This window comes from Salvia hispanica, chromosome 3 (genome assembly GCF_029641045.1).
Source record: "Salvia hispanica isolate PSC_SH4W2 chromosome 3, Shi_PSC_v1, whole genome shotgun sequence".
In the NCBI taxonomy this organism is placed as follows: Eukaryota; Viridiplantae; Streptophyta; class Magnoliopsida; order Lamiales; family Lamiaceae; genus Salvia; species Salvia hispanica.
The window spans coordinates 30,891,606-31,013,754 of record NC_142694.1 but is presented as its reverse complement, the minus strand read 5'-3'; the positions used below and the strand labels follow the sequence as shown (position 1 = coordinate 31,013,754).

The window sequence follows — 122,149 nt, the reverse complement described above, 5'->3', positions numbered from 1 at the left end:
ATTTTTTGAACCTGAGCCAAACCACGGTTCAAAAATCGACGGTTTCAGTTCGGATAAATTCTTACGGTTTTGGTTTGGAACCGTAACCGGCAGCTACAGTTTCGGTTTTAACCGCCGGTTCGGTAAACCTTGGGCAGGTCTATTTATAGACGAAGCCAACTATAGGAGGAGTCTGCTGGAATCAACGTTGCATGAATGTTGACTCTTCATTGGGTGTATGACTCCAATGTAGTGGTTGGCTCATATCTACCTGAGCGGGTTGTTGAAGCACAACTGATTTGAGCCCGAATGAAAATGTGATCTAAAAAAGATTTTTAAGCCAAGCTTGAACATAGTCCGAACATAACCCAAATCCAACGATCCGACCCAAACTTTGACCTATATATTTTTAATAATACAAATAAAAATGACATGGAACAAAATTTAGTGTGATGTGTATAATGGAAGTAGTCTTTAGCCATTTTTACTAATGATGATACGGATTTTGTACGACATAGATAGCCCTAGACTTGTTCTTGTAAGAAAAATAACAAATACTAATAACATAAATGCATGAGTTTCAACTAAGGATTATAAAAATCATGGAAGATAAGAAAAGAGAAGAAAATGTGTTTGAAAAGATAACCTTCAATGGAATCAAAGAACCTCCACCAAAAGATGATGACCACTCCTAATAACTTTCACCATTAAAAACATCTACAAAGCTCCATTCCTAACTAACAGCCTAGCACCAAGCTAGAAACATATATACTTCTATAAAGTGCTTAAACCACAATACAACCATATAAGTCCATAACCATTGCTATCTCTCTTAAAAATATAGTATCAAAGTTTTACTCTAAAATGAAAAGGGGAGAAGCGTATTTGTATAAGTGAGGAAAAGGGATATAGCAGTGCACTCAATGACTGACAAATTTGGGAATTAGAAGTAAATAAAAAGAGTGTGATTTGAGGTTTTGTGTGTCGTTAGAGAGAATATTTTAAAATATTTTATTAGGTTGAATTGACACTAATGAACTAGAAATTTATTTTTATGTTGTGTTATGTATGAAAGAAAAATGAATATTTTTAACAAATTGAATTAGATTTGGTAAGACGAGAGCCACGAGATTGCCTTAATGTATATGTGTGGTGAGGACACTTTGTAAATCGTGATTAAGACATTACTTTGATTAGGAAATAGAAAGTGTTGGTTTCATAATGCGTGTTTGCCTTTTGCCTCAAAACATATATGTGTATCATTTGTGATGTCTAATCCAATTTGAGATCATTAACCCAAAACAATTCAGCTACCTGGTTTTTAACTAGTGTTTTTAACTTTTTATAAACTAACCTCCGGTTTTCAAAATTTATACCTAAGTAATCTTGTATTCCAATTTGACACAATGGTACACATATAGTACTACTATCCAAATCAAGAATAATCATAATTAATTATATTCTACAAAAATGGATTAACTTATTCAAGGGAGTAAAGTGATCGTAAAATATGAATACGGGCCAAATTAAATGGGGTGGAAAGAGAATTAATTAATTTGTCATGATTATGTGAAATTAAGAAGATAAAGAGATCCATAATATTGAATCAAGGCCTTAATAGGGCTGATTTGGATCTTGATTTTCGAAGAAAAAAATCATATATGTTAGGCCCATTGGAGACATTTTGGCTAAAATACTTTTGGGTGATAAAAGTCAAAATAAAGTAAAATGGGGATAATAAAATTCAAAATAGAGTAATGATTTCAGTTGATTAATAGTATAGTTGTGCTTGAAGGACACAATATAGATAAAAATGAGTGATTTGATTTAACTTTCGTGTTAATTTGTGGAATCTCGTACACATAGACGCGTTGGACGTAACAAAAAGCAATAAAATTGAAGGATTAGCCGACTTCACTATTGCAAAATCATCTTACCTTATTTTGCCTTTTCGAATTTCGAAACTAGATGTTTGTATCGTCGTCTACGCGTTAAAGCCACCTTCCCTATACCTATAAAATTCATTGGATCTGGCCAGGTTGCAGTTGACAGTTTGATGGATTCTTAAGTTATATTTTCATCATAAGTAGTACTAGTATATTGTTAGAGAAATATATAGGACGTATAGAACTTATAATTCAATATATACTTTTAATGAATATCAATTAAATATTGTAATTTTATTGCTCTCGGTTGTTCGATTACTTGATAACCCGAGTCATTTGTTAATACTCCCTCCGTCCCCGATTAAGAGTCACACTTTAATCGTGCACATGTTTTAAGAAAATGTTTGAATGTGCAATAAATGGAGTTAGGTAGTGGAATGTGGGATCTCTTTGACTTTTTGTGTGTAATAAATTTGTTAGAACTATTCAAAATAATGGCATTTTGTGTAAATTTTGCCAAAAATAAAGGTATTTTTGATGTCCAAATATAGTAAGTAGGAAGTGTGACTCTTAATGGGGAACGGACCGAAATTGAAAAGTGTGACTCTTAATCGGGGGACGGAGGGAGTAAATGACAATTGTGAATCAAACTTAATAGACTGTAATCAATCATTGTTACAATAAAAATAAAGGTTTAAATCATTCAAAAGATGGTATGCTATGCGGTACTTCCTCCATTCTTTTATAGTTGAGACATTTCTTTTTAGCATGAAGTTTAAGAAATGAATATTTAGTTTATTAAGTAAATAGATAAAAAAAAACTAGGTAGAATAAGAGAAAGAAAAAAAGTAAAAAAAATAAAAATAAAAAAGTCAATAAAGTAACACAACTAAGCAAACAAGTCCAATAGGAATACCCAACAAACAAAAAAAACACCAACAAATGGAACAATCACCATTAGCAAATTAAGCGGAAGCCACAAGTACCAGGGATAAAAGATGACGAGTCAAAAAGTTATCTCTACATTAAGAGAATTGTCTCTTCAATTGTATTCCGATTATCTTCAAATTTTAAATAAATCCTCACACAATTGTCATTAAGGCGGAGAACTAACCAAATACTTTTTTCCATCAATCGCATCACTATTTGCAATCCACGATTCAATTTTATTATCACTCATTAATTAAAATTGGAGGACAATCAAATTTGAATTAATCAAAGATTCATTTGATCGTTCCACAAGTATTGTAAATATACAATAACAAATATATATTCAGCCAGAGTAACAAAAAAATAGACGTAACACTATTTCAATAAATTTTCAATTATTTCAATTATGTTTTTGGAAAGGAGAAAAAAATGCGGCAATTTACTTAAAGACAATGGAGAAAATTAAACGCAACAGGTTTTTATTAGTTAGGGATGGAGAAAATAGTTTTAAAAAAGTGAATTTTAAATTATTTGAGGTGTCCATGAAAAATTAGTGGATGATTGAAGACGAAAAATCTAATTCCATTAAAAGATTGGTGAATCGAATTGTACGGTCGATTGTGATGTGGGTGTTGGTTGAGACACAATATATATAAAAGAATAAAAATGGGACCATGGAAAAGATAAGATAATTTAGGAAATCTTAATGGAGTTAGGCTGTCATAACTCATAAGTGAGGGACCAGTAAAAGTACTTCATTTTTTAACTCATAAATTCAGTTAATGATAGTTTAGTCGTTAGCTTGGATTCCATTTTTAGCATATAAAGATTCTATAAATATATTCGAAGAAGGTATAGGTACGATTTTTGTAGTAAGGTGGAATTGCAAATAAAATTTTACTTATATATAAATATTTTTTTTTTAATATTAAATGAGGTTTTTTAATTAGTTCCTATGTTATTTTTAATACTTATTGTATTAAAAAATGTTGTAGACAAAAGTCTTAGTTATTTGTGAAAAATATTAGTAAGAAAATGTAATTACAAATTGTGACCGAGGTGATTCAAACCTTCGATTTATTTGAAAAGGAAATTTGAAATTTAACTAATTTATATTTGGGCTTTTTATTTAGATTTAGAAGTTTCATTGGGCTTGAGATAGAGCCCATTGCTTTCTAGCCTCTAGAAACGGGCTACTTGGCCCAAAACATTCTTTATAATGAAGTACTTACGACATAATCATAAAATAGGTCAACTTTAATTATTTCAAAGCATAAAATTTACTATCTTTTTCTATAAAATTGCCTAAAATTAATACTCATTTATTTTATTGACAAATTTTTATTAATTTGTAAGATTGGTTTTGCTCTACACATAAATGAAAAATCAGTAGAGCATTCATTGAAGACATGATACTATTACTTATTAATTTTCATATGAAATAACCCAGCAAACCCATAAATTAAATTGATAATATACATTATTATAATCACACATAAACATAAAAATGTTGGACAACCTATATATTACTATAAGATATTTGTCACCCCAAATAGTAAGATGGTTTACCCAAACTATTAAAATTGCATAGGACCACCCTATATCACAATATATAATAACCAAATAACAGTTGCGACTTTGTCCACATAAAAAGTGTGTCCACTTTGCCCTTTGGTCCTATGAAGACTTTACTAAAATATTTAGATTATTTTCTTAAGTAGCATGATTAGTTTTGTTCGGGTGACAACTCACATCCACAAGAACAAGGATAAGACATCATTATTAATTATAAGATCAATCACTTAAACATAATTAAGTATTGCAAATATTTATTACTATTAATTACACATGATTTGTAAAAGTTATATTATTAATTACACTATCTTTAATTTTTTACAGTTACAATATTACCAACAATTTTCATCAAAGTTTTATTGAATGTGTGCAATCAATGAATAAATCCTAGATTTACTCTCTCACGATTTTTAAAACGTTACAATATTTGCAACATTGAGTATAAGTACTTTAGTAGTAGTAAGATTTATCATCTCATCCTTGAACTTGTTCACTAGTTCGATTTCTATAACTCATTTGCACTTTGAAAAAAATCATATACATAGAGTATCATAATTTCTTTTAAAATCATAATACTTGAAATGAAATAGAATATCGTAATATCTCAAATAGTGTTCGTACAAACAAGATTTATAGCATTTGACAGCTCATCGATCTAACTGATTTACTAACTGTAAAATCATGCAATTTATTTGAGATTTAAGATTGATAAATAATCTTGGTAGCCGCTATAAGTGGTTGTACGTTCGTGACAAGACATGAGTAATAAGTAGAAATATGATTTGGTGGTAAAAATGTTAAATTCAAGGAGTACTAATATAGGTTTGTCTAATTTTTTTGTAGGTTTTCGATCTTAACTTTGTAAATATTTTCTCCATTCCATAATCATATAGTTCAAGTGTCATAGTAAATACTTCCTTTGTCCCATTAAATATAAAACGTTCCTTTGTCCCATTAAATATAAAACGTTTGTTTTTTCACACATATTTTGTAAAAATGATAATAAATAATTAAACTGAAGAAAAAAAAGTAAAAAAAAAAGAATATTATAAATCGGACTTTCCTCTACATTATTCTTTCTATTACTTTATTTTTTCATCACTTTAGTTATTTATTATAATTTTTCTAAAACAAGTGTGCAAAAGCAAACGTTGCATATTTAATGGGACATGGGGAGTATTTTTTTTGGATATCGTAAAGTATGACAATAAATTTAGTTCAAAATAAAATGAGCATTGTTATCCTTAGTAGTTGGAGGATCGGCTCATACAATTCTACATGGCACATGAGGATTTGAAGACAACGATGTCACTGTCAAAAATGTCCACCAAATGAACATGATGAATGCTATTTCTAAATCATTTGCACATCTTAAAGATGTCATGTTGTTTGATAGTGAAATGACGACTTCTTTAAGGGGGTAAGAACATCTTATAGAAATTGAACGAGTGAAAAAGTGATAGTACTTACTTTGAGAGAGAGATTGAACGTATATAGAAAGGGAAAATAGGAACAAAAATAAGAAAAAAAAGGTTTTAGTGCCAAGAAATCATTTCAACCAAGAGAGAAAGAATGGGATCATAAAATCTCAAGACTGGACATGCTGCTAATGCAAGAAATCAAAATTATTCGTGTAGTATCAAGCGATTCACAATAGCAAAATGTGACATCTGATAGTACACGAACGAGAGTATAAAGGAACGAGTCACAATAACAGAACGTGACATCTAATGGTGCACGAACTGAAGTGTTATAGTAGTACTAGTATTTTATTTTAATTTTAAAAGAATAACTTCATTGAATTTATGAATGGCTCTAAGATAGCTAGCAACTAGCTAGCTCGGTTATTGGTGTGGCCCATCTTTCTCAATTCTCAGGAAAGAAAAAAGAAGGATACAAGAAAGAGAAGAAGAAAGCTAGAGTAAGCTACTAGGTCTAGGGGTAAATCATACTTTCAAGTTTCCATGTATAGAAATCCTCATTTACGAACATTCATGAGTTCCCTTTTTTATTCACCAAGAAGAAAATATTCAAATTCGAATGAAATACTTTAATTTAAAATTTAGAAACAAAAAAAAGTCGTTATTTATACTTATTTTTTATTTGGTGAATGATCAGATTAAAGAATATATAACTTCAAGTTAATTATCTGAATTATTTAGTTTTATGTTTAGATTGATTCATTACAGGGTAGAATCAACAGATCAGATTATAAGTAAAAAGCAAAAAAATAGAAAAAATATAATCTTGCAATAATACATAAAATTGAGGAAACAAATCAATAATAAGTTTTGTCAGAATTACAAAACAATATATATGATTTATATTTATTACATACAAATTACAGAAATGGGAAAATAGGAAAAACTATAAATATCTGATCGAAGTCCTGAACTATAAATTAAATCTGTAGAATTAAATGTCTTAAACTATATATAATTATAATTAAATATCCGAACCATGGAAAAATTAATAAAAATATCCGAATTTAATTTTTCATCGTTTAACAGTTGATACTCATAAGATTGTCTAATTTTCTTTTGTAACTTAATTGGATGGCGCCCCCAAACCAAAAAATTACGTAGTACTAGTAATTTGTTAAGAATTGTATTATAGTTGGCACTAAAGTAACTAATTTTTGTGACATATAAAAACGTGATCATATTTGAGACATGTGAAAATTTACTTATTTTTATGAAAATTATTTATAATTAGTTAATGGACAAAATACTTTTATTATTAATGAAATTTTGTTTGTGTGCACGTGTGTGAGAGAGTAGTGAGATTACGTGTGACATATAAAAATGTAATTATATATATTCAATTACCCTAATTAAATGAGATATTATGGCCAGGCCCTTTGCTTTATCTGTTTTCTTTAATCTTAGTCGTTTATCCTTACATTCAACGGTCGAGATTGATCTTAATTATTAGTACTCCACGATATAAGAGTATTGTCTCGCCCAAATATAACCATATATATATATAATATGAATCGAGATTAAATTGAAACACCATTACACACTACATAATATCCCTAATTATGTTGCATAAGCTCTTAACTAATCACGTAATTGTGTTGGAACTAGGGACAGAGCATACAATGACATGACAATTTGCCAACTTAAAAGCTAAAAATTTTCGACTTTTTTAGACTTTAATTATAACTTTATGAATTGCATGTTCCTGATTATTAAAATACTAATTAAGTATATAACAGCTAAGGAAACAACGAATCTGGAATATAAATCAATTTCGATTATCCAAACAAAAGATAATCTTATTGCCCCAGCTACCACCACAACGTGGGATGCTAATTTATCAAAATCTTAATCCAATAATTAATATCTATCTTAATTAGACCTATAAAGTGTGTTCGCTCCAAATTCAACTTCCTCAACTATAAAAATAATTTACATACATATATGAGAAAATAAAATAAAATAGGTTAATAGTAGTATTATGAAGTGAAGATGTTCGTACCCTCGAGCGCCTCGTGTTAATTACAACCAAGATTTACTAAATGAGAAAAGCAATAGTAAAGTGGGGTTAATTAAAAGTGGGAGTAAGAACAAAAAGAATAAGTAGGAAACTACAACACTAACAACTATCATTCCTTGTTTAGTGATGATGCCACTCAGATTACAGACAAAACTCACCTCATCTTGGACACATACATAACAATTGTGTTTAGATTTTGTATGTAAGTGATGAATTGAGTTTATCTTTCAAGTACAGACTAGCTACCTCTGTCTGTGTGTCAGTATGTGTGAGAGAAACAGTCGCCTCTCTCTGTGTGTAGCCACTGTCAAGACCTATTGCTATTTCTTGTAGAGAGAGAAGAGAGAGAGATGTGAAGTGTAGAAGGTGAAGTCAGATAGGGGGTTGCACCATTTTCACCTTGTTACCTTTCCCTTTATTCATGTGATCACTCCACTTAATTTATTGCTCTACATTACAAAACCCCTATTTCAATTGTACTCCATCATTTCTGTCCAATTGAAGAGGGTCTACTTTCCTTTTTTTTCTGTATGTTGAGATGAAGATGACCTAGATTTCGGTGAAATAAGAGATTATTTCGCCAGAAAATAGACGGGTGAGAATTTTACTGTTTCGTGATGTAATTTTCAGATTTCGAAAAGCGTGGGACGGACTAAAGTTTGACCATCTTTCGTGATTTATTTGTCTATTTGCCCTTCGAAAAAAGAAAATACTACTATCTCTGACCTGCTATAAGAGTCTCTTTTTCCATTTGGTCCGTCTCACAATAAGAGTCCCCTTCATTTTTACAATAAATAGAAGTGGGCTCCCATTCTACCACTCATTATGCACACATTTTACTATAAAATTAAAAATAGCCTATAAAAATGAGATTCATATTCCACTAACTTTTTTACACCATATTTCATACATTTCTTACAACCCGTGTGGAGTTAACTATGGACTCCTATTCTGGGACAGAAGAATGATTTTTACTATATGCTCTTTCCTACTTTATAAAACAATATTGCATAAAAATCATATGCTAAAAAAGAAAAGTGCTATTTTCCATGGGACGAGAGTATCTCATACGTCTTCGATATTGTACACAAACCCTAGCTAAAGAGAAACAACGTTACATAAAATCTCATATCAAAAAGGAAAAGAGACCATCTTCAAAGGGACGGAGGGAGTATTTCATACGTCTTCGATACTGTATACAAACCCTAGCAAGCTAGAGAGAGAGAGAGAGATGGGGCCATTGTCCCACCACAACTTGAATTGAAAACCATTTCATTAATGCATCAACACGATCCGTTTCCACCGCTACATATCATATCTCCATATCTCTCTCTCTCTCCAAACCCCTAAAAAATGGAAGATCAATATGGGATGGGAGATCTAAGGGACTACATCGACGGCGTCGGCCGGCCTGTCTTTCCGGCCATTTCTCAGCCGCCGGACTTGCTCTCCTGCCACCGCCCCTCCTATCCCTTCGACATGCTCATCTTCCGTCCGCCTCCGGATGCCGCTGCCGCAGCTCCCTCAGCTGCTGCGGCCGGCTTCGACAGCGGAGCCGGTCGGTGGCCGAGGCAGGAGACGCTGACGCTCCTTGAGATCAGATCAAGACTTGATCCTAAGTTCAGAGAGGCCAATCAGAAAATCCCCTTGTGGGATGAGGTCTCTAGGTATGTATTTTTTTTCAATTTGTCACACTAATTTATAGAATTATAGTTACAAAATTTATGCTTCCTTAAATTGGACTGAGATATAATTGTTCTCTTCAAGATCAAGAACCCTCAAAACATGTGTGATTTTTTTATTTTTTGTAGGGTTTTGTTAGTAGTTAATACTTACTTGTACTTCCTTAATTCAATCTTCAATTAGAAAGATGAAATTTTGCTTAGATTCTCATAAGGTAAACTAATAATCTCACAACCAAAGATTGTCTGATTTTTGGGGAAAACTTGTCAAAACCCCAATCTTTTCAACCTTAATATCTTGATATGTAAATTCCCTGAAATTTGAAATTTAAAATGAAAATTTGCAAAAAAAAATTCAATTGAAACAGATCGAAACCCAAATGGAATCTGAAACATCATTATCACATGACAAAATGAAACAGGAAAAAGGGGGAAAAAGAGAAAGAAATGTAGCTAGGGTTCCCTTTGAACAAAGATTCTGTTTTTTTTGGTTTTTATCACAGGATTATGTCGCAAGAGTATGGATACCAAAGGAGCGGCAAGAAATGCAGAGAAAAATTCGAGAATCTCTACAAATACTACAAGAAGACCAAAGACGGCAAAGCCGGCCGCCAAGACGGCAAACACTACCGCTTCTTCCGCCAGCTGGAAGCCCTCTACGGCGGCGACACCACCAATTCCTCCTCGACCAATTATCCCTACAATTTCCCCAACTGCAACAACAATCAAGAACCCTACTATCCGGTATCGAAGGACTCATGCGATTGCGACACCACCTCTTCCCACTGCACCGATTCCAACGCCGCGTTGGAAGAGGAGGATGCGAGGATGGGGAAGAGGAGGGGGAAGATGAGGCGTTTGAAGGCTTCGATTGAGGAGAAGATGAGCGCGATGGCGGAGAAGCAGGACGCGTGGATGGAGAGGATGACGAGGGCGATCGAGGGGAAGGAGGAGGAGCGGATGGCGAGGGAGGATCAGTGGCGGCGGCAGGATGCTGCCAGGATTGATGGGGAGCATAAGATGTGGGCGGCCGAGAAGGCGTGGATTGAGGCGCGCGATGCTGCGCTTATGGAGGCGTTCAATGGCCTTTTCGAGAGGGGGCCTCAACCGCCCCCTCCCCCGCCTTTTCAGCTGAATGGCGGTGGATCGGGTGCGAATGATGGCCTGTTTAGGTACTTGATTGGGGATTCTTATCAGAGATTGTGAAGGAGATGAGGAGGAATGGATGGATGGATTTGTGATCAATGTGTGTGAATGTGTTTCTTGTTGTACTATTAGCTTGTTGGAGCTACTTTTATGAATTCTAAGACTTGTAATTGTAACCTAATGCTGCAATAACTTGATTACTATTATTATGTGAGTGATTGGATATATGGTTTTATTATATACTAGCCCTTGTATTCTTGTTTTGAGTACTAAATGCTCAAATTCGGAATCAAAACCCTCAGTAGATACAACTATAACGGTCAAGACGAAGAAAATGATATACTAGTAAAAAGAACATGCCCTAACACCAAAGTATAATCGCACGCAATCACAAACAAGACAATCGGGCAACCAGTCCAACCAACACCAAACTATTGAGATTTATAGTTATAATTGATACTAATGCACTCAATGTTATGACATTGTAATTGATTGTACTATCCTAACTTTTTTCTTAATGTGGGTTGGATGTAATTTTGGTTGTGACAAACACACATTGGCATGTGAAGATAGGAGATCAAAAAATAAATACTACTAGTACATTTTTGAAATAGAAGATCTCACTTTGAGAAGTGTAAATTTTACCTGTAGTTTCTCATCCAATTATTTCCTTTCTAATTATGTAAAACTATTCCACTACATTTTTGTTTTGAATGCAATAACCTCAATAACTTCCTACTCTCATTTCCTTCTTTTGATTCATTTCTTCTCTTCTTATAGGATCCAAAGTAGAAGATGAGAGAAAATATTTGCTCTCATTTTTGAAACTTCTAACGAAGTTAAAGGAATTTTCATATCTTGTCAAGCTACATATAAAAGTAAAACTTAATTAACACTTGAATTATTCAAAAGTAAATAAAAACTAAAAACTAAATCTTTATAATATACCATATTACTCTATATTTTGTCCCAATATAGTGACCAAACAATAGATTTTGTGAGTGTTGTAAAGTAGAGAATGTATCGTTTCCACATTTAAAAAATACTGCAATCTATAATTAGAGGGAGCAATATATTAGCTAGTGAAGAATAAGTGAAAATTGGAAAATAAGTAAAGATTGAGATAAGCCAAAACTGCAGTTTGCGAGTTAAATGAGGAGGAGCATAGGAAAGGCAAAGAGGGGGAGAGAAGTTGTCAGTGAGTGATGAGCGCTTTTTGATGAATAATCATATCATGATGTTTAAAATTGGAGTAGCAATTTATGAAGCAGCAGAGATAACTGAAGCTGATAACTTGAAACATTAAACACTGATGTTGCGTAATCACTTGTTTTGATTTGACTATTTACTGACATCTCTGTCGCCCCCTTTCCTAGAACACACACTTCACATAATCCCAATTTGGAAGTTTTTGTCAGCATTTATTTTTTCTTATTTTTTACTACATTAATAAATAAATAGATTCTCTAATTGCTGTTTACTTGTCACTTTATCGTCAGCCTTGTGTCACTGCATTTAAGAATAAATAAGTAAATAGTTATATGAATTTTGGTTAAAGAATTTGAGGTGGTATGAATTGAAGCCATTTTGATAACTTTGTACTACTATTTAATTTTATTCATATTTATATATATAAAAGGGAAGTTTTTGAAAATTTTATAAAAATATTATTTTAGCTGAAAATTTATTAATTAAAACTGTTTTTGTTAATAGATAATCATTTCAAAGGTCAAAACATTATAAAGCATTATTGATTTAATTTATAACAAATGACATTTAGCTCAAAGTCATTCAGTTTAAATGCACAAAAATAAAATAAAAGATGAACAAATTTTGAGTCTTGAAATATCCAAGGACTAAAAATCTAATTCTTTATTATTGTTTTAAGGTTATACCATATATCTATATTCTCTATGTCACTTAAAACTTACAAGTAAACTTGTTTTATAGTTGTGGACTGTCCGTTAAAATTAAACCAATTCTAAATGTGAAAAGTGAAAACTCATTCTTCACTAACAATATCCTAATCATTTTTTTTTTCATTCTATTTGTCTTACTTTACCAAATAAGTATTAAAACTCATGCCTTTCAAAATTAGTTTATTTTCAAGAAACGGAGAAATTATCATTTAATAAAATCATTATCATTATCAAATATACAAATTTAAATTTATATAAAATATATAAGGTCTAGACAGACGTTACACTAATAACACAACATAACATTGTTAAAAGGTAAATACATAGTACTAGTTTGGAAACCAAACTGTAAATTTTCAAATATTTACATAAATAATTATATAGCTCAAACTTTATTAGAACTAAACGTTAAAAATCCTAGAAAATTCTTTAAAAAAACCAAAGAAATTAAGCAATGAAGGAATAGAAATGAAGCATTTTCACCTAATACTTATAATCCTTAACATGAAGGCTCTCGGAAGCGCCCTCGCTGCCGGCGGCGCCGCCTTTGTAAGTCCCGAGCGTGGCCTCAGAGTTAGCCTTGCAGCGGCCATGGAAATTCTCCTGCGCCTTCTTGACATTCTCCACCTTCCCTCCCCACGCCTTGAGCGTGCTCTGCTGCAGCGCCCTCCCGTACGAGAACGTCAGGCTCCACGGCTTCTTCGTCTTCATCGCGTTCATCGCGTTCAGATTCACCGTCGCCTCCTCCTCGCTCTGCCCCCCGGACAGGAACACCACCGCGGGCACTGCGGGCGGCATCGTCCGCTGCAGCGCCCGGACGGTGTGCTCCGCGATCACCTCGGGCGCGGCCTTCTGGGCGTCCGAGCCCGGGGTCACCATGTTGGGCTTGAGGAGCGTCCCCTCCAGGAGCACGTGGTGCTCGTTGAGCGCCTTGTAGCACGCGGCCAGCACGCGCTCCGTCACGTCCGCGCACCGCTCGATGGAGTGGGGCCCGTCCACCAGGATCTCGGGCTCGACGATCGGGACGAGCCCGTTCTCCTGGCAGATGATGGCGTAGCGGGCGAGGCCGTTGGCGTTCTCGTTGATCGCCAGCTGGGACGGAAGGTTGGCCCCGATCTTGAGGACCGCGCGCCACTTGGCGAAGCGGGCGCCAGCAGTGTAGTACTGCTGGCACCGCTTCGCCAGGTCGTCCAGGCCCTGGGTGGTGGTCTCGCCGTCAGTGCCGGCGAGCTCCACCGTGCCCTTGTCGACCTTGATGCCTGGGAGGACGCCTCCTTCCTTCATCACGTCGACAAAGGGCTTCCCTGTAAATATCAAATTTATCAGGGGCCTTAGGTTATCCATCGCTCAGTCTAATATTAAAAGATAATACTTCATTCGTCCCATAAAAATAATGGAGTAATATTTTCATTTTTGTCCCTTTTCTTAACATTCCTGTAAATATCAAATTTATCAAGGGCCTTCTCTTAAAGATAATCCATGTCATTTAATTTAGTCTAATTTTTTTTTGGATGGAGGGAGTAAAATTCTAATTTAGTAAATTATTGAACAACATATAAGACTATCATTAGCAATTGGTAACTCAGACCTTACATGGACCCTACGATTATGCAATTCTAATTTAAGAAACTAAGATTTTATGGACCTTATATGGATCTTTATATGCAATTATATTTTAGAAACATCAGATCTTAGACCCCACAAGCAATTCAAATATAGAAACTAAGATCTTGTGGGCTTTATATGGATCTTCATATGCAATTCTAATTTAGGAAAGTCACATCACATTCTTCTTACACTATTTCGCCTCTTTTTTAATATCTCTTTTATTTTACTAACTGCGTATTAAGATCCGTGCTCTAAATTAATTTTATTTTTGTTCTTCGTCTTACATCCATCAAAGTAAGCAACGAGTTGAAAAACATACCAGAAGCAGTTTTTTGATAGAGAGTCTCCTCAAAGAGGATGACTCCGCTGAGGAATGGGAGAATGCCGGGGGCGGTGAAAAGAAGCTCACGCAGTGCCCTCCTGTTAGCCTCGGTGTTCTCGACTTTGATGCTTTCGAAACGCTTCCCGATTGTGCCGGTGGACTCGTCCGCGGCGAGGATGCCCTTCCCCGGCGTACCGATGTATGCAGCATTCTTGATCAACTCATCTACCACACCAAAATTGAGACATTTTTTGAAAAATAAAATTGGATGAATCATGTCAATACGGATATGTATTCTAGTTCTAAATGAAAAAAAATAAACAGATATATTTACCGGCAAATTTTCCTCTATAGCAAGACATGATTATCGAAAATGTATGAGAATTTCAATAGATAGAAAGATGTAGAGATTGGGAGAAGGAGTTTGATATATATGTATAGAATCTATAGATAGAGAGACAAGTGGTTGGTGTCAAGTTAAGGGAAAGAAACCATAAAACAAAAATAATGTGGAGTTAGTTGAATCAACTTTTGTTTGGTCATCTCAAACATAGGATCTGCATGTGTGGCTGTGTGATAAATAGTAGTACATGATTTAAAATTATATTGACACATGTAATATGTTTGTGTCCCAAACTGGCTTAATTAATCAAGTTATTGTAATTCTTTAAAAATCAAAAGACATTTATTGTTCCTTCGCTTTCATTTTCTTATTTCTACTTTGTTTTTGGATAAAACATTTGATTTTGTCTTTACATGCACTGATTTTTTTTTTTCGTTTGAACTCATAAAAAGTTGAATATGAGTTTGCAGACACTAAACATGCACGAGAAAGAAAAAGAACAGTGAAAATGAAAGTAGCAATAACAATAGCATACACAAAACTAAGAATCCCAATAATTGAAAGATACATACACTGAACGACAATCGAAAGAAACAGAAGCCTGAGTTCACAAGTTCTCGTAGGAACATTCTCATTTAGTAAAGAGGCCGGTTTTCATCATACAACCTTAGGGAGAAACAAAAAAAAAGGTCTCTACAAAATGAGGATTTCATTTTACCTGTTACAAGATACATATAACAAGCCATGAACCGGCCTCGTTACGCCTGTTGAAGGGGTATAACCACATACTGATCAAGGGCATGTCAGACATCCTGCCGGAAGACTAACATTAGCATTTGCTCTCATCCTATAAGAGATCAGGAACATGATAAGGAAAGCAATGCTGGCACGATACCTTCAGCAGCAAGTCCAAGCCCTAACAAAGTGCAGTCAAATTTACCACTTCAATGATTATAAACACTGCCATTTTTGTATCTAAATCGCATAATCTGTGATCATTTGTCACAGAGCAGAGTCAATGAGTAATGCTATTGATGAGCTAACATACTTAAAATCGACAAGTAAGAACCAGCTATTCATCTCTATAATTTCGTCCAAGGGTGGAAAAGGTTAAGCTCAAGAAGGTTCAAAGATAGAACAAGAGGCAACAGCTTACACTGGGCATAGCCATAAGCTATGATCATTAACTATAAGCTCAATGTAAATGCAAAATTTCTGTTCATTCCATGCTATGCGCTATAGGCATTGACTGTGAGCGAGCATCATTAAATCTACTCCCTCCTTGATATGCTATGCCTTTTCCTACAAATTGAGCCAAGATTAATAGTCATCAACAAAAATTATACTGTTTGGATGAAGGATATTGACAAAGAATGGGAAAAAGGTAATTATCAGTGTAATAAAAACTTCACTAATCTTGACAAACTGTACCTTCTTATGATTATTCCCTATTCTAAAGATTCCCCTATACAACTATCATCTCATTAGAGCTATCACTTCTAAGCTCAGTATGCATAATCAAATCCACTTGATTATGTTCCATTATAAACTCACGTGTAATAGTACTTCAAGAGGCCACAAAAAATATCACTTCTAATCACTCTTCACAGCCCCAACTTCAAGAAAAAAAAAGAAAACCAATTGAAAAAAACTAACCAAGTTTGTTACTCTAACAGTCAATATGAATTTAGTTGGAACCATAAACCTAATATGACACTGCATTACATGCCTATATGAAAGATGTTCACATATAAACTACAGTAAAATTGGCAGAAATCAGCATCGATTTATTTGATTGGCACAGTTTCAGTGAATATTGTACTTGGAACCAAGTTAACTATCAATAAAAGTATAGATGTAACCAATACCCATAAACCTGATCTCATAGAACATTGCAACAGTTACCAGGAACAAAAGTTGTTCACATATGAACTACTATACCGCGTTGGCCTTCTTCAATTTTGACTTTATTCACCCCAGCTTCAGTGGATGTGTTGTACTTGGAGGCGAGTTTAAGTAACTATCTATATGTACATGATTGGATGAATCTTGTAAGCAAAAATAAATTCTCATGAAACTTAAAATATGATCTTCCGTTCTAATATGGATTCCAGTGGCACAAAGATATTAATTACTCACCATTTTGATGTCATAAGCTAGCCCCAAGTCATTCATAGTGTCTTCTGATATACAGTCAGAATGGACTATCGGACTAAGAATCAAACCATCACTTGTTGCTCCAAGTCCTTCATTCGAGGATGGGATGGTCAAGTAAAGTGCTCCTTTAAACATCCATTCGCCTTTTTCTTGGTTGTAGAAGTCTTCAAACAGCTCACCACACAATATACATGCACATTGACTCTCATCTGCGGGGACCAACGGCTCATTACTTTCCAGTATATCACCTGAACCTCCTATGTCCAAAGGACTACTATCAAGATGAGGACTACCAACTTCTGCAACCCAATCAACTACATTTGTGTACCAACTCCTTGACATCTTGCTCATGGGATCATCCTCAGGAACCCTTGATGCATGCCATTCCATGTGTCTGTCAAGCTGTTCTTGAAATTTAAGTTTACAACCACATATGGTGCAAAGATGTGGAAGGTCACAAAGAAGGTCACTAATCACATCTGGATGGAACTTACGGACTACATCTGGTTTGAACTCAAAACCAATAAGATGTTTTATCTTTTCTGTTGGGGGGGACAATCTGTCAGAAGCCTTGAGAGTAGACTCTGATGAATATGGCTCATCTCTAGCAGACACAATAGGTTTTGACAAGGTGACTGGAACAGAAGATACTGGAGCTGAACTAGTACTTGCAGCCTCAGGGACATCATCCATAGGTTGATCAGGATTAGGTGAGATGGACGGCACAGGATCAGACTTCGAAGATGATATCAGGCCTTTTGCAACCAATGAGCTTAAGAGGCTGGAAAAAGGATTAGAGGTGGAGTTAACTGCACTTGGCATCTTCTCTGAACCAATACTTGCTAATGAAGAAGGCAGCACAGTTGGCAAGTGTGGCCTTTCTGCCTTCTTCTGAGAAAGTGCAGGGGGTACTACAGTTCCGTGTAAAATATTTCGAGATGAACCAGGCCTACTAGGGTCATTTAAGCTACCTGTTATTGAACTAGTAATGGATTTTCCAGGGGAATCAACAGTAAAAGGATTTGATTGGTCAGAAGATGAATTCCCCATCGTTTCAGAGCCTGAATTATGTAACGGTAGCATGCGGTGTTCTGGCGCAGAAGACTCTGATTGGGAGACTTCAATACTTCTTCGTAGAGAAGCGGGAGTGTTTTTCCTCTGTTGAGTGGCCAAAGCAGGTGTAGACCGTAAACTTGCAGGATGCGGCTTCTGTGTGCTGGCCTGATAAACTTCTCGGGTTGGCATAGGAGGATCCTCTGGAACTTGGTCATGATAGTTCGTGTTCTTTTGCCCTGGACGCCTTCTAGGATCTGTAGGAGGGCCTGTAGCAGTGGGGTCATGGTCAGCGAAATTATTTAAAAAATGATTCTGACTGTGTGAAGAAACAGAGGATGAGGGAGGACGTTGATGCACTAATGATCGTGCTGAGGATGAAGGGGCAAGAGTCTGTCGCTCTTGACTCATAGAAGCTTTAGATAAAGGTGCTTCGTTCATTGGGAACTTAAAGCTTGGGGTTCCAATATGAGTTTGACTGAGCTGTGACAGAGAATGGGTCTTGCCCAATGTACTTTGGGAGCTCTTCAACCGAGTTGGATATCCCTCAGACTGAACTGATAAGGTTTTACCAGTTCCTAAATGCATGCTTTCTTCTGGTGGGTGCAGCTTTTGTGACCACAATGACATTTGAGGCCCAGATGCCACTTGACTGCGATCAATGGAAATGGAATCAACTGAGACTTCATCATCATCCCTTGATCCAATATCATGTATATTTTGATGCCCTGAGAGACGGCTTTCAAAATCCTGCACAAGGGGTATAAACGTTATCACTTAGTGCAAATAGAATATGGTCCTCAAAGAAGTGGAACAAATCAACCGAGAGTACCAAATGCAAACATAAAGCAGATAACAAATTAATAAAGCATTCGGGTAAGTACTTAAAAGTTTCAAGAACTGCCAAAGAAGTTTGTGATGTTAAATGGCATGTTTTGTCAGCTTTCACTACCAAAAGTCTCCTAATTATAATTATACAACAGACATCTTAGAGGTATAGGTCTTCATAGGTTCATATGGAATTTTCGGCGTCACAAAGTTTGTGCTTTAATTAGGTAGGGCATAGCTATGGATATTACAAAATTCCATGATAAACAATTTGAGGAAATAAGTTATTCCAGTAACAAAAAATAAGATCAAAGTTGCTGGCTTCAAATCACAAAAAATCAGATCATAGGTTCTGTACTAGTTCAATGATCAAGTCCAAATGACTAGAGCGTTGAGTAACCAAGAAGAAACAATTGCAATGTCTTATTGTCTTTCATATTTTCCCTTTAGTCCTAATGACCGTGTAGTAAGGTAGTGAAGCATTCTATAAGGTGTGGCATACATAGATGAATAAAGAACTTTGCCTACATTAACACACAGATGATAGGATTTATCAGCAAGAAGTTTGCTTTTAGCCAATGGACAAGCGTACTGGGCCAACACAGCTTATTAGCACTCAAGTGGCTCCTTTTTTGTTATATAATGATATTATGCATAACATAAATAAGCTGAATCTAATTTGACCAAAGAGGATATTATGAGAATAAACATTTGGTGTGCAATGCAGCAAAAAGATACTTCATGGTATAGCTATAAATATAACGGATAAAGAAGTGACAAACCAAACAGGTAACAGACTATCATATTATGTCTAGAGCAATCCACTGACTCTTCACTAGACTCACCAATCTATCGTAATTGGCTGGTGCCCATTGATTTTTAGTTGGAGCATCAGCTACAGTGGGTCTAGAGTTCATCTCGCTCCAGGTATACTCCTCCTCCTCAGAGTCTTTCCAGTTATCCCTCATCCCATTTGTGTTCCTACTGGATATATTTTTCTTGTGCTGTAGATCTAAGTCAAAATTTGCTGGCTCATGGGTAACATAGCTTTCTGATCCATGCTTCAGGCCAAAACCATTCTTTTGATGTGGCATCCCAATCATATCACTGCCTGACTCATCCCAGGTCCTGTCATATCCAGGCTCTTTAAGGTGCTCTGTGATCCTTCCACTTCCCAAGCCCGAATGCCCCAAGACACCAGAACCATAATCAGAATCCGCAAATGGTACACCAGAACTTTTCTCACGAACTGTATCACTTACTTGATCTCTTTGATGTTTCTCGATAGACTGTACGATCAAGTAGGCATCTATGTCAGATAAAGCAACGAAGAAAAAACATCATGGATGTACAACTATTAATGAAGATGTCTGCAATGACGCAGGGCTCATACCCTGCTGGTTTGCAGTCGCTGCCTTGCCTCCAAATACTTAGGGTTTACATGAATGCTATGTGCAGGACGTTGAGCTTGTGATTCAGTTCTAGGAGCTGCTGAAACAGTAGCTGCAGAGGTGAATCCAAGCTCCCTCTCAATCAGCTGAAGTGACTGTGGAGGGAAGACTCCCTTCCAGGTGCCAAAGAGGTGCCGCATACCTTGGTGTATTGAAGGATCGACCTGTCTATATGCCTTACAGAAGACCTGAAAATTAACCCAAAAGGAATAACTATATAAAAATATTGATGGAATCATGGAAATGAAAACAAGGAGGCATTCAGAAAGCCCTCAACTAACCACAATAGGGCAAGGACAAATTGAGGTACAATAGAGAAGGGGTGTCTACCCATATCTGTTTCCATTAATTTGAAACTAAATTGATAGTACTCCCTCCGTCCCACTCAAGATGTCCATCTTTCCTTTTTAGTTTGTCTCACTCAAGATGTCCACTTTGTATATTTGGAAATGAATTCCTCTCTCCTCTCCCCCTCATTAAAATATTCAACTAGATTTTTCTCTCTACTTACTCCACCTAACAACTCCTAAAATCCCGTGCCACTCAAGAATGTGGACATCTTGAGTGGGACAGAAAGAGTATAATTTAAAGCAACTGTAAACTGAAAAACTACACAATGAGAATCTGTCCCAAGTGATGATAAGCAAGAAAAGAGATCACAAAATCAGACCTCTGGTAATCTGGAAGCGAAGTGTTTTATGTAATCTCTCCCAATATTTTTCACAATACTGTCTAGTAGATACAGAGATGGCAGTTTTTGCTCGCTAGGAACCTGCACATGATCAGAGATCAGGCACAATATCCTAAGTACAAATTAAAAGATAATGTAATTACTGAATAACATCAGACATAAAGCATGTACCACAGAAAAAAATGTGCGATGATATGCAATAAGAGCCAGATTATTATCGTTGAAAGCTCTAAATTGACCTAAAGACAGAAAACAGCCCATATTTTAATACATGATTCTCCAGACTGGAATTGAAAATAAGCTCGTATAGAGCCCATTTCATATTCGAAGTCATGTGGATGTCTCCAGAAACATAAATTTTAACTTCATAGTCTTTTGTAACCCTAGTCCCTAAACAAGGTAGATTTAGTTGGTAGGAAATCAAGTTTCACATGTGACAACAGCTAGTAGGCTATGAAAAATACCCAATAATGAGAGCAATTGAAATGAGTATAACAGATTCAATTTAGAAGTGCCGAACAGTAAAAGTTGGAAACTTAGTTTAGAAAAATGACAATGATTGTACATGACTTGGAAGTCATTGCTAACAAATGCCATACGATCAATAACAATAGAGCACCATACTTATTCAACACAAATGAATAATAAATAAATTACAGTTCCTTTGGCTTCAAGCAGTCATCCCAATGGCATGTCTTCAGAAAAGATTTGTACCCGCGGATAAATGGAGAATTGTAATCACATGGAGGCAACAAACAACTATGTGATAAATAGCTCATCCATCTCACATGTACCAAGAGGTAGTATGTACAATTAAATGCAAAAAGGCCCAATACAAAACAAGGCATGACAAATTCTTATGTGATTGAAAAGAAAGTCAATGTAGATCATTATTTAATACAACGAGGAAGAACTTCAGCTTGTAGTGTAAACAATGATACCCCCAACTCCAAGCAGTGATAGAAAATAAGAAAATAACCCAACAGCTATCATAAGAAACAACAATAGAATTAGAATGACAAAAACCAAGAAATCTCCTTGCCAATAAAAAACATACTACTAAAAAAATGAAATTAAAGCTAAAGTCACTGACTCACTGGACAAGGTTACATTTCTGGGTGGGATGCCCCTTCAATTGCAACTATAATTCCATTTGTGGGATCACATATTAAACATAAACACAAAAAATGGCATCAAATCATCCCATATCCATAAATCATGTGGATGTGATGGAATTCACATTAAGATGTAAAAAAATGGGTGAAATTCGTTGCAAATACAAAACTTTCCGCAAATTAAAACTATGTAGTAGTATTTCACTACACACCATGCCACTTTCCATTAACAGCAACTAAATTACAACTAGGCGAACTTACAATTCGAGCATCAGACATCACTAAATAGTAAATACAACCAGAAACAAAAAAAACTTAAAAATTCAGAGTCACCTCAATAATATTGTTGCAGATAACTGCTGCAATGGCCTTCGCCGCAGGCAAACTCTCTCCGGCAATAATTGTCAGGTTGGTTATTATGGGCTTGGAATTGAAAGTCAGCTCAGCCAACGCAGTGTTGTACTGAGACACCAGTTCCTGGTGCAACTGCGCCGCTGGCTGGTGTTGAAAGGGGCCCCGGACAGAATCGCGGTCCCTCTGAGTCCTCGGGCCTCCTCCGACGGCAGGGTTCGAAACAGCTGGACGTTGCACAAATCCGGCACGGCCATTGGCGATTCGATCCGCCGCGGAAGGATCCTCTGTGAGCCTAGGTTTCTTCGGTCCCGGTTCTTTCGAGAGAGATCTATCAAACGATCTGCGTGTGCTCTCCATTTCCATCAACGATTAAAACAGTCCTAGCTCTACAACACTCTTTGTCATTTCCAACACTAGAGCCACACAGTACTCAAAACAAATACAAAAAATGAAGAACTAATACATTCAAATCACAATTCGAGAAACTACCAAAGAATTACAAAATCAAAATCCACAGATGCGAAGAAGGAATTTCTAACAGTACAAGCGGATTATACACATCGAAACATCACGGAATCATGCATATCCGAGAGTGAATTCCGGGAGAATTGAATCTCCGGCGGGGAAGAGGGGGGCAAGAGACAAGGATAGGGTTTTTTGGGGGTTGAATAGTGATTGGGAATTTTGGGATTTTGAAAAATTGATCAAGACAAAACGGTGTCGTTGTCTGAGAATATGGGCTGCTTACGTTAGAAATGCATCGATTGGCCCAAGCCCAAAAAGATATGGAGTGATGATAAATTGAAAGATTGTGAAATTATTGTAATGTTTCAAATATATACAAAATTTTAAAAAAAGGTGCATGCATTAACTAAGTAACTTGGTAGGCGTAGGGAGGATTATCATTTAAATCATAATTTTTTTATTAATTAATGATAGATCTCATAAATTTTGAAATTGGAATATAAAATTATAGTAGGAGTACTAGTAATTTCTACACTGGTCAAAATCGAGACTGGCGATGCACAAAACTAAATCATTTCAATTAAATCAATGTTATTCTAATCAACAATCAAAATATTATGGTGCCATTTTATCCAAAACAACATTTTTTTTATCAAAGAGCATCGTTGCGAAAAATGGAAAGTTCAAACCTACTCTCAAAGGACGTAAAATTTTGAATACATTTTCTTCCCTTCTAATTTCAGTGTTCTATTTTGCAAAATCCTCAGATTTAATGCTAAATATATTATTTCCTGCATAAAAATTCATGTGTGTTATGTGCAATATTGTGGCGTACCTTGATTAACTATAATCCACTGCTCATTATAAAGTCAGAAAAGGGGGAAAAATCCACTGCTCATTCTCCTTCTCCAATGCTTGGTACATCTAAAAATTATCGGTAGACCCGGAATAAAAATGTCGGGTTTCACACAAACTCAGATAATTTTCGGCCTTCCTCGTAAATCATTATATGGGGTTTTAGGTGGTATAACTTTTTCTCCAAAAGTCTGAAATTTGTTTTCACCAAATTCTACCAATTTTGCCCTCCCATCTTCTCCAATCTCCAAGAACACGACAGCTCATCGGCAGGAATAGACACCACAGCAGTCGGCGATTTCAACCTCACGAAAGGTACGCCTGGTTGCGAAATTATCCCCAAAATGTTCCTTCAACCGGAGGTTGAAGCTCTGGAGCACAACCAACTTACAAGACGCACAAATAATTGAGGGCGAATTCAATTATGTTTTAAGAATTTCGGCGGCGGGATTACAAATTTCAGGAGTTGCTCAGATTGTGCGAGATGATGCAGAAGAAAGATGGCGCCAAGCACAAGAAAAGTGGGAGCTTTTTTTTCGCAGAAGTATGAAGATGGGTAGATGGTAATTTGACATCCAAAAAGTAGGGTTATAATCGACATTTCCATATTAAACACATGTGGCAAAAATTGGCAACATTTTTCTACCAAACACCATGTAATATGATTTCAGAATTAGACAAAATACTACCAAACGCAATAAAGAGTATATGCCAACATGTGAAAACATTTTAATATGTGAACCCAAGAAAAGATAGTCGGTGAACCAATCACGCCCTAACTAGTTAAATTCATAATTAGAATTTATATTTAATATATGTAGGATGTACATATGTCTCTTATCTTATCTGCTTAACACGCTTGAAATGACCAAAACTGGACATAATAGAGTGTCTTTGATATACAATCAACTCTTACAAATTGGATAAATCTTCAGGCAAAAATTCCATTCACTTTTTAATATGGTTCAGCTCATCTTTTGTAGTAGTACATTTTTTCCGATTGTAATTGAAAAAATTACTTTTTATACATTGCAATTTTTCACTCCCATTCTTTTCCCATCAAATTAACATTTTTACGGAAAAAAAGTGGACAATCTGTTTCTCACAAGGAAACATGAACAAAAGAACAAACACCCAAACGTAACATAGTGGCATATACACTTGATTTCATAAGCCTCCACGTTATATATTTAACATATATACTGAAATCGCATACAAAATATTGTGAATTGTATGTGAGTTGTTTTTTTTTCTGTAGAAAAGTTTTCAAAAATATCCATATGTAAGTACAAATATCACTAAATAATTTAACAATGATATGAACACAATTTCGTTTCTGGATTTAATTGATGTACATAGACAAATTCATTTAAATGACTAGTAAAAGGAATTGCAATTTCTCAGAGTACCTTCAGAATGATAACACCTCCTTCAACTTTCGCAAAAATGTCAGTTCCTCAATAATTTCAACTAACTTTTATGTACACAAGAACACCTGAGACAAAGCACAAGAAGACTCTGACGTTAGATCGGAGAATTTTCGCACAGCTTTCGTCCATTTGGATTTTATACCTCGAAATAAATCCAGCAGGAAGTTGAGCTAGATTAATAGTGCCGAGAAAAGACATCAAGAAGTTCAAGTTTTCAAGATAGACAACCTTGCAGTCCGAGCAGCAGCTTTAGTGCTAGAAATTGATCAGAAGAATCCATGCAGAAAATAAGATGAGCTTTTTAATGATGTCCAAAATCTTCAAGTCAGTTCACCACGGCTTGCTGGTTTGGTTCTCGAAGGAGACTTAATTAGTGGTGCCAAAGATTCCATAATACTGGAAAAGGAGGGCCGTTTCCAGGGCTCACTGCAATTTTATCGATAAGGTCAGAATGAACCATCCATCCTAACAGTTAAGAAACTAAACAATTATGTGGATGGGTGCGTGAGGGTGATTTTGCGTGTGTGTTCCTATAAGATGTATATTAGGAAAGAAGAATTAGTATTTCCATTAAGTTTCTTAGGCTTCCATTTGGATACGAAACAAAGTAACTACTACAGTTTAGCTACTAAAATAAACTCATACTATATTCCAAACATCAGATTGTATACTCACTTAGCCCAGCAAGATATGATTATGGATGCAACTTGAGGATTCATATCCTCGGGAATTTCAAGCCTCTTTCCTTTAAAACCAACTGCTGCTACAACCTGAATGACAGACGGTAAAGCTAAATCTCCCATTTTATTCGGGCTTAAAAAAAATTATATGAATGATGACAACAACGAAAGAATTTATTAGTATTTGGATCTAACAGCCGACACGAAGATGGAATTGCCACAGTTATCACTTTAATGCAAGTTCACCAACCTGTGCCGGATTCAAGTTACCCCATGGTTGCTGCAAGGTTGCAAGCTCCCATAAAATAACACCAAAACTGTACACGTCTGATTTTTCATTTGATGGTTCATCACGGAGGACTTCAGGTGCCATCCACTCAGGCTATCAGAAAATAAAATAACTTTCTCATTAATTAATGAAAGCCCTCCAAAACAAGAAAAAGCTCAAGGCATCAGATCAATGCAAAAAAAAAGCAACCGACTTACAGTCCCAGCAGCAGACTTGGAAGAAAGAAATGTGTTTGCTTTAAAACGGGAAAGACCAAAATCACAAACCTGATGCAGACATTTTAAAGGTGAGATTCCATGCAAAAGAATGAAATAATTGAAAAGGATAGACAAGATTGGTTGATAGAGCATAATCCTGTATGAAGGACACTCTGAGTAAGAAGGTACACCAATTACAGTGAGTAAAGGAGCATTGAAGATTTGAAGGTTTAAAAGGTCAAGAAGAATCTTCAGTTTTTTATTCCAGAAAAAAAAAAAAAAAACATAAGTAAGCTTAATGTATAACCATGTGAAACAGGATTTTCACATACCACATCAATATTGCCCATAAAAGTTCAAAAGCCTCACATAAGAATCAGTTAACATCAAAAAACAATAATGAAATCACAACATTAGATGATTAGATTTAGTATTGAAATAGATCCATAGCATGTCTATCAACCTCCTCAGTCACAACATGCAGAAGTATCCATCCTTGAGATTGCCCATTTTTCATACCTTAACAGTAAACTTTATGTCGACTAAAAGATTGGGAGATTTCAAGTCTCTATGAACAATGGGAGGGTTGTGTTTGTGAAGATAATTCATCCCCTTTGCCTGTAAGAGAAAATTATCACCCGTCAAATCTCCCAAAAATGCTAAACTGAAAAGGTGGGGGGCGGGCTTGCTACAATACTAACAAAGCAAATTGAACACACACCACATCATAAGCCATACTCAACCGACGTCTCTCATCCAACATCTCTCTTGCACCATGTTTATGCAAAAGTCTATACAGGCTACCTCTGGGGGAAAGAAACACATTAACAGTTAGAACACTGCAAGACGCGCTATGATAACTAAGGTATTTACATCTAGAGTTCAAATGAAAAACTAATACCTGGATAAATATTCTGTTACTATGGATAAGTTTGGTGGCTCTGTCACAGCTCCCATAAGGAGCACTATATTAGGATGACGCAATCTTTTCATGATTGCCACCTGCCGCAGTGAAAAGATCAAGATAACGGATGAACAAGGCAGGTTGCAATAAAGATTAGAGGGAATCAGCATGTATACCTCTCGTAAAAATTCCTTGAACCTCTCTGCATGAAAATCTTGTTCCATAAGAATTTTCACGGCTACATCCTGGAAGATACGATCTCTTGTAAGACAAAACTCTTGATATAAATACCGATTATTATATAGGGAGAATAAGATTCCCATTTCATAGAGATTACATATCACAGAAACATGGGATAGAATCAGACTTCCAATTTAACATAAGAGTGGTGTGACCAGCTCAAGTCACAAACAACATTACGAATTTACATGTCAGGTCTCTTCTAACAATTGGAAGGATAAATATCATACCGAATCATTCCATTCAGCACGATGAACTGTACCAAAAGAACCTACAGATAAAAAATCACAAGGCAAATAATTAAATAAACGCTAGAGTACCACCTTCTCAAGTTCCAAAATGAAACGAATTAAAACCATACACTACACAATTTTTTGCAACCACCAGACATGAGTACCTGCCCCAATCCTCTCCTTTATAACTAGATCATCCCAGTGAATCTTCAGTTCTTCAATATCAAAGGCTAGTTCAGCACTTGATTTGGTTTGAAATAACATATTTCCACCAATAGACCTCCCATCATTATTTCCATTTCCTCTGGGACCTGGCAACCCTTTATGCCGGGCTGGAGGAGGGGGCTTTAAAGGTGTTGAACCTATTACTTTACCTGTAGATTTTAAAGCATGCTGAGCATTAGATGGTTGGAAAAGCAATGGTTTAATTCCAGGCATCCAAAAGTTTGTGGTAAGGGGGCATACGAGAAACTTCCTCCTCCTTACTTAAGCTTGGAGGAGTGCCAGTCCTGTCATCATTAATCTTCTCTGATTGTCTAGGGAATAAGGGATCACCAGCACCTGCATCAGTAACGGGTCCAGCTATCAACAGCCACCAAAAAAATGAAAACGAGAAAGAGGAAAAGAAAAAAGAATTCAAAAGGAGGAACACTTCAATGCTCAAGAGCTAAAGACATTAAACCCACAGAACTGACCATAGAATCAAATTACAGGCATTAAGCAATAAGAGCCAAAGTACATGTCCACCAGGTATCAACACAAAACAGATAACAAATAATTGCTGCTTTGCACGGAGCAAGATTATATAAAGATTTTGCAGTGTTTACCACCTGATCCAATTGCAGAAGTTCATTTCTGAATCTTGATAAATTAAAGTGATGGTTTTCATACTTTGTGTTTGTGAGCAAATGATTTTGCTGTTGAGATTCTGCCTAATGTTTTCATATATAACTGATGTCAGGATTACTCTTTAAAACTTAAGGTAGTATAACGAATGGAACAAACCAGAAGGTAAAATCTCATTGCATGTGATGCTCGAGCAATGTTAGTGAACTCAAAAAATTTGAAAAGGCAGTGATAAACTGATAATGATAGCCAAGAAAGGCTGGTGAGACTTTCCAAAAGATAAGCAAATGCACATCAAAGGTCAATTTCATAGAAAATCACCTGCCAATGACTCATCAAATATCTGGTTAAGCGATTGGAATTCCAAGAAGTACTGTTTTGCCAGCAACCTGAAGTCAATTGTAGGCTCCACCTTCTTGGATCGCGGAAAACGCAACGGAGAAGAAATTGAGATGGTAGACGGACCATTTGACATTGAATCGGGATCACTTAAGCATCCTGGTTTCTCAATAAGATCAATAAGATACTCCCTGGTTTCAAACATGGACAGTTAGTAACCATACACTGCGAATAAATTTTACTAACAGCACCGACAGCACACATGATATTTAGTTTTTTTTTAATCTCTTTAGGATGTTTAGACAGTGGAGGTTCCATTTGTCAAATTTCACTTCTTCAACTGAAAGAAAGGGAATAATTAATAAAGTAAGAGCATACTAAGCAGTGACATCACTATCAACAAGTTACCATTAATATATTAACAGATTTGCTGTGAAGCCATGAGTCCACTCGTATTCAGCAACAATACAATGCTAATTCTAAAGATCTTAGTATAAGCCTCTCGAATTTGAAGCACCCAACTTTTGGTATGAACTAGGGAAGTAGCAGAGTGACTAAAATGAATGCAACATATGAAGGAATAAGAAATACCTGTCCAGTTCAAAACGAACCAGACACGAGGAACCATCTTCTCTATTACAAAATTTACATCCTTTCGCAATCCGACATGGTAATCCGATAATGTCAGCTAAAACCTGCCAAATAATAATAATAGATGAGTTTCCATGGAAAACAATCGTTGATAGAGATCTTCAAGGTCAGTTTTTCTCTTCTCTGCATTCAGTTTTTAAAGCAAAGACCTATGCTTATTCTCTAAGGACATAGCTAAGATAACTACTACTGGTATATGCGGTATCTAGGTCAAACACATGTCTGTTAGAACTACAAAAACATATGAGAGAAAACAAGAACAAGAAAATGCAAAGTGTAGAGAGCATACTTTGAATAGTAAAGATCTGTGCTTGCATAGGCCCACAGACACACTGCCAATCGGTAGAACAACTGACCCCAAGCAATCTTTCAAGTTATCACTATGCTGTTTCCATATATTAATCAAGTCCTCTTCCCCATTAGAAGCTGCATGCCTTAGAAAGAAGAAAACATAATTACAACACGAACTGATTTGCTGGAATGCTTCAGAAGGAACTTCAAGTGCTCACCCCATATGAGTGCAAACTATCTTTGCAAGCTGGTCAACAACTTCGTTGGCTGTAAGGCTACTAGATGACTTTGTATGAATCTGGTTTTGTAACTCTCTCAAGCTAGGATCAACGCGTCTATCAACTACAATCACTTCAACAGAAGACATAGTGGCAGGATCAACAGCCTTCATTGATTCAAGAGATGGAATTCGGCCACTTTCCTGAAGATCAGAGCATACAGCCCAGACATATGGATCCATCCCATGGATGGAGTAAAACCCGTCAGGTATTTTGTCGTAGTATGATAAACAGCCATTTACCTGAAGAAAACAACTATATGAATTTGGACGTCCCAATAAAGTAGAAAAGTGATGCAGAATTTGTTCGCCAAATCATTTATCACATTAAAGTAAAGCCACAATAATATGTGCCATGTGAATATATTCAAGATCAGTGCATAACTCTGATTTCTTTACGCAGTCTTTAACCTAGATTGCCATTCAACAAATACGTAGTCTTAATTCTCCAATCAGGTGATTAATCCTGACTATTCATGACAACTACTCCATGTCACAGAGAATTCCTAACAAAGAAAGACGAGATGGTCCTTAGTCCTTACTAAAGGTTATACAGCTGGAATCCCGAGCAAGTTTACCTAATCCAGAAATCACTTCTTTTATTGCATGTATCAAGCAAAATTGGTTACCAGCTAAAATACGATAGAATACGGCACTGTCAGGATCTATTTTGGTTTTATTATGTTGCCTTTTGGGTAAACATGCTGCATTTGTTTTTATTATTGACGGAAACACTCACTAATATAGATATCAGATGTCCTTATAATATGACCTTATTCACTAGTGCCAATCGACATCCCATTTTATTAATTGTCCTATACGGCGACATAATGTACATGCTAGAAATTTGGCTGGACATGATGGTGAATAAAACAAACTCTTATTTTGAGTTTTCGAAAGATACTGATTGAACTTTGAAGATAGAAAAGAGTCAAAGGCACTAAAATACAAGTCACCCAATTTACTTCGGATAGTGTATTGCAGTTGATCTTCATAAACCTAATGATTCCAAACTTGACATTTCCAAAAGGTTTTACACCAACAATCTAGCTGTATCTTTTTCACAAAATAATCTAGAACTGATTCCTTGATAAAGATACATGCAAGAAGGAGAAGCACACGACTATTTGACAGATGTTTAGATAGCGAAAGCAAATGTTAAAAAAATAAATCAAATTGTGGCAGTTGAATTAGGGAATTCTGGGGGCACTCTTGTTTAGGATATTCAATCGTACGCTTATCTTGCATAGAAACACACGTAACTTTGACGGTCCAGAATCTAAAATTTCAGGTAAATGTTATACAAACCAGGAACTTCTACAAATGCGATACCAACCCCCCATCACTGCTCGACTTGACACTCATATCCCTCATGCCGAAGTGTAGTAATTTCAAACTATCAGAACTAATTCTTGGTTAATTCCACCAATTGTCACTTCCCAGCTTATCTTTCATTACCTAATTGGTCTTTCAGTAGCCATAGAACTACTATCATGCAATCACTTGATTAGCACATTTGTATTCGTCAAGCATAACTGGACTCAAACACATGCATAATAAAACGATTGGCGGAACATGATCTTTAAACCCTAGGACAATAAGTGCGTTCACATTACCCAGAATCGGTGAGAAATAGCATCCGCGGAAGAAGAAGGGCGGTAAGCAGATTCATCCGGCGCCGGATCCAACAAATTAGGGTCATCAGCACAGGTGGCTTCAGAGGAGAGACGAAGAGCCAACGCCAGCTGCAATTGGTAGCTCTCCTCCGTCTGCTGCGCCCAGCTCTTCCGAGACGAGCTCCTTCCCGACGCCTCCGGCGCCTTCACCCTCAAATCACTGCCGCCGTCGCTGAAATGACTAAAAACCCCCTCCGGATTCGACAGCGAGGGCGGGTAATAGTCCCCGGAGATCGAGCTCTCGCCGAAGCTGCTCCCGCTCGACTGTCTCTGCAAGCCGAAGGAGCCGCCGGCGAACGACGTCGCTCCGATCCGGCTCTGCTGCGAAATCATCCGCTGATCGATCACGTCCCAGTCGTACGCGGCGGCCGATCCGCCAATTCGGTCGGATTTGAGCTTGGTAGCGTCGGCGGAGTGCGATTCGTAGTAGTAGGGCTGCGGAGTAGGGTTGGCGGCGGAGAATTTGGGCGGCGCGGGGAGGTAGGGCGGGTCGTCGGGAATTTGGCTCAGCAAGGTGTAATTGGAGCGGCGGCCGGGCATTTCCATTGGAATTGAGGCAGTAAAGGCATGAGATCGGAATTCATTGAATTTGAAGCACCGCCATGGTAGAGAGGTTTTCAATTTCTACGCTTTTTGGTGAAGATTGATTTCGTCTGTTTGTTTGTTTCTCTCTCCTACTTTCCGCCTCGCGATTGTCGGAAAGTGGGATGATTCAGTTAAATGGCGTAATCCTATTATTCTATTTTCAGGGCCACTTTTTCAACCCTCAGCTGCTTACTTAAATGAGATGTCCCAATATTATCTTTTTTAATATGTACTAGTAATTATTGTGAAAATCATGGATTTTTTTTATTATACAATTTACAAATATTTAATCTAAAATTATAAAATTTTGTTTAGTTTGTTGTCATATTTGTTAATATTACTAATAAGGATAACTAATGATACCTAAAACTATTATATTGATTTTATAAAAAAAATATTAGAAATTGTGATTTGTTTGACTAAAAGACGATGTTGTATTTCACTTCAAAATACTGCAGAATTGCGTTGGGGTGAAAGTGTGGATTCAATTTACGTTTTTCATCATGGATTTAATTTGATCAAACACGTCAGCAATGGAGATGGTAAATCAGGGCGTATCCAAGATTTTATTGTAAGAGAGGCAAAATTATATATATATATATATATATATATATATATATATATATATTTTTTAATATTTGAGCACGGACAATAAGTGCAATTTTGTACATATATTTAAAAATTTATAACAAATTTGTAAAGATAAACAATAATTGAGGAGCGACATTTGCCCCACCTCCTAATAGGCTAGATTCGTCCATATGGTAAACAAGTTCAACTTCATGATACTGAAAGTTAACAACGACATTAATCCGAAAACGAAGGTGGTGACGTCGATCACTGAAATTTTGATCAACGTGGATAGAGGGGGGGGGGGGGGGGGGGGGAATGTTAGGTCGGAGAGAGAGTGCAATTAAAAAGAAGGATGAAAGGATTCCGATGAAAGTGAGATGATTCTAAAAAAAATCAATTTTGGTATTAAAACTTCAATAAATGCTTAATTAGAATACCATAAAAAAAATTACTCCGTATGCTTGGTTGATTCTTAGACAAGTGTTATTCCCTTTATTCTCATTTTTTTAGAGGAAGTGATAAAATTGACAAAATCGAGGAATTGAAAAGGATTTTGGCCATTCATATATATTATTTGATAAAATGAGAAAAAATACAAGCATACAAATTAAATAAAGCTAGGAGTAGAAAAAGATCTTGCCATTGAAAAGATTTTCACCTGTGGAATACGTCCACATACGGAGAACGTAACTTGTCACGTCATCCCGTTGAAAAATAAATTAAACATGTTTAATTTACTAAACATAGAAAAAATCCTTATTATAAAACATTTGCCAAACTAAATAAGATACTTATATCATATGCATAGTTAACCCATCCTTTTTACGCCAAAGCTTTTTACAAAGGTATTATTCCTCTTATCTATATGTATTCACGATCATTAAAATATATTACTAGTTTGTTCCCAACTTAATTTTGAACTTTTTTTTCAAAAATTACATCATTTTAAAATTTTCTTCATTTGGATAGGGTTCCAATTTTGGCCTGAAATCGATGTTTTGGCGTCTATATTTTTTATTTGACTTGCTAGGTTGTCACATTTAATGAATAATACTCCCTCCGTCCCCCATTAGGAGTCATGGTTTGACCGGGCACGGGTTTTAAGAAATGTAAAGAAAAGTTGGTTGAAAAAATTAGTGGAATGTGGGACCCACTTTTTTATATTGGTTTTATAATAAAATGTGAGTGAAGTGAGTTAGTGGAATGTGGGACCTACTACTATTTATGGTAAAAATGAAGTGTGACTCTTAATTGGGGACGGACCGAAATGAAAAAAAGTGACTCCTAATGGGGGACGGAGGGAGTATTTTTCTACCAATTTAAAACTAAAAAAAAAATTACTAGTAATTTATAAAATAGGTAAATTGTCATAAAAACATAAACCATGGGTTGTTCCATAAAAACAATGAATTTTAATGACGAGATATTCAAATTCTGTATTTGTAATAGTATGCTTTTGATTGAGCGCATATACTACATTTTAAATTGATGGCATAATTGAGTTATTGGTTAAGTATATCATAAAAATGATAGTAGAATAGAATTTATAGGCATCCTCGGTTACGTATATCATAAAAATGATAGTAGAATAGAATTTATATGCATCCTCGTCGTGTATAATTTTATGGATGTCGCATTACATATAGTTTCATCAAATTAGATATGTGGAAAGTTTGAGAAATTTAATAAAATTCATTATTTTACGATAAAATTTTAAAATTGTGGGTTGAAATAGAATTTGACTGAAATTAATTATTTTTCTCGCATTTTATTTTTTATAAAAACATCAGATTTTGTAGTACCAAATCGTTTAGTTCTTCCTCCACTTGATTCCGGTTAGATACTATGAATTTCTTGACTAGGTCAAAAGTGTGTGTTTATTGATTCTAATATTAGTAAGTACTATGAAAAAAATGAGTTGCTTTTAGGTAAAAATCTACTCTATCGAATACTATGAATTTGTTTAAAAGGTAGTGATATTAATTTCATTATCATTTAAATGTCGCAAAATATAATGAGGATGATCCAAGAGTAATGAAAGCACGCACTTATCAAATACAGTAAATCTTTGAGATTAGATATGTGCGCACAAAATTAACAACATATTACAAATATGAATTTAAAATATTAAAATTGAGAAAAATATTAAAATTCATAATTTTATTACTGATTTTTCGGGTCACGAGACGAACCAGAATTTGACCAAAATTTATTATTTTTGCGACAATTTATCCTTTAAATAAATACTACAAACTTCAATATTTATGTGTACACAGAAAAAATGCACCATCTATCTTATTGTTGAATATATACAACTGGTTCTAATCATTGTCATAAAGAATAGGTTAGTTGTTCCATTTTCAATATTGTTGTTTTAGCAACTTGGATTTAATTTTAAAAGAAGTGACCCACCTAATGTTATTGCTAAAACTTTCCAGTGCATATTACGCTACATATATAGTCCAAAGTAATACCACAAGTGGAATCAATATTCTTCTGCATAAAAGTATTTATCCTAAGCAAGTGGGAAAAATTTGGGATTATTAAAATGTCTATGAAATTGGGTTAGGTATCTTAAAAAGATTATATGTCTAAACGGTCAAGATCCTTTTGCCTTTATCATATATACTTCTACCATACTTTTTGTGTAATTAATGTACCATGCATCACACGATATAATATGATAAGTATTGTTATCATCAAAATAGCCAATCACTAAAAACATATGTGAAATAACTATTTATTTATAAAGCAAAATATCTTTTAATGCAACATAACTTTATATTACTACTATATAGAAGGGTTCAAGTGAGAATATTTAACCTTTATGAGAATATAGAATCATTATACATCATCCTCTCATAGATATAGTGAATGTTTTTTTTGGATGGACACGTATTGTTATCATCAAAATAGCCAATTATGTGAAATAACTATTTATTTATGAAGCAAAATATCTTTTAATGCAACATAACTTTATATTACTACTATATAGAAGGGTTCAAGTGAGAATATTTAACCTTTATGAGAATATAGAATCATTATACGTCATCCTCTCATAGATATAGTGAATGTTTTTTTTGGATGGATGCATAACACGAGATTCTAATCCAATGAAGGAGTGAAAGTTTCATTTTTGTCGAGTGCAAGTGATTTGAGTGTGATACGTCCAATGCAACATTTTGATGTTCACACAAAAAATGTGGCTTTTTCGATCGTCCACCCCTAGATTAGATGTGCATTATTACACAAACTACTTTTTTCATGAGAATGTGAGAACACTATTAAAAAAATAAAAGTATTTTATTGTCAAACTAAGGATTCATAGCAGAACCAAAAGTATTTATAATACCCTATTATATATATATATATATGTGGATAATTAATGGATCAAAATGTTGGTAATTAATAAGAGGTCACTATTTTGGGTATAACACCATATCAACTTTTCCTATATCAATAAATAAATAAAATTAACTCAATCAACCTAACAAATAGCTGGTTTGCCCGAGTGGTTAAGGGGGAAGACTTAAGATCTTCTGCACATAAGTGCGCGTGGGTTCGAACCCCACAGCCAGCAAATTTTTATTTTTATTTTATTTTTCATTATTATTTTTTAAATATTTCATTTAATAAGAATATGGAGTATCATTTAAAGGTAGAGCTTTCTATATTAACTTATTTTTTAGTTTAAGAATATTTGATAGTACTAATAACTCTATTACTTCAAATATTTGGTACCATTTAAGATTCTGGAAGTAAGTAAATTATTATTATACTTGGAACTCTATACTGCAAGAGTATGTGAGCTTCTATGTTAATTTTCCTTCGATGTAATAATGATTTATATTGCTCAATTTTTTGATAATTAAGTACTACTACAACTTACTAGTAGTATATTAATTTATCTTTTTCTAAATTCATATTTTCTATGCATAACTCCAAATTACATTTTTATATATTTTTGTAAGTAAATATTTTCTTCGAATAATCTTATATAATTAGTCTTATCATAATTCCGTAAACATTCTATCACCTCGAAACATTAAAAAGTAAATTCAACTGTATGTGAGTATTCCAATTTAGTCTTAAAAACTTTATATCAATACACTTTTTTTCAAAAATTTTACTATAGAACATGTGATTTCCAGTATTCACAAATGGCTATTTTATTACTAAGAATTTAGAATGGCTATAGTTTTAAAACAATTTGCACACTTCAAATTACACATCTATACATATATAAAAAGCGAGTTTTGCCCTTAATTGCAAATATTTATAAGTTTTAGATCGTTTACTAAAATTTAGATATTTTGGTTGACCAATAAAAAATTAATTCAATTTATAAATATGGCTGTTACAAATTTAATCAACAATTATAAAAACTATTTGAATCAAAATTCATCTATTTAAATGTTGGCCGTTATAAATTTTTGGCTTGGAAGTGTTCTTAATAAAATTTTATAAATTTTTGGCCGTTATAAAATTTTTAATAATTGTAATTTAATCTTAATATTTCAAGCACTACATATTGATTAGCTATGGAATTGGGGTTACACGGATTAGAAGATTTGTAACTTTGTAACCGCCACGTTATTGCACATTATTAGGAATTGTATTAATAATAATTCAATATAAATTTTTAACACAGTATAATTTTTCTATATATTTTGTCTATATATATGTGTCATTCACTAGCTTATTACTCACTTTCTCATTACCTTCACCTATAATCTATTACATCACTGAGTTTCCTACGAAACGAATTTGTTTTCAGTATGATTCTTGCTTTTTATTATTAGTATCTTTTTATATTTCTCCATTTTACACATTCTTTAAGTGTAATTATTATGTTACTGATATTTGTTGTTATGTTCTTACCAGAGAGGATAGTTGAAACCATGGAAATGGAATTTCTCTATTAGCAATATACCATAACTCTATCAATCAAAGGTTGATATCATGGACGCATTCATCTTGCCAAATTTGGTTTTGGTTTTGAAATTGGTAAGTATTTTAGGAAAATTTATAATGCAAATGATAAGTTGTGTTCGCATTATTCACGAATGAAAACATTTTTCGAAATTGCAATATGGGGGTCTATAGTTGACTATGTTTGAAGTTTTTATCTACATATGGGAACAAACTGGCCAGACTGAGAAGATGGTGTCGACGCAGATGAAAGTGTTGGAAACGATAAGCGGCAAAGATGAAAGCTATTGGAGATAGACGAGGGCCCATGGGTGATGGGGCATAGCGGCACGAGCATAAATGATTTTGGATTCTATTTTTTATTGAAATTTTCATTTTTTGGTTGCATTTTAATCTATTATTTTTTATTAATCGATTTTCTATTAGTGAAATTATTGAATGTTATATGATGGGTAATTAAATGGATTGATGAACACTGTAATTAATTCCAACATAAGTATTAAACTAAAATTTCAATATTATTAAAAAAATCCAGGAAAGTTATTTTGATTTTTCAACATTACCAAAAATTATTAATAACATAATCAAAATTGTTTCTTAATTAAATATCATTGGTTTATATTGTTAGTGATTAAACACTCTATATAATTTAATTTTTTATCATAATTTATTTAATTTATATTTTTAATTTTATATGAGAAAATTCAATAGGCCGAGGTTGATACTAGTTGTAATAAACTACTACAACCATTCTTTATTATTGTTCTTGATCACAAACTCAGCATATTTCAAAACTCAAAAAAAACACAATGCCTTTATTAAGAAGTAGAATGAATGATTATTCCTAAGATGATTCAAGCCTACATGCGATTACTGAACTCGACCCCATCGCTGAAAACGCGAAGCCTCCTATGCATCCCGGGCCATGTCTAATAGGGCTCAACGGGCGTTCGGAAGTTGGCACCTGCATAAACTGCTGCTGAACCAAGTTCCTCCTCAATCCTCAACAGCTGCCCACAAACACACAACATCATGTGGTTAACTAAGTAGTAAGTTTTTGATGTACACAAGCAAGCGCTCTGGATCGTTACCTGGTTGTACTTAGCAAGGCGCTCGGATCTGCAAGGAGCCCCAGTCTTAATTTGCCCCTAACAAATTCCACCACTCCATAATAAGTTATAACTATGAAATCTCAAAAAGGAAAGTAGTCCCGGTCTTAAAAAAGATGCTAACCGTGGACAAACCGACAGCTAGATCAGCGATGAACGTGTCCTCTGTCTCTCCACTGCATCATCATCCACACACAAAAATGTCACAATCCAATCCAAGTCTATTGCTATGAAAGACGAAAGGGATAACAATACCTCCGGTGACTGGTCATTACGCCCCAACCAGCGCGCTTGGACATCCTAACTGCTTCAATACTCTCGGTCACAGATCCTATTTGGTTAACCTGCCACCAAAAATGAACCAAATGTGTAACTCTATTTTCATTGCTTTCTCATTGAGATAAACACACAATAACTATACCTTGAGAAGAAGAGCATTGCAAGTCTTCTCCTTGATTGCTTTCTCAACTCTCTGCACGAACCAAAAAACCGATGTAAGGAAGGAAAGAGCTAATAGATCCATCATCAAAGTAGGTAGGAATCATCAATGACCTTAGGATTGGTGACGAGAAGATCGTCTCCCACGATCTGAACTTTGGCACCGATTTCTGTGGTGAGCTTTGCATAGGTCCCCCAGTCATCCTGGTCGAAGGGATCTTCGATTGACACAATAGGATACTCAGAAACAAAAGACTTGTACAGATCCTTGAGCTTGTCACCCGGGATCTTCTGTGATCCGTTGTTGTTCTGCGAAAATTTGACATAATAAACATAAGTAAACATTAAATGGAGCTGCCTATACATAAGATTATGAACTTGCTTGCCTCTTCCTTAAAGTTCAAGTCATAAGTCTTGTCTTTTCCGTAAAATTCAGATGCAGCGACATCCATTCCGATAACAACCTTCAGAGGAGAACAAACGAATCAGTTGCTTGATACTCGTTGTAGAGATGATCCGAGAAGTGAAGGAGATGGAACTCACCTTTCCTTCATAGCCTGCTTTAGCAATAGCTGTTTTAAGTAGCTCGAGGCCTTCCTTGTTTTCCTGAAGTTGCAACGACAAGAGCCATGAATGCGCTAGTACATGACACAGACGAAGTTTGAGAGACGTTACCTGAATGTTAGGAGCAAAGCCACCCTCATCCCCGACGTTGGTGGCATCTTGGCCATACTTCTTCTTGATAACAGCCTGAAATCGAAAACATTCACAACGTAATGCTCAATCGCTCCTACATCAAGAAACTCACTTGACAAGACATAACATGCCTTCAAATGGTGATATACTTCCACGCCCATCTTCATGGCCTCCGTGAAAGAAGAAGCTCCAACCGGAAGAATCATGAACTCCTGCAACGAAAATTCGCGTTAGTCATTCAACAGTGCAGCAGAGTATACATTGCAAGAAGACACGCCTGCATAGCGAGTTTGTTTCCAGCATGTGATCCGCCATTGATGACGTTGAAAGCCGGGACTGGCAGGACCAGCTTCTTGTTGCCAGCCAAGTTAGCAATATGCTGAAAAGAGGAAGAGGAATATATTCAACAAATGTAAAAACATATATCACAAAATAGATGAGGCTAAGACCTTGTAGAGAGGGATGTTGAGGACTGCAGCTCCAGCTTTGCACACGGCAAGAGACACAGCAAGAATCGCATTCGCACCAAGCTTTTGCACGAAAAATGCTTATCAGTACTAACAAATACTAGTAACCACACAAATAGTAAAGTTGCATATGGGAATGAATACCTTTTGCTTGCACCAGCCCCATTCATTCTGAGTTCCATCAAGTTCTTGAACCATGAAATTATCAATAGAAGTCTGCTCGGTCGGGTTCTGCAAAATTCAACAAAATGACGTAAGTACAAGGAAACAGCATCAAACAACACATCCATAGTTTGAGATCAAAAACAGACCTTTCCGACAAGGGCCGGTGCAATGGTTGAGTTCACATTGTTAACTGCCTAAAAACACAACCAAAACTATGGCATCAGAAACTGCAAAGGGGCTCAACCTTAAGGCATCCTATCATATACACTAACCTTGGCAACGCCCTTTCCGAGGTAGTCCGATCCTCCATCTCTCAGTTCAAGAGCCTCGTAAATTCCTTTCAAACAACAAAGATACCATGCCATATGTAAATAATACATTGAATTGATAAAAAAACCAAGGATCCAAAAGTGATGATCATTGAATTGTATTGGCAAAAATGGCCAAAATACACAATCAAATTATGAAAATAAATGAATTATATTACCAGTGGATGCACCACTAGGAACAGCAGCCCTTGCCATGATTCCATTAGAGAGATACACATCGACCTAGAATCACATCAACCATTTAATTTCTTCATAAAATGCAATACATTCATTGTATAATTAATACACAATCACATATACATAAAAATGTGAAAATCATATAAATAATGATCTAAAAATGGAAAAAAAAAGGTGAAAATCGAAAATGAATCGTTGGACGAAGAAAATGGTGTAGAGACAAACCTCGACAGTGGGATTTCCACGGCTGTCGAAGATCTGGCGGGCCTTGACGGACTTGATGGTTGCCATTAGAGGTATCAGATCAGATCGAGAGAGAGAATTTTCTGTTAAGTTAGTTATTAGAGAGGGAGATGGTTTCGTATTTGTACACAACTTGGATTATTTACAACCGTTGATCTTAATCCGATTTAACGCTGCTTTTGTTATGTTTAAAAGGAACTAGATTGAGATGCGAGAATGTTTTTTGGACATGCAAAAAATAGATAAAATGTTTATATATTTAATTCCCCCATTTTCTCGAATCTTAACTTTCTTTATTTGAATATTAGTCACTAGAATAATGGAAGTTAGTTTTTATATACTAGTACTATATTTATTATTGCCTTATTGGGGTATCAATAATACAGGAGTGATCAAGGTCTAAAAAGTGTATAACTAGAGAATAAATCTCAGCCACATGTTATCATAATCCAATGACTAAAATAAGTAAATAACTTTAGTTAATCGAAATTGCATAGGGTATTTTAGGAAATCAACTTTGTTCTCATATTTTCACATACACACACCATTCACGCTTACACACACAGACACACACTCTCTCCTTCTCTCACGACGGAGGTGGCGGAGCACACTTGCACCTCCTCTCCGGCGACACCCTCCTCCGGCTTGTCTGCCTCTCACGGCTGCCTCCCTATATGTGGCCCCCTCCTCCGGTCTGCCTCTCGCGGAGTACGACTCACCTCCTCTCGCGGGCATTGGCAATATCTCTACACCTGTGCCATCGTCGCCTCCTGCTCCCCGACTAATTTGTTGTAATCTCCACTGCACATACTCATGCTCAACAATCTCCATCGCCAATTGAAGAATCTTCATCGCAAGAACTGATTTACTCCATCGTCAATTATCGATTTCAGAATCTGCAAATTCGCTATACTCACGCAGATTCTATAGATTTTTATCGTTCATGCTGAGATTTTCACTATCTCCATCACTCACGTTGATTTGTTGTGATCTCCCTAGCCAATTATACAATCTACATAGCTCCGCTCATGTTCAATAATCTCCATCATCAATTGCAAATTCTTCATCGCAAGAACTGATTTCTCTATCGTCAACTGTCAATTTCACGATATGCAAATTTGCTATTTCACACAGGCCACATGTCTTCAATTGATCAAATGGACTCGGTATCAATTCTACAAGAAGCCTAATTCGAATCTGATTCATCTTCGTATGAAGTGAATATTTCTTATAGTGAAGTAAATCTGACTTACAGTGAAGTATAACAGTTCCTATGTGTATGGCATATATCAGTAACTAAGACATTATGAAGTGAAGTGTAACAGTTAGCTCGTATACTGAGACATTATGAAGTAAATATTTCTTATAGTGAAATAAATAAGACTTATAGTGAAGTACAATGGTGCATAAGTTTATGGATTAAACTGAGACCATTTGAAGTGAATATTTGTTATAGTGAAATAAACATTTCTTATGGTGAAGTGAATATTTCTTATAGTGAAGTGAATATTGTGATGTATATTGTGCATATAGTGAACTAGTATATGCTCACAGTGAAGTATCGTGCATATAGTGAACTAGTATATGCTTACAGTGAAGTAATTAAGCATATAGTGAACTAGTATATGCTTACAGTGGAGTAAATTGTGCCTATAGTGAACTAGTATATGCTTTCAGTGATTTATATTGAGCATATAGTGATGTATATTGTGAATATAATGAGTTCCATCTGTTGAGGTCCTTGGATATCTGGATATCTGAGATGAGTTCCACGTTAGGTTCGTCCACCTTCTCTTTGCTATGATGGTGCAGCTCTGGCTTGTCGTCGTCTTCATCATCGTCGATAGTTATGATTAATTTTGGTGTCAAGGTGAAAGAGTGGCCTGGAGTCTTCATTGTACGGCTTCCAAAAGGTTTGTTGGGGTAACGAGGCGAAGTGAAGACTGCTCCCGTTGAAGAAAATGCAGGAGAAAATGGACAGTTCTAAGTGGTGGTTTTAGTTCACTTCTTACATGTATTTAGTTCACTTTCCAATGGTTTTAGTTCACTATTAATGAGTTTTGTTTCGTTGAAATTTTTTTTTTCGTTCAACATACTTATTTTGGGTACACTATAGGTGCGAATTATTTAACTGCTTTATTCAAATGAACTACATATTTTATGTGATGAGGTAATGCAACTGATTTGTTTTCCTATTAACTATAATCTAGTTGTTGTGAAGTATTGAATTCATATAATGAAGTAATAAATTATGATAATGAAATAATATAAATGATATGTTTATACAGTAGGTTTTATTACTAAAATGAAGTAATAAAATATTATAATGAAGTAAATGACTCTAATAATGAAGTAATAATACATTATAATGAAGTAACATCTTTAACTGATGTGTTGTTTGCACATTAAAATGAACTACATATTCTTTTTAATGAAGTAGTAAATTGATAAGATGAAGTAATAAATTATGATATTGAAGTAATATAAATGATCTGTTTATGCAGTAAGGTTTATAACCAAAATGAAGTAATAAAAATGATAATGAAGTAATAGTCTATAAATATGAATTATATGTTTACTATTTTGTATGAGTTTAGGATTTTAGAATTAAAATTAGCAGACGCATTGTTTGCATATTCAAATGAACTACATATTTTATGTGATGAGGTAATGTCACTATTTTGTTTTCCTATTAACTATAATCTAGTTGTCGTGAAGTACAGAATTCATATAATGAAGTAATAAGTTATGATAATGAAGTAATATAAATGATCTGTTTATACAGTAGATTTTATTATTAAAATGAAGTAATAAAACATTATAATGAAGTAAGTGAATCTAAAAATGAAATAATAATACATTATAATGAAGTAACATCTTTAACTGATGTGTTGTTTGCACATTAAAATAAACTGCATATTCTTTTTGATGAAGTTGTAAATTGATAAGATGAAGTAATAAATTATGATAATGTAGTAATATAAATGATCTGTTTATACAGTAAGGTTTATTACCAAAATGAAGTAATAAAAATGATAATGAAGTAATAGTCTATAAATATGAACTATATGTTTACTGTTTTGTATGTGTTTAGGATTTTAGAATTAAAATTAACTGCTGCATTGTTTGCATATTCAAATGAACTACATATTTTATGCGATGAAGTAATGCAACTGATCTGTTTTCCTATTAACTATAATCTAGTTGTTGTGAAGTATTGAATTCATATGATGAAGTAATAAGTTATGATAATGAAGTAATATAAACGATTTGTTTATACAGTAGGTTTTATTACTAAAATGAAGTAATAAAACATTATAATGAAGTAAATGACTCCAAAAATGAAGTAATAATACATTATAATGAAGTAACATCTTTAACTGATGTGTTGTTTGCACATTAAAATAAACTGCATATTCTTTTTGATGAAGTTGTAAATTGATATAATGAAGTTAGTTGTGTCTTTAATGAAGCAACAAAGGCAAGGCGCATTTGTCCAAGGTGGTGACTCGGCAGTAGAAACAAACACGGTGAGCAGAGGCAACGCGAAGGAGATGAAGATGATATAGCTTTGAGCGGACATAGGCAGCGGTGGAGTTAGAAAACTCCGAGCGCAAACCGACGGTGGCCGCGGCGGCAAATCTGCAACAATGGCACACCGACAGCAGCTCTGGTGAGGTGACGACGCTGAAGGGGTGCGACAGCCGTGAGAGTCTGGCGGTCGTGAGGCGGTGAAGTTAAACGTATATAAAGAACTAAGAAACACGATTGAGAAATATAGCAAGAAGATTAATCAATGAAAATGAGTAAATTAGTAAATAATATTCACTTCAGCGGTTGGAGATGGAAGAAACGATAGTTGGAGGCGGAGGAAACAACGAATGGAGGTTAAGGAAATGACGTTGGGTTAAATTCTAGAGAGTAAAGAAGAATAGAAGAAGAAGCTCAAACGAATTTTGAAAATGAATATAATAGGGTAATTGATTTTAACCTTAACTCATTTGTTGAATGTCTATTATGCCCCTACATTGTTGCGTGAACTAATTCTCTCTTGTAGTGAAGTAAAATTTGGATTAATTTTGAATCCTATGTTGAATCTCAGCCCTTGATTTTTTTAATTTTGTGACTGAGATTTATTCTCTAGTTATACATTTAAGGGATAGTTGTCCTGTATCACTTCTCATCAATAATAAATGTATGTATATACTCCACCACGATGCATATTTAAATTTAATGTTACTATACTTTTTATAGGGAATTACAGCCATAGTTAGTTTTTATATACTACTAGTACTACATTTATTACTGGAGTACCAATAATAAATGTATGTATATATTCCACCTAGATGCATTTTTAAATTTAATGTTACTATACTTTTTATAGGGAATAATAGCCATTTAAGTCGTGAAATTTGGTAAAATTATGTCAGTCTCATAACCATTCGCAATGGTTTTTTTTTCTATTAAAAACGTCATTGTTTTTTATAAGATATAAAAAAATAAGAACATAAAAAAAGTGAAAGAAAACTTTTTAATTTAGTGAAACAGTCATTTTGAACACAATGAAAATAGGAAAATTGGTCTCTAAAACCATGAACTTTGCCTAAAATTTGGTATTTCCCATGAACTTTGAAATTGGTATATAATATCACGAACTTTGCATTTTGTTTGGTATTTCCCACGGCATGTTTATTACTATATTTGACTAACTTACGTGGCTTTTATCATACTTGACACAATTAAATCAACGTGGTTTTCAACGTGACTTTTTATGCTACATGTTATGAACTTAAAAAGTGGTTTCAAATATTATAAAACATATCACGGTTGCTTATGTTAAATAAGATTTTGATGAAAATATCTTATTTGAGTGAGTTCGAGAAATACCAAACAAAATGCAAAGTTCGTGATATTATGTACCAATTTCAAAGTTCATGGAAAATACCAAATTTTAGGCAAAGTTCATAGTTTTAGAAACCAATTTCCCATGAAAATATGACATTTTGTGTATAAATGAGACAATTGAGCAAAATTAAAACTTTGTAATTTAATATTTCAATTTCTAAAGTTACGTAATTAGCCAAAATTTAACTAAGTTGCGCGATTTAAATGGCTACTAACCATTTTTTATGTAATATATTTCATGTATTATTCGTATCCTATATATTTTTAAAAGTATATTTTTTATTAATATATTTATCATCTTTATAAGTCATCATCTTCGTTCAAGTTGAATGGGAGCGTAAACACTATTCACATAAAAAAAGTTTGTGCTAAGATTATTTTTTCAGTTAGCCTATTCGTGACAACTCAAAAGTCAAAACATAGGCTGAAATAGTATAACTCACAATTTAGTCAAACTATTAATTGGGCTTGTTTAAAAAATAAGCACATTTTCATTACTAGATAGACTTACTTTTTTATAATCCAAAACGCCTGAGCTCATCAACTTCTCAAGCCACCCCAGATTGGCATGCAAAGTGTCCAAAAACATTAAAACACCAATCTTTAGCAAAATACAATAACTCAAATTTCAAATATTTGCAGATGTTAATTATGGTAAAAGCCATTAATTCGGCAGGGATAATACCTTTATCTCGACAACAACCAAAATTAATTACAAGCACTTTCTTCGTCCCGCAATTGAAGTCTTTTTTTGTCGCTTCAATCCGTCCAACAACAAGGCTCCATTTTCACTTTTATGAAAAATCATAACTAGGTGTCACGTTTCATTCAGTATATAAAAGTAGGATTCATACTTTTATTTACCATAATATAATATTTGAAGCTTAAAATAGTAAATGTAATTTATTTATTTATATAAATTGCCTGGACTTTTTAATCCTCAGATTTGTATAATTATGGTTTGACCTCTCTATCTCTATATCTCTGTGTCTATCTCTATATCTCTGTCTCACACATCTGTCACCGTCCCCACGCCGTTGCTAATGCTTGCTGCGCTCCCTTCACTCTTTTCTGAGCCTTTAAAACCGAAATCTGCATCAAATTCGACAAATTTCAATTCCTCAATTCACACCACCAAAAACCCCCAATTCCGCCATCGACGATGGATCACAAGCATCCGATCCTGCATGAGCTACTGCAGCAGCATCAGGAGCCGTTCCGCCTCAAAACCTACCTCTCCGACCACAATCGCTCCTCCTGCTCTCGCGCTCACCTCCGCAATTCCTCTCCGCCGGAATCCCGCGCATTTCTCCCCATACCGGAGACGACCGCCGCCGCGCTGGCGGAGGCCGCGGCGAGGATACAGAAACAGAGGAAATCGAGCGGCGGAGTGAGTCTGTTTGGGTCGATTTTGAGGATACTGAAGCATCGGAGGAGAGGCGAGGGGAATTGTGAATTGAAAGGGAGGGAAATTCGAATTCCGTGCTCGTGTGGCCGATTGCGGAGAGATGATGGTCGCTCCGCCTCCAGCGCGATGAGTCATTTCGGATTTTCTCCTGTCTCCGGCCGCCGCACGCCGGATTTTGACGCTTCTCCGATTCGCCGCGTAAAACAGGTTTGGTTGAATTTGTCGCATCTTTTTTTTTTGTTTGGTTATTTTGTGAGTAATAATGATGAAATGATTGCATTGAAATTTTACTTTATTAACTTCTATGTTGTGCCAAAAAAATTTTTATTTTTACGTGAATATTAGTTGTGACATTCATTGTGAAAAAAGATTTATCAAATTAATTAATCATGAATAGTAAGATAGTTTGTTGTACCAAATGTTAAATCCTTTTGATAGACTAGTCTTTTGCATGTGTTCGTATGTTCGGTCGCAAATTGTTGCTTGATTCTCTTTTTTTGGCACGTATAAACTAATGATAATTCGAGCTATTTTAACTGAAAAATCAGTCAGTTTCGAGGAATTCATTTTTTCCATATGGTTTGTAAAATTTTTTGGAACGAGTTCCCTTGTTTGGTACGTATCAATAAGTCTGAGATTGTGATTAATAATAATTGAGGTTAATTAATGAGTTATTAAAAAGGTTAGGATAGTTATTTAATATTTAGAATCATTTTAAGGGGTTGTTAATTATGTTGTTGTACTTTGCTTCTACTGTCGGCGTGTGCAATGAGTTGTTGGTGTTCAGGTTGTCGAGTTTAAATGTCGATTATACCCTCAAGCTTTTGTTAAAATAATCTCGAATCAATAATTTTGGGGTTAATTAATCATATCCTTTTTGTTTTTTTATTTGCATCAGCATATCTATATAGATCAATTCCTCCCACCAAAATTCTCTCTTTCTTCTAACTTTTGTCTCCTCATATAAATTCCATTCCAAAAGGACAAATCTTGATTAATTATTGTATTTCTTTCTTGGATTGCAATAATAATTGTGTTTATTCTAACCACCATTTTAGAATGTTGTCGATTAAACTAAACTTTTTCCCATTATTTTAATAAGTGCTTATTCGTCGAATTTGACAGGAGGGCGTTGTGGGAGAGGAGGAGGAGCAATGTAGTCCAGTGTGTGTGTTAGACTCTCCCTACGGAGACGAGGAGCATCCCAATCTAGCTGGAGATGATGAAGACGAGTACGATGATCTCGAGCCCGCCTATGCGAATATCGAACGTTAGTACAAATTTTACACACAAACACAATTATGTGAAGCAATTATTGTCTCTTTTTAAAGATAAGGTTTTTAATTCATTGCCCCCAAAATTAGGTGGAAGACTTATCTTTGCATCATAGTATTTGCTTTCTATCACTCTCATTTTCCTGAAATCATTAATGGGAACTCATCATCACCATTTATATTCATTCTAAAATAATTCAACATAAATATATGTTAGTATTAATTTAAATGCATTGCGTTACTAAATTGAATTTTGTGATTTTTATTATGCAGGAGCTAGAAAACAACTTCTAGAGAGACTTGAAAGATTCGAAAAACTTGCTGCACTAGACCAAGTGGACCTCGAGCAGAAGTTACTAGAGGCTTCTGAGGAAGAACACGACATAGAATTCGAGCAGTTGTTAGTGCGCAGAAAACAGCGTCCATCATCCAGTCTGAAAGAGAGTCGCATGAAGAGGGCAATAGGCGGCGACAAAAGCAAGGTATTTATGGGCCATTGGTGGCGAGACGCCTTAGATACGATGATGGAGGTCGAGTTCAAGACAAAGGCGGAGGTGGAGGAGACGGCGGCTGAACTGGAACTAGCAATCTTTGAGGAATTGATTGAACAATGCTTATGTATGGATCCACCACATAGTTTAGAATCTTAGAATCCTTCTTGTAATTATTAGTATGATTTTTGTGGATCAATGGATTAATTGGGATTTGGTGGTGATATTAAATTCATCTTCCATGATTTTGGTCTTTGAGGAACAGATTTTTGAAATTAATTCTGTGCTAAGTTGTCTCATAGTTCAAGCTAAGTTAATAATTGAGTTATTGTTCTAGGCCTTTTTGGTTTTGGATATTTTTCAATTCTTTTCTTTTTATGACATATACTATATGTACTATGAAATGCAACTTGCATGACTTTTTTGTTTGCTTATGGTTACTCTCGTTTGCTATAATAAAATTTATACAACATAAATTTTGCTCAACATAAAATTACTTCCAAAAATTTCTTATTTTAACACTGATAATGAAGCACAATTCATGTTACAGTACTTTCAAAATAATATCTCTGGAAATTTGAATCACCACGAAAGAAAATATTCTAATTTCAAATTTAGTAAGTAGTACTACTACATGATATTTTCTGTGAAGATACATGCATGCATGTACATATGAAAACACACACGAAGTACACATTTGAGTACACAATCCAATTTAATGCAACAAAATTGCAACAAATTTAAATCAAATTATCTTGACATGATTGAAAGAGAAAGAAAGTACACGTTTGAAAACATAAATCCAAGCTAATACTACAATAAAATTTTCTACAAATTAACTGATATGATTAAGATGGGTTTCTAATTCCAAAAATTTGATTTCATTTTATTACTATAATTTATAATTATATCCTACTTCATTTTCAGTAAAACAAACTAAACTAAACTTAAAACGGGAGAAAATCACCCAATGATTAATTAATTAATATGCTAGTATCATTACAAATTAGTAATTAATTAATTAATTTATATCCTGCTCCTACAAATTAATACTATGCTACTAGTATATACGAGTATCTGCATGCATGCGTGAAAAGGCCACTTCACATAAACTCCACTTTCACAGTAACTTACTTTAATTCAAATGAAACCATACACTGTCAGCAAATATTTATTGATGTGACAGAATATCGACTTATAAGATTGTGATCCTCACCCACCATTTTTAATTTGTTTGTATGCATTGCCAAATTAAATGTCTGTTTTTTTTCAAACTATTGCGTTTGCTTCCCATTAATATTGGTGGGCCTTTATAGTTTGTACACCTGTACTAATAAAGAGTATTTGGGCCGGGCCGGGCCATATTATTGTGGGCCCCAACTTGTGAACGCGGCTGTTGGTAGAATTATTATTATTTAGAAACAAAAATAAATAAAAACATACCTACCATAAAAGGAAATCGACGCCTTGTTGGTCTTCAATTTGAGTTTTACTTAGTTGAACTGGAGCTCACTTGATAACACGATTTCCCTCTACCTAATAGGTTAGGGGTTCGACTCATCATGGAGGGGGTTTCAGATTGAGAATCATTAGTGATCCTTTTCTAAAAAATAATGAGTTTTACTTATATCTCGAATGAATTGAAGAACATATTTTAAGAAATGTTTCCTCGTCGAAATGGTTTAATGGTTCCGAACAACTATAAATTTATGAATTTTTGCCAGATTCTAGTTAGCATACTAAGCTAGCTTTAAAATCTAATTGTAATTACTGAAATATTGATTTTTTTTCCAATTTTACTAACAAACTATTGATTTATTCTAATTTTGGAAGTTATTAAGATTTCGTCGATGGCATAACTAGATGAATGATCACTTACCTACGTGACGCTATCAGATGTTATCCAAAACAAAGTCACACTTTCAGATGCAAGATGACGGTGTATTACACTAAACTAAATAATTTAATGTTTGAGGTATACTAGATTCTATTTGAAAAGGATGAAATGGCAGGAGAAAATGAGAAAGAGATGGAATGAAGTACAACAAATGAAATTATTCAATTTTGTATAATTCCACGTTGTTTTGCGGCCTACAACATGATGTTCGATAGTACGATGTAAGTAAGTTATCAAACGATATCAACGCTGAATTCTTGATTGGTTGCAAAATCAGAACAAATCAATAGTTTGGTAATTTAAAGTAGACAGACTTTGGATCAGGTATGCAAAACCAGAACTCGACAAAAGTTTATGAATTGACATACAAATCCCCTTATGTTTTGTATTTTCCAAAAACCATCTTGTGACATGACAAAGGTGGTTGCCATGACTCTAGATAGTAATGAGCTTGTGGCTAGGACACTTTCATTTTTGTTCTTAACACAAAATGTCTATACCTAAACAATAATATTACAAAAAAAATCAAACACAAACAGGAGTACAGGACTAATTAGAATATTACAATATCTATTCATCTCTTTTGGTAGTTCAAACACTTGATGCCAAATCCAAAGATAAGCACAAAGAGCAAGATAAAAACCAAGTGCATAAAAACAACAATAGGCAGAAAATCATGATCAAAACCTAAGTTTTGTTTGATGAATGTCTTAACTGTCACATAACTAACTCCAGGCACCTCAATCTCACAATCCAAATCACCAAATTGTGAAGCCACAATCCCATAAATTGTCCAAGCCACTGGTGAACCCCAGTAATACCACCTCCACCACATAGGAATTTGCTGTCCAAAACCCAAAAAAAAAAAAATCAAATCATTTTTTTGTCGCACAAACATTCTTTTACCATAGTATAGAATCCTTGCAATGACTCACCGTCCGGGCGAGGAGGAAGCCGGAGAACAAGTTCCACAGGCTGTGGAAGAACGATGAAACGATGGCGCCCACTTGAAGGCCTGGGGTGAGGGCGATGAACATCATCCCGAACAGAGTGAAGTAGAGGAAGGATGTGAAGATGAAGTAGTAGAAGAGGAGGAATTTGGCAATAGTCCATTGGAATCCAATCATTGAGTAGATGAGAAGAGTGTATGCTATTGTCTGTATTGCAACATACACTGTCTCGATTGCCACCTGCGCGAACGCATAAGGGAAAGCCGAGTGCATCCCAGCTGCCATTTCGCGATACAGAACAGTCCTCTCGATGCAGACAACATCAAGCACACTGATCCCATTGGTGCTGCCTAGGAATAGCACAGCAGCGTAGATTGCTCCGAGGAGATTCTGAAGATCCTGCTGTTTCTTTCTGTCGACAGAATTTTCGCGATGTTTTAGACATAACAATGTCTAATATTGACACTACTTAACTCATTTCAAGAACTGCCTTAAAAACTATGTTTGAGGTATGGACTTACATCTTTTGCCCCTTGTTCCAGAAGATTAGGCCGAATACGAGGCCAATCAAGAGGGTCATGAGGAACCGGATGGCGTTGTACTCGGGATTCCTCCAATACGACAAGTAGTGCTTCCAGAAACAAGCTTTGCATTGATCAAGAAATGAGAGAGAGTACTTTGTAGGAAAGTAGAGGTCTTTGGAGCCTGGTGGGGGGCTACTGAGCTCTTGTATGAGTTCTTGATTACTCCTGACAAAGTAAACGAAGACGAAAACGAGACGTTGGAAACGGATATATGCAAACAAAAGATGAAGCTGATATGCTACTGACTGATAAAGGGAGGATTTTGAGTAAATTTCTGCAAAATCAACTCCAATTTGCTGCTCTGCTGCTGGAGTGCTGATATCCAACATCCATGTTGCTGGATTGCATCCGTCTTCGATTTTAGGAACCCCGCGAATATTCTGCCACATAATAAACATGAGTGAATCTTCAATGAAAATCATGTTTATGTGATGGAATATGAAATGCAAGTACTCACTTCAAAGTATTGTATCATCTTGTTAGATCGGCTACCAAGTTCGCCTCCGTAAACGATTCTCCCTCCTTGAGCCATCAAGAGTAACTGCAGCAACGTCGAATATTAGGCAAGTTTTGACATAAACTAGTGAAATGGAAAAAAGTGGCCTACTTCATCAAAGGCTTCAAATATATCTATGCTTGGCTGGTGGATTGTGCAGACGACGGTTCTTCCTGTGTCGACAGTGTTCCTGACAGTGCGCATAACAATGGCAGCAGCCCTCGCGTCAAGGCCAGAAGTTGGTTCATCCATGAAGATGATGGAAGGGTTGGCAACGAGCTCCACAGCGATTGTCAGCCTCTTCCTTTGCTCAGTCGAAAGGCCATAAACCGCGGGAAGCCCCACTATGGAGTTTCTTATGGGGTTAAGCTCAACCAACTTCATCACTTCTTCAACAAACATCTGTACGAAACAAGAAAGATCGTACGATTATAATGTACTAGTATGGTAAAGAGACATGAACGCACAGACAACCAACCTCTCGAGTGTCTTTCTTGACTTGTGCAGGGAGGCGCAGCCAGGCAGAGTATAGAACAGATTCGTAGACTGTGACATGAGGCGAATGGATGTCGTTCTGCTCACAGTAGCCACTGATCCGCGCGAATGTTTCTTGGTTTTTTTGGAAGCCGGAAATGGTGATGCTTCCCTCAATGTATCCACTGGTCTTTCTTCCTGCTAAGACGTCCATTAAGGTCGTCTTTCCAGCGCCACTGAAGCCAACGATTGCTGTTAGCACTCCCGGCCTGAATGCTCCACTCACGTCTCGTAGCAGTTGGAGACGATCACCTCCAACGCCTTGAGCTTTCATTTCCTTTTAACAAAATTACAAAACTCAACATGTGTTACCAAAGTACTACACAAAACAGCAAAGAATATATCGATGCTACTTACAGCCGGCACGTCTACATAGTAATAGACATGATCAAACACGAGTGATAGCGGCTTGAAAGGCAGAATCAATCCCTTTTCATGTGTACTAGAAATTCCATATGAGGATGAATTTTCCTTCGTTTTTCTGTCATCTTCGTCGTCATCATCATCATTCTGTGTTAAAGCGCTGGAATCTCCTAGAGCTGAAAACATTAGCCAGAGTGCATTCAAACTCTCTCTCCCAACACAGAGTGGTAGCAATAGAATCAACAGAACAGGACTTACGTTTCAAGAAAGTCAGTGCCACGATAAACAAGATGTTAAACAGAACCGAAAATGCTAGAAGTGCAAAACAGCAAATCCAAAACCAACGCTCCTCTGTGAAGAAGCCCCTCGAGTGAAGGAGGACTTCTCCAACCGTAGATTCATTGAACCGAGGGTCTGTATTAGGCTGCACCAGAAAAAAGAGACGAATAAGGCTCAACTCGTGATCATTAAATGAAATAATGTAAAACAAAAAACTCACATTGCTCCATCTCTTGTCAAGAAACTCATTCATGACAATGGCATTCTGTCCATAGCTCAACGGAGAAATGTAATACGTCCATTTCAGCCAAGGCTCGAGGTCATCTGCCATCGAGAAAGAAATTTATACGTAACATACTCTAAAAGGGATAGATAAGACTCATCAAAACTTACTTTTGGACACGATAAAACCCCCAAGGATGAAGATCACAAACAAACTAAACGTTCCTAACGTGTGTGCAACGACCTGAGTTCTTCCTAGTGCAGCAATGAACCGGAACAGACCAAGAGCCATCTGGTTTATGCTGAAGAATGTCAAAAATTGCCCGAAAAACCTAAGCAATTTCACCAAAAATCAGTATGTGACACTTCACACGTAAACGAAAAGTACGTCTTACCTTCCAGCAGGAGGAGCAAATCCTATGGTGTAGTATGTAAGGACGATCCATATCGTCGATTCCATGACAGAAAGGGGGATTCTCAGTATCCAAATTGGGAGACAAAACGCCCAAGCCGGATATAAGTAGAAATCTCTCTGCTTAAAAAACACCGGCAGCCTAATAACCGTCAGTGCAAGCTCAGCCACACCATTGAACATCAGATTCAGAAGGCTGAAAAACAATGCACCAAAATATTTCCCTCCATCCGTCAACCTCCCATACGGCATCTCTGTTCTGAAGAAAACCGACAGTGCTATCAACGACATGACTGTGATCTGCGCGGTCTTGAATATGTAAATGAACGAGTTACGTTTCATCAGCAGCCATTCCCTTGAAAAGCAAGCGCAGAAAAGCTCCCAAGGGGGTAAACCGTACTTCTCCTTAACTAAAGCTGCAGGGTGAGCTCTGGATTTATTGTACGGAACGCTGAGCTCTTCAGTGAGACGTTGGCCTACGTGGAAGGAGCTGAAAGCCTCTGCGAAATCCGAAGGTGAGATGTATTTATAGGGTTGGTTTGTCATGTACCAGTATTGCTCTTGATCCTTCTTTGATGTCACTTCTTGAAGAAAATCAGCTTCTCCTTTTCGTTCCGGGCATTTAAACCCCATGTGGTGAAAGAAGTCGAGGACAGCCTCCCGTGGACCTTGGTAGACAAGATGGCCTTCTGATAATAAGATAACGTCATCGAACAGATTGTAGGTCTCCGGGGCTGGCTGCAGCAGAGAGATGACCATGGTTACATCCATTATATGCACAATCTGCCTCATGTAGTTCACGATCTGAAAAGTGGTGGAGCTGTCCAAACCGGTCGATATTTCATCCATGAGAAAGGCTTTTGTCGGACCAACGAGCATTTCCCCTGCCATGAACGAGCAAATCACAATTTGAACAGAAAAAATTCAAGAATTAAGTCACTGTGCATCTTTCAAAGCACGTACTTACCAGTCGTTAAGCGTTTCTTTTGCCCTCCCGAGATGCCTCTCCTCATGTCATCGCCAACCAGAGTATCCGAGCATATATCCAAGCCAAGTATCTGTTGTCTGAAGTCAAAATCCACATTCTTGAGAGATAAAAATACAATCTTTTTTTGAGGAAACAAACCTTGAGTGCATAATCTGTGATCAAACTGGCTTTCTTGCCAGGGATGGATGTGGCCTTCATGATTGCATCAAGTTCAAGATCAGGTTCGATTCCGGCCTCCTTCTCACGCCTCGAGAGCTCTGCCAGCATGTCATGCCGCGAGCCAGCGCCCAAGCAACAAGCGGAGAAGTCAAGAGTCTCCCTCACAGTCATCTCCCCATGATGAAGATCATGCTGGCTGATATAAGCACATGTCTTCTGAGGTACGAATTCACTCAACTCGTGCCCACAATACGTGATCTTCCCTGATTTCTGCATAACTACGAGTAAACATACAAAGCCACACCACCATTTATGATGCAAATTTGAATACAATGGATACATATACATACCCTCAAATTGTGATCAAGCTTCCCAGCAAGTGAAAGCAGGAAAGTAGTTTTTCCGGCACCGGGAGGCCCCAAAAGCAGAGTCATCCTAAATACAAATCAACTCTCAATACAGAATCAATTTCATGTGAAACAAAAAATGGAGAAAGATTGTAACTTTTTAAATAACAGAACAAAAAAACCTTGATGGTCTAATGATTCCATTGGCATCTTTGAGTATCGGCATCTTTCTCATCTTCGAAGAAGCAAACTTCATTAGTCCAAGAACACTCTGAGAGAGAGAGAGATTGCTAATGAACTTCTCTAAAGAAAAGTAAAGAAACAAACTTTCTAACTTCATTAGTCCAAGAACACTCTGAGAGAGATTGCTAATGAACTTCTCTAAAGAAAAAGTAAAGAAACAAACTTTCTAATTCAAATCATTAAAACCTCAATGAAATTGATTGTAGAGTTGATCAAAGTGGGAAGAGCTCTGCTTCCAACATGAACATCTCCCTCCACTGCTAAATGCTCGAACCTTATCTCTATCTTCGGCATTTCAATCCCCACTCTGCAAAACCAAATCCAATAAAACCAAGAATTCACACAGCAAAAAACATAGAGTGAGAGTTGAAATGAAGACCTGTCTAAGCGGCTCCTCTGGCAGCGTAGGAGCTGCTCGTGCTTGTGCTCATTGTCGATGGCGTGGAGAAGGGCATGCCGGAGCTCGTCGATGGTTTCTTTCCCGGCAGCCATTTTGGTTTTGGTGAGAAAGAAAAGTAGTGTGGTGATGATGGTATTAGTAATGGAAATGCTTTGCCGTTGACGGTTGGTGGTTTGAATAAGTGTTTTCCACACCACTCACATCAGCCATTTACACAATTTTCCAAATTAAATTGACTTTTAATCCTTCATTTTTAAAGATTCTATTGGAAATAATAGACCATAGACCTTCCATGTCTAACGACGCCAGTCTTACAAAAAGAAAATACACTTCTTAAAGTTTGTCTCTTGTTGTTTGCATATCCCTTAGAATTTATAGGAAAATTGTTTGTGTGATTCTTGGAACTTTGGCAAGTTCGTCGATGCCTAACAGATTTGAAGGTTACTACATAATAGGACGGAACTGTTTGTATTGAGGAAAAAAGGTTTCTTCAACTCGACTTATAGTTAGAGTTGTTTTATTGTTTTCATTGTAATTTGCATGTTACTATTCCTTTTCTTTGATTGCAGTAATAATTAGAATTTTCTTCGATTGCAATACCACTTATACATGGCTAGCGATAATCCCCATATTTCTAGCATATTATGCAAGACTAAACATTCCAATCGTATTTTAGTCGTATTAGTCTTGACTTCTAGAAGGAAGAGAAATGCGCACTATCTTGAGGTTGATCATTGGCCACATTCAAAGAATTTTGTGAAGAAAACAACTTTGCAGAATATATCTTAGTCATGAGCTAGAAACAAATTATGCTGTGCAATTAGAACTCATGGCTAAGAGGAATTCTAGTCAAAGTAGAATTCTGTTTACTAGGATTTTTCTCATAAAATATCCCCTTTATTACTTGCAATTGTAGAGTGTAGGAGTGTATTTTTATTGGACAATCTCCGATAAAATAAGTCATGTGGATACGAACTAGGTAACCAATCACGACGATAGGCAATGGAAAGATCGAGGATCAAGAAGTTTGATGGATTGGATTTTAAAAGTTGGAGATCGAGGATTATCACTACGATGAAGACCTATATTGGAAAGAAAAGCTGGAGAAGATGGATTCCGAAAAGTGAGTTTTTGCAGAAAATTGAATGATTATGAAAGGTTTTATGCTAACATAGTTGACATTAATCAGATAATATACTTTCATTACATCGCCACAATGTCAAATGAAAACAGAAAAAGTGAACATGTTTTCAAGTTTAAGCATAAACAAGAGTTTAGAAATGCTGTGCCTGAAAACTTCAGTACAAATGAGTTGTGCTCGTTGATTCAGTTTTGGCTCTGCAGTCCTTAATCCCCGCTTGCACAGCCATTACAGCCACAGTGCACACATTCAATAACCTTTTCCTCACGTAAGTGCTTTGGGACTCGGCAGACGCAAGTAGTTTGAAAGTTATGGTCTCGAGGCTGCATGCACCTCAGGCAACAAAGCCTTTCATAACCAGGCTGCCATCAAAACAATTATCATGAGAATTTGTAAGAGTATGTAATATTGTAATGTGCATTATAGTAATCTTCGTTTTTAACATTATACTTATTTGATACAACAATCAGTCTTGTATGTTACTTCCTCAAACAAAGATTTCCAAATCTAGTGTGCACTAACAGAAACAAAGAGGACTTGCATTATCATTGTAGAAAATCTTGAATAAGGGCATACCTTTTTCCACTTTGCGATTAAGTTACGGTCTGCATAACCCTGATCCAAGCAGAACTCATATAATTCCTTGGAGATTTCCTTCCTCCTGTGATAGAGATCATATATATATCTACTCTTCTGATGGGCTATTTTGAAAATAGGCCACAGGGCCTCACATTTCCTTTTACCATCATGTGGGTCATTCTCAGCTGCCGCAAAAAAATGACAGGCAAGGATGTAAGAAACTAAGAACACAATTTGAGAAGACAGCAAGCAGACACATATATGAACCAATTAACACCCAAGTCACAAGATAAGATTAGAATAATGCAAATGTTCAAATAAAATAGATTATTGTCAATAACAATCAAACTATCAAAGAACCTTCTCTCATCTTTGCTTGTAGTTCACGAAGAGTCGGTTCAATCAGCTCCCACCCCTCTGGTATCTTTACTCGGTTTGTCTTCACCTTTGGCATGGTTCCTGCAACAAGATCCTGTGGAACAAATCAGAAAAATTATGCTTAGAAGCTAGGAAATCCATAGCTATGTTGGCAATTTGAACTAAAATTCATCATACAAATGATCAACAAAACAACTTTCCAATCTATCTCACTTACTCAGCTAGATATCAAATTTGTGGCTTTTTACTAATTTAGCAAACAATCTAAGACCACATTCATATCTTATTTGTTGAGAAATGGATGAGCAAGACAAAGCTGCAACCATTGAGCTAAATCAGTTATAAAAGTCAGTTACAGGCGTTGGAAAGGAGCTGCAAAAATCAACTAACTCTACACATGTACATTGAGGAATGAAATAGCAGTCACTCGAGCAACTATGAATATTCATCAAGATCTTATTTAAAGAGATAGAATCTGATCATATGATAATAAGATAGAAACGGAGAGAAGTCTGTGAGAGTGGGAGAGAAGTCTGTGAGAGTGGAACGCAATCTTGTGCATTGGACTTTTGTTCATCTTCTTATAATTGATAATCTTTCTTGTTCTTAATGGTTAGGTGTAGTTAGTACTTTGAGTTTGCATTAAACAGATTTCATTCTTCCGTTCTTGATTATGTGATTCTATTCAATAACTTCATTATTGTTGATAGTTTTAAATTGTTAGTATTTATTAGGAAGCATGAGACTCTCTGTTTAATTGCAAAAGTAGGTTTGAGCATCTAATAACAATTCGAAGCAGCTGAAACATAAGATAACTTGGATGTGATGAAGATTTAAAATTTAAAGCGGCAAAAGAACAAACCCTAGAGAAATTTCATCAAAGCATAGAACCTCATCCCCACAGTAAAATTGATAAAGGTCAACAAATCAAACCTAAATCTACCAATTAATCCGACAACACAGTTGTACAACAACAAATATCAACAATCGGTCCCTAACCAAATAAAAAGCTTTAAAAGTTCAGGGGAAAGAAAACATTACCAACAATTTCAGAATCTACGGTGGCAGCGGCGGAGGGGATTCCGATTTGTAAGAAAGTGTATGCGGAAATTCAATTCCTCTATCAAATCTACCGATGGCTAATTGTAGAGCTCAGAGACACAGAGACACAAAAAGGGTAAACCACGGATATAAATATATTCGGAATTTAAAATTTCATTGAAACAGCATTTATCCGTTTTAATTTTCTTTTTTATTTTTATCTTAATTTTATTTTTATTTTATGAGTCCATACCTCACTTTTTAAACGGATTTTTAATTTAAATGCAGTAGTTTAGGAATGAAAAGTGTTTGAATTAGAGACGTTATAACTTAATCCAAGTAGACTATAAACCTAGCCTTCCAAGTTAACAATGCGGGTTCGATTCCCGCTACACCCTTTTTCTAAATAAATATTCTATTAGAATTCTACTGTAGAATATACATAATACATTATGATTGATATTTGATCAAGATTAGTGAATTTTGAATATACAATTCCAAAAATTCTCTAACCTACGATCCGATTTTTTGTTTTCAACTCAAGAAAAATATAAAAAAAATCCGAATGAAGGCTGCTCATTGTCTCTTGTAAAGAAATACTCTTTGTGTCTCCTAAAAATAGTATAGTAGTATTTCTATTTTGATCTGTACCTTAAAATTATATAATAGGAGTAATAATTTAGAATCTTTTAAATAACTTATTACTCTACAATTTATTAAAAGTAACAAGAGTGAACTAAAAAAAAAGTCCCCGAACTATGCGTTTATCTCGCCATTAGTCCCTGGACTTTCAAAATATCCCCAGACAATCCTGGACTAAGCGTTTATCTCGAAAATGGTCATTTTTCACTGTTTCGGGACGAAAATACCCTTTTGGGGGTTTGGGGGGAGGGGGGAGTGGACAATTTGGTCTTTTTTACACTTTTAACATTTTAAATCTGATATTATTTAAGTGATGTACTAAATCTGATATTATTTTCAAATTATCATTCTTCTTCCTTTTTACTACGCTTCACTTTATTTCTTTATTTAAATATTAGATTTAATTTTATAAAATTTAAATTTAAATTTTGATTTTTAAATATCAATAACTTTTTATTAATTATTAAAATTATTATTAAATAACAAATTAATAGTTTTAATCAATATTTGATAGTGTCTAATATTTAATCAATAACGTACGACGATGCCTTAGTTTTAATTAATATTTAATAGTTTTAATCATAAATAGATCATATAACACGATTTATTTTGAGATAAATATGCATCTAATGTAAAACTAATATAATTTTCGTTTAATTTGAAAACAATCAAAATTAATTAGAAAATTTCAACAAAAATTCTTCTATATCAAATTTTAGTAGTATCAAATTATTAGTCAACTTCATAATGTTTAATCACAAGCAATTATAACAACTGAACCAATGCTAAATAGAATAGCTCTTATTTTTCCATCATGATTAATCTGTATTTCTTCAATTCAGCTAAATATTATATTAAATAAAAAAAATTAATAGTTTTAATCAATATTTATAGTGTCTATGAATTAATAGTTTTAATTAAAAAAATTTATTGATATTTAAAAAATGAAATTTAAAATTTAATTTTATAAAATTAAATCTAATATTGAAATAAAAAAACAAAGTGAAGGATGGCAAAAAGTAAGAAGAATGATAATTTTGAAATAATATCAGATTTTATACATGACTGAAATAATATCAGATTTAAAATATAAAAAGACCAAATTGCCCAAACTCCCCAAAACCCCCTAAAAGGGTATTTTCGTCCCGAAACAGTGAAAAATGACCATTTTCGAGATAAACGCTTAGTCCAGGGTTGTCTGAGGATATTTTGAAAGTCCAGAGACTAATGGCGAGATAAACGCATAGTCCAGACACTATTTTTGTAATTCACTCAAATAACAATTTAATATTTCATATATTTCACTAATACTATTAATAATGTGAGATTTACTATTCACTGATAATACTTCCCTTATATTTGCTCTTTCTCTCCCGCTTTAAAACTTGTATTATCATTTTAAAACTTGCTATCCTTAAGGGACTGAATGAATAATATAAGCAAGATATATAGTTGTATAACATAGCTCTGATTACCAAATAAGTGTTCCTATACAAGTGTAAGTATTATACTAGTAAAATATTGTTACACAAGAGGTATAGAAAAAAATTCTCATACATCTTTGGGAATGCACAATAATTTATTCAGATCAGAGGCGCTCCTCCGCCGCCCAATGTGGAAGAGCTGGGCTAAAATGCGCAGCCACAACTCTCTTGTTGAGAAGCTCCACCATTTCCTTCAACTTCACACACTTGGGCGTTTTATACTGACTAAAAGTAGCACTCCTCTTCTCCACAGCATAGTCCATCAGCTCTTCAAAACTCCCCCTCTCCACAATCCGAATCTCCAACGGCCCGATCGACTTGTCGACCACCCGACACCGCCGGTACACTGAATCCATTGCCTCCTCCATCGCAAGGCAACACTGCTCAACCACTTCGCCACTAGGCCAACCATCCGGATCCTTCAACAGCAACTCCCAGAATATCACATAGTGGCCAGGGATCGTCGTGGTGTCCGCGTAGCTCGTGTAGTCCACCACGACCACTTTGGACTCGTCGAGCAGTTTGTACGCCCTCTCCACCGCGCCCTGAAGAGTGGTCTCGTCGGTTTTATCCGCATCGATGCTGAGCAGGACGTTCCGCCGCGCGAGGAACCGAAACTGCGGCGCGGAGTTGTGGAACCCGGTGACTCGGAAAATGTCGCCAACTCTGTACCGGTACAGACCGTTGTAGGTGGTGACGACGAGCTCGTATTCCTTTCCTATCTCAACGTTCACCATGTCCACCGTTTCGGAAAACTCCGGGTCGTCAAGAGGCAGGAACTCCATGTAGGCTGCCTGTGGCATGAACGTATAGGAGACTTCGGAAGGATTGCAGAAGGGATCGAAATTAATTCCGACCGCGCACTCCGACGAGACGTACACAGTGCTGACCACCGGCAATCCGCCGCTGTAGTAATCAACGGTTGGGATATATTGTGACATCGAACCGGTCACTATCGTGTCAATAAATTTGGCATTAGGCCAAATCCTAGTGATGATCCCTTCCCAGTTATCCTTCTCGCATTCCCGTGCTAGCAAGTTGGCCAGCTCCGGTTCGGGCCGCAGCACCCGGCCCATGCACCCGCGGATCGCTTGATCATCCACTCTCGAGTCGAGCGACCCGGTCCGGATATCACGAGTTAGTTCTCGCCAGTTGAGCTGGAGAAACCTGATGACCCGTAGTAGGCCTGAGGCAAAGATGGCCCCGACTCGGATAATACGTTCCCGCTCATAAAGCCCGCAGAGCATCTGAGTATACATGCTCTGGAATATATCCTCACAGCACACGGCTTCATACGGGCTTGATGATGACTTCATTGCATCAGCAGGCATATTTTTTATATCGACTTTGAATAACCTGGTGATCGCGGAGCGGACCATGAGCCCACCCTTCGTCCTTCTCTCGGGCTTTATAAACATGAAGTGCAGGGATTTACCTTCGTCCAGCCCCTTCACGTGCCTGTTCTGTCATAACAATTCTTAAGAAAATGCAATCAATGTATATATATTTAGGGAGTGGTTCACTTCAGTGGTTAAATGAGAATAATATCAGTTCCTTGATACATTTATATCAGTTGGTATCTCAAAACCCTACAAATATTCATGAATCAACGAACTAATATACTTCAGCAACTAATATGTTTCATGAAACTGATATAAAATGTATCAACGAACCGATATAGTTCTCATTTTAAAGAAACATATCAGTTCTGAAATGAACCATCTCCTATAGTATAGTACTATATATTTGTGTGATTACCGGTTGAGAATAGCACGAGCAAGAAAGAATTGCTTTAGTCGGATATCCTGATCTTGTTTAATGGCTGGAATGAGTTTTCCTTCGCCACCTGAAGTTCCGCTGCTGTTGAAGCAAAACAGAATTGCTGAGAACAAATTCAAGCAGGGGAAAAGCAAATTTCATCAGCACCTGATGATGAAATCAGAGACGGGTTGTGAGGTCAAAATCGGGGAGCGATCTCCGTCAGCTATTCGTCGGATGAAAGGCAGGATATCTTCATAGGTTACCACCGGAACTTTTGACTTGAACGCCTCCCGATCCGTGGCGCCATCGAGATTGAAACGCTTCAGATATTCAGTCTCTCTGTTTTCGGATAGTATTCCGGCTAATGTAGCTTGCTGCACCTTGTCCGCATTCTCAGTCACTTCTTCGATGAATTGAAGCGCTTTTGCATCGTCCATAGCTGCTCAATTATACTGCAAAAGCCTATAAATTTACTGAGCTTCAAACTCCTTTGAATTTATACAGCAAAAGCCTGCAAATTTACTGAGCTTCAAACGCCTTTGAATTTTATACAGCAAAAGCTTATGAATTTATTGAGCATCAAACTCCTTTGAATTTATACAGCAAAAGCCTATAAATTCACTACAACTCAAAACTCCATTGTTTTATTGTCACTATCAACTGTGTCGAAAATTTTGGCAGATTTAAATTAAATGCGTGACGTTTTGGATAATTATTTAATGAATTTAAAAAATGAGTTTCGTGACTCAATATATTGCAGCTTAACAACAACTTGAAGCAGCTGAATCATGAGGCTTAAAACGGTGAAAGAGAAACCCTAGAGAAATTTCATCAAAGCATCGAAGATCATCGCCACAGTAAAATTGATGTAGGCAAACAAAGCGAACCTAAATCTACCAACTAATTCTATAATAAAACACCAAATATCAACAATCGGTTAGCTCGAGCTCATCACGAACTTTAAAAAGAGCTTGTAGAGTTGAGGGAAAGAAGCATTACCAGCAATTTCAGGAATGGCAGAGTTCTCTGGAGGAGATTGAGAGGCGATGAGATAAGAATACTGATCTTGACTTCGAAATATAATGGGATTTTCAAATTTAATCGAAGACGCATTTTGAAGATTTGCTATCGTTTTGTTTTTGTTTTTTATATGACCTCATCACTCCTTTTCATTTCATTTTTTGAGCAAAATCGAATCAACAAATTACATTTTTTGAAGATTAAAATCGAACCAAATTGAAATATCAATAAAAAACCAAAATTGAAATTCAAGCTATATAATATAACGATTTGAACTCAAACTGTATATAATATCCGAAAAGTCAAAATTGAATAAAATTACTTCTACATCCTTATATGTAACGTAGGAATTAATAATTTTTTTGTGGAGTATACCTACTTTTATCTATTCCCTCAGTTCCTTCATAATTGAGTCATTTTTCTATTTCGGAAAGTTCCCTTATAGTTGAGTCATTTCCATTTAGTAACTTTTTTCTCTTTCTTACTTTACTCTCTCTTACTTTATTCTCTCTACTTTATTCACTTTTTACTTTATTCTCTCTACTTTTTTCTCTTTCTTACTTTTTTATCTATTTATTTAACACACTCAACATTCATTTCTTAAACTCCGTACCAAAAAGTTTCGCCTCAACTATGAGGGAACGGAGGGAGTATATGATTTCGTGATTAAGTTTGATTGAAGATTACAACACACTCTAATATCAAAATTCTGATATGCTACATACTTAATGTTTTTATATTTATCGAAAAAGGCTCGAGCTTGCATGCGACGATCAAAGGCTCGAAATAAATGGTTAAAAGTCAAACCGCAAAATAAAAAATAAAAAAATACAATAATATCCCCAACTAAAAAATTAAAGGCAAAACAACGCCAACAACCTAAAATAACTAAGACAACGCCAACGGCTTAAAGTAACTAAGAAACACAAGCAACAATAACAACGGCAAAACACGAGCTAATGCAATAATGCATGATTGGGAACCGAGGACACAAGCTTGGTATCAATCATCACTCTAAAATCTGATAATTTTCACTCAATCGATTGACAACTCCGTTGTGTGAGAAAGGTTTGGACACCCACTTCTATTCAACAACACAAGTATCCAAAAATGTCTTCTTTTTCCGGTCTCTTAGTTTGACTCAAATATTTGAAAAATCATTTTATTCCGTACGTTCCAGATCAACTAAGATATACTCATTGTTTAGTTTAACGTTATTTATTTGTTTTATACTATATTTAATTACATTATAATACATTAAAAATTGTTATTAATATTTTTAATTTTGTAATTTTTATAAAAAAAAGCTCATTTTTTTCAATAATTTAGTTACATGAATAAAATGATAAATCAAGCTAGATAAGTAGTACTATATGTTACTTTCCAACATCAAAATATGAAAAAGATGTCATTGACTCATTCTAATTTCTTTACAAAAGAAATCCACCTTATCAAAAGATATTCCGGCAAAATAACACAACCAAAATTTCAACTTCAATATTAAAAAATTAAAAATCAGATCAAAACCCCAGATCCTTTTAAAGAAAATGCACTCAATACACTATAGTTCAAATTACATGAAATGACATATATATAAAAGTGTGTGCAATAAAATTTAAATCACCCAAACCCATATATAAAAATTTGTAATTAATTTTTATATTAAGTAGCCGTTAATTTAGACAGTAACGCGGTAAAAGAGTTCGAATTGCAAACACAAATTATGGCATAGAAATTTTCATAATGTTGGTAAATAAAAAACAATTAGAAATGAAAACATCTAATTTCACCCCATGCGTGCATGCAGAAATATAAGCAAAATATTGATCGAAAATTGAAAAATCCCTAATTTCCATCCGCGAAGGCGAAGCATACGAGTACAATCGATTCATCCCCAATTCGAAAAACCCTAACAACAATGAACAATAAAGCAATTCAAAATTCTCGAGATCTCAATTATACAATTATTCGATTCGCAATGAATGAATGAAAAATTCAACATCAAATCAACATCGATCGATCAGCGCCGCACCTTCTTGTGAAAATTCCGGTGGCAGTTGCAGGCGGCGCACCTCAAGGCGGCGGCGGTGCCGTCCTCGCCGGCAGGCATGAACTCGCAGCAGCCGTCGACGGCGTACTTGCCGATGCTGGCGGCGTGGTTTTTGCGGCACTCCTCGTAGGTGACCTCGCGGTCGAGCTTGGAATTGAGCTTCCTCTCCTTGGGCTGCTGGTAATTCATTTTGGATCTGGAAAGGTATTGGAGAGGGGAAGCGAGAGCGTAGATATAGAGATAGAGCGATGTGATGTGAATTAGGATAATGATGCAGCGGCGTTTGAAGGAGGTAGGTGTGATTTAAAGGAAGGTGGTTGGGCGTGAGCAGTAGGCTCTGCGATAGGTGGCGCAGCCGATTTTGATTGATTTCTCGCCGGCATTGGTAGATCGATGTGAAAAGGTGGATAGCTTTCAATAATGGCCACCTTTTTCCATTACCAATTTATTGTTTCCATCTGCCAATTTTTCTCATTTTTTATTTAAATTTTATACTACTCTCGTCTCCACTATTTAAACATCCATTTTGATTTAAGAAATTATTTCACTATGGTTGGATCCCATTTTATACTACCTCATCTTTAAAAAATAATATTTTTTGAAACTTTTAATGCACAATTGGTAAGTGAGAGAGAATTGAGTAAAGTAAGTTACAAGAAGAAAAAAAATATTGGAAGTAGTGTTAGTGGATTGTATGATCTACTTTCTAAAATTGAAAGTTTATGTTTTTAAAGGTTGAACAAAAATGGAAATACAGTAGTTTTTATTTTTAAGAAACAACACTATTAGTTTTATATTCTTAAAATGTGAGTAACGATTTAGTGGAGTATTAGATTCATATCTCTAGAAAAAAACGGGCTTCCATTTCTGTTATTAGACCGAGGGTATCTACCGACGTGCCAAGTGACTACTCTTCGTGCTGATTTGTAGGAACCTTGAAGGATGGAACAACTGATTTAAGGATTTAAAGCTGCTTCATACCCAAAGACAATGATCGATCCCCTAATTATTTGGTTAAGGAAGAACAGTCCCTTGCCACTAGACCAGACCCTTAGATTTCGATTATTTTTAAAAATATTAATGTTTCTTTAAATTCGTGATGGAAATAGAGACTCATAGTATACATACTTGCTAAATCAATTGTCATACACATTTTTAATACACTTGGAAGTAGTCTTTGGATTATTTTTTGCTTAGTGAAGTTGTGTTTATTTGCACGTTTCGGTGATTTGATTGAACAAGGCAATAAAATAGGGTCATCAACTCAACATCATGATATAAATTGACACGACAACATGATATTAGGTTTGTGTCGATTGGTACAATCAACGAGTGATGTTTCCTTAGATATAATTAAAACATAGTAATTGCATCATAAAATTATTATCAAGTTATATGCTAATGCACAATTTATACATTATTTGTTCTATACTTTTATCTAGGACGTTAACATATTGTGAATGACATTAATTATGTTTTTATCACTATAAATTGACACTACATCGATGGAAAAATCATGACTGCTTCACTAACGACAGATCTCACCAAAATGTTCATCAAAGTGCCTTTTTAGGGCAAATAAACGTAGACACATAAATTATAATGGTGGTTTCGAAGATGCCTTATATCAAAATTATTTTAATCTAATAGTCCGTACACAAAGATTAATAATTTAGATGTCAAAACAGTGCGCAATAAGTAACCAAAAAGAGACTTTATTGCAATCAATAAATCTATGTGACCAAATTTTGTACAACCAAAAACTAATTTATTTGTATAAAAATAGGTTTATTTATGCATTATATTAAAATATATGGATGCATATATATGGAAAGTGTATAATATTATGGTCATATATTTATGATTTATGTATATTTTTTTTAACTTTTTGGAACCATTAATTTTATTTAGTGCATACTTTAATTCAAAATTTAAAAATAATAGAAAGAAAATTCAAATATAAAAATAAAAATGAGGTTAAATACTAACAAGTCTTTTTAACTTATCCACTTACTATATTTATGATTTTAATATATAATTAATACATCAAATATTAATATTACCTTATTTTGGTTGTACAAAATTTGGTTGTTTATCATTACTCTATTGCAATTAACATCAATTTTTTGTGTGTCGCCGAATTCCCACAATAATCTTGTGTGACAGTTTTAAATGACGTGGATATGATATGACAAAATTAGCGTTGAAATGACAATGAACCGATTAAAATAATGTCGTTTTGATAATCAATTATGTTAGAACTTTTAATATTCAATGTATTTTGTTGTTAAGCAACGCTTTTGTCTAGTTAGACATTTTGACATGCCATCTCAGATGACGGCAACTGGCAACATAGCTTTGGACATTTCGGTAATTTGGAAAAAAATCTAACATTCAAAGTTAGGACAGTTGTTGGTAAAAGCCTAAATTGACATATAATTAGTGATAACTCGAACCTCCGACTATGATTTGCACGACTGTGATAACTCGAATCTCCGATATAGAAATATCTCAACTTCTTTTGCGTTTACCACATTCATAGCTAGGACAATTGTTGGTAAAAGCCTAAATTGACATATAATTAGTGATAACTCGAACCTCCGACTATGATTTGCACGACTGTGATAACTCGAATCTCCGATATAGAAATATCTCAACTTCTTTTGCGTTTACCACATTCATAGCTAGGACAATTGTTGGTAAAAGCCTAAATTGACATATAATTAGTGATAACTCGAACCTCCGACTATGATTTGCACGACTGTGATAACTCGAATCTCCGATATAGAAATATCTCAACTTCTTTTGCGTTTACCACATTCATAGCTAGGACAATTGTTGGTAAAAGCCTAAATTGACATATAATTAGTGATAACTCGAACCTCCAACTATGATTTGTACGACTGTGATGACTAGAATCTCCGATATAGAAATATCTCAACTTTTTTCGCACTAACTCATCATGTGGAACAACTCTATTAAACAGTACTAATACATATTATGGAGAGTATATATTACAAATTCAGCTGAAAAAATAAAACAGACTTAAACTACCCTTAATTTGTTTCAGAACAACTCGAACTCGAAACAGTCACCGGCATCCTGCGCCGGCGCCGGTTGCGGAATTTCACTCTCGAAGAACTCCGGTATCTGAGGGGGTACGGCGCAGCGTATCAGCGCCCAGTTCAGTCCATCGAAGAAAGGGTGCCGCTTAATCTCGGCAGCTCCGGTTTGCGTCCCGAGCCGATTCTCGGGCTCCTTCACCAGTAGCCCTCGGATCAGATCCCTCGCCTGGAAACTAACGATGGGGGAGTCAGGAAATCGAAGGTTCTGCAACACCACATTCGCTAGCGTCTCGTCGTTATTGGTACCCTTGAACGGCGTCTTCCCGTACAGAAGCTCGTAGAGGAAGACACCGAACGTCCACCAGTCGACAGCGCTGCCGTGGCCCTCACCCTTGATGATCTCGGGCGCTAAGTACTCGTGTGTACCGACGAAGGAGTTGGAGCGCGCCTCTGTTGGCTCGGCTACGAGCTGCGGGAGCAGCCTGGCTTGGCGTGCGGCGTCGGCTTTCAGCTTCCTTGCTCTGGCTGCCGAATTTAGCCCGGGGCTAAAGCACGAGACTTCGCACGAAGGCCCGGTGCAGAATGGATCGATGCAGTTGGAACCTGCACATGGACCCGAGATCCGGGGAGGTTCCATTGCTAATGAGGATGATTTTACGAGGGTTGGGTTCACGGAACATCTCAGGGACAGGTCGAAATCTGTCAGCATGATGTGACCGTCCTCACGGACCATGATGTTCTCCGGTTTTAGATCTCTGTACACAATGCCGAGCATGTGTAGATACTCGAGAGCGAGGAGGACCTCAGCAACATAGAATCTGCAAAAGGTAATTATGAGCAAAGACTATACGAACACGAAAATGCGGGCGTGGATAGGAAACGAAACAGAGTCTAACAGCTAAATAGAGAAAGGTTTGCTTTATGTGCCTCATCAACACGTCTATTATCATCGAATACGCTCAATCATCGGACACATACACGGAATGGTTCTTGACAGCATAGAATCATTTTGAATCAGAAAATGCAAAGTCGATCACAATAAGAGCAAAGGAAGTAACAGAAAGCAAACCGAGAAGGCCAGCAAACCAAACCTAATGACCTAGTGATGTTTTTCGGTATATATTACTATGCATAACGTATATCCGACAAAATCGCCAAGGTTTTATAGTTACTATACTATATTTGCTACTCATCCATTAGCTCCAAATATCGTATACCTCAGCACGTTCAAATATAAAATCTATATCCAAGCACTTTCTAAAGCCCCTTCAAAAGCCAGTGAATTTCCTCTTTATGTTTTGTATTAAGTGAATGCATTACTTTCTATGGCGTAAAAGCAGAAAACGAAAAACGAAAAACGAACTATGAGCCTTAAATACCATACCTTGCAGCCTGTTCAGGAAAATATCGACCGGGTTGCTTCTGCCTGAGCACATGTAGATCTCCACCGGGACAAAACTCCATAACTAAACAGGACAAATTATCCGAGGTAAACTGGGCGTAGAGAGTCGGGAGAAACGGATGATCCAGCATTTTGAGAATTTCTCTTTCAGTTTGAGCTCGAGGCATCTTTTTCCTTTTTGCTAAGAACTCATTATCCATTACCTTTATGGCAAAAAGGCATTCCGTTCTTATCAATTCAGCAAGATACACCGAACCGATATCTCCAGAACCAAGTTTTTTCAGTAGGTTGAAGTGATTCAGCCCTAGAAAACCATACTTCTTTCTTATGTGGTTGATTGCTTCCCACCTGACGTCCTTCGACATGTGCGGCTTATTATTGCACGTTGAGCCACTCAGATTGCTCTCGTCGCTGAGGCTCGTGTTGCTACTACTGAAGTCGCAATTACTGCTGTTCGAGCTCTGAGAAAGATCCCATTTTTCACCTTGTTTGGAAACCATGATACTTTTAGCAACAGAGGTATCTTTATTCGCATCAGAATCCGTGCCAGCCGTTGGAACCTGAACCCCGGCACTATCCAAGGGATCCTTGCAGGAATCCTTACTCGAATCCCTCAAAGAACACTGACACCTCTGGCAGATTACTTGCTCTGAACCATGGTCCTGAGCAGTATCTACGTCATGAGATCCTTTTGAGCTTCCATCAGTATATATCGTTACCTTCTTTGCTTTCTTTATAACGATGTTCTTGTTTCTGCCAACTGGCTTGACCGCACGAGATGTACCTTCTTTGTTTCCTTTAACCACACTGGATGAAGACACCGTCTGTAGCCTAGACTTCCGTCTTACCTTCGGTGCTGCCTTTTCAACTACATTCGAGGAAGCGGGAACTTCCTTGATGGGGACGTTCGCAGCTTTGCTTGAGCCAGAACTTTTCAGGTCTTCCTTTAGATGATTATCATGAGCATCGTCTCGGGGCAGAACAGAAACTGAACAGCAGTCTTCTTCCTGTAGGCCTACTCCCGAATTCTGCATATCAGCTTCCGAAACAGGTATTATTTTATTATGCGCAATGTTCAACTCTGCACCCTCCATAACTACGGCAGCCGGTCGAAGAGCAGAATCTTGAAGCTTCCGAGGCAGCTTGCTGGCAGAACATAAGCCAGTATCTTCTTTGACAGGAGACTTTCCTACATTGTCACATTCATCCAGTTGATGACCGGGATCTCGTGACTTATGTAGTTTATTCTTTAAAGTCGCTTTATCATCTAAACAGGGAGAAAAATTAGGACCTTGGAATGTTGACGGTGGCAAGGTTCCAGAAGAACACGAGGCACTCTGCTCCGGAACCAGAGATATTTCTATCCTTCGTGCTTCACTTTCAACCGAAGAACAGCTAGATTCACCGGTTTCAACCACAACAGACCTGTAAATATTAGCGATTTTCCCAGCTTCCGAGACTCTAGGAGATGCTGGCAGCGACTTCCGTTTCACAGCAGCCATCTCCGCTGCCTGAGAAATGCACAATCCCCTAAGAGCCTGCTTCAAAGAGACGGGCTCAGAGAATCCAATCCCGGGAGAATGAGAACCAACACCCCTCATCGGCTTCTTTGAAGGGTTTCTCCGCACATCTGAAAGATCAAGACTTTTCGTTGATCTGAGATTCACTCCTTCGAAAAGCTTATTGATGTCATCTTCCAACGTCTTGTTCATTCCTTTTTTAATGATCGGAGGCTTCTGGTCTTTCTTTGACTGACGAAACGATTGAGGCTGTCGCGTTACACTCCGTTCATCCTTTACCTCCATTATTTCACAATTCCCACGAAATGAACCCATCCTTTGTAACAGATCAATGTGCAACAACTCAAATCAGAGAATCAGAGAGTTCCATCTCTCAAGAGCCTAATTATTTCTGAAACTACGAAACTAAACCTCCGAAATCAACGAGCTTTGCCAACTAATTTCTTACAACTATCAGATCAGAACATTCACCACATTCACCTGCATCAACAATCAGGGATAACATAAGCATTAACACCACCATTCAACAGCATTAAATTCAGAAATAATGCCCAATTACTCATAAATTGAAAATATCATATCTTTTTCTGCAAAAAAAAAATAGTTAATGCATCCATCAAAAAAATAACTCCTTCCATTTTTGCAAAACATCAAATCCACAATCCCAAATCAAATAAAGAAGGAAAACAGTAACTATCAAACCAGTAAAAAATGGTGCAAAATGCCAATCCCATTCAATCATACATCAAACCTGAGAAATAGATTCTCATTATCCAACCATGTCAACTTCACAAGAATAATTACCCATTTCGAAATTTACCTTAAATTCAAAAATTCAAAAACAATAACAATATAAAATACAGAAAGATTAGATTTTTACAAGAAATGAAAGGTAGTGTAACGCTAAACATTAATTAACAAACAAATTTCTCAGATAGATGCGATCAGCTGCGGTAAAACTAAGCTACCTGAAGGTTTCAGAGATCTAATATAAATATAAATTCAAAAGCTCACTCCTTTAATGAAGAAAATTGCTGCAAAATTTGAGCCTTTTCTCTCTTTTGAGATTGAGTGGAAAACCCTAAAGAGAATGATGGGCTTTTCTGATTCTCAGAAGGCTATTCGGTGGACAAGGATGTGAGAAGAAAGATGACAAAACTCCACTGTCTCTCTTCGTCTCTCTCTCTAGCATTATTTTCGAGGCTTGTTTTCTCACTTTCTGTGTTTTTTAATTACGCAGAAATTTGATTTATGGAAGTGGGGCCCACTTAGTCGTCTTAGGATTCGAAAATATTGTGAATAAATGTATATTACTATATGATATAAATATGATTTTATCAGTACAGGAATCTCGATTTTAACTGAATAATTTTTTTTATAAATACTCTAAATTACGAGTTCAAACAAAAAGCATTATATTTTAATATATGTTGTGGTTTTTTATGTATAGGGCTTTTAAGTGTTAACACTACTTCAACATTGTTTACTAAATTAAATGTATATTTAACTCAATTAAATAAGCTGCTTGCGAGGGTAAAAAGCATAATTAATTCAATTAATATTGAAGTAACGCTAGTATTTTTTTATTGCGGCATTTACACTGTAAATTTAATTCAATTAATTTTTATTTAACGCTAGTATTTTTTTATTGCGGCATTCACATTTTGACTGGATCTGTTGTTTTACAGGAAAATAATAGTATTGTTAAGAAATATGATTTGTGATAGATTAATTATATTGTGTTTGATAGTATCATAAAGTTGGTAGATTTCTAAACTTATATATTATTTTTAAAATTTATTTGTAATTAATAAATGTAGTACTATTAAATTATATATTAACATTCATAATATTGTTCTAATAATTAAAGTGAGATTTCTTAAAAGTAAATTATTACTACTGAGAACGAATATTAGGTTAGGCTAATATGGAGGTTTAGAGTTTGACTTTAGACCATTTTTGTATAAACATCTTTTCATATTCCAAATTTTTCTATCATATGAGAAATTTTAATGCTCTTTCATGTCGTTTTTGTTACACGAAATTTTGGGAAAAGGATTTGCGAAATAGGAACATTTCAAATCAATCAAATTATAATTCGTTTGTGTTTAGTAGTTTGTGCCACTCGGAATGCGTTATAGGAGATTCATTTAATGTAGGCTTCCATAATTCATAGTAGAGTAAAATAAATTATACGAATACTCTCTTACTATTACGTAGATCCTCATGTATATGGACGTAACACGGACGTAACACTTGAAATAGTTATATGTCAATCAGTATACTAAAATAAACTATAGGAGTACTCCATTGCTATGTAGAGCAATATATATATATCGATTGAATAATAAATGTGTAATTTTGATTAATAAACATATATTTTAATTATTAACAAAAAATTATCAGACATTTTATTATTGTAAATGAAACTATAGGTGTTACTAAATTGTAAATGCATGGTAGAATATTTTTTAGCAAACGATAAATGATAAGGCCAAAAGCAACATTTTACTCTAATTAATATTATTCAAACTTTATAGTTTGATTTGATTCAATATGGCATGTTTCTTTCAAGATGAATTTTTTATACTATGACAACTTTTGATGAATGGATTGAATAATTTCAACGTTGGTTGGCATCATGAATGAAAATGTAACGTAAACCAATATAATTAAATTTTTCTTCAAATGCTATCTTACCATGAAAATCGGTTGGTCTAACTACCAATTTTCTTTTAATTTCTTTTTCCATGCTCAATAATGTTCATTACTAATTTAACACATACTTTAACAATTAGAAAACGAATAATTAAATAGTTGGCAATGTTCATGCTATCTTCATCTTATAAATTCCTAGAACATTTTTATCAAGCTAGCTGTGATATTTAAATAAGGATATTTATTAAATTACACTTACTAAGAGAGTAAAACCCAAGTTTATTCATTACTTTAATTCCGGTAATTCTTTAGTCATACTAATAAATAGATTCAATACTAATAAATAAATGGGAAATTGGTCTCTAAAACCATGAACTTTGCCCAAAATTTGGTATTTCCCATGAACTTTGAAATTGGTATATAATATCACGAACTTTGCATTTTGTTTGGTATTTTCCAAACTCACTCAAATAAGATATTTTCATCAAAATCTTATTTAACATAGGCAACCGTGATATGTTTTATAATATTTGAAACCACTTTTTAAGTTCATAACATGTAGCATAAAAAGTCACGTTGAAAACCACGTTAATTTAATTGTGTCAAGTATGATAAAAGCCTCGTAAGTTAGTCAAATATAGTAATAAACATGCCGGGGGAAATACCAAACAAAATGCAAAGTTCGTGATATTACATACCAATTTCAAAGTTCATGGGAAATACCAAATTTTGAGTAAAGTTCATGGTTTTAGAGACCAATTTCCCTAAATAAATTCAAATTGATGATAGCAACATTTTACGTGGAAAGATTTTAGTATTTATTTATTTATTTTGTGTGTAAATAATATCTACGAACAATAAATCTGGCTGGCTGTCGGCAGATGAAGCCACACATAATGTGGTTGCCCAAATTAGTTAGAATATGTTTTCAAATAATAAATAATAATAATTAAAAGATTTTGTTTGGGGCCAATTTTAAATTATGTTAACCTATTATTTCAAATTATTTGTACAGCCAATTATATAAACATAGTATAATGATAGTTTTATTTTTATACCACGTCGTCCTATTGCCTCCAAATATGCTAAAAATTATTTGAATAGAAAATATAAATACCCAAACCTAAATTAGCTAGCAATAAAAATTAACAAAAAGCATCAAAATCATCGTATCGAATAAATAAACTATCTATCCAAAATTTTGTTGACGTAACGCATGTGTGTGTGTTTTAAATTGATTGTGTGACTCACTAGTAGCGCAAATCTATATTAAATTATTAATATTAATTATGCGATGACAAAAATAACTTTGTTTTAATTAATGAAACTAAAATATGTTCTTTTTAAATGTTCCGCCAATGCATATGCCAAATAATTAAATAAAAGTCCATATCTAAACAGGGATAGTTAGGCAATAGTTTATAAATAGTTGAATAAGAAGACAAATAAACATGAATAATTATTAATTAGGTAAGATTAGCAACAATTCATTAGTAGGGGAGGCTATGGCACGTCCCTTATTTCGAAACCACCTAGCATTTGGCAACCAACTCTTAATCCTCTTCAAAACATTGATTGGCAAATTTTCCTTATAAATAAAATAAAATAAACTATTTTACTATTGTATAATCCATAATAGCCTATATCGGTTCCAACAAGCAAAAAGCATGTAATATCATTTTTTTCTATATTAGAAAAAGGAGTCAAGAAATTAAAGGAATACAATTGAATTGCAATTGTATGTAGTCAACTGGGTCCTACTTTTTAGGTGCAATGCTTCACGTTCTACTATGTAACTTAATAATCATAATAGTTGACAATCATTTTTAAAAAATAATAGTAGTACTATAAATTTAGTTGACAAATCTTATCTTAGAAAATAAAGAAATACCCCCTATCATCGTTCGCTTTCCAATTTCCATTTAAAATTGTTGATTTAGCTATAATATAGGCAATTGAGTATAATTACGATTAAGTCGTGGTGTATGAATAAAGTCGATTAAAGTTATTTTCATGTATTTTTAATATTATTTAAATTCCAATAACAATTTTAAACATAAAGGAAATGACCCACACATCCAATGCATAGAATTAGCTATAAAAATAGATCAAGCAAATACTAGTAAGCATCGCACATGCACACCTCTATTTCATTAAATTTCACTCTTATTCCAAATTTATGTCATTTCACAAAATATTAAATGTGTAGCATAAATATATAATGGTGTACAATAATACTTTCTCTATTATACTACTAGAAAATAGTGTATGTTACGAATTTAAATAAAAGTTAGATAATGTGGTTAATGATTTGAAAATAAATTACTTTGTTGTTTTTATGATTATTAATGTCGACAATAATGGATCGATCACATATTTTTTGATATAAATAAGTGGGCCAAATGCGGATGAAAATATATCAAAAAATGATTCTTTGGAAATAGTAAATATGAATTATTTTATTGAATTAAAGGATCCAATATATGATAAAAAAAATTTATTTTATGTTTTCATATTCAAAATTTCCTAAGGTCTGCAAAATCACGTGGTGTATGTCAGAAATAGGGCTCATATAAATTGGACCTATTATTGATGGGTTAAAATTTCCAATCAACCACCATATGTGAACCACTATTTTTTCACACTGTAATATTATAAATAAATGAAAGCACAATAATTGAATATATGGGGTATAGATTTCAAAAATAATAATTTCACTTATCAAATCAGTGTCTACGAAAATAGTGAGAGACTTGCATCAAGATATTTATATGGCAATAAGTGTCATTTAAAAAAAAAGTTAAATATTTATATCTAATTATTTTGCCACTATTGTTGGGTTTTGTTTTTGTTAGGCTTGACCTAATAGTAGTATATAATTCAGGTTAAGTCTTTCTCTTTATTATGTATGAACATAAATGAAGCACATATACATTGACTTGAGATTCAACAAACGAAGGATGCATCTTCTCTTTAGATTCGACATGAATACATGTGGTTTAATTCGAATAAAATATATTTAGGACTTTTTTTTTCATTGGGCTAAGTTCGTGGGGATTTAATTAAAGTTAGAACATGATTGAGACATAATCGAAAGACCAGCTCGATTACTGTTGGTTGATGCTAACGTGAGGTTCCATTTGGCTTCTTCTAACGAGTTGTTGATTAGGGATCTGTGATGATGGTCAGTGTATTCGTTTTGTTTCCTTTTTTTTTTTTTTGATTAAAGGGTGTCACTGTTTCACTTATCCTGCTTGGTATCGTTGGTTTATGTGTTTTGTAATTGATCTTGCGCCTCTTTTTTGCTTGGACTGGATCTTGTACTGCTTTGCTCACGAGCCTTTTGGTTATATGGGAGAAAAGCTTGTAGCTAAAAGAAAAGAAGAAAAGTTGATGTGAACATAAGGTAGAAGAACTTTGGGCTAAAAACATAGTACTAGTACTCATGTCTAGGGGTCCAAACACCCAAAAACTAAGTACTTTTGGGCTCATCATGTCTTAGGTTTGAGTACATTGCCCTAAAGAAAAAATGGTCACTTTCTAAGTGGTCCATTTTGTGATAACTTCCTTTTAAGGCAGCCCCTGAAATTAAATTATGGCTATACTTTACTACTGCGACATAAAATGAGAGGAAATTTACTTAGTACTATATTCTTCTTCTTATTATTATAATTGGGGAACTTCTGAAATTTAGTACATAAGTCCTGATGAAAAATTAGAAGGCCACTGATATGATAGAAACACATCTCAGCTAATAAGATACTTAGGACTCGTTTGATAAAAAAGATGGGATATGAGAAGATATGTAAAATAAGATAAGAAATACGGACTTCATGTCAAGATATGCAAAGATATGATTTTTTTCCGTTGTTGTTTGATATAAAAGAAATTATCTAAATTTGTATTGTATATTAAATAACATGGCTTAACTTGACAAATTGATGGGATACATAAACAAGGTTAATGTTATAATTTTGGTAAGATTAGATAGGGCCCTGATCTTATATTGAGCTTTGAGTTAAGCTTAACTATGATATCAAACAATTAGAAATATCTATATATAATTCTCTATCTTGGTATTACTAACTTATCAAACATGCCCTTATCATCTAACAAATAGATTATGGGTTCGAGTTATCACAAGAATAGAGAATCATTATTCATTCTCTTAAATATAAAATAGTTAAAAATTAAAAGGCCACTTAACACAATTAAAAGGTTATTTTTCACAATAGCTCTAAAATTCGAATCTTAATTTTAGTAATAATTAGTAGATAAATTATGAGCTATTCCAAAGTTGGAGTTTTGAATTTAAATTATTATAATGTACTATATGCTAATTAGACTAGAATGGCGTTACATAAAATAAAAAAAATGAAAAGAACAATAAATTTATTGCCAAATTCTTCTATAGAAAGGGATGTTTCAATTAAAAAAAGTCCCCTAACTTCAGTTGAGACTTGAGAGTCAACAAAATCTAGTGATGTTGAATACAAAGACAAATCTTGCGGTCCCCTTATATCCCATAAATAAAAGTAACAATTATTTCATATATTATTTTGAATATATATGAGGAAAATCACACACGTATGTGATGTGGATAGATTGCATTGCTAAATTGTAATTCACTTAAAGAGGATTTGAGTAATAAAAAAAATACCTAAGTAACCATCATCTAATTACTTGATTATTTTATCACCTTAAAGTTGGATTAACTATTTAATTATAGGTACGAATTTCTAAAAATTTCTCTACAAATCTGTAATTGGTTCATGATATTTTGTCCCAAACCTCAGATACTTTTGGGCTTTCAGACCAACTAGATTGACCAATTTAAAATTATACTGTATAGTTTTCACTTGGGCTGCATTTAGGCCCATAATAAATATTTGGATTAGAAGGGAAATGACTAAGTAAAATATGGCCACAAATTTAATATCATAACATTAGTTGCATATATGATATATGCATAAAACAATCGAGTTTCATTTGAATACAGTGATCTTTATGCAGACATTTAATTGGTATCACAATTTTTATGTACCAAAAAATGAGGCATTACCAGGTTTGGATATATATAGTTAACTTATTACTTTATACTATTTCCAATCACAAAAAAAATTTAGTAGTAGTGCGACGAGTTAAATAGTACTTATAAAATCAGTAAAGCAAGGAAATAAAAAAATAATTAAAATATCTATACAATATATAAAATGGAAGTTTTAGAGAAATTTACAAGATTATCATTTAATTTAAAAAATTATATTAAATTAATATATATAATTTAAAATTCATTAAATGTGTGATTTAGTGGAATGAGTAGGAGGTTGTGATTAAGTGGAGTGAGTGGTTACTATAATTTTAAATGATTCGCTAGGAAAACTGCCTAGGAAAATGAAAAGGTTTTGGGAGTGAAACGGTTTTAAAATAGGATTCTCTCATATTATTACATGGGCTATAAATATGTGATACGGAGTATTTGGTAGCAACAAATTCAATCACACACTCAAATATATTTTTATGCAGAATGGAGATTTGGTGTTTTTATTCTTACTATTGGAAGAAGCTTCATACTATATGAGTATATGACGATTCTTCGCATTAATCGGTGATTTGCATCATTCAAAAAATATGCGTTTCAAACTTTCAACCTTAATCTCTTCAACAAAGATTAATCAGGGAAGAAGAAGTAAGGAGAAACGAATTAATGAGGTGAAGGGAGTTTGCAACGACCATGGCTAGGTTGGAATTCTAAATAAAAATATTTTTTGTCCTTTCATCGAATGCATGTGGTGTGAATTGTTCGATTATATACATTCATAGGTCTCATCTTATGCTTTGCTAGATGACCGTTTTAATACATATTGATTATTGATTTTGTGCATTGCAAATTGATTTTGTTCCTTATTTTACTGTAGTTTTAGGTGAGGTGGGCTGCTTTAAAGATGACAAACGAGTTATTTTACCTATGAGTTCTGTTGAAGAGTGACGAATTATGAAGAATTGAAGGTTTTCGTTTATAATGACGAGATTGATTTTAATTTTAAAGTTAATGTAGTTTATAAAGAAGTTTTAAAAATGATGAGTAATTATCCATTGTGTTTAATTCTTTATTGTGAATGATTTTTATCTTCCTACTCTATGATTTAATGTTTAAACATTATATTATGCGATTTGTTTTAAATTTATTATGCTTCAATATTGATTTGTATAGATTTTTGATTCTCACATAACTAAAATTGTTACTCATATGGTTCATTGTTAATGTTGATTCTAATTTTATTTAATTAATTTAAAGTTGAAAATTAATATTTTAAAAAAATATTAATCTGTGCATAGCACAGACGTGATACTAGTTATTAGTAAATGATGAGTTCACAATAAATAAATATAGACTAATTTTTATGAACAATCCTAAATAAAAAACATAATTATTTTTTTAAGTAATACTAGCATAATATTTACCCCAAAGTATTAAGGTTCTCAGCTAGATATAGGGCATACAATAATGGAATTTCAATTGGATAATTACCTTTCTATTTAGTAGCCCAATCTATGAATCCTGCAGGCTAGTTATTAAATTACTGTATTGGGTCAATGTAGACAAAATAGATGGGTTCTTTACAAGAATTACAATAAGACTAGGTAGTGACAAACGCACATAATTGTACGCACATAACTGAACTCTTTTTAACATTTTACACTGAAAACCATTTTAAAAATATTAATTAATTTAAAATAACTTTCATACTAATCATTGTGTAACACTTTGAAAAAAAAATTAAATTTTTACTTAAATATTTATATATTTAAACACTTTTTTTACTAAATATTGTATAGTTAATTCAAATAAAGCTCGAAATCATGCTACGATTCGGCATAAAATTTCTATATCGCTTCTTTCTTTTTGCTACATATAATATAAGTAAATAACAAAATTGATTTTTAATTAAATTCACTTAAATTTAAAAATTTAAGAATATTATGTACATTTATCTTTTCTCAAGATTAAATTTAAAAATTTAAGACATAATCTAATTTGTTTCACAACAAATCATATAGGTGTAGTCGTGTAGATATTTTAATTTTGCCCGTTCTTGGATCAACAAATAATTAATAAATAAAATTGTATAGTTTACTATTCATTAAAATAAAAACTTATCATATTATCTTAAACGTTACTGAAACTAAAAAAAAATTATTTGTTACAATCTAACAAATACTAGTACTATGTTTTTATTTCGGAAGCGAAAGCTTATTTATTTTATTTTATATTTAAATCTATATTAAGTGATTTTTATTGACATTATGTCGAACAGATTAAAATTAAAAAATTCATAGTAAGTCCATATATGTGTTTTATTACTTATGTTTAAACTACTGAAAATAACTTGAAAAGAATCATTGTTAAACTAGTACTCCCTCCGTTCCACAGTAATAGAGATATTTCATTTTGTGCACTCATTTTGAAAAAGTAATTATAAATAGTTAAAGTGGAGAAAAAGTAAAATAAGAGAAATAATATTATAGATAAAACTCTTCTCTACATTATTCTTTCTCTTACTTTACTCTCTCTTCACTTTAACTATTTAATATCATTTTTTTCAAAATAAGTGCAGAAAATAAAATGTCTCTATTACTGTGGAACGGAGGGAGTACTAATCCTTAAAGAAATATTCCAAAAATTTCCTCCAAATATATGAAGTAAAGAACAATTTTACTTAGTAAATAGCCAACAAATTGTAGTAGGAATATGCATTAATTTTTCCATGCTAGTATTGAGAAATGATTACACAGTCAGCAGATTAAACGGCAGATACCGTGCCACGTGTAAGCCATTCATCTTCTCCACTACAGTCAATCCTCAACCAATCTACACACTGCGCCCGCTTCAACGCTATATATTTACACATTTCTAGAAAATTCTCCGCTTAAAGCAGCTCAAAACTGAAAATATCTCCAGAATTTTACTGAATCTGTTCAATGGCGGAGAAATCATTCAAGTACGTGATCCTTGGTGGAGGTGTTTCTGCTGTGAGTATTTATTTTTTCAGTTCAATTTTTTTCCATTTTGCATTTTTTCGGGTATTTTATCGATCTCGATGGCGACTGTGAATTCAGCTATTGATTGGTTTAGGTTTTTACATATAAAATGAAAAAGAAAATAGAAGATGAAAGGCTTATGCTTGTTATTTTACCAGTATTAGATTTAATGTTAAAGTGTATCGGCGTGGAATTTTTTTTCCCGGAATAAATGCTGATCTTCAGTCCTTTGTTGCGATTGATTATGTGTATTGGATTAAGAGATGGATGATTACGAATTTACAACGTGTCTTGATAGTTATGTGAAGTTAACAGGATGTGGAAACAATTGGAATTGATTTGTTAGTGTACTGTGTTTTTGCGGCTAACTTGAAACTGACTTGTAATTTTAGGGATATGCTGCTAGGGCGTTCGCTAAGCATGGAGCGAAACATGGCGAAGTTGCTATCATTTCTAAAGAGGCGGTATGCACTCAAAGCTATTTATTCAGATTTCTGTTGTTTCTTCAGCAATTTTGAGCTATTAAGCTTTCTGTCTATCATGTGCTACTCTGTGCTGTGACTGCTGTCAAACATTTCAAGAAAAAGCTTAGCATTTTGCTTCCTACCAATTTATGCATCACAGAAAAGAGTATAGTGAATGTCAACTTCATGGAGAGAATTCTGTTACCAAGTCCTACTTGCCTATCCTTAACATTCTATTCATCTATTTACATATGTTGGTAAATCTCTGTAGCATGTTGAAAGATACTGTGTATTTCGGTTTTTTGGTTATTTATTTTGTTTGCTATCTGCTGGTATATTTGCCTAGTCCTTCCTGACATGGAAATGCATTTATTTTCTGTTGTTATTTCACACTTGGACTTGGTCATCCCAAGTCTTTTATTAACACTATTAGATTCTAATCCCACATCCGAAAGGATGCCTGCGTATGTTGACAGTCTTTTGTTCACACTATTAGTCTATTAGATTCTGATCCCACATCCTAAAAGATGTATGTGCATGTTGACAGTGTTTTGTTCAGACTGTTAGATTCTGATCTCACATCCGAAAGGATGTCTGTGTATGTTGACATTAATATTCTTATTTGATGATGGTTTCAGGTGGCTCCTTATGAACGTCCGGCATTAAGTAAGGCGTACCTATTCCCAGAAGGTTAGTTGGTTAACATTCACAAGTTGCAAAGCGCACAAGTGCAATATAGAAAAATGGAAATTTATAATTCCCTGTATATCTCTTAGACTCTGAACAGTAACCATGTGAAACTTATCCTGGCTGCATTCTCATAAAAAAACTTATGCGTTTTGCAGTCTTGAACGAATACTAGTTTGTACTCTGTCATGTAATGTTTGAGAAGTTTATTTGTACTTGTTTGTTAATGCACTTTTGTTATGTTTTATTTGAGATGATTGCAACAATTGTGTAGAATTTCAGTTTAAATTGGCTAAAAAAAGTTTTGTCCAAATTCCCAAAGAAAATTTTTATTAGTATTATTTCCATCACAATGTTCTGATTATTTATTAATATTAATTTCCTCCAGGGACTGCAAGACTCCCTGGTTTTCATGTGTGTGTTGGAAGTGGTGGAGAGAGGCTCCTTCCCGAGTGGTATACGGAGAAAGGTACTTTAGTTTTTCTCTCTCATTAGTCATATATCTGCCAGATGAAGTTCTACCGTTGACAGTCTTTTGGGTGAGTCGGTGAGGGCATGCATCGATCAGATTACTTCCTAGTATCTCTTGTATGAGATTCAATTGAAGTTCTCCTTACGTATCATGTCATGATGATCTGCAGGAATATCTTTGATACTTAGCACAGAAATTGTCAAAGCAGATCTTGCTTCAAAGACCCTTACCAGTGCAGCTGGGGAAATATTTAAGTACCAAACACTTATCATCGCCACTGGTTCTACTGTTAAGTACCATTCCTGAATATAATTTTCATATTCTAGTTTGATATCCTGGTTGATGGCTTCGTTTCTCATTTCTCTGTTACTTTGATCAGGTTCTTAGATTGACAGACTTTGGCACACCAGGAGCTGATGCTAAAAACATCTTTTATTTGAGAGAAATTGACGAGGCTGATGCACTTGTGGCTGCAATCAAAGCAAAGAAGAATGGTAGTAAAGCTGTGGTTGTTGGTGGAGGATACATCGGGCTGGAGCTAAGTGCAGCTTTGAGAGCCAATAATATTGATGTCAGCATGGTTTTCCCCGAACCTTGGTGCAGTGAGTTATATTCGTCACATTATTTTATTTCAGAAGTTTGTTCAAATAACTCGATTTACAATTGATGAAGTGCTTGGATATATGTCTACCCTGAGACTTTATAACTGATAGCAGCTGTTGACGCTGCTTAAATGTTTGATTTCGCAGTGCCTAGATTATTCACTGCTGGCATAGCTGCCTTCTATGAAGGTTACTATACAAACAAGGGAGTAAATGTCATCAAGGGCGCATTAGTTGTTGGATTTGAGACCAATGAGAATGAGGAGGTGAGCTTTAAATCTTTGAAAACTTGATTCCTGGATACATACTCCATGACAAACTTCATAGGTTACCTGAAATTTTCCTCTCCACTGATTTCAGGTGAAAAATGTGAAACTTAAGGATGGTAGGGTGCTGGAAGCCGATATTGTTGTCGTTGGTGTGGGTGCAAAACCACTGACGCAGTTATTCAAAGGCCAGATTGAAGAGGACAAGGGTGGAATTAAGGTACAAAACCACATACACCCTTGACGTCTTTCTGCTTTCATCACTAACATTCAATACACTCTTCAAACCGAAAGTCTCAAGAAAAATGAGGCATATTGTTGGTATCATGACTGATACGCCTTATTTCCCTTCCAGACCGATGCTTTCTTCAAAACAAGTGTATCCAACGTGTATGCTGTGGGCGACGTTGCCACATTCCCCATGAAGATGTATGGTGACATTAGAAGAGTCGAACACGTAGATCACGCTCGCAAATCAGCTGAACAGGCCGTGGAGGTAGGCACAAGCACATTTTAATATCTTGCGCATGGAGTGAGATACACTTGACAGTATGCTATTTTTTCTGCAGGCAATATACGCGAGTGAAGAAGGGAAATCCATTGGCGAGTACGACTACCTCCCTTTCTTCTATTCCCGATCATTCGACCTGTCATGGCAGTTTTATGGCGACAACGTTGGTGAGAGTGTGTTGTTTGGGGACAGCAGCCCCGCATCTCCCACCCACAAGTTCGGAGCATACTGGGTGAAAGACGGGAAAGTTGTGGGGGCATTTTTGGAGAGCGGTAGCCCGGAAGAGAACAAGGCCATTGCCAAAGTTGCCAAGGTACAGCCTCCTGCAAACAGCTTAGATAAGCTGGCCACAGAAGGTCTCACCTTCGCAAGTAAAATTTGAAGTATTCATTTTCAGTACTCATAATTTATGCTTTCATATAATGGTGACTATTTATGATTTCATCTTGATCGTATTCATAGCCATTGTTTTACACTTTTATCGAAGTTTCTAATAATAAATCGCTCTGTACTATACTCTCAATAAGTAATGATGATTTCATAGCAAATGTTTGGTGCGTAGTTAGTTAGATTTGCTTGTTTATTAATGTAGCATTCCATTATGCATAGTTTCAACAACCGTTGTGTGACATTTTGATTATAATAATGAACAAAAAGAAGGGAGATTGATCCAAAACGGCGGCGGATTGATCTTGTCCATCTCTAAATCAAGAACCTCTTCAAATCTCGAATCCTCCATGCAGAAAACCCCAAAATCATGGCCTCCATAGCTATAATCCTCATCAATCCTCTCCCAATAATCATCCGTGAAATAAATCGCATTCTTCCTCAATCCCACTGCCGGCACCACCGTCGTCTCATTCCCGCCCATAAACATCGCACAATCCCCCAAACCCTCCACCTCAGCCCACTCCCCTCCGCTGACGTCAGCCCTAAGCACCCGAAACCCCATTGTCCTGTACGGACACACCAGCGGTGCCGCCATGTAGTCCGTCAGCGTGTCTCCCTCGTACACCGCCTCCCCGTCGTACCTCACAAACTCCCCGACATACCTCACCGCCACGATTATACCGCCTCTGGAGGCGAGGGCAAGGTACAATTGAGACGAGTAGAGATCACGCGGGAAGGCCTCCTTCGCGAGACGCAATGAACTAGGGAAAGAAGCCCTAATTATCGCCGTCTTTGTAGGAGAATCATCGTTCAAGTTCCAGGACTCGACTTGCAAACCGGGGGCTAGGGCGAAGAGGGTGTTTGTTGCATCGCAGCATACAGCGTCGTAGTAGGTCTCGGTCTGGTTGGGGAGGTCATGCCACGTGGAGTCGCGGTTGCGGGAGAAGGAGAGCTTGGCGTTAAAGAGGGGGGTTTGGATGGCGACGGCGGCGTAGGTGTGGGGGCGGAGGGAGGGGTCTTGGGAGAGGATGAGTTTGGTTATGTTGGGGTGGTTTTGGGGGAGGTGGATTAGGGTTTGGGAGAAGGGGTTGAAGAGGAAAGGGTTTTTTAGGGTTTGGTCCAAGAAAGCAAGCCACCCTTTGGAGGAACCAATGCATTGGAATTGTGTGTTTTTGAGGCTTGGTGGGAATTTGAGGTTGTAGGGTTTGTTGTTTTTGAGATTGTAGAATGAGAGGTGTTGGATTTCTTGGCTGTTTTCATCGGCAATGGGGAGCATCAAGAATGATGAACCAGATGAAGAAGCCATTGATGAGAGATGAGAGTTTGGTCGAGAGAGAATTTGTGAGGAAATTTTAATTTTAGGGGTTTAGTATATATAGACAACCAAATTCAATTAGGAAAGTTTCCTTTAGAAAACTATCCATATCTGATTATGTTCTTTCATCTTTCAATTTTATTTGTTGTAAGATAAAAACGTTTTTGAAATAGGAGAAACAATCAATTAAAAAACCTAAACTATTAATTAAAATGTCCAAAGTCCAAACCATATATTGAATCGAGTATATATACTCCTACTATACGTACAATTGATATGTGTTACGATTTTCCTCACGAAATGACGTAGTACATGCTATTTTACTAATAAAATGACAAAAAATAAATTATGCAGCTCATGCGATTGTGCGAATCAAACAATTTCAAGTGATAATGCAATTATATATGCAAAAATCAAAGGTTCACTATAAAAAAAACACGGCTAGAAATATTTTTCATTCAATTAGTGACGTACGTAACGTTAATTTAAATTTCTAACTACATTGTGGTTTGGAAAATATCATCATTTTTTAAATAACTAATTTAGTGTCACACTCCCATTTTATTTTCTTCATACCAAATGATAAAGTATAATAATATGAAATCCAAATTCGTAAATTTTATAGTATAAAAAGTAAAAAATCAAATAACTTTGAAAATAAAAATAAAAAAAATTAAACAAATACGTACTACATATTGATGAAATAATTAGAAAACATTGGGCTTATATTCATAACTATTGGGCCTTAATAAAGAGAGAAAACAGAAAAGCAAAATAAATATTTCTAAAATTCTCCCTCATACTCACGCCGCCGCCGGAATTCCCCGCCGCCGGTCCAATCAGGTCAAAGAACAGACCGTTGGTATACTCTAGAATTCATTTAGGTAAAAATCTGCGTCTCTTGCTCCAATACGCCTCCATCTTCTCTTTTCTACTTTTTTTTTAAATTCAGCATATTTGCAAATTCAGTGCTTGCGTTCTCTGCCATGGGAGCTCCGAAACGACACCGTAGCACCAAGGACGAGGAGAAACTCACTTCCAAACAGAGGAAAACTGGTAAACATGGAGGTATTAACAGCATATTTGAGGTTGCAAAGTTTCCCCCTTATAAAATTTGTATTGTGTAGTGCGTGCAAAAAAGTTACACGAGGAGGTGGAGCAGCAATTAGATGAACATTCAGAGGGCGAAGAAGCAGAATTAGTTGCCAACACAAACACAAAGCTGACAGTATACGACAGTTTATTGGAAAAATTGGGTACACAGAATATCTCTGTTGCAGACGCACTCAGAAGAAGGTAAACCGAATTTATGTCTTTGGATTTTTAAGTTGCATGTTCAATATTTTGTGCATTCTATTTTTGTAGGACCTATTCATCCAATCCATATACAGATTAAACTCTAAAAGCAATAATACTGCTACCAACAGTATGAGGCTTAGTGAATATTGAAAAGCATTGCACATTTTTTGCAGAGACTTAACGGCATTAAGATTTGGGATGCTGTAGTTGCTGTTTAATTTATTCTGATGGTACTTTTTTGGGGTAGGCAAAGAGAAGAGCAAGGGGAAAGTGATGAAGAAGACGAAGAGGAAGACAGTGATCCAGAATCCATTGACGAGCTGGAAGAAAATGCTGATGATGACGACGACGACGCTGATGATGGTAATGACATAATGGGAAATTTTTCTTCAATAACCTTGGGTTCACCATTCCCTAGTTATGCCCTATGTATAGAGATTAAGAAACTCAAACTCGGATATGATCGAGAAAGGAACTTCATGGACTATATACATGTGCTGCAAAAGTAATTACCGATATTTGTTTTGCTGATTGGTTTGCTCTTCCGTAGTTCTATAGAGCAATAATTATTTGTAAACTTTTTGAAACTCCAAAGTAGAGATCTACTCAATTTTTTCCGGTTCTGTTGCATATAATTTAAGTGCTTGTCACAGGCATCGATAATCTGTTTTGAGTTCTAACCATCATTAGCCTTTTTGCTTTATGTAGGAGATGATAGTGTGTCACCTGGGAGTGACATTGCTGGAAAAGATAAAGACAACGTGGAACCGAGTGAAGATGCTGGGGAAGATGATTATGATGTAATATCTGACTCAGACGAAGAAGCCATATCAGTAGCAAACAATCAAACCCTTTCAGATGCATCTTCAAACAGGTATAATGCTGTTTATTAACACGTCACTTTCCTGTATATGCCATTATGCCCATCCCTCATAGCATTAAAATTGTTACCAAGGGTTAGAATATTAATTATTTTTAAGGAAGAGGGATCAGGGATGTTTTCCACACTTGGATATTGATTCGAACTAGCAGCATTATGAACCATATGGAAATCTGAATGTATTCTACTGCTGGTTAGAGCGCTTCCTGATATGATTGAATCATTGAAATAACTATTAAAGTTTTTGATGATGAATGTCGCTGGACTTTTTTTTCATGATGTTACTTCAGTTTAGCTTCACTTTTTCTAGCAAAAATCATGAGTCATATTCTTCTGCTCACATCACTATTTGTGCCTGTGATCAATTCCTAATTATGTCATCCAGAAGGGCATAATTTTGAACTTGATGCTTATGCTTTAGTTTTGTAGAAGAAATCTATGTAAGTTTTTTGGTGTCTCTGACATTGTCTTCCTTTGAAGCCAACTAAAGAATTGTACAAGATTATCAGTGTGTAAAGATGCCCAAGCTGATAACTAGCTGACTGGACGACTGAAGAACCTTTTTTTTAGACTTGGAGGCTTATGGATACTATGCAGGCTCTCTCCTCAGAAATACTATACATTGTATTTAATGCTAAAGAATTATGTCCACTGATACAAATTGTGTTGCAGTTTAGTTCTTCTTCTAATTGTTAACTTTTTGTGGGTATTTGGAAATGCAAAATGCTATTTTACAATTGAATTCTTGCTTCTTGTTTCATCCTTATAAACTTTACATTAGAGTTTTCTCTGCTTGCAGCAACTTTGACAATCATTTGAGTTACAAATTGGTATCCACCGAGGTGGACTCATTGTTGAAAAGGAAATGGAAGTACACATGGAAGGTGCCAACTATTAACATGGCAAACTGTCATTGGAGGGGAACAGGAGAATGCATTAATAAGGTTTCTCAAACCTTTTGGTTTTCCCTTTATGTTTTTACTTCATGTGATATCAGATATTTGATTCTCAGTTCTCTAGGTTTAACATTTCTCAGTGAACAATTATTTTCTTGAAATTTATATGCAGTGGTTGTTTCCTTTCCTCCTTATTCACACATCCATAGCTGTTCAACCTGTATGCTCTGTATGCATGCTTCTATTGCAAGTGTCAAACTCTTTTTTGTTGAAGTCAGTAATTTGAATTGAATGAGCTGATAAAAGTTCATGTGCTTTGGAAGTTAGAACACAGCATAGTTTTGGTTCAACCGGCTACAGTTATGTTTTTTATGAAATAATGATTCTTTGCTGGAAATTCCATGAGTTTTGTTTTATGAATTCTGGGCATTATGTGTTTTTCCTACCTGACATATGATGTCTCCTATTCCCTTTTAAGAACTTTATATTAATGCTGGTTTTTCAAATTTAGGGATCATATGGGACAGTATTCATATTGGTTCTTACTCTACTTTTTTATTTAATTTCTGTAGATGCATGCTAACACAATATCTTGTGTAGGATCTGGAAACAAATTCTCTGTCTGTTCTCAAGCCAAGGCTGTACAAGCATTGGTTGGAAAGCTGCAAGGCATCAGGCAGCAGTGAATCTCATCAATCTAAACTAAGACCATTTTTTTCAATGTGTAAGTAAAATAAACAATAGCTTCTCTTTAGCAGATATATTTGAATTAATGTTGTAATCTGTTAAGGAAGAATGGAACAAGTTGTTGGAGAAACCCATTCCACAAATGTATGCTTGATTGTAGCTCTATGACTATGAGAGGGAAAAATTGAATTTGCATAAGTCCCTGTTAAATACTTATTGCAACTGAGCTTTTGGGGTACTTGAGGCATGTCTCTGAGTGATTAAAAAGCTTTATATGGTAGTATATGTGTCCAAGTATGTGAACAGAAAACTTTTACGATTTCCATATCAAGTTGTGCCCCCCCTGACTGAATCTTCCCAATTTTGGAATAAATGTTTCTTGACTTGTGTCTTTCATGAAATTGTATTTCATGAACTTGTGTCTTTTAATTCCACTCTTGTTTTATTGGGGAGTGTTTTGCGGGAAATTGGGAGGCAAATGCTGCTGTGGTTGGCTAGACAATATCCTTTGGCTTCCATACCGATTCCATTTAAAATTACATGTTTTCTTTCTTCTTAATTAATATGTTATATGCTAAATGTTAATGAGTTCCTAATGCCACTTGTAATTCTATGGTTTACTTTAATAGGCAGCAGCTATTGTGACATTATGCACTATAATAAGAAGCCCTTTTACCTAAAAGGATTGGAAGAAGATTCAAACATCATGGATGCATATCTCCTGCATTCGGTATATACTTGACTTGCTCTATTTTTTTATAAATATGTACACGATTATAACCACAAATGTTGCCAACCTATGTGCTCTATTCCACATGGACTCTCTTCGTGCTACTTCTTTTAGCTGTTATTGTCTTTATCATTAACTTAAGTGATCGTATTATGCAGTTGAATCATGTCTTTAAAAGCAAGGATCTCATGGTAAAAAATGAAAGGAAGTTGGCTAAGAATCAAGAAAGTGTTGAGTGTAAAAGTGTTGATGATGATGCTTACCGGGATCGTGGCTTCACTCGCCCTAAGGTATAATCTGCTGCTTTTGACCCTGCAATTTTGAAATAGATTTATCTTATACAATAAATTTATCCTCTGATTTTCTTATATTTGTTTTTCTTCAGATTCTGCTTTTGCTGCCACTAGCAGGCATCATGCGCAGGGTTGTAAAGAGGTTGATAAAGTTGACTCCAACCAAACATAAGGTAATAGTTAAAATACTAGTAATAATTACCATAGTATTGGTTGTTTTTTGGTTATAGTTATTTTCTGGTTTTCTGCTCACTCATCAACTTTCTCCTAAAGATAATTTTTCTGTAATGCCATTGCAACCGTGTTCAAATGCACACATATCTACTCAATTTTCTTTTTGACACATTCCCTATATTGCTTGAAGATTAATTGCTGATTTTTCTTGTGATGAAATCAGTTTGTTAGTAATTCAATCTTGTTGATATAATATTTGTATTCTAGGTTCTTTTCATATCAATTACTTAAGCGAGAATACAGAGATTATAAACATTACTCCTTCACAGGCAATTGTAGAGGATTTGGAAAGATTTTGTGAAGAATTTGGTTCTGGAAGATCCGAGGACAAGGATGAAGATGATGATATAGAGAACTCTAAACTCAAAACGTCTGGAAAACCTGCAGACTTCCAAGCACTTTTTGGCAGGGGTGATGACAACAACGACCACTTCATGATAGGCATAAAGTATACTAATAGGTAATCATGGCATGTGGTTCACATCATAACAATTTCTTGTAGTTTTCTTGTCTTGACTTTGCATGCAGTAGTGTGCTGTCTTCTACGTAGTGCAGGCACGATTATTTCTTTCTCTTTTAACTTTCTTAAAATAGCATCAGAATAAATATTTGAGTGATTATCAAAATAGTTTTGTGAGCAAAGAAAGTGCCCAACAACTCTAATTTTTTTCTTGTTATGTAGGGGTATGAAGTTGTATGGTGATTTCTATACTTCGGACATCATTATTGCTTCTCCTCTCGGCCTGATCACTGTAAGGATTTCTTTATTACAAATGTTACTCTTTGAACCACAACTGTTATCGAATTTATAGTCCTATTGACTTAGTCAATTATGAGACACTCAATTATTATTCCGTTGCTGTATGATATCCCCTGGGATTTTGACAGTCATGTATAATCAAAATTGTGTATTTGTATTTGTTAGCAGATAAATGATTCTTTCCTGCAACCTGTCAGCCATAGGCATGACTGGGTTCTAATTATTCACTTCTTTTATTGCAGAAAATTGGGGAGGCAGAAGGTCAAAAGGAAAAAGATGTTGATTATCTTTCTTCTATCGAAGTAAGAAAGTTGTTTTTTCTCCTTGACTTATGCTGCGAAATTTCCCGTTTAAATGATATGCTGATTGATGAGAATTTTGCAGATCTTAATCATTGACCACGCAGATGTTATGCTGATGCAGGTGTGTGAATTATTTGTTTGATGTCTTACACTCATCATATTTGTTGCTGATATTTATTCTTTGATCTGTTTCGTTGTATGATATTCTCCAGAATTGGTCCCATGTAAATACTGTTGTTGAACAACTGAATAAGCTGCCATCTAAGCAACATGGAACTGATGTTATGCGCGTAAGACCATGGTATGCATTTGGTTTATTTTCATCTTGCCTATAATTTTGAAACCCTTGAGTATATGCCATTGATTCCCATAATTCTGCAAACTTGATACAAATGATGAAAATGTGTCATTCAAGGAATTACACTAGATGGCCCTGGACCTTTCCATTTTCGTATTACATTGATTAGCACTTTTTTGTTCCAAAGTAGGAAGTGACGACTGACGAGGCTCAGTTGGTAATTTGTCTGGGAAGTGATAAAGTCGAGCTTTTAATTGTTTATCTACTGGTCTATTGTTGTTATATTTTTTTTGTCATTAATTATCTTTGTTTTTCAGGTATCTAGATGGACAAGCACGTTTCTATCGGCAGACATTAATTTTAGGCTCTCATACAAATCCAGGTACTACAGTTTATACTATCTGTTATGAGTTTCTGTTAGTGATGTGATGCAAATGGAACTTTGGAAGCAAATGCACGAGACAGGGAAGAAAATAGATCGTATAAACATAGTACAGTAAATCCTAAGATTCGATAGTAATCAGCGTTTCTTTCATAATGAACAATCTCTCGTATCAACATTTTCTGAATGCAAGTAGCATCTGAGTAGACATGGCTTTTCCGATTTGGTTTTAAGTTGAAGTATCTTTTTTAACGTTCTTATTTTGTTATTTTTTGCAGAAATGAATGCCTTGTTTAATCAGCATTGCCTTAACTACCGAGGAAAGGTATGCTTATATTCTCTGTATTGTAATTCATGCAAAGAACTAAGTTTATCTCTCTTCAGTGTGAAATTTGTTTCACAATGGTGTGCATTCTTCCTTGCAATACTCATTTCTATTCGATTACTTTTGCTAAAATATTTGGATAAGACAAATAAATCTTAATAGTAAGTAGCCGGTAATATGTTTGCTACGCATGTCTTCCCACCTGGAAATTTTTTTGTTCAATCCATCTGGTGAGGATCTCTTCATGATGTTCATTGTTGCAGGTTAAATTGGAGTGTACATATAAAGGTGTTCTTCCAAAAATATTAATTCAAGCGCGACAGGTAAACTTGCCATTTCTGACTTTATGAAATACGAATGCATATTATAAGCACTATTGCGGAAGCATTAGGTGTTTTAGATAGTTTCATGATCTAACAACTCATCTGTCGAATTTACAGATCTATGAGCGTTTTGATATAGAATCAATAGTTGAAGCTGACAATGCCCGTCTGAAATATTTCTCTGAAAAGGTATAACCCATCTGTTTCAGTCTAAGCTGTGAAATTCTCATATATTTACCATCAATTTTGCATATAATATTTTTTTTGAGTTTTAACTAGTACAAACACATCTTATACTGAAATAATATCTTCCACGGGTTGTCTTCTACAACTGCATTTCTTCATTGATGGGAAAAGCTGACATCGATAAATATTTTTTTGCAGATCTTCCCAAAGATTAAAGATTCTATCCAGGTGATACAAGGCTTTATATGTATATGTTTCTAAAATTCAGTTTCCACTGACAAAGGATTCACCTGTCTATATGCTTCCTTTTTCAGGATGGTGTGATGATTTTTGCGAGCTCATACTTTGAATACGTAAGACTCAGGAATTATTTGAAATCTCAGTCTGCTTCGGTCTGCTTGTTTGGAGAGTAAGAAAATTGTCATTTCTTTTTCTATTTATAAACTCTTGTATCTTTTTTGTATTATCCATTTCCATTATTTCAGATTTTTGTAGAGCATTTTCTTAGACAACTAATGATTTTCTCTGTATTTAGGTATATAAAACGAAATGAGATATCTCATGTCAGGGGTGAGTTTTTCAGAGGAGAAAAGAAAATTATACTCTACACTGAGAGAGCCCACTTCTATTACAGATACAAGGTTAGTCAAACTCCTGTGGATATTCCTTCAAATACTGCACTGCTTAATCCTTCCAATACCATGTATAATCCCCTTGGCCATTATAGGAAAAGAACTCGTTATTGCCAGCGTCTGTTAAAAACATCTGCATGTGGAACTTCTCATTTTAAGATGGACTAGTTTTACTTACTAATAGTTTGCCTTGAATGGTTATTGCTTAGTTTCGAAAAACCTTCCACATGAGTGTCAATGCATCTACAGATTCAAATTCAAATTCAAATGTCTGAGTTCTATGGCACTCAACCCTTCTGTAGTCAAGAATTTTCTTTTCTCTGTCATGATCTTAATGCTCTTTTCAATAGATTCGTGGTGTGAAGAATTTGATAATCTACTCCTTGCCGGAGAGAAAAGAATTCTACCCACAGGTATCTTTGCATTTTCCGGTTGTAGTTATTTCCTATTTTCATGTCTATATTCCTTCCCTATAATTGGTACTTAATTGTGCAGATTATTAACTTTCTGGAAGAGTCTGACAACATGAATTGCAGAGTGCTGTTTTCTCGTTTGGATAATCTCCGGGTACCATTCTTGCACTCTGTCAGTGTCAAATTTATACTAAAATAGGTCATTTATCTTAAAAATAATGTTTTCAAAATGATACTGGGTAGCCTCATTGTCATTTTTCTAAATTAAGAATCTAAGATCACTTTTTAAGAAGAAATATTAATCGTTGCATGTGTTTGTGTTCGTGATCAGCTTGAGAGAATAGTTGGTTCTACTGCTGCGAAAAGGATGATCAATTCAGATAAAGGGGTATTCGTTTTCGCTTAGAATTTGTTGCAAGATGCAGAAATCATTTAACCTCATTCAAGATTTTTGCTGTTCAAGAAGTATTTATCGCCCGCGTGTTTGATAGTTGTATCACCAATGACTTCGAGCATCGTTGAAGTTTTCAACTTCGTCTTTGCACAATTTTGGGACTCACATGTCACTATTTTGTAATCTTACTCTCAGAATTCGAATAATCTTGTGTTTGTAACTTATAATTCGAATAATCTTGTGTTTGTACTTATTATGCAATTCTTATCGTTTATTTCCCACATCATTTTGCTTAGTGAAATTGGTTCTTATTGCATCTATTTCTAGAGAAATCCTTGATATTCACCAATACAATACATATAACTTACTAAAACACAAATGGTCTTCATTCTTCTACAAATATACCCAAGAAAAGAGAGAAATGAAGACTAAATCTCAACTACAATCACACACAATCATCAAAAACCATGAGAAGTAAAATAAAACACGAAGAGATACCCGACAAAGATAGGAGAAATGCAACATTCCTAAAAAGGACTAAAGGTTTGAAGAAGAAAGCAAACGAGCTATCGATTCTCTGTGGTGTCGATATAGGCCTCGTGATCCACAAAAAGGAGCAAAGCAACGCGGTTCTATGGCCTTCTCCCGAGAGCTTCGGGTCAAGGCTGCAGGAGTTCATGGAGTTTCGCAACGAGGAAAGAAATAGAAGGATGACGACACACGAGGGTTTGATGAAGCAGATGGTGCAAGGAGAGATGGAAAATCTTGAGAAGCTGAAGAAGGCGATCCAACTAAAGGAGTCTCGGCAGCTAGTGATGAAGTCGATGCAGACGGACTCTTTCAACGGGTTTGGAATAGATCAGTTGAATGCCATGAACTCATTTGCAGATCACATGCTTAAGAAGTTGCAACAAAGAGATAGTGAGCTTAATGAGGATGAGCATTAATATTATATCTTGTACTTGTTCATGTTTCTCTTATTAATTTTGTTAAAGAATTGTAGGAAAGAATACTTGCTTTGATTTGAATAATGACAGTATCATTCTTATATAACAATATCATCTATACAACGTCACAATATTATCAATTAGTATATCACAATATGACCAGCACAGCCTAGCAATGCCATCAACGAAAATAATTATTTTCATAGAGATCATACAAATTTCTTTATATAAATCTTTACTACTATGATTTCATTAGAATTATTAAGATTATATTAAATTCGATATATTTTCTGTGAAAAAATAATTTATCATAGTATTATGTGAAAGTTAGAAGTTTTGAGTTATTGAAAGAGAGAATGAATTATCTTTAATGTTTTGTGATAATATGCTAAAAATAAGGAATGATCATATATGAAATATTTTATTTTGTTAAGTTGTTGATGAAATATGATGTTGTTTTCAAATAATCTTGTACTCCGTATATGTATTTTGGGAAATTATTTTGCACTATTCAATGTTTATTTTCCAGATCATTTTGCTTGGTGAATTTGATTCTAATTTTATAATTTACATTTCAGAATTGGATTGATGTCTGTAATAGGAAATGAACATATTAATAATTGGAATGATCTCCAAACATAAAATTGAGGGTCCTTTCTTTAAAAGCATGCTATAGAGTAGTGAATTAGCAATAATTTGATTGAATTAATTAGGGTTAAATTCTATAGCCCGAAAAAAATCACAATCAGAACTTATATAACCAAGCCCTATAGGAATGACGTGATATGAGTTATACTTCTCATTATTTTGTTTTCAATTTTCGTTACTAATATAGATGCATCTAATTCTAGATTTTTGAAATTTACATGCCACTTTCTAGAATACAAATAGCCTCTAATCTTCTACAAATACACTCAAGAAAAGAAAAAAAGAGAGAACTCTAAAACCTCAACACAAAACAAGCACACAACCATAAAAGAACCATGACAAGAGGAAGCATAAAACACGAAGAAATACACAACGAATATAGGAGAAATGCGATGTTCCGAAAAAGGAGAGACGGTTTGCTTAAGAAAGCCAACGAGCTGTCGATTCTCTGTGGAGTTGACGTAGCCATCGTGATCCACAAAAAGGAGCAAAGCAACGCGGTTCTTTGGCCTTCTCCCGAGAGTTTGAGGTCAAGGGTGCAGAAGTTCAAGGAGTTTCGCGACGAGGAAAGAAAGAGAAGGATGAGCACACATAAGGATTTGGTGAATCAGATGGTGCAAGGAGAGATGGAAAATCTTGAGAAGCTGAAGAATGCCATCGAGTTGAAGGAGTCTCAGCAGCTCGTGGCGAAGTCGATGCAGACGAACTCTTTCAACGGGTTTGGAATCGATCAATTGAATGCTATGAATTCATTTGCAGATCATATGCTTAAGAAGCTGCAACAAAGAGATAATGAGCTTAATGGTAAATGAGCAATGATAATATTCTAGTTCATTTTTTTATATGTTTGTTTGAGATTAATAATTGAATGTGATCAATTGCTTGAGATTAATAATTAAATTGATATTGATGTTTATGTTATATAGTTCTAAAATATTAAAAATGGTTTGTATGGTTTTGGTGTGTTATGTGGGCATAAAACTCTAAATAAACATTAATTATTAATATATGTTTACTGATCCAAAACAATTGATAATAATTTACTACTATAACACTTCACAAATTGGTTACATTAATTTAACAAATAAAAGTAAGTTTGAATTAACTTTCAAAGAATATAATTGTGTAATGTACATACTATAAGAGAGAATTGCAAATTTAGTTCTCATACTTTGCCACTTGCATATTTGGGGTCCCCAACCTTTTAAAAAAAGCACCGGGCGTCCTAGAATTTTGATATAATATCAATGAATGGATTTTTATACTATTTCATGACGACTTTGATAAGGGGACCTAGCACGCATATAAGATGAGCAACACGACGCGTCCTAATCATTTTTTACAACTTCGATTAGTTTCTCTCATTCATATATTTTTATTCTAAGACTATCTAAATTAAATGATTAATTATAAGAGCATTAGCAATGGAAGGACCCTTCTCAATGGCCTATCTCTATTTCCTCCTGCCACGCTAGCATTTTATCCAAATGGTCTATCTCTTTGCAATGGAATAGCCTATCTCAAGGCCTATCACACTTCTCATCTCATTTCATATCAGCATTATTTCTATATTTCATTTTTAACTGTTGGTATCAAATAAAATGAGAATGAATTGGTGAATGTAAATAATGGGGTATGGAGATACATATAGAGGATTTAAAAAAATAAAATTCGATAGCTAGGGCCTATGATCGGCCCTATCACCTTAATGGTGGGCCGATCATGGCCCTATGGAGATCGACCATGGCCATTCAATCGGCCCTTTTGGGGAGGCGAGAGGGGCTATCATAGGCACATTCTCCGCAATGGTGCCCGATCTCCGGGCCTATCATGGCCTCGGGAGATCAGCCATCTATTGCCAATGCTCTAATAATAAGCAAATATAAGCTTAATCCAGAGTTTTCTTGCAATTTTATAGAATCCTCTATAACTCTTTAAATAGTCTTAAAACATCTGCACAAACTCATGGAGTCCTAAACTAACTTTAAATAGTCTTAAAACATCTGCACAAACTCATGGAGTCCTAAACTATGAAATTTTTTCTCATCTTTCTCGAGGAGGTTGATGACGTGGCGGAAGAAACCGGTTTCGCACGGCAACGAGATGGCGCCGTTGGGTTGGTACCCGAACTCCTCCTCCGCCTGGTCCAGGAGGGCCACAAAAACCGGGTAGTTCAAGAACCGGGTCGGAACCACAAACCGGTCACGCTCCAACCCAACATAGACCGCCACTGAACCGGGCGGAGTGTGTTGGTTCAGACCGTCCGGTTCTTGACTAAAGCGCCTCATGAGGCTTCTGGCTTTCCAGCGCCTCACAACTTGCCTTAGCCTTACGATTTGGGTGATCCCAATCACTTTCTTCATTGCTGAAGAGAGAGAATAGAGATATGAATACTGGCTTCAATGGATGTATATATGCTATTTGGCAAAGGGTATAACTAATAAATATTATTTTCTTAATTTTTTTGTATGATCAATATTCTTAAATGCAAAGGTGACTGAACCTATCCATAAAAATCTAGCTTTATAGAATCTTTTAATGATAACAAATAGACTATGTAAAGATTAATGGTTCAAATTAATTTCCAATTAAGTAAGATGGAAAGAGTTTTATGTCATTATTCAAATTCATTTGTAGTAATAATTAAGAGGGATTGAGTCTTTATTCATATTCTCCTACAAACTTTTGTCGGTACAAATATTTTAATACATATAAAATAAAATAAGAAAAATGAAGCGAAAATATAATCAAACTAGTGTTAATAGATAATGAGATTTACATTATATAACTGATAATGAGATTTACATTATATAACGGTAATGTATTACACATAAACATTTCAAAATTTGAAACAAATTAATTATTTTTTTAAAACAATATACCTAAATTAAAAATAGTTCATACTTTTGAGGCATAGAGAAAGTATATTATAAATTTAATACTCCATTTAATATTGATGTGGGTGTGGGTGCGCTCTTTTTTTTTCTTTTCTTTTTTTGCTATAATACGAAAAGTCTTTTTTTTTTTCTAAAATACAAGCGGTACAAAATCTCATCCTAATATCATTGAACCAAAAGAATGTATACGTAAATTCAAAAAAAATCTTATATTTTGGCCCATATAATAAGTTTAAATTTACGATTATGAAGTTTAGAATATTGTAATGATTATTTAACGAAATCACTAGAGTTAGGTTGTACTCCCTCCGTCCCAGAAAGATTGTCCAATTTCTCACATTATTCTCTCTTTTACTTTACTTTCTCACTACTTTAACTATTTATTATTATTTTTGCAAAATGAGTACTGGGACAATCTTTATGGGACGAAGGGAGTATTTGTTATATAGTAATAGAATACGCTGCGTGACACATCAATAAAAATGGCAAATCGAATTGAAAATTAAATCTAAAATCTAAATGCATCATATGCATAAAAAAAAATTAGTTTAATGCATTGCCAATTTTATCATCAGCATACTTTTACAATTTTTTATATTAAAAAAAAAACACAACAAATAATCTACTAGTAAAATTTATCTACCAAGATTTGCAGATTTAGTTATTGAAATTTATCACTCAAAATATTCTCATTTTAATTTATTTTTGCCTATGTTTAATTTTTTACACTTAACTGGGACATCATATGTTATTACCATGTTGTACTGTAACACACTTAAATCGAACCCAATTTTTACACAAGACAGTTTGAGAATCCAATTCCATATAAAACTTTTAGGAACTACAGTAACACATAACAAAAATAAATCATACCACTACAATAGACTCCAACAAAGAGCATCTTACCACTGAAAACTTGTGGCAAAACATCATAAACCTATAATTCCAACAAAAACACAGTCAGCACGAGAGGTGTCTGCAAAAGATGATCAAATAACATCGGCAGTTAGAGACTGATCACCGGTTCAGCGACAGATAACTGACTCGGGCTATATTGGCCCTGGCATGGAGGGAGCCAGCAAGAAACATTAGCGAGAGTGGTGTCAATATCCGATCATGTACTTGGTTTGTGTCTCCCAGTAAACCTTGGATTGCTTTACTATGTCGGCCCGTTCAGCAACCAGCCTCTCCTTCCAGTAGTCCTTGCACCTGCCAAACTTAAAACCATTCAAAATCTGTATGCACCAAACACAACAATCAAACTTCTCTACTCACTCTTTCTTAAGAACCGAATCCAGTTCCGTCATGTGGACAGCCTTCGTGTATACACCCACCTGCAGTGAAATCAAATGTCTCATGATCAAATTTACTAGAAGCATAGAGCTAATAGATATATGCTATAAATGAGCAGGCAACAGTACCGATCTGCAAACAGGGCATTTTGATTCCGAATCAGCAGCTTTGAGACCCTGAAAAATCATAACCGAAGCTGCAGAGCAAGCACATGATTTGCAAAAGAGATGCCCACAACCCAAGGCATATGGATGGAAAACTAGTTCCTGATGATTGTAAAATGAAAACACGTTTACTTCATTGCGATAAAAGAGATCAAAAGAAGCATATCTGCAGTTCCTTAGGAATTTAATCAAGAAAATAACCTTACCAAGCAGATTGCACAAGTTAGATTGTATTCTAGTTTGACATTGTCAGGCAGGACCAAAGTCAGCGTGGGCTCTGAAGAAGTTAAGTCGAAAGAGAATGGGTTATGGGGTCCACCAGTTTCACCTCTAGGTTCATTTAAGTTCTTACAGAACGCCCCTAATTCTAGTAACCAAGGAGACTGCAGAATTTCCATATGTTCCGAGCGCATTTTAGACTTGAATCTGCTTCCATTTGCAGAACTATGTACCTGCATCAATTCATTAAGGTAGTGAGGAATGTACAGAGGTAAGGTTAGAAATCCGGCGATTATCAGAAGTAACAGAAAAACCTGCCACTACTCACTTTATCATACTTCTTGAGAATTTTCCGCATGGCCACAGCATTCATCATAACATAGTCAGTTAACATCCGGCATTCTTGTGCTGTCTTATGCTGGGGGCTCACAAAACAATAGCGCAAGAATCTAAAATATCGCTGTGCTCCACCGTGGATATGAAACTGGAGAAGCTGCCTCACTCTTGAACTAAAGCATCCGGCTATATCAGTAGCCTCCTTCATCAGCTCGGAGAAGAATTTCTGATCACACGCTACATTATGCAAAAGACAACATTATAACCTTGTAAGTTGAAAGAGCAAAATACAACATTATAACCTTGCACATCCAGATAAATTATTGAGTCTATATCAGATTTATGAGAGGTGTATATATACATGTAAACTACACAGTACAGCACCTAAATAATTCGATAAAACTGCATGTTTAGTCTCAACGAAGATATTTCTACAAGGTATAGATACAATATGTGTTGAAGTTTGGCTTACAAAACATACATTCAGAGCAATCACTGCATCAGTTATACGAATCCCCTGTGGATTTATCGTGTTTCAATAAATATACCGCCATCAACAGCTCACTGCTCCCAATTTGCACATCCAGATAAATTATTGAGTCTATATCCAATGTCTTCCTCTTCCTCATCTATATCAGATATACAAAAGGTATATATACTATGTAAACTACAGACTACTTGCACAATACAACACGTAAATAATTCGATAAAACTGCATTTTTAGTCTCAAATAAGATAATTCTACAAGGTACAGATAAAATATGTGTTGAAGTTTGGCTTTACAAACGTATATTTTATAGTGTTAGCATCAAACATTTAAGCATAAAACACACATTCAGAGTAATCACTGCATCAGCTATACAAAACAAATCCCCTTCCACAAAACTATGCACAATATCCTTTCAACCACAAAACAGAATCAATCAAATCCAAATATCATAATTAAACCAGTAATTAAAAGGAGAGGGCAGCAATTACTCACATTGACACGATTCAAATTGGCAAAATTGAGAGAATGCAGCTTCGTCCCCATGAATAGAAGGGGAATCGTTGATAGACCTACATCTTCTGCAGCTTTTGAGCACTTTTTTGAGGCGCTTGTACTCGACATGGCGGCAATTCTCAACGAATCTCTCCTGATTCGTCTCGAGATACGCCGAAAACCTCTCCCCAAACTTCATCCCTGCGGATTCGACACTGCCGCATCAAATTGCCTTGATTGATTTCAAGCGTTGGCGATGAAAATTGAAATCTCCGACGCCCCTAAATCGAAATTAGGGGTCTTTATTAGATTAAATGGAGTTTTTGAAAGAGGATTGAAGAAGAAGAAGAGGCAGATTTATACGTCCGCGTTTTCGGTTACCACTGCATGCATTGCACGTGCTCATCTTTTAATTTTTATTTTCCATTATTAGGGGAATTAATCAGTCAATTCACATGCATGAGGTATGACACGTGTCATATTATATTTACATACTTAAATAATCAAGTAATGGTCATTTAAATAAGAAATTTAGTCTGATCAATTGATCAATTCTCAATTGTCTCATAATTGTACAGATGATGATGCTCAAAAGATATTGTTTATTAGAATAAATATTTCTTTTTCTATACCGATTATAAATAAAAAATTATAACCTTATTACTATTATTTTAATCTCAAATCTTTTGAACATATCATAATTTTATTGGATTTTATAATTCTCAAACTAGAGAATCTTTCGATTTTGGTCTATATAATTCACTTCTATTTTTAGTAATCCCTTCGTCCCGATTAATTGTCACTCTTTTTTTCATTTCGTTTCATCTCCAATTAATAATCACACTTCATTTTTATCATTAATGGTAAAAGGTCCCACATTCCACTAACTCACTGCTCACTTTTTAGAGCATCTCCAATGGTCGGCGAGCGACCGGCTAGCTGATTCCCGGCGCTGGCCTGTCCGCTCGCCGAACCATTGTAAACGGCAAGCGTGGAATTGGTTAGGGAATCGGCGAGCACTCGCCGATTCCCGGGCGCTGGCCGAAGCGCTCGCCAATCCGCTCGCCGCCACTGTAGGCTGGCGATCGGCGAGCGATCGGCCAACGTTTTTTTTTTTTTTTAATTTCCGAACTATGTATACGCCATTTGAACGTCATTTGCACTGCTTGTTTTAACGAGTTTTCTCTTTCTCTGAATTTCTGTACAAGAGCAATATCGCGAAATGGAGAACAACAACGACTCTCCTCCAGCCGAGCTCTCCCGCCTCACGCGTCTACAAACGCAGATGGACATGTGGAAAATCATAGGTGAATGGAAGACGACAACTGAACCTGTGAAGAAGGGGCTTCTTTTTTATCTCCTCCAGAGTATGCGGGCCGCAATGGCGGCTAGCGCACGTAGCGGCGACGGCGGCAACGAGAAGTGAGGCGGGGCTCGTGTGTGGAAGCTGGAGGGTTTTTTTTAATTATGTAATTTTTTTTAATGTACCTTTTTTTAATTTAAATAAAATTATTGCACTTTCCCATATTTGTTTCGTAAATTTAATTCCGTATTTTGCGTGATTGTAATTTATTTGGTTTTTATAATTTTGCTAGCCTATGGCTAGCCTATTGCTTGTCCTGATGATGTGGCAGGAAGAATTTTAGTGTTGATGATGTGGTAGGAGGAGTTTGTGACTAGTCTATGGCTGGCTTATGGCTAGCTTATTCTTATCGGAGATGCTCTTATTGTAAAATCAATATAAAAAAGTGAGTCTCACATTCCACTAACTTTTTCAACCAATTTTTCTTTATATTTCTTAAAATCCGTGTCCGATCAAAGAGTGACAATTAATCGGGGACGGAAGGAGTAACTTTTTTCTCTCTAATGAAGCTACTCTATTATCTGCTAACGTATTTAAAAAAAATTCTTTGTATCTCTCTCGTATTATTATTATTTTTAAATAATAACAATATAGTACCAACGAAAATAATTGATTGTTATATTTTACTAGGAGTATCATTTTCTGAATGAGGTGATATTGGTATAACATAAGACCACGTCCCTACAATTTAAAGACATGCACTAAATTCTAAATTATTGATGGGATGCCAAATGGTTATGTTTTATGTGTTGCATCATTTTCTGTCCACAAATTTCATCACTAAATTATAAAGAATCTATCGACACCTTTCCATAATGCTTTTCCCACTCAACTTTGCATCAAATCTTATTTGTATAACATATACAAACTTGAGAAAATAATGGGACCAAAAGGAGGAGGACAGATTCGTATTCGCGTCAATAAATATGGTAACACTTGCAAAGAAAAAAAGTGAATATAAATCATGAAAAAGGCTTATTTCTCTTTCAAGCATGTTGTGACAAACATGTCTTACCTCATTGTTCGTATAAAGTGGATGAAAGAAATTGCATTTTTTATTTCATTAATTATTGATCATACACTTTGCCATCTTTGTACTATAATTGAAAGTGGATGGGGAGATTTTTTTTAATGTTTTAATTCCTGGATTTATCTTTTTTTGGCTGGATAAGCAATCATCTTTAAAAGTTTTTATCCTTTTATTGAGATATTAGTGGTATGAGATTTGAAATGATATTAAGAATTGGACATGCTTGTTGTTTTGCTACTGATTTGACTACTTGAATGATTTTACTGTATTTCAAGGTATATTAAGCAACGAAATTATATTGATAATAGTATGGATCATAACATGATTCTACTATACAACAAACTACATCTTTCCTAGTATATAAACTAAAATTTAATAATCCAAATTTTAGTTGTAATCTATAGAGAAATGTGCTACTATTAGTTTGTAATTGATTACCCCTCTTATGTAACATTGATCATAAAATCTTTTTATTGTTCTATCCGTGAGTGATACAATGCCTTAAATTGTTACTGCCTCCGTCCCCCAAATATTGTCACACTTTGACCCGGCACGGATTTGAAGAAATGCAATGGAAAGTGCGTTGAAAAAGTTGGTAGGATGTGAGTACTACTTTTAAAGTATTAGTTTATAATAAAATGTGAGTATGAATGAGTTAGTGGAATATGAGGTTCACTATCAAAAATGGTAAAAATTAAAGTGTGACGAACTTTTAGGAACGGACTGAAAACTGTGACAAACATTCAGGGAGAGAGGTAGTATAATACTGTATAAATGTATTGCATATAACTTTAAAAAATATTTATGGTGTGTCTGGTACCATAGGACTAAGGTATTGAATTTGGAAATTAAGTTTTTAATGCAAAATCAACTCTGGTTGAGGGATGTTCTTTCGTTATACTCCCTCCGTCCCCTCCGTCCTTGAAAGTTTGTCTCATTTTTCTATTTTCGTTCGTCCCACAAAATTAGTTTCATTTCACTTTTTACCAATTTTTGGTAGTGGACCTCATAACTCATTCCTACTCACATTTTATTATAAAACTAACATACAAAAGTAGGAATCACATTCTACTAATTTTTTCGACTCACTTTTCATTACATTTTCTTAAAACTTGGCTGGATCAAAGTTGGACAATATTTGGGGAACGGAGGGAGTAATTAAATATTTGCAACTTTTCGTTTTCTTTAAATAATATAATTGATTTATCTTTCATTTTTAAAAATTTGGAATAATAAAATAATTTAATTTTTCCATTTTTTGTCCATCATATTTGTAGAAATGGGTAGAAGGATGTTTCTTATTCAATATATGAACAATGTAGAGTTTCCAGATTTATATAGCCTAGGATATTGTATACATGGTAAACCTAGATTACAATATTATTCTGCTATTATAAACGAAATATTCTCCGTATCAATTCTTGATTTTGTGCAATATTGGTAAGTCAAATCATGAGACGTGGAATTAATATGAAACTTGTCTTCTTCCCATAATTTATGAATCCAAACTTTGCAGCAAACCGCTCTGGAAAAATGGCATTTTCCGGCAAACACCCGACATGCACTCTCCTCCTCCTCCTCCTCTCCCTCTGCCTCTCCCTCCTCTCCCTCCACCGCCCCCACCTCCCCCTCCCCCTCCCCCTCCCCTCCCCCTCCGGCGCATTCCTCTCCTCCGCCTCCAACTCCACCCTGTCCTCCTACCTCCGGCGCCTCAGCCTCCGCCCCCACCTGGCCGGCACCCCCCTCTCCCTCCCCTCCGCCCTCCTCGTCCACTCCCACTTCCTCTCCCTCTCCCTCCCCTCCCACATCGCCAACTCCTCCGCCCTCCTCTCCTTTCCCTCCCTCTCCTCCCTCTCCGCCCACTTCCCCAACTCCTCCTCCTACGCCATCCCCCTGGTTGATTCCCCCGGCGTCGTCCCGCCCTACCACGCCTACTCCCCCTCCGGCGGCGCAGTAGGCGCCGCCGTGTTCCTCAACTACGGGAGGGAGCGTGACTACGCCGCCCTGGCAGCGCGGGGCGTGGAAGTGGCGGGGTGCGTGGGGCTGGTGCGGCGGGGGATGGGGATGTCGCGGCACGACGCGGTTGCGGGTGCCGCGGCGCGGGGGGTGGCGGCGGTGCTGATGTTCACGGAGGGGGGGTTTAGGGAGGGGGTGGAGAGGGGCACCGTGATGAGGGGGGTGGGGGACCCGCTCAGCCCCGGGTGGGCCGGCGGGGAGAGCCTTCGGCTGGATGATCCCACGGTGGCGGGGAGGTTCCCCGCTATTCCGTCGATGCCGGTGTCGGAGGCGGCGGCGGAGGGGATCTTGGCCACGCTCGACAGGGAGAGGATGCCCCATGAGTGGACGGAGAGTTTTGGGAGGGGCGTGGGGCCCGGCCCGACCATGCTCAATTTTACTTACAAGGTTAATTCATTTCAATCTTTTTTTTTTAATCATGATTGATTGATTGATTTCCACATTTATTACTTAGTTTAGATTTGTTCGCAACTATACTAGTTTTTGGTCCAATTTCGGAAATATTTAAGGAGTTAAAACGGAACCGTTTACTTAATCAACATTAGGTTATCAGTTTTTTTTTTGTCATGGTATAATTGGGACAAATCTAGTTGTTATGACCGGAATTTGACCAAACTTAGTGGTTTTATCGACAATTTATCCATTTTGATAATATTAGCTTGTGTTTATAAGGTTGAAACGAAGTTGTATTTCTTTCTTGTCCTTTGGCTTTTGGAAAGGGAGGTTTAGGCAATCATAGTTTATACACGTTGAGAAATATAGATTCTTGCTTGAGCTAACTTGTTTTTACTCATTTTGGATTATATGAATTTTGTTTTCTTTCGGATTTGCTTACTTGAGAAAAAATAAAATATGTTTGACTAAGATATGTTGTATTGTTATTAAATATACATAGCATAACAATATGTGTTGTATTGAATTGAAAGGGTGGTTAATTCTGTTGATCTGAAAAGTGAAGTGCATTTTCATGTGTGGTTTGCAGGGTGAGCAAGTGATGTCGACCATCCACAACGTATTCGCAGTGATAAAGGGCTCGGAGGAAGCTGATCGATACGTGCTCCTAGGCAACCATCGAGACGCATGGACTTACGGTGCTGTTGACCCCAACAGCGGCACTGCTGCTCTCCTTGACATTGCCCGTCGTTTCGCTCTTCTCCTGCGATCAGGCTGGAGGCCTAGGCGAACCATCGTTCTTTGCAGCTGGGACGCCGAAGAATTTGGCATGGTAGGTAATGTACTTTCACCTGCCTCGTGTCGTTTCCTTTTTTATTTGAGTTATTGAACAATGGCTAGTTTGCCTAATTTTATGTTGGTTTTCAGATTGGATCTACTGAGTGGGTAGAGCAGAACCTTCTGAATCTCGGGTCGAAAGCAGTGGCCTATTTCAACGTGGACTGCGCGGTGCAAGGGCCTGGTTTGTTCGTTAGTGCTACTCCTCAGCTCGATGATCTTCTCGTTGAGGTCACAAAACAGGTAAATTTGAGGATAGGATCGAGTATTTGAAGTATTACATGTCGTTAACTCGTCTAATATTGCCTCTGGAAACATCGTTCACACGCCTGCAACAGGTTAAAGATCCGGATTCAGAGAATTTGTATGTATACGAACAATGGGCAGCTGCCAACAGAGGTGTTAAGGTGAGTAAGTTTTTCTCATTTTAAACAAGTCGGGGCGTGGATAGCCACTTCTCGACTTCGTGCTGTCACACTTGTCACAGCTTGTCTGTTGATGATTGTGGCATTGGTTTGTTAGCAGAAGATTCAGAGGCTGAGCAGAGTCGATTCAGATTTCGCTCCGTTTTTGCAGCACGCTGGGATTGCTTCTGTTGATCTGTATTTTGGAATAGGTACTATACATCTTGTGCATTTCCTCATTTCAAATTGATATGCATCAATCAATCTTTGCATTGTTTGCAGACTTTCCGGTTTATCACACAGCATTCGACTCGTACGATTGGATGGTGAGTTTCGGAGATCCCTTGTTTCATCGCCACGTGACAGGTCTGCTTGAAAACTGCTGTTTCTTTCCGAGTAGTTCGCCTTGCTCAACGTCTTGTAATGCTTTTTCGTTGTCCCCAGTGACTGGAATATGGGGGCTCGTTGCACTTCGACTTGCTGATGATCCGATCCTGCCTTTCAACTACCTTTCTTATGCTGCTGAATTGCAGGTAGAAAAAATTTCATTTTATTTACATGTCATTAGGCCTCTTAGCATAACATGATTTTACATGTTAAAAGTTTCGAGGTCGTATCCAGTGGCATATTTGTAATTTTATCGGTGTTTTATCGTGTTTGAATCCGAATCTTGACATCGTCTTAAGGAGTATAAAAATGCCCTCAACGCTTTGGTGGGAGAATCCATCTCTCTGGATCCTCTCACTGCTGCCATCGAAGACTTCACAACGGCCGCGTACGAAGCAGATGGCGAAATTAAGGTCCAAAATTCGCAATCTTTAAGGCTGCGTTTGGTACACGGAATTCGCCTTAAAATTGTGTTTCCAATTGCATCCTCTGTTGTGTATTTCAGAAACTGAAGGCGGATGAAAACACGAATAGGGCGACGCTACTGAGGAGGCGCATGTTGAATGATCGTCTCATGCTAACCGAACGAGGCTTCTTAGACCCGGAGGGGCTCCCGGGAAGGGAATGGTTCAAGCACCTCGTAAGTAGATTCTTTTGAATTGCAATGCAGTTGTGTTTGTTGATCGAGTCGTTAAGTAGTATGATGAGATGAGTGGATGTTGCAGATTTACGGGCCTCATGGGGATTCGGAGAGCGAAATCGAGTTCTTTCCCGGGGTATCGGATGGCATATCGGGAAAACGGAAGGGGGGAGACGAGGAGGCGAAGATTAGGCACGAGATATGGAGGGTGTCAAGGGCCATCGAGAGAGCAGCTTCTGCTTTGAGAGGTGGACTCACATAAATATGGTTATATGAAATGGAACAGTATATCTACATACTTTGCTCTTGTGTTTTGACAAAGGAAGTGTGTAAATAACTAGTAATATAGTATGTTCACGAATGAAGTTTTTTGCTAGCTCAATTTTTAGTTTTAACCACCGTAAAAATAAGGGAGATTAGGAATTTAGAGGAAATAATAAATTGCAGTAAATTGAAAGTAAAATGAAATAAATCGCGCCAGGTAGGGGTCGAACCTACGACTTTCTGCTTAGGAAACAGACGCTCTATCCACTGAGCTACAGGCGCTGCTTGAAAACATATCGCTAATTGTACTACTACTATTTTACCCTATTGTTATTAAATATAACACACTAGCGCACTTCACACATTTGACGATGACTATAATATATTCTCATCGAAGAGTTTTATGTATTTCCGTACTCTAAATTATTTTTATCTATAGATTATTCTCATTAAGAATGCTAAAAATGAATAAAATGTTTCAAATGAGAAATTTGATTGGGGGTGCTAAAGTATATGTGCTAGAGATTCAATATATAGTTTGGACATTGAATTGATATCATTGAACATAATCCGAGTTTAATTTATAGTTTAGGTTTTTAATTGATATTTATCCTATTTGAAAACGTGTATGATCTTACAACAAATGAAGTTGAAAGATGATCTATATAATCTTACAACAAATAGATCGATATTTATCCTATTTGAAACGTGTATGGATAGTTTTCTAATAATTAAAAGCACATGTTAACATAGATACTCTTTCTCGAATGGAAACTTACTTTCCTAATTGAATTTAGTTTCCAAAAGGAAACAATACTTTTTTGGTTGTCTATATATACTAAACCCCTAAAATTAAAATTTCCTCACAAATTCTCTCTCGACCAAACTCTCATCTCTCATCAATGGCTTCTTCATCTGGTTCATCATTCTTGATGCTCCCCATTGCCGATGAAAACAGCCAAGAAATCCAACACCTCTCATTCTACAATCTCAAAAACAACAAACCCTACAACCTCAAATTCCCACCAAGCCTCAAAAACACACAATTCCAATGCATTGGTTCCTCCAAAGGGTGGCTTGCTTTCTTGGACCAAACCCTAAAAAACCCTTTCCTCTTCAACCCCTTCTCCCAAACCCTAATCCACCTCCCCCAAAACCACCCCAACATAACCAAACTCATCCTCTCCCAAGACCCCTCCCTCCGCCCCCACACCTACGCCGCCGTCGCCATCCAAACCCCCCTCTTTAACGCCAAGCTCTCCTTCTCCCGCAACCGCGACTCCACGTGGCATGACCTCCCCAACCAGACCGAGACCTACTACGACGCTGTATGCTGCGATGCAACAAACACCCTCTTCGCCCTAGCCCCCGGTTTGCAAGTCGAGTCCTGGAACTTGAACGATGATTCTCCTACAAAGACGGCGATAATTAGGGCTTCTTTCCCTAGTTCATTGCGTCTCGCGAAGGAGGCCTTCCCGCGTGATCTCTACTCGTCTCAATTGTACCTTGCCCTCGCCTCCAGAGGCGGTATAATCGTGGCGGTGAGGTATGTCGGGGAGTTTGTGAGGTACGACGGGGAGGCGGTGTACGAGGGAGACACGCTGACGGACTACATGGCGGCACCGCTGGTGTGTCCGTACAGGACAATGGGGTTTCGGGTGCTTAGGGCTGACGTCAGCGGAGGGGAGTGGGCTGAGGTGGAGGGTTTGGGGGATTGTGCGATGTTTATGGGCGGGAATGAGACGACGGTGGTGCCGGCAGTGGGATTGAGGAAGAATGCGATTTATTTCACGGATGATTATTGGGAGAGGATTGATGAGGATTATAGCTATGGAGGCCATGATTTTGGGGTTTTCTGCATGGAGGATTCGAGATTTGAAGAGGTTCTTGATTTAGAGATGGACAAGATCAATCCGCCGCCGTTTTGGATCAATCTCCCTTCCTCCACATGATCATCATTGGCATTGATGTGAATATCATCGATTCATAATCATCGTAGTATATATGTTCGTTTAATTTGGTTAATTTTAGTCACTGAAAGAAAATATGTTCTAATTAGTTTTATAATTGGTGAGAATGTTATAAGAATTTGTGATTATTTGTTGACATTCGGTTGTTAGGTACGTTGATTATTTTATGAATAGAGTACACAATTTTGGTTAAGCTTCAATTCGGCTTTTAAAACTAAATATTTGTTTGTACTAGTGTTACCACCCGTGCTATGCACGGGACAAAAGATTTTCAAAAATAATAAAGATATATTTACAGTTTAATAGATTAAAATAAAGATATATTAACAATAATATCAAAATATATTTCTCTAAAGAATATGAATTAATTCAAAGATAATATTAATAAAATTATAAACAATTAAAAACATTATAAACAACAACAAACATATTATTGAATTATACAATATGCTCTCGACTCATTGTAATGAAACATTTCATATTCAGCATACTATTGAAACAATTTTAATATCAATTATACTTATAGGTGTAGTAACATAAATAAAAAATAACAAAAAAGGACATGCGTGAAATAAATAGAATAAGATATACAAATAAAGGAAAATGTATTCTTAAATACAATAAAAAAGAGAGAAAATTATTTGAATGAATAAATTCACTTTCATCAAAATTAAATTCAATACATGATAATATTCATAAACATAATATTTTGAAAAGCAAAAAAAAAAAAAAAAAAAAAACTCAAAGTCATAAAAAACATTATCTTATCTAGTAGAAATAAATAAAATCAATTCAATTATAACTAATGATTCAAATTGTAAACAATTAAAAAAATATCATTTTATATACTTTATACAAAAAGAATAATGATTCCTAGTACTATTAAAACCCGTGCCAAACTTAAATGAAACTCTTAAAGTGGATGAAGAGAGTATTAATTATACTTGAAAACCCTCCATTATGATAGTTGGCATGTTTCCCTCGGGAATGCCTGTGTCATGTAAGTATTTTTTAAAATAAATTTTGAATTATAAAGTAAAAAGTTTTAAAATTGTATAAATATTAGTACAATAAATTTGTAACGGTTATGCTAATTAATACCTCCGTTCTTGATAAGTATGAACTATTTCCTTTTAAGTTCGTTCCTGAAAAGTATGAACTTTTAAATTTTGAAAATTCATTTATATCTGATGAGGTGTGGCGCATTCTCCACTAACAATAATTTAAAAGGTTTTTTTTTCTATCTCTCTCTTACTTTTCCAGTTATGCATTAAAATCTGTGCCGAACAAAATGTTCATACTTTTTGGGAAAGGAGAAATATTAATAAACATCGTAGGCATATCATTATGAATATTATAATAAAATTACCTCAAAAAACTTTATAATAATAGTATTAAAGAATACTAAATTACATTTACACCCTAGCTAATAATTAATACTCCATCATACTACTACATACTTACTATCCTATGTGCATATAAAAAATCTCAAAATAAAATTAAAGGTAGAATCTGAAATAAAAAGTTTTTTGGTGTTGCAAAACGTTAAGTAGCATTAATATTGGTGATAAGTGTATTTATGTAAAATGAGTAACGTTTCGATTTTCAAATGTATAATTATATTATCGCATTTCTTCCTATTTAATTTCCTACATCAGGTTCTAATATATAAATCAAAATTTGAAAAGAAAAGATTTTGTGAAAATTAATTGGAAGTGGAAGGTTTTCCAGAAAATTATCTATTGGAATACAAAACTTTAAACATTAAAATTAATACTTGATTTATTCAAATCTTTCATAATTAATTAAATTATAAGTCCTATGTTTTAGCATACATTAATGCCATTAATATTTTATACCTCTTTCAACTTCTTTTCCCTCTATAAATTTGTATTATGAATTATATTATCTCAGATATGAAATATATATAAAAATTTATTTATGAATATAAATAATTTTAATCATTAAAATTAATACTTGGTTTTATTAAGATATTCTATAATTAATTAAATTCTAAGTCCTATCTTCTAGCACACAGTAATGATGTTGTTATTTTATACATCTTTCAATTTCTTTCCCCTCTATAAACTTTTATTTATAAATTAAATCTATATAAATAATTTAATTAAGAATATAAATAATTTTAACATATTTACTTAAATTATATGCTTAAATAAAAATAACTAATTTAAAAAATGTATGCAGTTAACACAATAAAAATTCTAACTAATTAAAAAAATTCAATTATAAAATTCTGTATTATTAAAAGCCCAAATTCTAAAAATTTAATACACTCAAGCCCAAACAAATAATGTGTATACGTACAATTACAATTTTCTTCTACAGCTAATAGCCTAATAGTCTAATACCCTATGCTAAAGTAGCGCAAGGCCCTCTACATCTCTTCTCACTCACCTCGCCGCGGCCGCCTCACACACCTCGCTGGCGAGAAACGCCAACGCCTTCCTCTATTCCCTCATTTCCTTCTTTCTCCCCACTAATTGGTGGAACCCGCTGAACACCTGCTTTCCGCCGCCGGGCACCTTCTCTTCTTGACTCCGCCGGCCCACTAAACAACAGTCTCCACGCCACCGCAGTCGGGCTCATCATCGTGCTAAACACCAGCTTCCGGCGGCCTCACCCGCCAGCTCCCTCATTTCCCGACTCCTGGCACTTTTCTCTTTTCCTCTCCCCTTTTTCTTATTCTCTAGCGGGTAAAGATCGGATCTTTGAATGAATCCGCCGCTACCACTGTACTTCTCTCTCTCCTTTCTCTTCTTTTTCGTCTTCTCAACTTTCCTCCCATCTTTCTGGTTCCGGATCCCTCGTATCCTCTCGGGCAGCCGCCGCATTTCTGCTACCCCCGTCTCCCTTAGCCTGCCGCCCTCTCGTCGGAGCTGTCGCCTGATTCCAAGCACCCTGCTATGCTGCAATCAAAATTCAGAAAATCAGTCCACAAAAATGCAGATTCAATTAATTTTGTGCCTATATAAATGTCTTAAACTTCTTGTAGAAGCCAATTTTTTTCTACATTTCATTGGATCAATTTTTATCCAATAATATTTGCCTTTTAGTTGCCCAATAGATAGTTTTCCCGCTTAAAAGTGTGCCACATAGACTCCCAAAAAACTGTCCCTTTATATATTGATAGATTTGATGAATTTTATTGACAATATTAATACGTATTATTTTATTCATCCACCATTAAATGTCTCATTCACTTTTATTATATTTGGTACGTCTCATTTCACTTTTATTATATTTGGTAAATCCTACATTCCACTTACATTTTTTTATAAAACTAATATATAAAAGTAGATCTCATATTCCATTAACTTTTTCTACCTACTTTTATCCATGAAGTCAAACAATTTAAAAAATTTGTGTCAATCATATACTGTGAGATATTTAATCATGGATGGAGAGAGTATTAAAATGTTGAATTCTTTGCGTGACAAAATAAAATATTGGGAAGCATATGTTTTCTTCGACAAATATTAAATTATTGGTTATAATTCAATGTATTTTTACTACCTAACAATATAATAGGCATCTTTATTACATTAACCTATATATTAAAGCATAGTCATATTTATCAACGATCAAAATTATAGAAATGAGAAGTTAATTGGTGATATATAACTCATATTCCGCAAAATGACCCAAATTCCGATAACCTTTTTAGTACTCCCTCCGTTCCATAGTAATGGAGGCGTAGGCGCTTCTTTTCGGACGGAGATTAAGAAAAATTGTGTTAGGTGAGTTAAGTAAATGGAGAATAAAGTGGAAAACGAAAAAAGGCAGAGAGATGAAGAGAGAAAAAAGTAAGTGTGGAAAAATGTGTTGACTTTTACTTAAAAAGAAATGACTCTAGTACTATGAAACGTATCAAAATAGCAAAATGACTCTATTAGACTATTACTATGAAACGGAGGAAGTAATATTTTATGACAAATATTTATAGCAAAAGCAACAAATTCATTTTTGTTTTTTATAACCAAATTTGAAATGGTGAGAGTCATTTGATCGTGTTTAGATAAAACAATATACATTTAAAATCTATCAATATATAAAGTGGCAATTTTTTGCACTGCGACATGGCATAGTTTTGGCGGGAAACTGATATTCCTTTTTTTACTCCTATTTAATAATTTTTGCAGGCTTTATTGTGGTACCGTATTGTCTTTTGTGGTTGCGCATGAAAAAAAAAACTACTCTATTACAATGTTTATTTATTTATCCTTCCAAAGCAGCTGCTGTATCCATAAATCAGTTTCCAACGCCTTTGTCCTCAGTTTCCAACGCCTTTGTCCCTAAAAAAATATTATTGATATATCAAAATTCGTGTTTAAAAGCTTTGTTGATTATAAACACAAATAAATCTATACGGAAATTTGGAAAAAGTGTAACAACCTATTATCATGCAGTCTAAGAAATTTAATCCACTGTATTTTAAACACTAAATATTTTATTAGCAAAAAAAAATTCAAAATCTAAATATAAAGGTTTGAAGCATATAGTTCTGAACTATATAGCTAATTTTATTTTAGCCGAAATATTAGTATGTAATAAAAGCTTTTATAAATTTTTTTAGTACTCCGTATTTGTTATATGGAAGGTCTGTTGGTCTATTATTGTGCTTTTTTTGGGAACTCCACACTAGAGCAGGCTCTTTCCCCTATTAGTCCACACATTTTCACCTATAAATACCGGTATATTCATCTTCCAAAATCATTTACAATTGGCTTCAGGAACAAAAGTATTCGGTACTTCAGTTTTTTTATCTTATTATTTCTTCTCTCCCAAATATTATGGGCTTCATTCTTGGTTAAATCTTCTTTGTTGCATGTGTTCTTTGTTATCTCAAACCTACCACATTTGATTAGTTTATATTGGTTTGTTTAGTTTAGTTTTTATTTCTGTTTATTTTTTTTTTAAATTTCAGATTCAGTGTTTGACACATAGCCATCAACTGAAATAAGCAACCCAAGGTTTCTGTACTTCAGTTATGTGCTTACCTCCTATATTTTTGCTTCTGAAATTGCTGGTTCTGATCTTTTTTTTCTTCCTGTCTCTTTCTGTAAACTTCTTCCTTGCATCTTCTTTCCTGAAAAATCACTTATAATGAATCTGGGTTTAGCAACTAAAAGTATTATGCACCGCATTTTTTTACCTTTATGTTCTTCTATCTCAAATTTCTTCTGTATTCCTCTTCAATGAATACTCCTTCTGTCACTTTTTTGTTCACCACTATCTGCTCCATCTCTATTTATTATGTTGCAATACAGTTTAGTTTTAAGCATCACTCCCACTGTACGAAGAAAAATAAGTTTGAGTCAGCATTTGAAGATCTGGACAATAGCAAGGATGAAGGAGAAATTGCAGAACTGAAGTTAACTTGGATCTTGCAGCTTTTTTTACTTGGTTCTGTATTATTGTTTTTTTTTTGTACTGTAGGTGATGTTCGTATGTCCATGCATTGTAATGCATCTAAGGTGTACTTTAATACGGATTTTGTTGAATTCAAAGAGTTTCAGAAGTGTTTTTTTTTTTTTTTTTTTATCTTCCAGGAAAGTGTATGTAATGTTCTGAATATTCTATTGACTGTTTTTTAAAATTAATTTAACTTATTTTGTAAGGATATCCAATGAGCAGTCCTTTCTTGGTCAAAGTTGTATTGTCAAGTATTCTGGAAAGAAGGCTAAATAAAATCTGAGTTTGATGATATGGTTATCAAATCTATTAATGATCTCTTATGTCTTAAGGTATTTGTTTAGTTTCTACCTATTTAGGACATGTTTCTGTTAGTTAGAGTTTAACTATTTTTTTGATAATTAACGTTTTGTTAGTTTATATCTGGTTTTGATTCCCAGTAGGATCTTAACGGATACTCCATCTGGGAGGATTGAGACTGTGGAGTATCACTTTGGGGAATGGTGTCATATGGCATCGAAGACGCGTGTCAAGAAAGTTATGAAGGCTGATAATATCTTTTATTGTGACGTTGCGCAAAGAATGATGATTGGGCCATGCCAAGGTTTAGGTTTGTGTGTTGTGGATGGTAGAAGCAGTGCTACTTTTCTTCTTTGGTATCGTTAGAGTGTCCTCTTATTAGGTAAAAAGTTTCTGATATTGTTGGTTCTGATAACCAGGTGTGATTTCATTTCATTTTATATTAGATGATGAATATTGCTGTCTTTTTGTTAAATTGTTTGTTTGTAATTTTCAAGGATGATGGAGTTGGTTACATTCCTAAAGAAATACAGGATAAACTTTTGGGTCAGAATGTCCTATTTAAGGTGCAGATATGGAATGATTTGGAGTTTAGGATTAGTAATCCTTTTACTGTTAACAAAGCTTGCAACTTATCTGAAGTTGTAAACAAATATCTTACTCCAGAGTTGATTCTCAAGAATATAAATCTGATGTTGGGCTAAGTGAATTATTTGTTGGATCAGATTTGACAGAGGTAATTTTGTTATCTATGATTGTTTAGATTTTTCACATGTACTTAATAATTTTTCTTCTTCTTTCTTTTGGTAGACTGAAGAGACCATTTGTCTTGATCTGGATTTCTCACGATGTGAAGATGAAGCTGTGATGAAGGAGAATATCATGGATTTATCAAGATTGGGACAATATCAGGGATGAAGGAGAAACTCCAGAACCGAAGCTTTAGTGGATTTATGGGCTTTTATTTTATTTTGTCATCTTAGTCTTTTTTTGTTTGGTTGTTGTTTCTTGGTTATTTTTTTAGCTGTTTGGTATCCTTTTTTATAGTCAAGTTGTTAGGTTGAGCTTTTCTTTATGTCCGTAATTGGCTCTGCATTAATTCAATGTATTAAATCTACTATCTTAAGTACTCATTAGTTTTTATGCACTTCGAAGTTGAATTCTACATATGTGGTTAGGTTTCATTTTATGTGTGGAATCTCTAAAGTTCAGAAATTTAATGGTTTTAGTTTCAGGATTCATACTTAACAATAACATTAGCCTATCTGAACTTATCCTAAGAAACATAAGATATTAAACGTAGGTTTTGGTGTCTATTTTTTCTTTCTGAATAGCACATTGGCTCCTGAAAGTTATATGTGTACTGATTCCTAAAAAAGTTTATTTTCCTCCTAAAAACATATTAATTAATCCAGATAATGCCAGAGTTGCACTAGATTGATCAATATATGTGTACAAAAGAAATAACTGAATTTGGTTTTTACCCTAATGCTTAAACCACAATATGAAATGCATTTAATCA

The 122,149-nt window shown here is 35.3% G+C and overlaps 19 protein-coding genes, 1 long non-coding RNA gene and 2 other non-coding genes across 44 annotated transcripts; 9 read left to right on the top strand and 13 right to left on the bottom strand.

Moving 5' to 3' along the window:
- The first annotated feature begins 9,115 nt into the window (after nucleotides 1-9,115).
- LOC148930552 (trihelix transcription factor PTL-like) lies at nucleotides 9,116-10,937 on the top strand. The gene is made up of 2 exons (XM_089067750.1): nucleotides 9,116-9,538; nucleotides 10,057-10,937. Exons 1-2 carry the CDS (start codon nucleotides 9,225-9,227, stop codon nucleotides 10,757-10,759), a joined length of 1,017 nt encoding a protein of 338 aa, XP_088923876.1. The 5' UTR covers nucleotides 9,116-9,224; the 3' UTR covers nucleotides 10,760-10,937.
- Nucleotides 10,938-12,923: 1,986 nt separating this feature from the next.
- Nucleotides 12,924-15,024, bottom strand: LOC148930551 (fructose-bisphosphate aldolase 6, cytosolic-like). The gene is made up of 3 exons (XM_089068975.1): nucleotides 14,883-15,024; nucleotides 14,546-14,773; nucleotides 12,924-13,922 (listed from the first exon to the last, which is right to left on the bottom strand). Exons 1-3 carry the CDS (start codon nucleotides 14,908-14,910, stop codon nucleotides 13,102-13,104), a joined length of 1,077 nt encoding a protein of 358 aa, XP_088925101.1. The 5' UTR covers nucleotides 14,911-15,024; the 3' UTR covers nucleotides 12,924-13,101.
- Nucleotides 15,025-15,383: 359 nt separating this feature from the next.
- Nucleotides 15,384-23,216, bottom strand: LOC148930550 (polyadenylation and cleavage factor homolog 4-like). 12 transcript variants are annotated; one of them, XR_016137258.1, is made up of 8 exons: nucleotides 22,520-23,216; nucleotides 21,051-21,152; nucleotides 20,323-20,568; nucleotides 19,775-20,218; nucleotides 17,031-18,851; nucleotides 16,833-16,915; nucleotides 15,787-16,193; nucleotides 15,384-15,703 (listed from the first exon to the last, which is right to left on the bottom strand). XR_016137258.1 is itself a non-coding variant. In XM_089068972.1 (7 exons), exons 1-7 carry the CDS (start codon nucleotides 22,901-22,903, stop codon nucleotides 15,695-15,697), a joined length of 3,027 nt encoding a protein of 1,008 aa, XP_088925098.1. In that variant the 5' UTR covers nucleotides 22,904-23,216; the 3' UTR covers nucleotides 15,384-15,694. The 12 variants fall into 12 exon arrangements, 4 of the variants coding, with proteins under 4 accessions (XP_088925098.1, XP_088925099.1, XP_088925097.1 ...); XR_016137254.1 differs by having other exon boundaries at nucleotides 15,787-15,880; nucleotides 16,048-18,851; XR_016137259.1 differs by having other exon boundaries at nucleotides 15,787-15,807; nucleotides 16,048-18,851.
- A 1,927-nt stretch (nucleotides 23,217-25,143) lies between these two features.
- On the bottom strand, nucleotides 25,144-32,635 carry CTR1 (Protein kinase superfamily protein). Of its 3 annotated transcripts, XM_089068406.1 has the most exons (17): nucleotides 31,854-32,634; nucleotides 30,179-30,480; nucleotides 29,959-30,103; nucleotides 29,610-29,713; nucleotides 29,001-29,209; nucleotides 28,299-28,394; nucleotides 27,998-28,207; nucleotides 27,831-27,871; nucleotides 27,537-27,605; nucleotides 27,358-27,458; nucleotides 27,178-27,262; nucleotides 26,976-27,074; nucleotides 26,457-26,525; nucleotides 26,221-26,352; nucleotides 25,966-26,060; nucleotides 25,519-25,716; nucleotides 25,144-25,355 (listed from the first exon to the last, which is right to left on the bottom strand). In XM_089068406.1, exons 1-16 carry the CDS (start codon nucleotides 32,457-32,459, stop codon nucleotides 25,611-25,613), a joined length of 2,469 nt encoding a protein of 822 aa, XP_088924532.1. In that variant the 5' UTR covers nucleotides 32,460-32,634; the 3' UTR covers nucleotides 25,144-25,355; nucleotides 25,519-25,610. The 3 variants fall into 3 exon arrangements, with proteins under 3 accessions (XP_088924532.1, XP_088924531.1, XP_088924530.1); XM_089068405.1 differs by having other exon boundaries at nucleotides 25,433-25,716; nucleotides 27,358-27,605; nucleotides 31,854-32,635; XM_089068404.1 differs by having other exon boundaries at nucleotides 27,358-27,605; nucleotides 31,854-32,635.
- A 3,933-nt stretch (nucleotides 32,636-36,568) lies between these two features.
- TRNAL-UAA (transfer RNA leucine (anticodon UAA)) lies at nucleotides 36,569-36,651 on the top strand. Its single transcript has one exon. It is a non-coding gene; the product is annotated as a tRNA-Leu (tRNA).
- A 2,070-nt stretch (nucleotides 36,652-38,721) lies between these two features.
- LOC125215311 (enolase-like) lies at nucleotides 38,722-41,767 on the bottom strand. Of its 2 annotated transcripts, XM_048116694.1 has the most exons (17): nucleotides 41,610-41,767; nucleotides 41,366-41,429; nucleotides 41,151-41,215; nucleotides 41,025-41,072; nucleotides 40,858-40,944; nucleotides 40,696-40,776; nucleotides 40,524-40,625; nucleotides 40,378-40,458; nucleotides 40,226-40,300; nucleotides 40,094-40,156; nucleotides 39,937-40,014; nucleotides 39,665-39,859; nucleotides 39,534-39,584; nucleotides 39,368-39,456; nucleotides 39,237-39,288; nucleotides 39,095-39,151; nucleotides 38,722-39,013 (listed from the first exon to the last, which is right to left on the bottom strand). In XM_048116694.1, the coding sequence occupies exons 1-17, from the start codon at nucleotides 41,673-41,675 to the stop codon at nucleotides 38,933-38,935; spliced, it is 1,335 nt and encodes a 444-aa protein (XP_047972651.1). In that variant the 5' UTR covers nucleotides 41,676-41,767; the 3' UTR covers nucleotides 38,722-38,932. The 2 variants fall into 2 exon arrangements, with proteins under 2 accessions (XP_047972651.1, XP_047972650.1); XM_048116693.2 differs by having other exon boundaries at nucleotides 40,094-40,300.
- Nucleotides 41,768-47,514: 5,747 nt separating this feature from the next.
- LOC125211879 (uncharacterized) lies at nucleotides 47,515-49,936 on the top strand. The gene is made up of 3 exons (XM_048111835.2): nucleotides 47,515-48,147; nucleotides 49,066-49,210; nucleotides 49,488-49,936. Exons 1-3 carry the CDS (start codon nucleotides 47,695-47,697, stop codon nucleotides 49,862-49,864), a joined length of 975 nt encoding a protein of 324 aa, XP_047967792.1. The 5' UTR covers nucleotides 47,515-47,694; the 3' UTR covers nucleotides 49,865-49,936.
- Nucleotides 49,937-52,129: 2,193 nt separating this feature from the next.
- On the bottom strand, nucleotides 52,130-57,803 carry LOC125211876 (ABC transporter G family member 39-like). The gene is made up of 18 exons (XM_048111827.2): nucleotides 57,559-57,803; nucleotides 57,366-57,486; nucleotides 57,119-57,207; nucleotides 56,940-57,024; nucleotides 56,569-56,859; nucleotides 56,410-56,500; nucleotides 55,426-56,326; nucleotides 55,202-55,362; nucleotides 55,029-55,132; nucleotides 54,788-54,953; nucleotides 54,524-54,705; nucleotides 54,111-54,443; nucleotides 53,744-54,034; nucleotides 53,594-53,677; nucleotides 53,383-53,516; nucleotides 53,074-53,301; nucleotides 52,538-52,964; nucleotides 52,130-52,446 (listed from the first exon to the last, which is right to left on the bottom strand). Exons 1-18 carry the CDS (start codon nucleotides 57,669-57,671, stop codon nucleotides 52,177-52,179), a joined length of 4,071 nt encoding a protein of 1,356 aa, XP_047967784.1. The 5' UTR covers nucleotides 57,672-57,803; the 3' UTR covers nucleotides 52,130-52,176.
- Nucleotides 57,804-58,738: 935 nt separating this feature from the next.
- Nucleotides 58,739-60,873, bottom strand: LOC125211880 (protein BUD31 homolog 2). Its single transcript, XM_048111836.2, has 4 exons — nucleotides 60,719-60,873; nucleotides 59,660-59,771; nucleotides 59,297-59,484; nucleotides 58,739-59,082 (listed from the first exon to the last, which is right to left on the bottom strand). The coding sequence occupies exons 2-4, from the start codon at nucleotides 59,751-59,753 to the stop codon at nucleotides 58,927-58,929; spliced, it is 438 nt and encodes a 145-aa protein (XP_047967793.1). The 5' UTR covers nucleotides 59,754-59,771; nucleotides 60,719-60,873; the 3' UTR covers nucleotides 58,739-58,926.
- A 1,936-nt stretch (nucleotides 60,874-62,809) lies between these two features.
- On the bottom strand, nucleotides 62,810-65,797 carry LOC125211878 (putative indole-3-acetic acid-amido synthetase GH3.1). 3 transcript variants are annotated; one of them, XM_048111833.2, is made up of 4 exons: nucleotides 65,605-65,797; nucleotides 64,771-65,057; nucleotides 64,603-64,704; nucleotides 62,810-64,302 (listed from the first exon to the last, which is right to left on the bottom strand). In XM_048111833.2, exons 2-4 carry the CDS (start codon nucleotides 65,040-65,042, stop codon nucleotides 62,949-62,951), a joined length of 1,728 nt encoding a protein of 575 aa, XP_047967790.1. In that variant the 5' UTR covers nucleotides 65,043-65,057; nucleotides 65,605-65,797; the 3' UTR covers nucleotides 62,810-62,948. The 3 variants fall into 3 exon arrangements, with proteins under 3 accessions (XP_047967790.1, XP_047967788.1, XP_047967789.1); XM_048111831.2 differs by having other exon boundaries at nucleotides 64,771-65,116; nucleotides 65,605-65,796; XM_048111832.2 differs by having other exon boundaries at nucleotides 64,771-65,067; nucleotides 65,605-65,796.
- A 1,651-nt stretch (nucleotides 65,798-67,448) lies between these two features.
- On the bottom strand, nucleotides 67,449-68,113 carry LOC125211881 (uncharacterized). The gene is made up of 2 exons (XR_016136994.1): nucleotides 67,658-68,113; nucleotides 67,449-67,534 (listed from the first exon to the last, which is right to left on the bottom strand). It is a non-coding gene; the product is annotated as an uncharacterized LOC125211881 (long non-coding RNA).
- A 2,527-nt stretch (nucleotides 68,114-70,640) lies between these two features.
- KIPK (KCBP-interacting protein kinase) lies at nucleotides 70,641-74,856 on the bottom strand. 2 transcript variants are annotated; one of them, XM_089068012.1, is made up of 3 exons: nucleotides 74,631-74,856; nucleotides 72,125-74,142; nucleotides 70,641-71,558 (listed from the first exon to the last, which is right to left on the bottom strand). In XM_089068012.1, exons 2-3 carry the CDS (start codon nucleotides 73,975-73,977, stop codon nucleotides 70,742-70,744), a joined length of 2,670 nt encoding a protein of 889 aa, XP_088924138.1. In that variant the 5' UTR covers nucleotides 73,978-74,142; nucleotides 74,631-74,856; the 3' UTR covers nucleotides 70,641-70,741. The 2 variants fall into 2 exon arrangements, with proteins under 2 accessions (XP_088924138.1, XP_088924139.1); XM_089068013.1 differs by having other exon boundaries at nucleotides 74,677-74,856.
- Nucleotides 74,857-84,198: 9,342 nt separating this feature from the next.
- On the top strand, nucleotides 84,199-87,913 carry LOC125211769 (monodehydroascorbate reductase-like). Its single transcript, XM_089069358.1, has 10 exons — nucleotides 84,199-84,354; nucleotides 84,756-84,827; nucleotides 85,466-85,517; nucleotides 85,903-85,983; nucleotides 86,156-86,274; nucleotides 86,366-86,588; nucleotides 86,736-86,854; nucleotides 86,949-87,074; nucleotides 87,210-87,350; nucleotides 87,424-87,913. The coding sequence occupies exons 1-10, from the start codon at nucleotides 84,304-84,306 to the stop codon at nucleotides 87,745-87,747; spliced, it is 1,308 nt and encodes a 435-aa protein (XP_088925484.1). The 5' UTR covers nucleotides 84,199-84,303; the 3' UTR covers nucleotides 87,748-87,913.
- Nucleotides 87,914-87,990: 77 nt separating this feature from the next.
- On the bottom strand, nucleotides 87,991-89,061 carry LOC125209757 (uncharacterized). The gene has a single exon (XM_089066529.1). The coding sequence runs from the start codon at nucleotides 89,059-89,061 to the stop codon at nucleotides 88,003-88,005; it is 1,059 nt and encodes a 352-aa protein (XP_088922655.1). The 3' UTR covers nucleotides 87,991-88,002.
- Nucleotides 89,062-89,815: 754 nt separating this feature from the next.
- Nucleotides 89,816-98,385, top strand: NOF1 (U3 small nucleolar RNA-associated protein). Of its 2 annotated transcripts, none has more exons than XM_089069486.1 (25): nucleotides 89,816-89,954; nucleotides 90,040-90,126; nucleotides 90,198-90,366; nucleotides 90,617-90,732; nucleotides 91,078-91,243; nucleotides 92,049-92,193; nucleotides 92,746-92,869; nucleotides 93,462-93,562; nucleotides 93,721-93,852; nucleotides 93,948-94,028; nucleotides 94,359-94,549; nucleotides 94,772-94,841; nucleotides 95,092-95,151; nucleotides 95,234-95,272; nucleotides 95,364-95,452; nucleotides 95,767-95,831; nucleotides 96,110-96,156; nucleotides 96,420-96,479; nucleotides 96,597-96,668; nucleotides 96,864-96,893; nucleotides 96,980-97,074; nucleotides 97,201-97,306; nucleotides 97,648-97,710; nucleotides 97,793-97,864; nucleotides 98,042-98,385. In XM_089069486.1, the coding sequence occupies exons 2-25, from the start codon at nucleotides 90,057-90,059 to the stop codon at nucleotides 98,114-98,116; spliced, it is 2,238 nt and encodes a 745-aa protein (XP_088925612.1). In that variant the 5' UTR covers nucleotides 89,816-89,954; nucleotides 90,040-90,056; the 3' UTR covers nucleotides 98,117-98,385. The 2 variants fall into 2 exon arrangements, with proteins under 2 accessions (XP_088925612.1, XP_088925611.1); XM_089069485.1 differs by having other exon boundaries at nucleotides 90,040-90,138.
- A 186-nt stretch (nucleotides 98,386-98,571) lies between these two features.
- LOC148930549 (agamous-like MADS-box protein AGL92) lies at nucleotides 98,572-99,051 on the top strand. Its single transcript, XM_089066528.1, has one exon. It carries the CDS (start codon nucleotides 98,572-98,574, stop codon nucleotides 99,049-99,051), a length of 480 nt encoding a protein of 159 aa, XP_088922654.1.
- Nucleotides 99,052-100,034: 983 nt separating this feature from the next.
- On the top strand, nucleotides 100,035-100,511 carry LOC148930548 (MADS-box transcription factor PHERES 1-like). The gene has a single exon (XM_089066527.1). The coding sequence runs from the start codon at nucleotides 100,035-100,037 to the stop codon at nucleotides 100,509-100,511; it is 477 nt and encodes a 158-aa protein (XP_088922653.1).
- A 1,182-nt stretch (nucleotides 100,512-101,693) lies between these two features.
- Nucleotides 101,694-102,062, bottom strand: LOC148930547 (protein SMALL AUXIN UP-REGULATED RNA 12-like). Its single transcript, XM_089066526.1, has one exon. It carries the CDS (start codon nucleotides 102,060-102,062, stop codon nucleotides 101,694-101,696), a length of 369 nt encoding a protein of 122 aa, XP_088922652.1.
- A 1,340-nt stretch (nucleotides 102,063-103,402) lies between these two features.
- On the bottom strand, nucleotides 103,403-105,927 carry LOC148930546 (putative E3 ubiquitin-protein ligase BAH1-like). 3 transcript variants are annotated; one of them, XR_016137279.1, is made up of 7 exons: nucleotides 105,591-105,927; nucleotides 104,601-104,845; nucleotides 104,260-104,505; nucleotides 104,018-104,155; nucleotides 103,872-103,930; nucleotides 103,618-103,805; nucleotides 103,403-103,533 (listed from the first exon to the last, which is right to left on the bottom strand). XR_016137279.1 is itself a non-coding variant. In XM_089069042.1 (6 exons), exons 1-6 carry the CDS (start codon nucleotides 105,787-105,789, stop codon nucleotides 103,700-103,702), a joined length of 993 nt encoding a protein of 330 aa, XP_088925168.1. In that variant the 5' UTR covers nucleotides 105,790-105,927; the 3' UTR covers nucleotides 103,403-103,699. The 3 variants fall into 3 exon arrangements, 2 of the variants coding, with proteins under 2 accessions (XP_088925168.1, XP_088925169.1); XM_089069042.1 differs by having other exon boundaries at nucleotides 103,403-103,805; XM_089069043.1 differs by having other exon boundaries at nucleotides 103,403-103,805; nucleotides 104,018-104,065.
- A 3,355-nt stretch (nucleotides 105,928-109,282) lies between these two features.
- Nucleotides 109,283-113,042, top strand: LOC148930545 (putative glutamate carboxypeptidase AMP1). 3 transcript variants are annotated; one of them, XM_089069041.1, is made up of 11 exons: nucleotides 109,283-109,423; nucleotides 109,500-110,386; nucleotides 110,982-111,224; nucleotides 111,320-111,472; nucleotides 111,568-111,636; nucleotides 111,752-111,845; nucleotides 111,916-111,999; nucleotides 112,078-112,166; nucleotides 112,320-112,433; nucleotides 112,526-112,660; nucleotides 112,746-113,042. In XM_089069041.1, exons 2-11 carry the CDS (start codon nucleotides 109,517-109,519, stop codon nucleotides 112,920-112,922), a joined length of 2,028 nt encoding a protein of 675 aa, XP_088925167.1. In that variant the 5' UTR covers nucleotides 109,283-109,423; nucleotides 109,500-109,516; the 3' UTR covers nucleotides 112,923-113,042. The 3 variants fall into 3 exon arrangements, with proteins under 3 accessions (XP_088925167.1, XP_088925165.1, XP_088925166.1); XM_089069039.1 differs by having other exon boundaries at nucleotides 109,313-110,386; XM_089069040.1 differs by having other exon boundaries at nucleotides 109,314-110,386; nucleotides 111,755-111,845.
- A 91-nt stretch (nucleotides 113,043-113,133) lies between these two features.
- TRNAR-CCU (transfer RNA arginine (anticodon CCU)) lies at nucleotides 113,134-113,206 on the bottom strand. The gene has a single exon. It is a non-coding gene; the product is annotated as a tRNA-Arg (tRNA).
- A 620-nt stretch (nucleotides 113,207-113,826) lies between these two features.
- Nucleotides 113,827-114,876, top strand: LOC148930543 (uncharacterized). Its single transcript, XM_089066524.1, has one exon. It carries the CDS (start codon nucleotides 113,827-113,829, stop codon nucleotides 114,874-114,876), a length of 1,050 nt encoding a protein of 349 aa, XP_088922650.1.
- The last annotated feature ends 7,273 nt before the right edge of the window (nucleotides 114,877-122,149 follow it).

What these genes read in the sequence shown, in the direction of transcription:
- LOC148930552 (XM_089067750.1), top strand. Translation starts at nt 9,225, where the DNA reads ATGGAAGATCAATATGGGATGGGAGATCTAAGGGACTACATCGACGGC. An exon ending in TTGTGGGATGAGGTCTCTAG is followed by an intron (nt 9,539 to 10,056) that starts GTATGTATTTTT and finishes TTTTTATCACAG; the next exon opens with GATTATGTCGCAAGAGTATG.
- LOC148930551 (XM_089068975.1), bottom strand. Translation starts at nt 14,910, where the DNA reads ATGTCTTGCTATAGAGGAAAATTTGCCG. An exon ending in CTATAGAGGAAAATTTGCCG is followed by an intron (nt 14,774 to 14,882) that starts GTAAATATATCT and finishes TTGGTGTGGTAG; the next exon opens with ATGAGTTGATCAAGAATGCT. An exon ending in CTATCAAAAAACTGCTTCTG is followed by an intron (nt 13,923 to 14,545) that starts GTATGTTTTTCA and finishes TGATATTTACAG; the next exon opens with GGAAGCCCTTTGTCGACGTG.
- LOC148930550 (XM_089068971.1), bottom strand. Translation starts at nt 22,903, where the DNA reads ATGGAAATGGAGAGCACACGCAGATCGTTTGATAGATCTCTCTCGAAA. An exon ending in TCTGCAACAATATTATTGAG is followed by an intron (nt 21,153 to 22,519) that starts GTGACTCTGAAT and finishes GATCATGTGCAG; the next exon opens with GTTCCTAGCGAGCAAAAACT. An exon ending in TAGCTTATGACATCAAAATG is followed by an intron (nt 15,808 to 17,030) that starts GTGAGTAATTAA and finishes GCACTTTGTTAG; the next exon opens with GGCTTGGACTTGCTGCTGAA.
- CTR1 (XM_089068405.1), bottom strand. Translation starts at nt 32,459, where the DNA reads ATGGAAATGCCCGGCCGCCGCTCCAATTACACCTTGCTGAGCCAAATT. An exon ending in CCAAGTCTGCTGCTGGGACT is followed by an intron (nt 26,353 to 26,456) that starts GTAAGTCGGTTG and finishes ATTTTCTGATAG; the next exon opens with CCTGAGTGGATGGCACCTGA. An exon ending in ATCATATCTTGCTGGGCTAA is followed by an intron (nt 25,717 to 25,965) that starts GTGAGTATACAA and finishes ATAAAATTGCAG; the next exon opens with TGAGCCCTGGAAACGGCCCT.
- LOC125215311 (XM_048116693.2), bottom strand. Translation starts at nt 41,675, where the DNA reads ATGGCAACCATCAAGTCCGTCAAGGCCCGCCAGATCTTCGACAGCCGT. An exon ending in GAAACAAACTCGCTATGCAG is followed by an intron (nt 40,459 to 40,523) that starts GCGTGTCTTCTT and finishes TTTTCGTTGCAG; the next exon opens with GAGTTCATGATTCTTCCGGT. An exon ending in TTCTCGTCACCAATCCTAAG is followed by an intron (nt 39,585 to 39,664) that starts GTCATTGATGAT and finishes TGGTTCGTGCAG; the next exon opens with AGAGTTGAGAAAGCAATCAA.
- LOC125211879 (XM_048111835.2), top strand. Translation starts at nt 47,695, where the DNA reads ATGGATCACAAGCATCCGATCCTGCATGAGCTACTGCAGCAGCATCAG. An exon ending in CGATTCGCCGCGTAAAACAG is followed by an intron (nt 48,148 to 49,065) that starts GTTTGGTTGAAT and finishes CGAATTTGACAG; the next exon opens with GAGGGCGTTGTGGGAGAGGA. An exon ending in CGCCTATGCGAATATCGAAC is followed by an intron (nt 49,211 to 49,487) that starts GTTAGTACAAAT and finishes TTTATTATGCAG; the next exon opens with GAGCTAGAAAACAACTTCTA.
- LOC125211876 (XM_048111827.2), bottom strand. Translation starts at nt 57,671, where the DNA reads ATGGCTGCCGGGAAAGAAACCATCGACGAGCTCCGGCATGCCCTTCTC. An exon ending in GGAATCATTAGACCATCAAG is followed by an intron (nt 57,025 to 57,118) that starts GTTTTTTTGTTC and finishes ATTTGTATTTAG; the next exon opens with GATGACTCTGCTTTTGGGGC. An exon ending in TCAAAATCCTCCCTTTATCA is followed by an intron (nt 53,302 to 53,382) that starts GTCAGTAGCATA and finishes TTACTTTGTCAG; the next exon opens with GAGTAATCAAGAACTCATAC.
- LOC125211880 (XM_048111836.2), bottom strand. Translation starts at nt 59,753, where the DNA reads ATGCCAAAGGTGAAGACAAACCGAGTAAAGATACCAGAGGGGTGGGAG. An exon ending in ACAAGCAAAGATGAGAGAAG is followed by an intron (nt 59,485 to 59,659) that starts GTTCTTTGATAG and finishes TTTTTGCGGCAG; the next exon opens with CTGAGAATGACCCACATGAT. An exon ending in TAATCGCAAAGTGGAAAAAG is followed by an intron (nt 59,083 to 59,296) that starts GTATGCCCTTAT and finishes TTTTGATGGCAG; the next exon opens with CCTGGTTATGAAAGGCTTTG.
- LOC125211878 (XM_048111833.2), bottom strand. Translation starts at nt 65,042, where the DNA reads ATGGACGATGCAAAAGCGCTTCAATTCATCGAAGAAGTGACTGAGAAT. An exon ending in GTCTCTGATTTCATCATCAG is followed by an intron (nt 64,705 to 64,770) that starts GTGCTGATGAAA and finishes TTGCTTCAACAG; the next exon opens with CAGCGGAACTTCAGGTGGCG. An exon ending in GCTCGTGCTATTCTCAACCG is followed by an intron (nt 64,303 to 64,602) that starts GTAATCACACAA and finishes ATGACAGAACAG; the next exon opens with GCACGTGAAGGGGCTGGACG.
- KIPK (XM_089068012.1), bottom strand. Translation starts at nt 73,977, where the DNA reads ATGGGTTCATTTCGTGGGAATTGTGAAATAATGGAGGTAAAGGATGAA. An exon ending in TTTCCTGAACAGGCTGCAAG is followed by an intron (nt 71,559 to 72,124) that starts GTATGGTATTTA and finishes TACCTTTTGCAG; the next exon opens with ATTCTATGTTGCTGAGGTCC.
- LOC125211769 (XM_089069358.1), top strand. Translation starts at nt 84,304, where the DNA reads ATGGCGGAGAAATCATTCAAGTACGTGATCCTTGGTGGAGGTGTTTCT. An exon ending in TCATCGCCACTGGTTCTACT is followed by an intron (nt 86,275 to 86,365) that starts GTTAAGTACCAT and finishes TACTTTGATCAG; the next exon opens with GTTCTTAGATTGACAGACTT. An exon ending in AGACCAATGAGAATGAGGAG is followed by an intron (nt 86,855 to 86,948) that starts GTGAGCTTTAAA and finishes CACTGATTTCAG; the next exon opens with GTGAAAAATGTGAAACTTAA.
- LOC125209757 (XM_089066529.1), bottom strand. Translation starts at nt 89,061, where the DNA reads ATGGCTTCTTCATCTGGTTCATCATTCTTGATGCTCCCCATTGCCGAT.
- NOF1 (XM_089069485.1), top strand. Translation starts at nt 90,057, where the DNA reads ATGGGAGCTCCGAAACGACACCGTAGCACCAAGGACGAGGAGAAACTC. An exon ending in GCCTTAACTACCGAGGAAAG is followed by an intron (nt 96,157 to 96,419) that starts GTATGCTTATAT and finishes TCATTGTTGCAG; the next exon opens with GTTAAATTGGAGTGTACATA. An exon ending in TGAAATATTTCTCTGAAAAG is followed by an intron (nt 96,669 to 96,863) that starts GTATAACCCATC and finishes ATTTTTTTGCAG; the next exon opens with ATCTTCCCAAAGATTAAAGA.
- LOC148930549 (XM_089066528.1), top strand. Translation starts at nt 98,572, where the DNA reads ATGAGAAGTAAAATAAAACACGAAGAGATACCCGACAAAGATAGGAGA.
- LOC148930548 (XM_089066527.1), top strand. Translation starts at nt 100,035, where the DNA reads ATGACAAGAGGAAGCATAAAACACGAAGAAATACACAACGAATATAGG.
- LOC148930547 (XM_089066526.1), bottom strand. Translation starts at nt 102,062, where the DNA reads ATGAAGAAAGTGATTGGGATCACCCAAATCGTAAGGCTAAGGCAAGTT.
- LOC148930546 (XM_089069042.1), bottom strand. Translation starts at nt 105,789, where the DNA reads ATGAAGTTTGGGGAGAGGTTTTCGGCGTATCTCGAGACGAATCAGGAG. An exon ending in CCAATTTGAATCGTGTCAAT is followed by an intron (nt 104,846 to 105,590) that starts GTGAGTAATTGC and finishes TGCATAATGTAG; the next exon opens with CGTGTGATCAGAAATTCTTC. An exon ending in TTCTCAAGAAGTATGATAAA is followed by an intron (nt 104,506 to 104,600) that starts GTGAGTAGTGGC and finishes GAATTGATGCAG; the next exon opens with GTACATAGTTCTGCAAATGG.
- LOC148930545 (XM_089069039.1), top strand. Translation starts at nt 109,481, where the DNA reads ATGAATCCAAACTTTGCAGCAAACCGCTCTGGAAAAATGGCATTTTCC. An exon ending in TCGTTGAGGTCACAAAACAG is followed by an intron (nt 111,473 to 111,567) that starts GTAAATTTGAGG and finishes CGCCTGCAACAG; the next exon opens with GTTAAAGATCCGGATTCAGA. An exon ending in CTTATGCTGCTGAATTGCAG is followed by an intron (nt 112,167 to 112,319) that starts GTAGAAAAAATT and finishes CATCGTCTTAAG; the next exon opens with GAGTATAAAAATGCCCTCAA.
- LOC148930543 (XM_089066524.1), top strand. Translation starts at nt 113,827, where the DNA reads ATGGCTTCTTCATCTGGTTCATCATTCTTGATGCTCCCCATTGCCGAT.